Source organism: Mytilus trossulus, chromosome 13 (genome assembly GCF_036588685.1).
Source record: "Mytilus trossulus isolate FHL-02 chromosome 13, PNRI_Mtr1.1.1.hap1, whole genome shotgun sequence".
NCBI classification, from domain to species: domain Eukaryota; kingdom Metazoa; phylum Mollusca; class Bivalvia; order Mytilida; family Mytilidae; genus Mytilus; species Mytilus trossulus.
In genome coordinates this window covers 12,387,536-12,507,742 of record NC_086385.1, presented here as the reverse complement: position 1 = coordinate 12,507,742, position 120,207 = coordinate 12,387,536, and the positions used below count along the sequence as shown (strand labels likewise).

The 120,207-nt window shown below is 32.3% G+C and overlaps 6 protein-coding genes across 7 annotated transcripts; 4 read left to right on the top strand and 2 right to left on the bottom strand.

Annotated features, from left to right (window-relative positions):
- Positions 1–15,437: 15,437 nt before the first annotated feature.
- Positions 15,438–16,841, top strand: LOC134694093 (zinc finger protein 571-like). Its single transcript, XM_063555087.1, has one exon. It carries the CDS (start codon positions 15,438–15,440, stop codon positions 16,839–16,841), a length of 1,404 nt encoding a protein of 467 aa, XP_063411157.1.
- A 4,253-nt stretch (positions 16,842–21,094) lies between these two features.
- LOC134694680 (uncharacterized) lies at positions 21,095–31,066 on the bottom strand. Its single transcript, XM_063555722.1, has 7 exons — positions 30,982–31,066; positions 27,586–27,705; positions 25,855–25,991; positions 24,814–24,946; positions 23,513–23,652; positions 22,661–22,857; positions 21,095–21,418 (listed from the first exon to the last, which is right to left on the bottom strand). Exons 2-7 carry the CDS (start codon positions 27,689–27,691, stop codon positions 21,223–21,225), a joined length of 909 nt encoding a protein of 302 aa, XP_063411792.1. The 5' UTR covers positions 27,692–27,705; positions 30,982–31,066; the 3' UTR covers positions 21,095–21,222.
- Positions 31,067–34,290: 3,224 nt separating this feature from the next.
- Positions 34,291–37,126, top strand: LOC134694818 (uncharacterized). The gene has a single exon (XM_063555883.1). The coding sequence runs from the start codon at positions 34,401–34,403 to the stop codon at positions 36,549–36,551; it is 2,151 nt and encodes a 716-aa protein (XP_063411953.1). The 5' UTR covers positions 34,291–34,400; the 3' UTR covers positions 36,552–37,126.
- Positions 37,127–41,993: 4,867 nt separating this feature from the next.
- LOC134693969 (uncharacterized) lies at positions 41,994–59,875 on the bottom strand. 2 transcript variants are annotated; one of them, XM_063554953.1, is made up of 7 exons: positions 59,768–59,875; positions 54,623–54,750; positions 54,100–54,236; positions 52,136–52,268; positions 51,575–51,714; positions 48,809–49,005; positions 41,994–47,097 (listed from the first exon to the last, which is right to left on the bottom strand). In XM_063554953.1, exons 2-7 carry the CDS (start codon positions 54,729–54,731, stop codon positions 46,902–46,904), a joined length of 912 nt encoding a protein of 303 aa, XP_063411023.1. In that variant the 5' UTR covers positions 54,732–54,750; positions 59,768–59,875; the 3' UTR covers positions 41,994–46,901. The 2 variants fall into 2 exon arrangements, with proteins under 2 accessions (XP_063411023.1, XP_063411022.1); XM_063554952.1 differs by lacking the exon at positions 59,768–59,875 and adding an exon at positions 59,514–59,761.
- A 1,974-nt stretch (positions 59,876–61,849) lies between these two features.
- On the top strand, positions 61,850–81,400 carry LOC134694593 (uncharacterized). Its single transcript, XM_063555622.1, has 7 exons — positions 61,850–61,975; positions 71,409–71,545; positions 73,786–73,922; positions 76,473–76,605; positions 77,588–77,727; positions 80,194–80,390; positions 81,147–81,400. The coding sequence occupies exons 2-7, from the start codon at positions 71,425–71,427 to the stop codon at positions 81,340–81,342; spliced, it is 924 nt and encodes a 307-aa protein (XP_063411692.1). The 5' UTR covers positions 61,850–61,975; positions 71,409–71,424; the 3' UTR covers positions 81,343–81,400.
- Positions 81,401–94,372: 12,972 nt separating this feature from the next.
- On the top strand, positions 94,373–95,341 carry LOC134694092 (guanine nucleotide exchange factor subunit RIC1-like). Its single transcript, XM_063555086.1, has one exon. The coding sequence runs from the start codon at positions 94,373–94,375 to the stop codon at positions 95,339–95,341; it is 969 nt and encodes a 322-aa protein (XP_063411156.1).
- The last annotated feature ends 24,866 nt before the right edge of the window (positions 95,342–120,207 follow it).

Sequence of the window (120,207 nt, the reverse complement as noted above, 5' to 3'; positions counted from 1 at the left end):
AACACTTTTATTACATTCAGTTTGAAAAAGTAATATTTGAAATTCCTATATTTTTCCCGTAGTTTTTGAAAGGAAAAGAATGTCAATGCTAAATGCATGAATTGCCTGCAGAGTATTATTTCTCGCAAAATTTTCAATAGCTATATCTCGAAAACCAGCACACGTACCCTTAAGTGTTTCTGCTTGTCAGTTATATTATATATTGGACTAATTCTGACTTATAATACTTTAATTATATATATATTGTGTCTTGAATGGAGAGTTGTCTCATTTGCACTCATATCTCATCTTCTTATAGCTATTAGTATATAACAGTCTTTTAAACAGCTTGTTATTTTTCAATTAAATTAGCGAACATCCTAAAAGAAAGACGTACTCTGTTCTTATGAAGTCTGAGTAATCTTTATACACGTTATCACAGCTTGAATGTGAAGCTTGTCTTTTCCTTTATCGTCGATTCAATGATTATGAGTGATTTATTCAATAAACATGGTATATCTGTGCAATGGGTAAATAAACTCATCAAAGATACCAGGACTAAATTGTGTATATACGCCAGACGCGGGTTTCGTCTAGAAAAGACTCATCAGTGACGCTCGAATCCAGTTAAAAGTTAATAGTTAAAAAAGCCAAATGAAAAACAAAGTTGAAGAACATTGACGTCCAAAATTCATAAAAGTTTTGCTAAAAACAGCTAAGGTAATTCATGCCTGAGGTAGAAAAGCCTTAGTATTTGAAAAAAATCGAAATTTTGTGTACAGTTAATTTATGAATATAACCATATCAATGGTAATTCATGTCAGCACTAAACGGTGCTGACTACTTGGCTTGTGGTACCCTCGGGGCAATAAATATGCACCAACAGTGGCATCGACCCAGTGGTTGTAAATGAACTCATCATAAATACCAGGACTAAATTTTGTATATATGCCAGACGCGAGTTTCGTCTACAAAAGACTCATCAGTGACGCTCGAATCATGGATATCAATCAGCCAACTCTTTGTGTTTCTTGTTTTATGGTTAATAATTCGGAGTTCATTATGACGTCCATTATCATTGAACTAGTACATAAATATGGGACCAGCTGACAGAAGCCTACGGAAGATCCATTGGTGGCCTTCGTCTCTTGTCTACAATATGATCGGGTTGTTATCTCTTTGACACATTCCCCATTTCCAATCTCAATTTTAGTCAACTGCAACGCTAGATGTTTCACGAATTGATGTGTTCTCTACTTTTGTTGATAGGCATACATCAATCAATTAACACGCAAAAGAGAGAGTATACAAGAGGGGCATACATAACCATGGATAGAATATAAACTGACATCGCCATCGCTAAAAAGGAAAAAGATTAACAGACAAATAGTTGTAAAAAAGACGCAATATAGAAAACTAAATACTAATTAATACAAGCCCTCCCCCCAAAAAAAACCAACTTGGGTGATATCATGATCTCTGGAAGGGTAAGCATATCCTTCTCTTTAGTATCAGTGATAAATAAGTCCAGATGAACTGATATAAAATAACTTACACCAATCATGTCAATGAATTAGATAATTGCTATATATACTGACATGAGTTATTTTTAACCTTTTGTAAGACATAAATGGTATAATCTGTATCATTATCACTAAGGTAAGAATGTTACAATCTTGTTCTCTTATCATGATAAAGTCATATAATATATCATTCAAACGAACGAATTTCACAATTACCACGATGAGAGCAAATCTAGAAAAGATTCTTCGAATGTATGCATCTTACATTGGTTTTATTCCAACGTACTTTATGAAATGCTCAGGATAAAATTCGAATATCACGGCCCAGGCCATGTGTAAATTTACAACAAATCTATGTCTTCCATGAATTATTTCGATTCTAATAGGACAAATAAGTTAGTTTAAATACTGAAGCGAGGGTTGGTATGCCGTGTGTGGAGCTGTTCTTTTTTTACTCCTTGTTAGATAAAGCTGAAATATTCTCATACATCTTTAACTTGCATTGATTATTTCGTTAATAACCGCTAGAAAAAATATGTTTAATTCTCAAATCCAATATTTCCGATTTTTAATTAACATGTTTTCTCGTAAGCTACCATCAAATCCAAAATTGACATTTCGTAAAGAAGGAGCTGCCATGTTGACTCGCTGAATCAAAGGCAATAGAATAGAAAACCTCAGAATTCCATTTTAACACAATATTTTACGAACTTCGTTGGTTACAAAAAAGTTTTTATTTTTGTGATATTGACTAAATATTGTTTTTATACTGCAACTTTAATTAGTATATTAATATTTTGTTAAATCGTAACATAAATATCAAGCTTATTTGCATCCCTTAATGAACCCCTCATTGTAGAGAAAGTGTTCCATGATGAAATTGACATTGCACAAAATATACAGTGTTACTATATTTAGGAAATAAACAAAACTAGTTGCAATACAATAATTCTTTTTATTATGCATCTGAATAAGAATAAAAGTTCTGTAATGTTTTTTGTTTAATTAAAATTAGTAATACAATAATTTTGGCAAAGCGTTTGCAATGTAGTTTCAAATACATGTGGATTTAAGTGGGAGGTATATTGTAACATCCATTATTATGTATATCTCTGAGTCTGCGCTAAGTATAGATATATCGAGAATTTTCACACAGTGTTGTTTACAAAGCGAAAGAAGCACGACATGTTAGAATAGTTTACATTTTATATGGCAATGACAAGTTACCATGATAGTAAAATTGAGAATAAAAATGTGGAATATGTCAAAGAGACCATATTCCAACCAAAGAGGTAGTCCTCGGCTGGCCCATAAGTATATTTAATTCCTTATTACGTATTCTCAATTTATCCAATAATCACGAGATCAAAATTTCAACAAAAAAAACAGTTGATGGATCCAACATAATAATTAATGCATGGATGTTTAATGTTTCAATAAAATTAGGAACACTACTGGTCCTTTCAGCAAATAGTTTAGAAATCCCCTGATTTACTACTAAAATGAGCATTAAGAAATACATACTTTTGTGTGCTGGCATTGGCAAAAAATGTACATACATGGTGCGTCACCAAATTTAACATATTGTTTTTAAAATGCCAGTTTATTACACTTCTATAAACTGGAAACTGGTATGATACGAACAAAACAAATAACGAAAACAATAGTTTATAACATTTCTGGGTTAGAACAATAACTGTGATAAAACAATAGTTCAATTAAACAAAGAACCTCAAAAATACGTGCGTCTGAACTAATTCAAACTGTTTCAGATATTTCTGGACAATGGAAAAATATCAAACAAGAGCACGCAGATAAAACAAATCGAACACAAGTACAAATTTGAAGAGCATTGCGGCCAAACTTTATAAAAAGCTAATCTAATAGGGCTAAGTTTATCTGCCTGGGATAAGAACATTCTTATTATTTAGAATAATTCATACTTTTGCAAACAGTAAATTTATGAAAGTGAATATATAAAAGATATATATGATAACACAGAAGTGGTGACTAACTACAGAATAAAAACGTATACATAAACGATCTAAATCAAAACATAAAAAAATCACAACCGAGTTAACCGAAGAGATCAGCGCACAAAGTGACGTCAAATTTGAAATTTTAAAAAATTCAAACAAATAGGATACCATTAGGATATAAATCAGCATTAAGTTTGTTACACGGATATAACATTATTAGTAACTTGAAAATTACAATACTTACATGTATTAATACAAAATTGTGGAAGTAATTAGATAACTAATTATGTTATCTAGCTATGTCGGTTCTTGTTCTAAATCAAACTGTAAACCAAATACGTCGTATAAATTTAGTTGACCCAAACTTGAATCTAATAATTGAACTTGGTGATTAATCTTTACCATAACACACGAATTCAACAGAAAAAATAAAATTGATAACTACAAACAATAAGACATTTGACAAAATCCGATGAGAATAACAAATATAACATCAAAGCTAAACAAATGAATTTTGAATATAAAAAGTACCGAGACACGTCAATTGACACTCAGCAAAACAGGAACAATCCAGAATAAGTCACGTTCGGTAATTAAAAGATCAGACGACGTTATGACAAACCACAATTTAACACATAGTAGCATTGTATCGATCAACAAATTCTAGATGGTGTCTGTACGGAGTGTCATTTTTAGTTTGTCTTCCTCATAAATCCGTATAGTTTGAACAGGTACGAGCATTACGTATCAACTGAGATATGTAAACACCATACGAAGGGGCAGATGGTTTATTACTGCTTAGAAATTGATAATTGGGAAGTTTAAATCGTCCCCTTTGTCATAGATTTTCGTGTGAAGTCGTTCAACTGTGTCAATAATGAGGAAAAGATCAAGGTACGAAGCAGTCCTTCTAGTATCAGTGGTACCCTAAATTTCACTGGGATATATGAGATGTACGTATTGGTTGAAATATGGGTAATTCAATGATAAAACATCTTCAGTATATCGGAATGTTAAATTAAAGAATTTCGCATGGGGTTTTCTGTATGTCTTGTAGAAGGTTCTGAATGAATTCTGCTTCATACGAGTACAAAAACAAATCAGCCAGATGTGCCTTCATCCTGGCTTGTTTTTTTGTTTTTCAAATAAAATACACTTTGTAAGATATTATTTCTACACGAATTAATCGTTGTACGAAGTGGTTAGTTGTTGTTTGGATACACAACAAAACTTAAATTCTCAAAATTAACAAGAGGGACGAACGATACCAAAGTGTAAGTCAAACTCATAAATCTAAAATAAACTGACAATGTCATGGCTAAAATGAAAAAGATGAAAAAGATAAACAGACAAACAATAGTACACATGGCACAACATAGAAAACTGGAGAGTAACCAACACGAACCCAAACAAAAACTAGGAGTGATCTCAGGAAGGGTAAGCAGATCCTGCTCCACATGCGGCACCCGTCGTGTTGATTATGTAATAACAAATCAGGTAAATAGTCTAATTCGGTAGGTCACACTCATGAAAGGGAAGAAGATTGTACTTACGAACAACACGAATCTCAATAAAAACTAGGGGTGATATCAGGTCCTCCGGAAGGGTAAGCAGATCCTGCTCCACATGTGGCACTCTTCAAGAGTTAAAAGTAGTACCACGATTATACAAGAGATATGATTTTAGATAGTGCATACTGTTCTGACATCATGGTATTTGCCACGTTTAACCTCTTGTTCAATTCAATTCAAAAATAACATTTTAGAAGGAGTTGATAATTTGACGTTATACAGTGCAACATGATCAATATGATGCACTTTTATTAATGTCTGCCAATTGTCAGAATAATCTTCACATGTAATGTTTCTTTTGTGTTCTTTTTCCCCTCTCCTACCAGGAATATCAATGTGATCATCATCTTAATGAACTTAAGCCAACATATCAAAGGTTGTAATATTTTCCTTTATAATAAACTTTATAATAAAATTTCAAATATATCAATATTTATATTAGGGATGTGAATAAACTCAACAGATATACCAGGACTACATTTTGTATATACGCCAGACGCGCGTTCCGTCTACAAAAAGACTCATCAGTGACGCTCGATTCCAAAAAAGTTTAAAAGGCCACATATAGTACGAAGATGAAGAGCATTCAGGACCAAAATTCCTAAAAGTTTTGCCAAATACAGCTTAGTTACAACGAGTACTCAAAAACTCGAGTATCTCTCGGTAGTACCGAATATCTTTTGCCATAATTATACTACACTAATCAGTTTCATATTAGAATGTTGTTGCTGGTTTTAGTTGAAACCAAAAAAATAATTCATTGAGAGCGCCTCCCAGGAAATTTGATATTAATCAAAATGAAAATACCATTCGTGAGGTTGCCTTTAACTTTAAAATTCCTCCAAAAAGATGTTGAATATAGATGAACAAGAGCTCTTTTAAAGGCTTTAATACACTTTACCTTTATATTAGTCATTACAATGCCTCTGTACCGTCAGAGCATTAATTTTCTTCAGCAGAGCTGTAAGTTGCCTAACAAAGTTGAGTAATCGGTTCGTCCTAGAAAAATTTGACAAGATAATTTTTCTAAATAAAAAAAATAGTTGCATCCAGTGTCGACCCTCAGAAAATGATTAAAGGCATAAGTAAGTTCAAGTCATCATGCACACTTTTTTTTTATTATAAAATGCTGTTTTTTATGGTTTCCAAAATGCTGTTGTTTTAGTAACCATTTTTTATAGATATTAATTAACTACTTGATTAGATCACTGCCAGGTATTATAATTAAAATTGTTCTTGTAGTAAATGAGTCATTAGTTATGGTATAAATTCCTTGGACTATTATCTTATCTTATTGCTCGGTATTAATAAAATCCAGATAGTAATCAATTAGTAAATCTTCACCGAGTTGACATTCCTAATATATATATGTTCCGGACCATATGAGTATTTGGACCATACGCGTATGGTCATGACCATTCGGGTATACTCATATGGTACGACCGTACGCATATGGTCGGACCATACGAGTATAATATTCGTTTTGTTATTAACGGGCCCGACCATGTGAGTATTTGGACCATTTATGTTTTTTTTTTCTTCAAATTACATTATACACGTTTCAATAATACAAAAACTTTATCTAAAAAAAAAGTGATGGTTGCATGAAAGTTTATTAATTTCATAATCCAAAAACTACGCTAAAATTAAATATTGATGCCATAGTTAGTTTTTAATGCTGGTTTCATTCTTGCGTGTAGGCTTGGTGTGACTTTCACTTCCAAACGGTATCATAGCTTTTTTGCATTTTCAAAAAAATAGTGCACGATCCTTTTCATTTACACCTTCTGTTTACGAGTTAGCCTTTATGCAGTTGCGTACAGTGACATCGAGGTCTTTGGCCATGCTAATGTCTAAGATGTTTTTATGAAGCTCTAGATCTCAAATACCGTAAAATGACTGCAATATACCATATTCACAAGCACAACTTTTAAAAACAAACTATGTTACTTTCCAGTGACGTTTTTTGTAACAGTTCATTAAGAAAATTTTGGATTTCAATTATTTTAATTGACATATTGCCATTCACTCGTAATAACAAATCGCTAATGACCATCAGTAATGACCTTCGGTATAAAATATGTTTACTATTTATTTGAAAATAAAGCAAAATGAGCTTAGTGAAACTCCTTATTGTTATTTAGCTTATCTTTTTATTTTAAATAATTATAAAAATGATAAAATTAACTATATAATAGCGTGTTTTAATGAACGGTCATCCCATTAGAAGAGATTAGAAGTTTTAAAAGTAAACTGTACAGGTTTTTACTTGTACAAACATTTCATTCAAGTAATTACTTGTATGAAACCATCGTACAGGTTATTAGTTGTACAAATATAATTGTACAAATAATTACTAGTACAATTTTTACTGAGAAAAAGTAATCAATCATTACTCAATTACTTAATTTATAATTAATTAAGTAACTCATTTTTTTTCCCCTCATATTGATATTTTTTCCGAACATGTAAAAATTTTCTCTAAATAACTTTTTCAGCTTTGAACAAAATCGAAAGTATTTTTCTAATGTGATGGTGTAATTTTTGATTTTATAAAAATGGATAATTACTACGTGAATCACTGTTTACAATTACTCGGAAGAAATTGTTCCGAGTATTCCTTATTTTGATTGATTAATTTGTTACCTGGATACGGGACGCTCTTATATATTTCTTTGTTTCGGGATTCACGGTACATTTGAAATTTTTCGTTGAAATTATTTAGCCTCTTACCCGCCGTATACAACTGCTATGAATGTTACTGTATTTTAGGTACTTTTTTATAAGATGTGCTGGTGTATACTCTGGCTAGCTTATGTGTTTATTCGAACAGTTTGGATGAATATATTTTTTATTCTAATGGCTAGACACTATACTTAGATATAAGAAGATGTGGTGTGAGTGCCAATGAGACAACTCTCAATCCAAATAACAATTTACAAAAAAGTAACCATTATAGGTCAATGTGCGGCCTTCAACACGGAGCCTTGGCTCACACTGAAAAACAAGCTATAAAGGGACCCAAAATAACTAATGTAAAACCATTCAAACGGGAAAACCAACGGTCTAATGTATATAAAAAAACGAGAAACATAAACTTTACATGTTATATGTGACTGTGGTTTAGTAGAGTATTTATCCTGTGCTGTGAAATATATTTGTTTGTCTTGTGTATGTAGTGTGCCGTAATAAAACTAGGTAACTTTTATTTCTTTTGTGAGAACCCTGGTGATTGCAGCGAATAGTACTAGAAAAGCTCAAGCGCAAAAAAAGTACCTGCTGAAAATAAATTGATTTACAAAGCTCAACAACTAGGCTAAGCTTTAAATATCATCAATCCAAGCTCAATAACTAGGCTAAGCTTTAAATATTACAATCCAAGCTCAACAACTAGGCTAAGCTTTACATATTACAATCAAAGCTCAACAACTAGGCTAAGTTTTAAATATCATCAATCCAATCTCAACAACTAGGCTAAGCTTTAAATATTACAATCAAAGCTCAACAACTAGACTAAGCTTTAAATATCATCAATCCAAGCTCAACAACTAGGATACGCTTTAAATATCATCAATCCAAGCTCAACAACTAGGCTAAGCTTTAAATATCATCAATCCAAGCTCAACAACTAGGCTAAGCTTTAAATATTACAATCAAAGCTCAACAACTAGACTAAGCTTAAAATATCATCAATCCAAGCTCAACAACTAGGATACGCTTTAAATATCATCAATCCAAGCTCAACAACTAGGCTAAGCTTTAAATATCACAAATCAAAGCTCACCAACTAGGCTAAGCTTTAAATATCATCAATCCAAGCTCAACAACTAGGCTTAGCTTTAAATATCTCAAATCTAACCTCAACAACTAGGCTAAGCTTTAAATATCACAATCCAAGCTCAACAACTAGGCTTAGCTTTAAATATCATCAATCAAAGCTCAACAACTATGCTAAGCTTTAAATATCATCAATCCAAGCTCAACAGCTAGGCTAAGCTTTAAATATCATCAATCCAAGCTCAACAACTAGGCTAAGCTTTAAATATCACAATCCAAGCTCAACAACTAGGCTAAGCTTTAGATATCATCAATCCAAGCTCAACAACTAGGCTTAGCTTTAAATATGACAAATGAAAGCTCAACAACTAGGCTAAGCTTTAAATATCATCAATCCAAGCCGGGCTTCAAAGTTTTTGCGAAACTGCCTTTTATATAGGTGGCGTGAATCAGATGTGGATACAAAAGAGTTCCAAAGATCTTTTAGAGTACATACAATCTAACTCTTTTTCATCTTGCAATTATATTAAAACATTTGACTTTTTAACCTTATACCAGTATTTTACATTCCTAACTAAAAGACAAATTGAAAGAGTTTGTATTGCTTTGTTTTATAAAACAGAATGGCCGACGTAGATACAAGTATATTGTTTTAGGGAGGGATAAATTCTTTTTTGTAAAGGATCACTCTGATTCAAAAAATATCTCTGAATCTGACATTATCAAGATGCTTGTTTTCTTGATTGACAACAGATTTGTTACGTTCGGAGGACGTGTTCTTCAACAGACTATCGTCATTCCAATGGGAACCTATTGTACCTTTCTTCTTGCCGACCTGTTTCTTTACTATAATAAGGCTGACTTTTTATAGGAACTTTGTATGATATAAACATTGCATTGAAACAAAAAACTCATTGGGAAAAAAATATGTTGTGCCACCCATATCATAGGATTTGACTGATATTTACTTGGACAGCCTCACAGATACAGTTAAGTCGGTCTCATATCTTGACTTGCATCTAGAATTGGCAATTAGGGTCGTTTGAAAACAAAACTTTACGACAAAAGAGATGATTTCAGCTTTCAAATTGTGATCTTTCTATCTAAGTAGCAACATTCCAACAGCACCTGTAAACGGGGTGTTTACTCCCAACTGATACCATATTCCCGTGCCTGTATTTCTTATCACGATTATCTTGATAGAAAGTTGCTGCGCACGTGGAAGCTTTTAAACCAAGAGTTCCAAACGGTGAAGTTGAAATCATCCCTTCGTAAATTTTAGGGACACCCTCTGTTTTTGATGAGGTTCGTGTTGCTTATTGTCTACTTTTATATGTTTTGTTATGTGTACTATTGTTTGTCTGTTTTTCTTTTTTCATATTAGCCATTGCGTTGTCAGTTTGTTTTCGATTTATGAGTTTGACTGTCCCTTTGGTATCTTTTATACCTCTTTTATGACCATATTCATAAATATGACTTTATTCAGTTCCCTAAATACCAAGTCATGTCTTAAAATTGCATAGTAGTTTTAACAAAACTAACTTTGTAAGACATTAATAGCCCTTCATGCTTAAAATTCATGGTTTTAAGATACTACATATTGTTCAGACATTGCATTTGCCACTTGAAACCTCATGTCTCATTCAAACAAAAAGACATTTAAGAGGAAATTGATCTTTTAGCATTAAACAGCTCAATATGACCATAAGGATGCACTTCTGTTAATTTCTTTCAATTTACGGAATAGTTTTCACAAGTTTTGTTTTCCTTTGTGTTTTTGTTTGCTCTCCTACCAAGAATAAAAGTGCGATTATCATCTGAATGCCCTTTATGAAACATATTAAAGGTTGTGTTGTTGTACTGCTGTATAAACACTAAATATTCAAATACACTTTTATACATGTTACAGTAAATAGATGAAATCGGAATAATTCAGTTAATACCTGTAATAACTAAGCAAATAAGAGGATGTCCAAGTATATATTAGTCAAATACTATGATATAGGTGGCACAACATAATTGTTTTCCCACTGAATTTTTTGTTTCAATGCTGATATCATACAAAAGAAGTGGATTTGAAGGTTCACTTACAACGTAAAACAAATTTGTACAAAATGAAGAGTTATCTCCCCTTTTCAATGAATTTTCAGTGCTTTCTATGTATTTTTTTCTCTTTATTTGTAGCAGATAAGAAAAAAACAAAATTAAACTTTAGGAAGAATGAATTTTTGATATGAAATACATGATTAAAAATTGAAAACAAAATATGTCATGTGCCATCCACTGCCTGGTTTTTTGTGTTAAGTAATTACAGTTATTTAATGATTGTTTCAGTGATTACAGTGTTTAACTAACTTTCATTTTGTTTTAAAGAAACTATATACAAAATGAAAGCCACATGTTATAAATGTCATGAGTTCAAAAAGTTTTTCTGACTAACATTCATTAGTAACGTTGAAAGCCAAATACTTGAGAGCAAAATATGAATAAGATCACAAAACGTTGATGAGCAATACACACATAGGAAACAAATAGAATAGCTAAACCATCCAAGTTCAACTTCGCCTGAGGAAGTTGAAAGTAAAAGAGTACAAATTATAGGGCTTACTTGAGGGTTAAGAAATCAAAGGTCATTTTAAATTGAATGTTTTTTTGTACAGTTTGTGTATCGAAACTAGGAAACAGGTGTTTTCTGATTTTTGAAGCTATGGGAAATCTTGAGGTCCTAAATATTTCTTCACCAGAGACAAAGTACAGCATATAATCATCGTGTGTGTTTCTCAGAGCAGTTCAATAGAACAGTGTGCTTAATACAAGGTGACGAATTTCCTCCAAACCTTTTTTGATAGTATTTGAATAATTTTGAATTGTAATTTCTCAATTCATTTGTAACGGTAATTCGCCGTATGAAGTACATGCATTGTCTTTATTTTAGCCTACGTATGACGATGATATGACTGTTTTCTTATTCCGTTATAATAAAGAGGTATTAGTTTTAATAAAAGAAGACCAAATGGTGGCTGATGATTTTACCCTTGGTCGGGTTGTCGTCTCTGTGATGTATTCCGTATTTGCATGCTTTTTTTGTATTAGACCCAATTTTACTGTACCCAAGCTTGTAAACGGATGTTAACAAATATATCAAACAAATCATTTTTTTTTTAGAAAAGAAGTTATTTGTGGGTAGTAGCAAAGTGATATTTTGATGGTAATGCTATTGATGAAATTTTGGAAACTCAGGAACAATTAGCAAGGTTTGAAAGCGGTGTTTGTTTGGAAATCGAACGCATCATCCTTATATTGTGATAAATTTACCAACTCGAATTTGTTTGATACATATTTAAGTTGTAGGTTATGCTATGACAGTAAGATATGGGGTTTTCATCAAGCTCCGAAAAATGAAAAAAAGTTAAGGTATTTTGTCATAATATTTAGGTATCGAACAATTTGTCACAAATATAAGGTTATCAATATTAAAGCTTTGGTAATTTAGATAAGCCGTTAGTTTAAATGCCACATGTCAAGCTAGTCGGTTGGATAATTAAAGATACATAAAGAATTAATAATAGCATGAACCACACAACAAGATAAATCACATCAAACAAATGGACAACAACTGTCATATTCCCAACTTGATACAGGTATTTTCAAATGTAGAAAATTGTAGATTGAACTTGTTTTACAGCACTAAACCTCTCACTTTTATTACAGTCGCATCAAAATCCGTTATTTTTTACAACGATGCGTTAAACTCAAACTCATAGATAGATAAACTGACAACGCCATGGCTTAAAATAAAAAGACAAACAGACAAAGATATATTGTACTACAATGAAAATGAGATATTGTTATATTCAACAGTTGAAGGTTTTTTTTTTATAGAATATAAGAAGATGTAGTATGATGCCAATGAAACAATTCTCCATACAAGTCACAATTTTTAAAACTAAACCAGCTAAACTAAAGGGCAAAATACGATCTTCAAGCCGGAGCCTAGGCTCACAACGTTTTAACTATTTTCAAATATATTATATAAGTATAGGTCTCCTCTTGGATTGCTCCTAAGCCTTAACAGATTCTGGCATCTTTTTAGGTTATTTTTTGTTTTTTTCTGATCTTCATAGTCAATTTTATTTTGACTACTAAACCACTCAAGATCACTTCTAGTTCAGTTAATTGAAACAGAACATGTTTTGTTTTTCTAATATTTACATAGCAAATGTACAGTATACATATGTTTCTCTAATTTTTCGTCAATTTATCCCTTTCTGCACCCATTGTTTAAAACAAATTTAATCAATGTGTGGTTTGTTTGATCTCAGTACTTCTTTGGTTAAAATCCGATTATGACGTCGAATTTTCTTTCTTTCCTCTGCATTTCCTATTATGACGGCATTAAAAAAGGCGACCATGCCTGATGACGTCACATAGAAAGAACACATCTTTTTGCAGATCATTCGAAAACAAGGAATAAGATTGCCTGCATAATGTTAGAAAATCATTAGAGAAACAGATTCAACCACCATAATCTCGTGTTATACGATATGTATCCACTTTCGACAGTTAAATTTTAAATATTTAAAACGCTCGGACAAACCTCGTGTTTTGAATTTGAAAATTTACCTGTCGAAAGTGGAAACATATCGTATTACACTCGATGCAGTGGTATTTAGCGTATCATTGAAATAAAACATTTCCAAACAATTCAAATAAATATTTTCAAATATGTTAACATATATAGCAAGTATATTATATTTGTGTTGTACTTTTGAAACTGATAATCTTTAATCACATATTCCTGTGTTTATGAGTAAAATTACCTTAAAGTAATACAAGAATGGAATAATAGACGTCTTTTTCAACAGTTAGTAATGGGTGTAAACGTTCATTTTAGTATTAATAGTTACTGGTAATAACTAGGCAGTTTCAAGAATTACATGTACTTGTATTGACTAAGTGAACAGGAATTTCAGGTAACTTCTTATTTCATCTATTTACTGTAACATTTATAGAACTATACAAATTAGAAGATATGGTATCAGGGGTTCCATGAGCCTTATCAATCTATTAAATTGTCTAGTTAGGGAATTTGTTACCACGAATTAATGAAAACAGTTACTAAATTCGTCCATCGATACAACGATTTGGGATTACATAAATATTTTGTCGACTTTAATAGATAGCTTCCTCGTAACTCTCTAAAAGCAGTTTTATGTAAGAGGCACCTTCTTGTTAATTAAGTCCGGAAAGTGTGAACTAACACGAGGGTGGAGCATTTTATCATGTGTCTTCTAAATTCGATATTGCTATCTTTGAAGAAACATTCGTATGATGTCTGACATTAAAATGTGACACGAATGATGCACTTCTTTTAATGTCGTCCAAATTTACGGAAACAATTTTCACAAGTTTTGCTTTCTAGCGTTGTTTTATCTCTTACCGAGTATATATTAATTAAATGACATTGTGATCATCTTCGTATTGACCTTTGAACACCATATAACAGTTTGTGTTGAATTGCTTCCTTATCAAATGTTTAAATATATATAAGACAACCCGTTCGCTATGCCATGTCTGTTTACAAAGAGCAAAATATTTCTCTACTAGGTAAATGATCTAGTCAGAGCTTTCGTCACCACACAGCAATTCAAATCTTTACCAAATGTGTTCATGGATGTATAAATATCCTGTCTCATCCCATTTGTGTTTTGTCAGATTATTTTATGTTTTATATCGATCTCACAAGTAAAGAGCTTTTCAACTGATTTTTATAGTTTGGTCTTAAATGTATGTCGTCGTGCTTTATCACTACTGTCCAATTTCACAAGCCCCCAATACAATGGTTGTCGTTGGTGTTTGTCTATCAAAATTTGTGTTGTCGGAAAAAAGCCGTACTTATCTCAATTGAAGCGTTTGATGCTTTTTTGAGTCTGGGCTTTTTATAGTTGACGAAACAGTATTTCGTTTTCTCAATGTTAAAGGGCGTACGTTTGTATATCATTGTTTTAATATACTTTATTGGTAATTGAGTGAACAGTTGTTTTAATTTGTTATTATTCTGCCTGTAATGGGCGTCTTTAATTGACAATAAAATATATTTGATTTGATTTGATTTGTTCTAATTGGGTATCATTCCGAAAAAACACCAAAATCAATATCATGTCTTTTAAAAATGCCTTACATACTACCAATTTTTACAAATAGAAACATGTAGCAAACATAAATCGACGCGATTATTAAAAACGGGTTTGTTATATAAAAAGATTTAGGAAACCGCGAATTTAAATGCCTACGCGATATAAACTAATCTTCCTATATCTATACACGCAATATCAGTTGGTTAACTTAGAAGAAACCATGGGTATGCTATAGCTTTGAAGTGTTACATATGTTTATCCCATGCAGTATCAAAGATCACCTACCATTTTATACCATACACAAGAAGTATTTAATATGACATCAAAGTTATTCACACTCTTTCAGAGACGTTGGCTTCCTGCTCAATTAACACCTAGTTGTATAAAAAGAAGCGAAACAATTGTATTTATCAGTCGTTTCAAAGAGATTGGAAAGAGAAATACTTCGATTAAAAAGATTACAAGAACAGGATGGCAAACGAGGAACTTGCTGATGTATTGTTATCTTATAAACAGGCATTGTTTCCAGGAAATATTAAGAAAAACTTTCAGCATCGTTACTTAATCCAGAGCCGTAGTGATTCGTCGTCCTCAGATGATTCAACTTTTGACCTGGAGGATACTTCCATTTCTCTAAAGAAATCATCATCTCAGGAAGGTAGGATTGTGGATATGTCCGCCATTTCACCAAGTAAGTCGATATCTTTCCAAAATGAATCGACCAATGAAATAGACGATAACGATGTGTTTATGGAGTCTGAAGTTAAAGTTCTGACACATGAACGGTCAGCACATGGTTCTCCAGAGTGTTCAAAGATGTCATTCACACAGAAAGGACACCCATTTACTACCAAATGTTTTGGCTCTGAAAATGCACCTACTAAAGAACAAGTTAACCAGTTTGCGTGTTTACCAACACAGAATTGCATGTCGAATATTGCATTCAGCACTGAAGAACATGAAAGACATAGATTTCACAATGCAACACCTGCTTTTCCGATTCTGCATAATCATTTACCTGGTTTTCTTTCACCACAGTTTATTCCATTTGCAAACTCAATACCGTTCCACTCAATTCAAGAAGGATGCCGTATGTTTTTCGACTTTGATAAGTCTTCCTTATTGGCTGGTTTCCTTTCAGACCAAGCTATGACTACGCCGAGTCCCGGCAATTCGCCTGGAATTCATTTCGAATTTCCACCAAAAGCAAGAATGTTTAACTCAATGTCAGGACTGAATCGAGTTGCCATGTCTCCACTCGGATGTCTTCCTAATCAGAAGATCAATATATCTAAAATATCGTCTAAACTGTCAACTTTAAAACAACATCGGGATCAGCGGAGAGCTTTTTCTGACTCTGATGCTTACAAATGTCCAGAGTGTAATCAGATGTTTCTTTCGTTTGATAACTTAGCAAAACACATGGCAAAACACCTTCCTACAGAGACTATCTTACAAGGTGAAAATACCAAAGTACACATATGCAAAGTTTGCGAAAGATCATTTTCTCGTAGCGACATGTTGACACGCCACATGAGATTGCACACAGGCATTAAACCATACGAATGCAGTGAGTGTGGACAAGTGTTTAGTCGTAGTGATCATTTAAACACACATAAGCGCACTCATACCGGTGAAAAGCCTTATAGGTGTCCTCAATGTCCGTATGCTGCATGCAGACGTGATATGGTTACACGTCATATGAGAACACACAACAAAAAGTCGGTAAAGAGAGATAAGCTACTATCAGTACCATATTTTAAAGACGATGTACGCGTGAGTTCAGTGTCAAGAACAGATATGACAGGTTGCAAAAATATGTCTGGACGTATATGTTCACAATCTAGCATTGAAAATGTGATCATTGACGGTTGATGATTTTCATTTATATTTAGTCGTACTTTTTATACAAGGATGCTGTTCCTCTTGACCAAACATAGGGAACAACCCGATGGACAACAACAAGGCCATGTTATTGTACATCATACACATACAGTTTTGTGTTTGAAGAGTCAAATTATAATAGATAACCAGCCTCATAACATTCTATATACTTCAGAATTAAAGCTAAGTAGATGAATTGTTGATGAAGAATATGAATAAATATAAAAAAAAAACATCTGCTTGTTTGTTGATAATTTAAGCTATTGAAAAAAAGGCCTCCGAGGAAATGACATATTTCCTTGTATTCTACGTCTTTGTTTCGGATTCTTACGTCAAAAATAAACTGACAACTCCATGATCATGTTACTACAAACCCGGTAAATAGTCTTTTGTAGGTGACATCCGTGAAAGGTGAACGTAGTTATATATGACATAGATGACATATATATGATCGATGACATCACACCGTGTCATTTGACATCAATTGTGGTAGCAATGCTATTGTTTTTTTCTTATTCACGTAACAATTCTCTAAAGTTTTTCTTTCTGTATTTTTCATTCCGTCAGAATATGAGTTTATTAACCCAATTACGGTGTGAAAATCATCTCAACGACCTATTGCAATTATATTACAGTTTCTGTTGGTGTTTTTTACATACAGATTTGAAATAATTCGATATGAATATATCGACTACATTAATTAAAATTCCTCATTTTCAAAATATCTCTCCACCAAATTTATTTGGAATTGTAAAATTCATATTAATATTCCAAATACAAAGATTAGTATCAGAGAGTAACATGTAAATAACAGACGTTTATCAATGTCCTATCTTCAAACTTTCTGTTACCTTAACTAGGGAGAATCATTCAGGAAAGAATTCAAGAAGAAAACAAAAACAGAAGGAATCCGAAATTCAAATACTTCATAGGCATAAATCTCAAAGATCGAAAATAAACTGACAATATAAAAAAGAAGATGTTGCATGATTGCCAATGAGACAACTATCCACAAGAGACCAAAATGACACAGACATTAGGAATTACATGTCACCGTACGGTCTTCAACAAGAAGCAAAGCCCATACCACATAGTCAGCTATTAAAGACCCCGATAAGACAAACGCCATTTCTAAAAAAAAAAAAAGACAAACAGACAAATAATAATACACATGACACAACATAGAAACTTAAGATTAAGCTACACGAATCCAACCGAAACCTGGAGGTGCTACATAAGGGTAGATATATCCTGTTCAACGTTGTTTAGCGCATGTAATTACAAACCCGGTAAATAGTCTAATGCCCAAGGTCGCATTTGTGAAAAGGAAACGGGAATGTATTTAGGGCACAAGGAATATATCCGATATCATATGTGAAACAGGTATTCCATAATGGTCATCAAACTCAATGCGAATTATAATTTAGTCAAAATTTCACAATCAGGTTAAGGTCATAATGTACAGATATTACTACTATGCCGGCATAAAAAAGTATACGAACAACAAAAACAAGTCAGTTTACAAAGGACTATCGAGACCATAAATTTCGTTATTAGTTATCAAAGGTACCAGGATTATAATCTAGTACGCCAGACGTTTCGTCTACATAAGACTCATCAGTGAAGCCCATAAAGCCAAACAAGTACAAAGAGCATTGAGAATCTAAAATACCAAAAATGTGTGCCAAATACGGCTAAGGTAATCTATGCCTGGGATAAGAAAACCCTTAGTTTTTCGAAAAATTCAACTGACCAAATACGAGGGAACTCATTAGCTGAGAAGATAAATTAACTGCTGTTGCCTTTATCAAATATAAGTTCATTCTGCACAAATATATAAAACAATATCATCTAAAGAATGGCATTCTTTTGAAATTCTAATCTTTATTGCGAAATAACTGGCTGAAATTTAAACTAACAACATCCGTTGTGCGCACGTGCGCCCTTCGATAAGTTCTTAACTACGTGTTGCTTTTTTTCATTTTGTTTGATCTTTTGTTTTATCACAGTTATTGCGCAAAACTAGACATGTTATAAACTTTACTTTTATTTGATATTTTGTATTATCACATCAGGCGCCAATTTAAAGAGGTGTAATAAACTGATATTATATAAACAATATGTCAAATTGTTAAAGTACAGTACATGAACTTTGGGACAATGCCAGCGCATAAAAGTGTGTTTTTTTTTAATTTCCAAGTTAAAAGATATTCTTTGAAACAAATTTCATTAAACATAATTGATATAAGAATATTTGATATGAGTGCCAATGAGACAGCCTTCAATCAGAGAATTTGTAAAAGTAAACCATTATAGCTCAAATTGCAGCTTCAAAATGAATCATTGGCTCACATAGAAAAGTAAGCTATCGAGGGCCTAATAAATGACTTATTTAAAATCATTCGAACAGGAAACCCCATTGTCTAATCTATATGAACAAATGAGGAAGTAAATTTTCACTGCTATCTTGTCGATAGAAATCAGTACCTAGAAAAGCACTTTATCTGTTATAAAATGATGTAATTAAGAGGGTGTCCATGGAAAAACCAGGCAGTGGATGGCACATGACATATTTTGTTTTCAAAATTTTTTCATCTATTTCATGTCACAAATTCATTTTTTCTCAAAGTTAAATTTTATATTTTTGTATTAACTGCAACAGTTAAAGAGAACAAATATACATAGAAAGCACTGAAAATCATTGAAAAGGGGATATAAAAAAAATTGCATTGTTAGTGAACTTTAAAATCCTTTTCAGAGCCATCCACTGTTGAGTCAAAAATATCTTTGATATATATATATATATCTTTTTTTATGATATAAACATTGCATTGGAACCACAAATTCAGAGGAAAAAAATTATGGTGTACCACCCATATCATAGGATTTGCCTGATATTAACTTTGACACCCTCTGAATGTTTTTGAAACCCTCAAAATACATTTACTATTTGATAGTTTGACAATAAAAGTTATAAAAACACGTTTATCAAATATAATATCGTAAACCAACTTATTTTCGCGAGCGATTTATTTTCGCGACTTTCGCGAGTAGAAAAATAACGCGAATATAAATCTTTGATCTTTCCTTAATAAACTTCATCAAGTAAATCAGATAATTGCGAAATTAAATTCAATTTGATCAGTGCATGCGCCCTTCAACTAGCCCTCACGCACTTGTTTCGATATTTTTTTTTTCTGCTTTATGTTTTGTTTATTCACAGTTGTTTCTCTACTGGAGACATGTTAAACTTTTATTTTTTTCAATACCGGTTTGTTCTATCACCTCATTATGCTCATTATAAGATGTCATAAACTGACATTTTACAAACAATATGTCGACCGGGTGACGCACAATACAAGTACTAGTGTCAAATGCAGCACAGAAAAGTGAAGATATATGATGATCCACATCAGAAGTTATTCGTAAAATCAAGTTCCATTAAAGAATTTCGTACTTCTTTTTGTAACTTCATAATTTTATGAAGTTACAAAAAAAAAAAGGATTCCATACTTATAATTACAATTTTTTTAGACAGGATCATGAAAAGACGATTTTTATCAAGTTTTTATTAAATTTACATTGTATCTTGTATCTCGGTTGTATGTCAATCTGTTTGGATTAAGATAGATAACTTGCACAACTAAAGAGGCTTGTTTTACATCCTGAACTCCCCACGATGAGTTTAATTACGCATAATTCCTCTTATATGACTACAAATTCATTTGTGTTTGTAGTATACTGTTATGAGGGGGTTCACATGGTAGATAAGGACTTCAAATGCAGCCCTGTAAACTTAATTTCATTTCAAGACTTGGATGAAAAAATAATCATTTATCCATATCTACCATTGTACCTTATTCTCTCAGAATTGGTACCAAAATTACACTGTGATGTCATTATTCTATGGGGATATACTTAATTTATCATAAGAAATGTTGTTTGCTAATTCAAAGACATATTAACGAAATGCTTATCTTTTAAATTATCTTTACTATCTTTTCCTTGAGAGTTTTAGGTAGCTATAAAACCAGGTTTAATCCACCATTTTCTACATAATAAAATGCCTGTACCAAGTCAGCAATATTCGTTTGATTTATTTGGGCTTTTGATTTGGCTTTTCGAATAGGGGCTTTCATTTTTGAATTTTCCTCGGAGTTCCGTCTTTTTGCAATTTTACTTTTTACTCAATTTGCGTTTCGGTATCTTAAGTAGAATGGTTGAATTCTAATCATCATAATCCATTAAACATTGAATCTTTATATCAACATATCTCACATTTTGAAAAATTTAACATTATGATATAATAAGCACTGCAGATAAATACAACTTTTAAATGTGCCCGGATGCACACAAAGGGAGACAATTTGTTTTAAGGATAAACAGTCTTTGCTGGGCTGTCCAAGCCTATGTAGACAGGATTCTTTGCATCAGCGATAACTCGTACACCAAGATAGGAAATGAAGCCATCAATAGTAAATCCAAGTCCTGAGGCTTCAACAATCTTCGTGTACGCTTCAGCCTCTTTTTCAAACTGGGCGATTATAGCTTGTGCTTCTGTCAAACCTCTAGAATAAAATAAAAGAATCTAATAGGCTATTTGCCAATTTCCGTAATTGACCCTGTAATAAGGGATCCCTAATTTGGTTGTCTCCCTTATGACGGACATTATTTTCTATTTACAGTGGAGAGCTAGCAAACAGAGCAAATTTACCTGTGCGTAATGTGAATAATCTTTACGGTTTTAAAATCTTTTAATTACATTGATTTGTTGTTTAGCTAAATACTTTTTGACATGAGAAATCATTTGCCATGAAAAATTAGTTAAACCGCCAATACATCACTTTCAATTCATCATGCTTTGCATTGGCAAAAGGGAATCTTGTCCGGTATGGAACCAGTCTACGATTGACAAAGGGAAGTAATTTGTTTAAAAAGTGTGTAATAATAGAATCAAATTGGTAATTGGAAAATGGACTATTAGCATCAATAAATATTCGCTTTACCTTGTATGATTCGTAAGGTTGCCTTATAGCAGGGAGTTAGTGTTGACCGTTGTCATATTTATTTCTCTTGTTTTTTATACAATTGTGTGCACCGTTGGTTGTTTCGATCATTTTCCAAATAATGTTCATGTACTAATATTTATCAAAGTTGTAAAAAAATGAACATTTGGTTTGGTTAATTGTAGCAAGGTCGATTCGGTTAGGATATTAAGTTCATGCACGAGTGAACTCATATGGTTAAAAGTCATTAGAGCCATTGCAGTCAAAGTGTACAGTAGCATTTTGCAAAATGAATAATATTATCAATTATCTATAATAAAATGTGCGCTTGTCTCTGCAAGTTGGGACACCCATGTGAGAGTTTGCGGTTATTTGATAAATATTGGAAGTTCGTTTGAGTTTACGAATAAGATTTTAATTAAAACTTAACTTTTACAAATTCGTCAAATATGCATTCGGTAAATGAATATGTATATATCTAGTTAGTTCAATAAATTCAAAAATAAGGTCATTGTCCTTCCGTTTTGGACATGAGGTAAAATGGTCATAGTGGTCAATTTGAAATGGTTTCTGATTTTGTTTTATCAGATTACATTCAAATAGCACTCAATTATTAACACAATACTAAGAACAGTTTTATATTTTTTTCTTAAAAAAATATGATTTTATAATTTAATGTTTAAGGCTGTTCATAGCAAAAGGTGGAAATTACAATATTCATTCTACAAAATATCATCTACGGGAAGAATCAATCTAAATCAAGGGGGTATTTTGCTTGCCAGAATTATATGGTTACAACAATACCTGTTAGCTAAAATACGTGCAGCAGAATCTGCCTTGTCAATGATGATCTTGGCCTGTGTTTCAGCTTCACGTATCTGTGTCTCAGCCTCCGTCAAAAGTCTTGGACGTTCGTTATTGGCTACCCGTATGTCTTCCCTGGCCCTTTCTTTACTCCGTATGGCACTTTCGTATTCTGTAGGTCGTGCAATATTGTTCACCTTAAAAAAATATACCATTGTTATGGGTGTACTTACTAGGTGAAATTTAATATATCACGAACTTAGAATTGATATAATAAGCAGCGAGAGCATTGATTTAGAATCAAAATAAGCTAAAATTATAAATAGGTCATTGGACTCCCTTTTGAGATATTTGACTTTTGAAATGAGGCGGGAAAAGACTGACTAGGATTTTTCCCGTATATTTGCATTGGTAAACTTGGAATTTCAAACAAAAGAGTCAAGAATATGACAGTTGTTGTCCATTCGTTTGATGTGTTTTGTCATTTGATTTTGGCCTTTGATTAGAGAGTTTCCGTTTTGAATTTTCCTCGGAGTTCAGTATAGTTGTTACTTTGATCTTTATGCAATCATAATCGTTCCCATTTCCTTGGTTTTAATTGCTTTGTAATATTACTTTTACATATTTTTGTAATTTTAAGTTTTGCAATGTTGTATTGAACAGAATAGTAAGCTTTTTTTTAACATTTATACATGTGTTTTGTATGTGACTGCTGTCATATCCAAATAGATGATATGTATCCTTGCCAGTCATTAAGGGTGATCCAGTCTATATTAAACTTTTTAACTTGTGCGCTGTGTCATTATCTCCTTTTATAAATGTATTTAATTCATGAACACAAAATCTACTTACTTGTAAATCTGTCATTTCTGCGTTCAGCTTTTTATATCTGACCATTATGTTCTCCTTGACCTTAACCTGAAAATTGGCACGCTCTGCCTGGAACTGAGATGTGTTGAAATGGCTACATGTCTCGTGTATAGCAGATTCTCCTTTAAAAACAATGTATCGATAAAGGCTGCTACATCTTGAAGTACGATGGGAACCACATGTTAAGCAGGATCTGCCTACCTTTGGGATCACCTGAGATGACCCCAAGTTTTGAGTTGGGTCTATGTTGATAAGTCTTTAGTTTTCTATGTTGTGTCATGTGTACTAGTATTTTTATGTTTGTCTTTTAGTTCAATTTTTAGCCACGGCGTTGTCAGATTATTATCAATTTATGAGTCCCTCTGGTATCTTTCGCTCCTCTTTAAGAACAACATGATCATTTCAGAAATTAAATGTTATTTTTGTTGGCGTTAAGAGGAGGTTTTACTTCCCGGAAAACTAGTAAAGCCTCAGAGTTTAAACATTGTGTTTTGGAGTAGAATGGAAACATTGTGCAACAAATTATGACACAAAGTCCATAATATCTATTAAGTCCCTGGACAATTGGCCAAAATTAGGGAGAGTAATTTCAAAGCATTTCGTCATCACAAATTTGCAATAAAGCCTTTAGCATAAAGCAAACTCACACCTAACTGTAAGGTAAATACAGTAACAACTGAGCACTAATCGGATTTTTTTTTTACTTAATACCATTGAAACTACATCTGCCCATTAAGTTACAAAACTCGCCCATATTTACTGCTTATATTCGTTGATATATAGTCGTAGTTACCATAAGATTAAAAACATCCTTTAAGTCGTATTTTACATGTAATAACAAAAAGGCTGTGATGACCATCTGCTTTCTTGCATTTATAGTTGAGATGAGTTTAATCCATTGTAACCAATCGTCATGACTTAATCAACAAATGGAGTATCGAAATGAAAAATAATTACAAATACCGAGAAATACCAACAGTAGCTTTTTTCATCTATTATGCATGGTATGTCTAAAGACAACAAAGAAATAATATCGTTATAAAAGAACTTCATTTATACGAAAATGAGATTGGATGAAATGTTCTAATAACTCGTCTTTTCAGAAGCAAGAGGACTATGGGTAATCTCATTGTCCGTACACCAAAATGGAAATAACGTTACGTCATTGGTTGAATTTCCATTGTTTAGAACGTTTTAAAACAATCACAACGTTTTGGCGAACGTTTTTGAAAATTTTACGCAGAATGCATTAGGTTCTAAAAAGGCGAATTATAACATCCTACCTTCATATTTGAGAATCTTCGTGTAACCATCTTTGTCCCTGAATTCAAGGATTACCTCCCTTAGTTTGTCCGATCTGACTTTGTACTGATAGGTTACGTCTAGGACAATTTGAACTCCATCTTTGTTAAAACTCTGAAACAGATTACAGTAAAAATGTAACATAAATAATTATATCACCTTAGATACTACAAAGGGATCACATATGATATATATAAAACAAAACTAGAAGTATTAATGAATAAAGCAAAGCTAAATCAAATAAAAAAGTGTTCAGAAAAAACTCTTTCTTTCAAAGTCTTGCATTCAGGGTAACAGGTTACGCTTGGCTGGTTTATGAATGAATTTACGAACTAATCATTGAAACGAATACGAAACAAGTTTCGCAAAAAATGGTAAAACAAACAATTTTCTGAATACAGCTGTATTATGTTCATTATTGTTCTAATATCTGATTTTCACATTTATCATTTGAATTGATATATAAAGGTATGTTTCTTTTTTTCATAGAGATATAAAACTTCTAGTAGATGTAAGATTGATATGTCCTGACTGGTATTAAGTGCCAGTCTGCCTAAGAATCCGGCAGTGGTGAAAACAAGCCCAAACAACCCCACCCAATTTGACATCGATTTCAGTTCATAATATGTAGTTATGCACAAAAATAACATTCATTTCTGTTTTCTGTTCTGGTAATAGAAGATACAATTTGGTTGAAATGCACTAGAAATTAACGAATAAGGGGAGATAACTCTGTAATTTTCTATCATTCTAACCAATTTTCTAACCGAGTTATTTCATATTACCAGACACACACAAACGAAAGACTAATATTTTTTAACTCAGGATGATGGTTAGTATTAAATGAAATGATTAGCTCGGTGTTTTTTTTCTGATCATGTTTTGATTTTAACCTAAATTGCCTGATTCTTACAAAGACTGGCACTTAATTTCAATTGTCTTCGCGCTTTATACAAAATGTATTTGGTCAACGCTTTTACATCCCAATGAATTTTTATTAAAATCGTCAGTAATATATTTACTTCTAGATGGTTAAATGTAAGTGATGTGTATACACTTGGAAATATGATGAATTTGAATCCAGGAAGTCCGGTGTGTAAACCTTCTCTTTCTGTGGTATTTTCCAAAATTTTCCGAATCGTATCATACTTTATACCAACTGTGAATGAAAAAATTCAAATTATTTAGTATATTATTTTTCTATTTTTGACTACCTTTCTTATGATTACCCTAGCCGTATTTTGCTCAACTTCTCGGAATTTTGGATTTTCTCAATGCTCTTCCACTTTTTACTTGTTTGGCTTTATAAATATTTTGATATGAACGTCACTGATGAGTCTATTGTACTTAATTATCATCCTGGTACCTTTGATAACTTTGTGACTTATTTTTTTGGCTTTCATTAAAAAAGACAGATAGAGGCTCCGAGGAATAGTAGTGATCACCTTGAAATTTGCACGAAATTGAAACATTGCAATATGTATATGCATAAGAATGTTTATGTCGATAAGTGATGCAAATGTTTGCCTGAGGAGTCTAAAGGAGATATTTTGTAAATAGGGTAAAACGCAAACAATAGTCCAACTCATTTAGTCTCAATATGCAGTCGACCGACTTTAGTATTGTTTCCGTTAAAATAAGAGAGTTAGCGCTATAGAACCAGGTTTAATCCACCATTTTCTACATTTTAAAATGCCTGTACCAAGTTAGGAATATGACAGTTCTTGTCCATTAGTTATATATTATGTCCTTGAAAGGCATTCACTCCTAAAAGAAGTCGAGTACTGATGTCAAGCATGTTTTACTAACTGTATATACTGTTTTTCATATTTTTTGCTTTCAGTAATTTCTCTTCATCTTCAATAGAACATACTGTTAAGATTGACATCCAAGGTCAAATTCACCTATTGGGACCACGTGGTCGTGTGGTCAATGTAGTTCATTCAAAGCTATTATTAGCCTGTCAGTACTGATGAAAAGAGTTTCAAACCCTGCTCGTGGCAAGCACGCTTCGATCCCGATCCTCATTGACCTAAATTTTCTACCGAAGGTCGGTGGTTCTTCCTGGGCGATACAACAATAAAAACTGATCGCATAGATAAAGCCAAGAAGGCTGAATATGGACTTAAACACCAACATTTAATCTAATAACATCAGAATACTTTAAATATAATTGAATGCTGATTTTGGCAAAATTGACCTACTCATGCTTCTTGTCTTGTTGATCGTTTTTTATTTATTTATTTATTTACTCTTTGTTCACAAAATAAATGAAATTGGTTAATAAAAATGGATTTTGTATATTCTTTTTATGAGTCATCTAACAGTCAATGTGTTAACTTTCCCCCTATATAACCAATCTAAAATAACTGCGATTTTGTAAGTTTAAATTTATTCAATACCCATAAAAATAAGAATCGTGAACAGCATTGTTTACATTGATCAAAAACTTGTTCACAGAAGTTTAAAAGTAATCTATTGTCGAACATTTAAAAAACCACGCTAGCTATCGTATAGGGGGTTATTTTCGCGGGGATTACATTTACGCCTATTTTCGCGGATAGAACAATTCGCCATAATAGATTCCACCAACTTAAACGTGAACATGTAAAGATATTGAAAACAGTTTTCAATTCCCTTAAATAATAATCGCCAAAATATTTCGTATGTCTTTTTGCTATTATAATCACGAAATTTTACACCCGCGAAAATAACTCGCTATACGGTATCTTAACGATAATTTTTCAACGTACTTTCTTCTGAATCCAGTTTCTTCAGTGAAGTAGATACTACTGTTATCACCGTGATAATAACAACCAGAACAATGACGGTGATAACCACACACTTACAGGTACCCATCTTGATTATGTTTTCTGTAAATAAGAATATAACATCCATAAACATCCGGAAAACACATGATGGAGACAATGTGATTGAGTGAGAAAGTACTACTAAGTTCACTATTGCTCCTGTTGACATCAGTTAAAAACATTTAACAAAAACTATTCGCCTACCTGTCGATTCGTAATTTTTCGACATAATAGCGGACCCGCATAAATCATTTTTGTTTTTGCCTAAAATGATTCAACTTAATCAACAATCTTATAGACTAGGGAAATGTGTTGACTGGACACTATTGCACTCTTCACAGATGTAACCATTAAAACAAAAATCTTCCGATTGCATTTACCGATGCATTTAAGGTGGTACCTAACACCTTAACTAAAATTTCTTCAAATTTGGACAAAGTATTCACTTTGACCCTTTGACAAATATATAAAAATTTCCAGAAATTTGAACCAACTGATTAATCCGAAAAATTTCACTGGTTATATAGCAGTTTGATCATTAAGAAGCTTAATATTCCCTTAAGAACACAATGTCATTAAAACGTTCTGCTGATTTAACAAAGTTACCTCCCTGTAGTGTTAGGTACCACCTTAACATTGATCAAATAATCATTCTGTATAGTGATGTGAAATATTCGAATTGCTAAGCAATAATCAATGGTTGGTTAAATGTACAATATACTCTGTAGAGGAAGATAATCATACATTAGACCGTTGATTTTCCCGTTTGAATGGTTTTACACTAGTAATTTGGGTTCCCTTTACAGCTTGTTGTTCGGTGTGAGCTCTGTGTTGAAGGCAGTACATTGACCTATAATGGTTTACTTTTTTTTAAATTGTTTTTTGGATGGATAGTTGTCTCATTGGCACTCACACCAAATCTTCATGTATCTACTCGTTAGTAAATTTCCTTGCTCCATATTAATTAAACTCATCATTGATTCCAGGATTAAAATGGCGTATGTAAGACCCGCGTCTCGTCTTCAAAAGCCTTAGAATTTCGAAAAATTCAAATTCGTTTTAAAAATAGTGTATTGTTATGCGTTTACTTTTCTACATTGGCTAGCCGTATAGGGGGAGGGTTGAGATCTCATAATTAGATATAGGAAGATGTGGTGTGAGTGCCAATGAGACAACTCTCCATCCAAATAACAATTTAAAAATTAAACCATTATAGGTTAAAGTACGGCCTTCAACACGGAGCCTTGGCTCACACCGAACAACAAGCTATAAAGGGCCCCAAAATTACTAGTGTAAAACCATTCAAACGGGAAAACCAACGGTCTAATCTATATAAACAAAACGAGAAACGAGAAACACGTATATATTACATAAACAAACGACAACTACTGTACATCAGATTCCTGACTTAGGACAGGTGCAAAGCATGTTTAACCCCGCTGCAGTTTTGCGCCTTTTCCAAGTCAGGAGTCTCTTGCCTTTTTTAGTCTTGTATTTTTTTAAATTTTAGTTTCTTGTGTATAATTTGGAAATAAGTATGGCGTTCATTTTCACTGAACTAGTCTATATTTGTTTAGGGGCCAGTTGAATTACGCCTCCGGGTGTGGGAATTTCTCGCTACATTGAAGACCTGTTGGTGACCTTCTGCTGTTGTATTTTCTATGGTCGGGCTGTTGTCTCTTTGACACATTCCCCATTTCCATTCTGAATTTTATGATGATACATATCAACATAGAAGTGCTGACTTATGTGCTGCTGGTACCCTTGAAGTCTAACTTAGGCTTTTTGATATGTTGTATTAAAAGCGTGACGTTTTTTATTCACATTTTTCATTTAATATATTTTCATTAAGTCAAAACATACCCCTACAAAAACCTGCAAAGGCAGTCTACAGCCATAACATATGTCAGTTTATCTAGGGTCAAGGTCATAGTTGATATAGCCATACTGGCATTTTTGCAAAAACGTGTTTCCTAATTATCAGTCAAATACTCAAGCATTCATAGATATATGGTCATATGTTGTGAGTGGAAACTCAGACACAAAAACACACACAAGAGCAATTGATTGTTTAATCATCTTGAAGAACTTAAAAATTGTAAAAATGGTCAAATAGTTAGTTGTCTCATTTGATTTGTTTTACATTTTATCATTACGGGACCTTTTATACATAGCTGACTTTGCGGTTTTGGCTTTGCTCATAGTTGAATGCCGTACGGTGACCTTTAGTTGTTAATATCTGTGTCATCTGGTCTCTTGTGGATAATTGTGTAATTGGCAATCATACCACATTTTCTTTTTTATAAATAATCTGGTTTAGAAAGTAAATTAAGTGCATTTTCTTATGAAAACGTTCCATTAAATTCGAATATAAGTAATACCAGTTATTCTCAAAATTTATTTTTGTTATGATTCTGTTTGGAACACTGATCCAAAGTTAGAATCTTAGATTAGTTTATTCAGTACATATGTAAATGCGTTTTATATTTTGCAATGACTTTTTTTGGGTCACCTTTACAAATTGTGTATCTACTGAAAGAGGGACTAAAGATACCAGAGATAGAAAATAAACTGACAACGCCATGGCTAAAATGAAAAAGTAAAACAGACAAATAATAGAACAGAAGACACAACAAAATGGCATTTTTGCAAAAAAAGTGTTTTCTAATGATGAATCAAATACTCCGAATAGAATTGCAATTGTTCATAGATATATGGTCATGTATTGTTAGTGGAAACTCAGACACAAAAACTACAAGAGCATTTGACACAAATAATTGATGTTTAATCGTCTAAAAGAACTTAAAAAATATATAAAAAATGATCAAATAGTTCGTTGTCTCGTTTGAATTGTTTTACATAAGTCATTTCGGGTCTTTTATACCTGACTATGTAGTACGAAAGTGTCTGTCTTGATAGGGTCTTTATTTCTGTATTTTCTTTTTTTTTTTATCTTTATTCTCCACATTTAGAGAATAATGAATAAAATGTGCAGAATAAGAATAGAAAAAATAAATAAAGAATACATAAAAATTAAATAGAATAGAGAATAATTAGCAAAATTTATAAGAAACAAGAGGTATTAATTCAAGAGGGAACTTGCTTAAAAAACACAATTTGTCACCAAAAATAAGTCATTGCAAGATATAAAACGCATTTAAAAATGTACCGAATAAATTCATCATCTTTCGAAAGAACTAACACAATCTCAATATCAAAATATCAATTATTTTTTTTAAAATTTCAAAAACAAAGAAAAGACAATTCAGCATATGTTTGAATAAAAAAAATCTGCTTTCCTTCTACATACATTATTTTAAAACCTTAAAATTGTCTTACCTTTCACAAAACAAAACGTATCACCGCTTAGGTCTAAATAAAGGTCTGCAATGCGGATGTTTACAAATTACATATTCACGGTGTGGTTGCAAACAATTAAAATGTATTTCTTTTAAAAAACCCAGGTATTGACGTTAGCCAACCATACAAAAGCGATATTAGAATCATATCAGATGTATCGAAGATGGGTCGAAGATACCTGTACATTGGATAGGATGTAATTATAAATAGTAAAAATAAAATCCGGTCACATTGTTGTTTTGATATGGGCTCCGTCGGATAGAAATCGAACTTATGCAAGTGAATATTTGTATATCTGTCTCATTTCGGCTTGAAAAAATCTCTATCAAAAGTCTGCAAATAAACTCATCATAAATACCAGAACTAAAATTTGTATATACGCCAGACGCACTGTTTGAAAATGGAGTGGTTATATTAGAACTAATACAACCAACCTAAATTCATCTACTTTTTTCCGTATTTAAGCATATTGAATAGATCAAAAACCATTCAGAGTTGTATACACGGTACATGTACATTTTTACTTGCATACGGTCGATTTCTACCAGACGCAGCTCATATATAAATATTTAACAACAAAACAGATAAAATCATACACGATTCGTCTCTTTTCACAGTTTTTTCGTAGCATTCTATTCTTCATCGAACCTAATTTTAATTCTTTCTATTTGGCAGTGAATAAACTCATCATTGGTACAAGGATTGAATTTTATATTTACGCCAGACGAGCGTTTCGTCTACAAAAGACTGATGAGTGACGTTCGAATCAAAAAGATAAAAAAAGGGCCAAAATTAAGTACGAAGTTGAAGAGCATTGAGCACCAAAAATTCTTAAACGTTTTGCCAAATACAGCTAAGCTAATCTTTTCCTGAGGTTGAAAAGCCTTAGCTCTTCAAAAGTTCAAAGTTTTGTTAACAGCTAATTTATTATCATAACCATATCAATAATAACTCAAATCAACACAGAAGTGCTGACTACTGGGCTGGTTATACTTTCGGAGAATTAAAACTCAAACAGCAGTGGTTGTTAATAAACTGATCGAAGGATTATTAAATTTACTCAGTCTTGTAAGAAAAAATATATTACATGTTAAACGAAAGTATGGATTTGTTTTCAGATTGTGTTTTTATTAAATTCTTTACATGTAGTTTTAGGCTATTGTTTTCTGTTTGATTCCATTTTACCAAACAAAAAGTCAATAGATTAGTTATTATATTATTATGATTATTATTATTATACTATTATACCGTATAAATATCAGAGCATTATAATATCGAAATTACCCGTTTACAACATATCTACTCACATATATAAGTATTAACAATAAAATATTAAAGACGATGTTATGTAATTCTAAAACAAACATTTAAAAAAAAATGGCATATAAATCTAATACTTTTTACAAATTTACTAATAAAAAATAAGATTTATATAAAATGGCCATGGTAAAATATAGGAGATATTGATCCCATACATATAAAAATAAATTCAAAATTCAAAAATAAATTAGCTTAAAAATTAAAAAAAAAAAAATTTGCTTTAACATTAAAAATTTACAGTTATACAAATTATTAGTTCACATATATATGCATTTTTAAGATCAATACAACATCGTCTTTTCAAATCATCGGCTTTTTAGTAATGACACCTAAACATGCTAAAGGTAGCTTTTGATAAGGCAATTTGGAAATGAAATATTTATATAAATGTTGTTTATATTGTTTAAAAATCTGGCAGATGCATTGAAAAATGACTCTTAATATGACTTTTCATCCTCCCCTTTGAAACAGCAATTTGCGATACTCTCTTTAGACAATGTTTATTGTTTTTATCATGATCTGATGAGGTTTAAGTTGCTGATTAGAATCTAAACGAGTTACTTCCCTTTTAAGAACGTGAATTTTCTTTTAAATTTTTTGAAATGAGCTGATGTTTCCTCGTTTATATTAAATAGTTCCATTTCAAATTTAATTGATTCTAGAAAATATTTTGTTTGTGTTCGTTGACAGGAGTATTATTTTTTATACAGGACACCAATAGGCAAAGATTCAAATCGTTCGATTGAATGCTAAAACGCATACTAATAAATACTTTCAACATTTCATAACCGACACCTTATGAAAGTGTTTATAACTAATCCTCCGAAACTTGCATAGAATTCGAACCTTTCCCTACACTTGGTATTTTGTTTAATCTATCTAATCAGTAACAGCCTTATTACCAATACTGAGCTGAATAACGACCGGTCTAACAATCAACAGTTGATACCATTGCTATTTGGCAGATTGTAAGCTTGATAAACTTCCGTGTGTGTATCAACGATTTAAAATTATCCTTTCATCTTGAGTGACCGCTGGGTAGTATTTTTTTTCTATGTATATTTTAACATACAATTTAAAATCATTCCGCATAAGTTCATTTTCATAAATATTTGAGGGGGCGGGCAATGATTACTTTTTCTCCTTTCTCCTTTATCTCGCCCCTTCTCTCCTTTCTCTTACCCCTTTCTCCTTTCTTCGCTCTCCGTTCTCCAACCCTTTCTTCTTTATTTTTTTTTATTGGTCGTTTTCATTACCATTATAATAATAAGCACGTTTGTGAAGCATTTCATAAACTAGTTTAATAAAATAAATGTTGCCTGGCTCACTTTAATATTATATTAATTTTAGTCTGTCTTTACTTCCCTCTTTTCTCCCGCCCCTCTTTTCGTGTATTCCTTAACCCTGTTCGCCCTTCTTAATTGATAATCAATAACAATACATATTTTTTTATCAAGTTTACTTTTTTTTTTTTTTTATATAGATTAGATCGTTGGCATTCCCGTTTGAATGGTTTTACACTAGTAATTTTGGGGCTCTTTATAGCTTGTTGTTCGGTGTGAGCCAAGGCTCCGTGTGGAAGGCCGTACATTGACCTATAATGGTTTACTTTTTTAAATTGTGATTTGGATGGAGAGTTGTCTTATTAGCACTCACACCACATCTTCCTATATCTATAAATATGTATTTCATTTACAGGATATAGTAATCGCCTCCTCACTTCATATTTATTCATCTCAAAGAGTAACTACTTTATCAAATTATTGTTTATGTATTATAATTTAATGTGTATTTTCTATTTATTCACCTGTGGCAGGTAAGATTAACGATTATCAAAATGAATGTGTACATGTAATGTAAATATTGTAATGTGACATATCAAAGTGTAACAAATAATAATATCGTGTACATACTGTCATGTGATATATAATAACATCCGTGTAAAAAGGGCGTGTTTATTATCGAATATAACTGATTAACAGTACACGTTGCATGCGCATGTTACAAAAGAAAGAAGCCATTTAGCAAATGATTCAAAGAAATTAAGCTTTTCATACAAGGGATTGGAATTGGATATTATGGAAACCTTTATTAAAGTTAAGGACATAGCACTGCCGAATAAGAAGTTTGTCGATAATTATACTTCCGTCTTGGACCACACGCTGATTAGAGATGTGATTTGGGACAAGGACCTTCATGATGAAGATAGCATAAACAAATTCAAGGAATTTTCCTCCGGTCTATTGTCACTCGATGAAGTTGAATTGACCAACATTTTTAATACGCTCGATTTTGAACAATGTGTTTCTATGGACGATCCAAAAACTACGGAGATTGTTACAAGTATAGAATGTTTCATAACTTCTCTCCTTCAAAAGGTAGGAGAACTTGATGCACGATTCAAGTCTTCCCTTATCAAGGGTGGAAGTTTTTATGATGGAACGAAAATAGGAGAAATAGATGAGTTCGATTTTGTAGCACTAATTGATGCATTATCGAAAGAAGGGGTTCTCGAGGCCCGAGAAGCAAAACAAAAGAAAGGTTTTGTGTTTCTGACCGTTAAGGACAGGGGAGAAATGAAGGAATTTGAAGAATTTATCGATACCGATGGAGTCATTTGTGTTAAAATGTTTAAACAGCATTTTTCAGACCTTTTATTTTCTGCTCTATCTGAAATAGAGATACCCGAAAACATTATTCCATCTAGCAGATTTAACAGTGGAGATGAAAACGATGATGACTGGGTACCATTGTACCATGGGCCTTGTGCGAAACTAAATTTGACCTACATTTGCAATACAACGCCAGATGTTATTGAAATTGACATAGATATTGCACCTGGTATCACATTCCCAAATAAGATGTATATTCCACCAGTTCTTGAAAAGCTTACTCATTTACATCCAAATGAATTTCTTCAGACATTGAAAGAATTATGCGACAAGGAAGACATATTTGTTGTTCCATTCGATTTTGATACTACAGAAAAAATAGGTGTGTCGTCGTGGACTTATAAATACAGTGATACATGGAGAATTTCATTTTCCTCCATTGAAAAAGCTGTGTTTTCATTATACAGTCACAAAAGTACAGAAAAGACCCTTTATAGACTTCTAAAAATTCTAAAGGAATTTCACTTTCAAAAGTCTGATGATGTCATCGAAAAAAGTGGCTCCAAACAATTGAAATATTACGAGCCACCAAGCACACTTATGTCTACAAGTGGTTTAACCATTCAGCCCTTGTTCTGCCATGACCATGACACAGACGAAGACGAAGAGGAGTCGAAAAATCACAAAGTAGATTTTAAAGAAGGATTTTGTGTTGAATCAGAATACCAAAACATTAATTGTGAGGCGAATGATTACAAAGCCGCTTATGACAAGACAAAAGAAAATTCTATTCAATGCAAGTCGAGAAACATTTTGTTAAACACAATAGTGGATACATCATCTAAAAAACATGAAATCCGACATAATGAATACAAACCAAAACTTCCGACTCATTCCGATCAGAAAATGACATGTACAAACAATAGAACGAGTACCAAAAGTTTTGTCGAACTTTTTCCTGAAGGTGCAAGTTTCCCAAACATAGTAAGTTTTAAATATGACAACAATCCATTTACAAGAGATTCACATGCTACTGCGGGGTATTCTGCACCTGGAAGTTCCATGCAGACTACATACTCTGATTCTCTTCATAATTATTCGAACAGTTCAAACATTTCCAATATAAATGACATAGAAATTCTATATTTGAGAGAGAAGGCTTCTGATGTGGTAAGGCAAGATATATTCGATGCAAAAACTCAAGCAGAACATTTTAATGAGAGTCAAACATCTTCATCAAGCAACGAAATAGATTCAACTGAGTCAGGTACATTGATTTCACAGACAACCCCTTTCGGAGATACTTTTAAGATTTTGAAATACAGAGAGTCGTTGCCTCTTTTCAAGACTTACTATTTGAAGATGCTCTTTCTTGCAATGAAAACAGCTTATCCTAGAGATAATGACTGGGCACAGGACAAATTATGTTCTCTTGTGATATCGGCACTGCAAATGTTATATTACGCTTTCTCGTCCAAACAGAAGGGGTTTCTTAATTACTGGTTCCAAGATTATGTGGAAAATCGTACACGAGAATCTACTTCAATTGAAATTATTTTCTGTTTGCATGAAACACTCGCACTGTTCAAAGAATTTGCAGAGATGCCAGACATCTAATAGAACTTCCTTCGCATTTGAAATTTGAGTCATCGATGTTTTTTGAAAATTTTTTGGTTCTATAAAAGACGAAACAATTGTCCGGCGTACACATTTTGAATCCTGGTATCTTTGACGTAATTATTTACTACCGATACAACAAATATTTGTATAAATAAATGGACAAAAAATGGCAAAAACATATACTGTAAACCAACTTATTTTCGCAGATACTTTATTTCGCGTTTATCCCCAGCTATTCCAATTTGCGGCGATTTTGTTTAGCGATTTTCAAATTTACTTCGTGTAGTTTGATAAGGAAAGATCTAAGTTGTACATATTCACGACGATTTAATTTCGCGTAATTTTTCTACTCGCGAAAGTCGCGAAAATAAATCGCTCGCGAAAATAAGTTGGTTTACAGTATATGTTCCGATAATATATACATTTTGTAGCTTTGTACATGAGCATTAATTCCCCTTATTCAACACTTGCATATCTAGATGTGCTTTTCATAAACTGTTATCAAAGAGATATGTTTCACTTTTTTGTAATTTTGATAATGCAAATGTCGAAATTAAATAGCAATACTTTAACAGGTTGTGGTTTTGCAAATATTCAAAGTCAATGAACCATGACTGAAGATACATGACTAAACAATCTCCATCGAAATGAGATGTGCCCATGTTAATACAAATGCATACCGAAAACTGTTGACTTGTCGTAAGTAGTTCCATTTAAACAAACATAAACACAAACTAATACATGTAAACTAAGCAAAATTTCAAAGTTATTTAACCATTACTGATGGGGCAGGTTCAAATAAATTCCATGGCGATGAGACTTGCCAATGCCTATACAACTGCATACCAAATATCATTGATCTAACACTAGATGGTTCCCCATAAACCGACCTCATCACAAACTAGTACATGAAAGCTAAGCAAAAGTTTCAAAGTCAATAGACCATGACTGAGGGGGCGGGACCAAGTATTCCTCATGAAATGAGAAATGTCAATGCTTATACAACTGCATACCAATTATCATTAACTTAGCACTAGTTGTTCCACATAAACTGACCTTATCACAAAGTAATTCACGAAAAGTTAAAAACTAAACAAAAGTTTCAGTCAATAGACTATAACTGAGTGGTCGGGACCAAATGATCTCTATGGAAATGAGATGTGGCAATACTAATACAACTGCATACCAAATATCTTTTACTTACCACTTGTGGGTCGCCATTAACTAGAACTAATCACAAACTAATACATTGTTAAGGCTACCGCTACCGTCGTCGTCGCCGACGCCGGAAACAGCATACCTATGTTTCTTAAAACAATATTCTCCTAGAAATTAAAGTAACTTCATATACACCTTTCTCAAAATATATTCTAAGACAGATTTCCTAGAATTTAAAACATTACAAACCAGACGATATGTACGTTTTGTATACTGATGTTTATCTTTTTCTTTTTTATATTGTTTCTTTTGGTTGTTTGACTCTTTTCGTTATTCGGTATGTATGCATTCCACCATCGTGTTTTTTACTTTTTAACTTTTGGTCAATCCTGGTGCAGATGTGTCCTGAGGTACTAATCGAACATTTGATGTGACTGTCATACAAGTGAGAGGTTTTAAGCTGGCTATAAAACCAGGTTCAATCAACCATTTTCTACATGAGAAATCACGTGTACCAAGTCAGGAATATCACAGTTGTTTTCTTTTCGTTTGATGTGCTTTATCTTTTGATTTTATCATTTGATTAGGGACTTTCCGTTTTGTGATTTTACATTTTACATTAAGTGTTATTCATGTATTGTTTATATTTTGTTTACCACTGCATTTTTTTATTATTCGATATGTATCTACAATGCTAAAATAACGAGGTCCAATTTGTCAACAGTCATGGGGTAAACACGACAAATCAAAGAATTCAACTTTATATAAATTATATAGGACAATGGTGTTGATTAAAAATTACACCACTCCAGACCCTTTTGTTTTCCACATAATTAATATTGCAAATAATTAACAAGTTCCGGGTCGATTCCGATACCGATACCAAAAGTATTTTCACCTGTTACCTATTACCTTATCTGTACGTTCCGCGTCTGACAGGCGCACCAACAAACGGTGTTTACAAATAATTAATATTACTTAAAATTGATAAGTTACAGGTCGACGGGTTCACACAGAAAGAGTTTGAAAGCAGTGAAAACTGTCTATCTTATAATCGGCAGGACTTTATCAGATGACAATACCAATATCAAAATAAGGCTAATGCGGGGTTCACACATTGCCGATTATTGCTCCCGTTTGAGATCAGACAGCAATACGACTCGAAAAGTGGAAAAGTCGGATTAGTATCCACAATTATCTGGAATGTCCTATCATTGTCTGAACGCAGTCGTTTTAGTTCGTAACAGATTCCTACGGGTCGGGAAGGGTCCGAATAGTTCGGCAAAGCATCCCGACAGTCAGGCGCATCCAGTAACATTCGGGGCAACTCAGCCGATTTTGTGAAATCGGATGACAATCGTGGCTATGTCGTGACAGATTCTGCTGTATCGGATCGAATTCCGAACAATGTCTTGTGTATTCTAGACGGTGTCCTGTGGAACGGGAATGATCTGGAGTAATTTTTCATAGCTGTTTTTCTACCGATTGAGTCCAGATTGCATCCAGATCTTGTCGATTGCGAACCGTTTTTTGCCGAAACCGTTCCGAAACAGTCCCGTTATTAATACAAAATTCGTCAATGATACCCACGTCAAAGTCCCGACAATTACAGAATACAATACGACTGAGACCAGACAAAGCCGTTTGCAATGCGATAGAGCGGACTGTGATAGGATTACGTTCCGACAGTACCTGATTATCCCGAATATGACAACAGTTTTCGAACGGATAACTTCCGTCAGCATCGGTTCTGGTCACTGTCTGATATCTGTCGGATATCATTCGGTAGAGTCGGGACGCAGTCGTGACGGAATCGGTCGAATTTTACCTGGCGAAAAATACAAATCGGATTAGAAGTGGATTCAGAACGGGATTATCGGGACAAATTCGCTTAGAAACGGTTCAATGTCGACGCTTCCTGAACACTATCTGATTGGTGTCGTGATCAATTTTTTTTTTTACAAATTTCAATTTAGGTTTGAATTTCCATCCACGATTCACAGGATCTTGATCAGACTTTTAATTAATTTTAATCGGGAATGGTCCTGTCAAGGACGGTAGTAAAAATCGTGAATGTGTGACCCCAGCTTAACGCATAGTTATATACTTTAATTCAGTCACGGTTGTGATCTAGTACTTAATAACATGTACCCCAGTTTATGGTTGGGTTCGTGTTGCTTAGTCTGTTCATGTGTTTGGTGTACTATTTTTATTGTCTATTTTATTGTCTACTTATTTTCGATTTATGAGTTTGAATTTCTCTCTGGTATCTTTCGCCCCTATACTATATAAGGTATGTACCATCAATATTCTATATATTTTGGGAAATGTGCTTTCTCCATAACATTCTAGCCTACCTATAGTGTAACCAAATAAAATGGATGCATATATGTTGCACCTGTTGAAGCAGAAGATTACATCATTGTCAAATATACATCACAGTAGTCAGCACTTTTTGTGTGGACATGAATTGTTATTGATATGGTTATATTTATAAATTACCAAGCAGGCACTCAACGTTGAATAAACGTTGAAATAAGGTTGAAATCTGATCAACGTATATTCAACGTTGAAGCAACGTAACATTTTCAACGTTGAGAAATAAACAAATATTCAACGTTGCTTAGTCTGTTCATGTGTTTGGTGTACTATTGATTGTCTATTTTATTGTCTACTTATTTTCGATTTATGAGTTTGAATTTCTCTCTGGTATCTTTCGCCCCTATACTATATAAGGTATGTACCATCAATATTCTATTTATTTTTGGAAACTGTGCTTACTCCATAACATTTTAGCATACCTGTAGTGTAACCAAATAAAATGGATGTATATAGGTTGCGCCTTATGAAGCAGAAGATGACATCATTGTCAAATATACATCACAGTAGTCAGCACTTTTTGTGCTGACATGAATTGTCATTGATATGGTTATATTTATAAATAAACTGTTTACAAATTTTTGAATTTTTTGAAGAACTAAGGCTTTTTTACCTCAGGCATAGATTACCTTAGCTGTATTTGGCAAAACTTTTAGGAATTTTGGTCCTCAATGCTCTTCAACTTCGTACTTTATTTGGCCTTTTTAATTTTTTTTGGATACGAGCGTCACTGATGAGTCTTTTGTAGACGAAACGCGTGTCTGGTGTATATACTAAATTTAGTCCTGGTATCTATAATGAGTTTATTCACTGATGAGTCTTTTGTAGGCGAAGCGCATATCTGACTTACAAAATCTTAATTCTAGCATCTATGGTAGGTTCTTTACTATCTACTAGACCTTTTTTGTTTGAATATCTTGTATGTTTATAAGAATAATTGGTCTGTAGTGTTGTATGTTTGTGATGTACATTTACAAATGTTTGGCTCCAGGCTACAAATTATTGTTACATATATGACGTGGCTCTGTACTTAAATGTCCTGTCATTGTGTTACTGTACTATGGTAAATTTTTGTATTCTTTTCTTTAATTTTCGCTAATGTGCCTGGTCTATACGACTTTTTGTGCTATTTTGATATATATTTGTAATGGTTTTTTTTCAATTAAAACACAATGTTGACTGCTGTAATTTTGACATTTTTACCTATTATATTTGTTTGTTTTGTTCACGCATTGTTGTCAATATAATGGAATTTGATGCATGTGACTGTCATACAAGTGAGAGGTTTAGCTAGCTATAAAACCAGGTAAAATATACCATTTTTTACACAAGGAAATGCTTGTACCAAGTCAGATATATGACAGGTGTTGTCCTTTTGTTTGACGTGTTTGAGATTTTGATTTTGCCATTTGATGAGGGACTATATGTTTTGAATTTTCCTCGGATTTCAGTATTTTTACTTTTTATTACGTCTGTTGGGTTCATTGCCCAATCTTGTCACTATAACGGAACTATTAACTTTCATAAAAGTATGTACAAATGATGTAGCAGCTATAATTAAACTTATCATAGATACCAGGACTAAAATTTTAATATACGCCAGACGCATGTTTCGTCTACAAAAGACTCATTAGTGATGCTCGAATCCAAAAAGTATAAAACCATGTTCCATCAACTGTATTCCTTAGAAAATTTCTGTTCCGAATCAGAAATTTGTCAGTTGCTTTTCAATTGGTATTTGATAGCATTTGATTTTAACAGTTTTATGTGTTCCCTGTTTCAATTTACCCATAAGTTGGTTATATTTGTTATACTATTTTGTTTGAAAGGATTGATTGCTTATTTGATTGTTGAATGCTTAACATCAGTGGTAAATATGTTGAAGATGATATTGAAGTTCAGTTAGGTAAAAATGTTTATTCAAAATATAAATAAACTACAGGTGGTTCTACTAATGTTGCCATAGAAATATGATATACTGTACAGTAATGGTTGTAATTATAGAAATAAATCATACAAATTAAAATGTACAGTGAAACCTGTTTTAAGAGACCACTTAAGGGAGATCAAAAATGTAGTCAGGGGCGGATCCAGCCATTTTAAAAAGGGGGGTTCTCAACCCATTATAGAGGGGGTTCCAACTATATATCCCAATTCAAATGCATTGATCTTCCAAAAAAAAAGGGGGGTTCCAACCCCTGGAACTTCCCCTCTGGATCCGCCACTGTCATTTAAGAAACCTGGTCTTTTAATACAGATTCAATCTATGAAAAATGTACTAAAGAGGGATCTAAAATTAATAGTCTTATAACACAGGTTTTTGCTTAATACAGGTAGTCTTTTAGGCAGGTTTGACTGTACTAAAAACAAACCTAAAACCTTTAGAAATAAGTGATTCTTTCTGATATTTTTAGTTGGTAGTAGTCATTTTCATTTTAACTTACTTCGTGTTGGGCTTGCCTTGAATTTTACAATAAAAAGATCAATATGATTGTCATCAATTTATGCAAAAAATAAATATCAAAATATTTTGATTATCATTAAGTAATAATTTTACTTTTGACATAATAGACAGATATGCTTTTTTTGGTCGTTTGTGATATTGTTATTCTCGGGTTTTTTCCTTATTCGACCTAATAAAGTTAGTATTAAAAGAAAAAATGCCCATACCATATTAAGTGCTAGTTCATTGAATGATATGATGCTTTCTATTAAAAAAACAAAAATCGAAACATCATAAAAAAACATAGATTACCTTGCTTAATCATCACACAGACAGGTACTACATTTAAAGACATAATAGATATAGGAAGATGTGGTGTGAGTGCAAATGTACAGCCTTCAACACGGAGCCTTGGCTCACACCGAACAACAGAACATCAATTTCAGACAACATAACAACATGAAAACTAATAATACTAGATATGCCATATGATTGGATAAGAATATGGAATCTAAATGTGTTGTGTAAGTTAATAAATATAGTCATCTTACCTCCTATTGATTTATATGGATATGACTGGTTAAAGGACTAAATGTGGTGACTTTATATATTTAATATAGGGTGTCCTAAAAATAAATATCCCTAAAATAGTGCCTGGTTACATTAGTCTTCATATTCATAGAGAAGCAATTATAACTTATTAAAAAAGGAAAAAGAGCCACTTTTTTGGTCCCTTATTGGTCAAATTCAAAGGTGAAATGTACATGAATATTGGAAAAATACCCTTTGTACCTCTTCCAGAAAAAATACTAATTTGTTACACTGAATATGCAGTTATAGCTGCAAGTAGATTTTTTGCAATCAAAAATCGATGAAACACTACAACTTTCACCCTCTGATCTTGAACCATTTCACAACCTTTAATTTAAGACCTGAAAGTATTTCAGCTTGTTAAAAATCTGCCAGAAATGTGGGAAAATTATTTAGATTGACCAAAAAAAAATTAATGAGATATTTTGCTGAAAAAATGTCATTTTTGAATGCAATTTTTCTTTTGAGATTAAAATTTTAAGGGCCATGAAAATGGCTCTCTTCTTATCTATGTTTTTGAAGATATTTTAATGTATTCCAAATAAGGTTACAACTGCATAAATACCTTAAAAATGAATATATGATGAGTGAGTGAATATGAAAATATATTTCATCTATACACAAAATATTCTCAGCAATTAGGAAAGGAAGGCACTTTTTAATAAATTGCAGAAAAAAGCATCTGTTATCTTAAAGAAGTTGCATCAATTTCTGCATTAAAGAGGTAGGGCAGGGGAGATCACTCTTAAAAATCAATGGTATGTTCATGTCAATTATATTTATTATTGCATTTAAAGCTTCTTATTAACATTGATTGTTTTACATCTGTTTCATGTGAGTGCATAAAAAGCTTCTTTTTGGGCGGAATTTACTACTAGAAACAAATTAATGATTGCAAGAGTTATCGCCCTTTGAAATATTTAACTGTACGTTATATGAGGGTAAAATAAAAAAAAAAGAAAGAATTCACACTTTTGATTGTTCTAGCTCAATTGTAGTTGACATGAATTGCTTTTACTACTAAGAATATAATATTTCTTTTTCATTTTCAGTTAGAATAGCAATATTGAAGTCAATACACTGTTTTAATATTACCACATTTTTACTCCTGATTTTATGTTTTTTTCAACAGGTATCCTATCCTGTGTTTAGCCATCCAGATACCAGTGAAGTGAGAGCAACCAAAATAAGTAAAATCAAACATAAAACCAGTGTTATATGAGTCAAAAGTTGGTAATATAAAAATAGTCTATTGCCCTTGGATTTCACGCAATTGGTTTCACATAATTACATATTAAAATAAAAACACACTGTAACCAAAAAGTGCCTATTTCACACAGAAAAGCATTCTATATACAAATTCTAAAAAAACCCACCTCTTTTACAAAATTATGTTATACAATTCAAAGTCATGTACAGCATACAAATGTGGAGGATGATGAACACTTACAAAACTAATGTAGCAAACACCAACAAAAAATCAATAAATAGGTGAGTACAAAAATGTGAGCAATATTTTAAAAATCTCATATAAAATGGAAAATAAAACACAAAGCCTTATAAAGAGGTCTTTTACTACAAACTCAGGAAGATTTTATTGTAAATGTGAGAATAACCACATTGTAATTATATAGATACCAGGATAAAATAAAATATATGCCACACAGAAGTTTTGTCTACAAAAGACTCATTGGTGATGCATGTAACGAAAACTTTTAAGGAGGCCAAATACAGAAAGAAATTGAAGAACATTGAGGACCCAAAATTCTTTAAGTACATGTATATCTTTTTATAAACCAAAGCAGAACCTGTAAACAATTGGAAGATTTACATTAAACAGATAAAAAGTCAAAATTTTCATAGATAATTAAAAAGATTTATGGAATTCAAGATAGCTCTATATTTAATATACTTTTACCCCCACTTTCTATTAGAATTTATGGGTTGATGGATTAGTTGCTAAATATCTTTTTACCTTTCAAATTCTTAAAACTAATTCATTTAATCAAATACTACAACATAATAAAATATACCTAATAATTTACAATTTTTAAAAAGATACAACAACTAATAAAAATATTTCTACAACAGTCATGACTAAATAACTGCTTTACCTCTTTGGTTATCATATTCAAAACCAATGAAACAAACGTTTCATATCTATCTTCTCTACTAATTTACCCTTGCACTAATAAAATATATTTATCTTTGGATTATAACTGACATTACTGCTTCTTAAAACTGTCTGCGGTCACATGCATTGTAATTATAGATTATCGTTGATCATCTCAACGAGATTGATTTTCTCGCTTGAGCTGGTACAGCGAAAGTGAGAAAAGCAATCGAGTTGAGATGACCAATGATTATCTATTTATCGCTATTTTACCTATGACGACGTTGTCAATTTCATGTCAATTTCGTTAGCAACGCCACGTGGTCTCCTTAGTTTCTAGAGATAATTTTTCCATCTCAAGCAAGAAGCATGATATGAAAATTATCACAAAAAAGATCAAAGGAAAAATCCACAAAATAGCGATAACACCTTTTAACAGAGTAAAATATTTACTATATATCCCTGTGAAAATACTAAAATGTTATATATTAGATAACTGCATGTGTACATATTGCTTATTATCTTTAATGATGGGCACATTTTTAAACTCTTGGATTACTGTGCATACATTGATTATTTGAAGAAGAAAAAAATTAGTGGTTTCAGACAAGGATTTAAATCAAAGAAAAATTCATGACAATTAATACCCTGATATTATAAGTTAGTATGACTCATTTGGGACCACATGAGATGGTAGAATAATTTTTTTTTCCTTTCCAAATACACATCTGGTAGCATATCTTTTTATTGAATAAGTCATTAAAATATTTTGTAATTTTCTATGCCTCTAGCCTACTGTAAATTCAGCATTTCATTGCACATTCATTAAATATACAGTATATTAAATATAAAAAAACAATTGATTGCAGTGAAAGAATTGGGTAAAACTTGCTTAAAACAAAAGAAAAGCTCTGCAAATGCTGAAAGTATATTTTAACAGTTTACATAATATAAACAAGATGCTCAGAATAAAATACAAAAATGATGATTTTAAGGATCACAGAATGATAAAAGTTTCCTGAGAAAAATGAAATATATGAAAGTATGTCAAATTTGTCTGCCAAACCCAAGCGAATATAATATTTTTTTTTAGAAAGTATATCAAAATATCTAATCATTTAAGCTAAAAATAAATTTGCCTTTCAAAATCTAATGAATTCTGGGTAACATTTTCAAAAAAGAATACACCATCAAGGTCAAACATAAATTTGCCTTTCAGAATCTAATGCATTCTGGGTATTATTTTCAAAAAAGAGTACACCAAAGCATAGTGACTGGTTAAGGACAATAAACACAATTAAAATATCAAAAATATACTAATGAAATTACGTTGTTTTCATTTTGGGGTAATTCCGATAATTCTGAAATAGCCTTTTGAAAACTTTGGTTTCTCTTTTTACTTCTTTTAACAATATCTCTTTCAAAAATGTCTTGTATTTGATCATTAAGCTTAATTTCAAAATTGCGATCTGATCTTATTGAACAATCTGTTTAAAGCAAATACTGTATTAAACAATGTTCTGCAATAAAAAGATAAATTTTCAAAATTAACAAGATGCAGAAAAAGGGAGACAATTTGACAGGATGCAGAAAAAGGGAGACCATTTGACAGGATGTAGCAAAAGGGAGACAATTCTGACATACACAAAGGTTTAAACACTTTTTAAGGATAAACGGTCTTTGCTGGGCTGTCCAAGCCTATGTAGACAGGATTCTTCGCATCAGCGATTACTCGTACACCAAGATAGGAAATGAAACCATCAATAGTGAATCCAAGTCCTGAAGCTTCAACAATCTTCTTGTACGCTTCAGCCTCTTTTTCATACTGGGCAATAATTGCCTGTGCTTCAGTTGTAGCTCTAAAAGAAAATTGAAAAAATTAAATATTATACTGAAAAGTGCATAGTTATAAATAATTTTTCACAATTTCTCTAAACAGAGGTGTTGAGGGCTGCTCATACCAAAGAGTTCTTACTTTATACAAACTGACATTAACACAAAATCCCTGCATGATGCAATTTAAATTCATCAATTTTGATGTATGAAGATTATCAGCCTTCTAAAAATTCAAAAATTATTGTATTGTTTTTAATATTGCCAAAAAAATATGACAGGGTTACATTACAATTGCAATAATTTAAACTTACATTTTGATTTATTTTTATATATTAGTTTTAAATGACAAAATCACTATAAAAAATGTACCAAATATATTCTGAATTAACAGTTTTTAACAATCTCAGCTGAGACATTATTCTGACTGTCAACGCAACAGTGTTTAACAAAGTCAGTTCAGACATTCTTAGGACGCCTTCCCTTTCATGAATGTGACCTACCGAATTAAGACTATTTACCGGATTTTTTATTAACAACACAACAGGTGCCACCAGGGTTTCCCCTGGGTCAATTATTTTTTTCGCCACTTCTTTCGTCAAACCAATATATTTTTCGCCACTTTATTATTTTTTTTGCCAAGTAATACAAATATATTTTTCTTTTAAAATTATTTTTTTTCAGCCCCCCCCCCCCCCCACACACTAAGTTAGAAGTGGTTTTTACAACAAAACGAAGATCTTATCACTTGGAATTGATACCTCGCGTAAGGTGTAGTCATTACATTGAAGGGTTACTCTCGTGCCAACCTTTTGAATAGATTTCTTCATAACGACAGTTTTCGTTTCTAGACCATCGGAAATAAGTAAAAGTATATGCTTGAAACACGTGAATCACTGAAACGACTTTGAAGTACCCACTCAAATTAATAATCTATATGAAAGTTAAATGATAAAGTTTTAAATCAGAGACCTTTCTTGCTTTTGAACATTTTCCGTCAGAACAACAATATTCTTTTCTGGACTATCATACAAAAGAAAGAGAGGAAGCGTAAAATTTTTGCTTCAAACACGTGTGTCGCAAAGTGGTTAAGAAACCTTTTTGTGACATATGACAGAAGCCATTTAACTATATCATTTTGTCATATCATACAATCAACACCTTTATTAATTAGTCCTTTGATGTCGATAGCTATGAATGCAATCAGCCGATTATTGATTTTCTGTCAAAATCTTAACGAGTTCAAGGTGAATTCCGAGTATTGTCTGATCGGTAAAGTCAGAGAAACCCGAAAAAAGTAAATAAACAAGATGGCTGAGAATAAATCGTTATATATTTCTTTCGCCAAATTCTTTCGCCAATGACGAATTTTAATTGCCACAATTGTTATTTTTTCGCAAATTGCGAAAATGGCGACCGCCAGCGGAAACCCTGGGTGCCACATGTGGAGCAGGATCTGCTTACCCTTTTCGAGCAGCTGAGATCACCCCTAGTTTTTGGTGGGGTTCATGTTGTTTATTCTTTAGTTTTCTATGTTGTGTCATGTGTACTATTGTTTGTCTGTTTGTCTTTTTCGTTTTTAGCCATGGCGTTGTCAGTTTGTTTTAGATTTATGAGTTTAACTATCCCTTTGGTATCTTTTGTCCCTCTTTTACTTACACTCCTTACTGCCTTAGAAGAGAGCGGCAAAAGACACTAGAGAGACAGTCAAACTCTGGGGCATAAAAATATTCTTACCTATTAGCTAAGATACGAGCATCTGATTCTGCCTTGTCTATAATAATCTTTGCTTGTGTTTCAGCTTCACGTTTCTGTGTCTCTGCCTCAGTCAAAAGTCTTGGACGTTCATTGTTGGCCACCTGAATATCTTCCCTCGCTCTTTCTTTACTCCTAATAGCACTCTCATACTCGGATGGACGAGCAATGTTGCTCACCTAAAAAGGTAGAATATTGTTTAGCAATGTTAACTTCATTAACATGTGAAATGTAACAATCAGGGTTTCCGCTGGCGGTCGCTATTTTCGCAATTTGCGAAAAAATAATAATTGTGGCGATAAAAATTCGTCATTTGCAAAAGAATTTGGCGAAAGAAATATATAGAACGATTTATTTTCCTCCATCTTGTTTATTTACTTTTGTCGAGTTTCTCGGACTTTACCCGATCAGACAATACTTGGAATTCACCTTGACCTCATTAAGGTTTGGACAGAAAATCAATAATCAGCTGATTGCATTTTATAGCTATCGACAACAAAGGACTATATTAATAAAGGTGTTGATTAAATTGTTTGACAAAATGATATGGTTAAATGGCTTCTGCTAATGTCACATACAGAATTTATTTAACACTTTGCGACGCACGTGTTTGAAGCAAACTGTTGACGTCTCCTCCGCTTTTAAAGATAGTTAAGAAAAGAAAGCTGTTGTTGTGTTGAAAAATGTCCAAAAGCAAGAAAAATCTCGGATTTAAAACTTTAATTATTCTTTGACGTTTTTAAAGTCGTTTGAGTGACACACGTGTTTCAAGCATAGTTTTACGTCTCAACTTTTTCATTTACGATGGTCAAGAAAAGAAAACTGTCGTTATGAAGAAATCTATCCAAAAGGTTGGCTCGAATGAGAGTAGTCCTTCAATGTAATGACTACACATGAAACGAGGGATCAATTTCATGTGATAAAAGTTTTTATTTTGTTGTAAAAAAAACTTCTTAGTACACAAGGGAACATCAGTATTTTTCTTTTAAAGAAACTTTCCCTACGAACTATACTGGTATTATATAATCAAAACATGTCCATTAAGTTTGCTATATTCCAGGACGTATATCTTCTTTGTTATTAAAAGTATAGTGGCCCAATCAATTAGAAAAGATGTTTAAAATACAATGAACAGTTTTCCCTTTTAAATTCAAAAAATCTGTTGTTTTAAAGTAAATGTTTAGTGTTTATTCATTAACATGTAAACTCCAAAATAAGTTTGAGAGCATAATCATAGACACAATGGGCAAAATCATCTTATTTAAGGAAAAGGGGGAGGGGGTGGAAAAAAAAATGTTAATTTTAAACGAAAAATATAGTCATGTTATTTGGCGAAAAAAATAATAAAGTGGCGAAAAATATATTGTTTTGGCGAAAGAGGTGGCGAAAAAAATAATTGACCCAGGGGAAACCCTGGTAACAATACTTTTATGTTTATTTAATAAACAAAGGGAAGTAATCCTTTTAATGTTTAATAATTATCTCCCCTATTCTAAAAAGGTAAGATATTGTTTAGAAATGTTTATAACATGTGAAATTTACCAATACTTTTATGTTTATTTAATATACAAAAGGAAGTAATCCTTAAAATATTTAATTATTATCTCCCCTTTTCTAAAAAAGTAGAATATTGTTTTGAAATGTTTATTTGATCAACATTAACATGTGACATTTTACAATACTTTTATGCTTATTTTATGTACAAAGGGAAGTAATCCTTGTTTTATTTAATTATTATCTCCCAAATTCTAATAAGGTACTAGAATATTGTTTAGCAATGTTAACTTCATATACGTGTGAAATGAAACAATACGGTTATGTCCTTTTTTCCCCCCTGGATATTAAGCAATGCTTTTTTTCTAATCTTGCTGATTTTACTTGGTATTTATTCAATGCACAAAGGGAAGTAATCCTTTCATTATTTAATTACTGTCTCCCTCTTATATGTACACTTACAATACATTTTTGCTCTCACATGGCAACTTTCCAGCTCCTTACCAAATATGAAATTGATCTGTTTTAAAGTTGGACATGAGAAAAGTATGCTGAAAATACCTGACAGACAGACGAACAGACAGATGGACAAACAGACAGATGGACAAACAGACGGATGGATGAACAGACAGATGGACAAACAGAAAGACAGACGAACAGACAGATGGACAAACAGACAGACAGACGAACAGACAGATGGACTAACAGGAGTAACAGACAGATGGACAAACAGACAGATAGATGAACAGACAAATGGACGAACAGACAGACAAACAGACAGACAGATGGATGAACAGACAGATGGACAGACAGATGGATGAACAGACAGATGGACAAACAGACAGACAGACAAACAGACAGATGGACAAACAGACAGATGGACAAACAGACAGATAGACGAACAGACAGACAGACAGACAAACAGATGGAGGAACAGATAGATGGACAAGGGGTATACAAAATATGAGCCGAATAAAAATCCACCTTATGCAAGTGCAGGTATACATGTACATGTAAAAGACTTTGATGGAATTAAGCAAAATCATAAATGAGAGAATAGTCCTTTAACATCTATGAGTTTTGCTTTGTTTTGTAGGATTCTAAAAAAACAGTCCAATCAATTTTTTTAAACAGAAACATACTTTTTGGAGAAGATTTTTTTAACCTAAAAAGGTTTACAGATGTTTTGATATTTATTTGCCTGAGGTCCATTTCTATTTGACGCAGATCATATTGTAAGCTTTATTTTCTCACCTGTAAGTCAGTGATATCAGCATTCAGTTCTTCATATCTGCCCACAATCTGTTCTCTCACTTTTTCCTGAAAGTTGGCACGCTCAGCTTGAAACTGAGATGTATTAAAATAGCTACATGACTCATGTAAAGCTGACTGTCCTGAAATAAAATATTTATGAATGATAGAAATATCCTTTCAGAACATGCTCACATAAATGTTCTTTCTATTTGTACAGTTACATCATTGTCCCTGGTTAGGGGAAGGGTAAGAACCCATGTTTAACCTGTCACATTGTTTATGCATGTGCCTGTCCAAAGTCAGAAGCCTGTAATTCAGTGGTTGTTGTAAGTTGCTGAATAGCATTTTTGTTTTTGTTCATTTTTTTATAAATTAATTTAAATTTGTGATTCCAGGCCTTTAATTGCTCACTATGCAGTTTTTGGTTTGCATATAGTAGAAGGTGGTAAGGTGATCTATAACCACCTGTCTATAACTGTTAATTTCTGTGTCATTGGGTCTCTTGAGGAGAGTTGTCTCATTGATAAATTGACAGTTTCAAGTATTATAAGTATACAATACCTGCATATCTAAGAACTTTAGTGTAGCCATCTTTATCCCTGAAGTCAAGGATTACCTCCCTAAGTTTGGCAGATCGGACTTTGTACTGATAGGTAACGTCTAGTACAATTTTTACACCATCTTTGTTCAAACACTGAAAAAAAAGTATACATAACAGAAATATTTCTTTTGTCCTGAAACAGCCAAATTTCAGTTCATTTTACTGGAATAAAAATGTTAAGGACACAATAGCATACTCTAAAGGCTACATGGAAAACTTGCATGGAATTTCTGGTCTACTCACAGAAAAAATATTTTTAACACAACAAAACATATTCAGCAATATATTTTTAAGTCTTTTTAGACATTAAATCTTAAATCCTTAAACACTTAAGGCTATGATTACCAGTTGAAACCACCAACTTTCACATGTTTAATTCTTTTTAACTTTTTTTATTCATATTTTTCTACTTCTTTTATATTGAAAGTAGTTAAAAGAGGACATTTTATAAAGCCATGATACAAAAGTACTGTCCTGTTATTCATTCAATAAATTGTAGTTTACAATATGTATCTTAAAATGAGTTGCATATTTAGATTTTAGACAGCTTGGATGTATGAAATTTTCCAACATGTCTTATCCATAAACCTAGTTATTTTTCTATTTCTCCTTCATTTATACAAACATTGAGTTTTAGTTAAATTAAATCAAATACTTATTTTTATGAACAACTTTACAATTAAGGTGGTACACTAACACTACAGGGAGATAACTCTGTAAAATGACCTAAACGTTTTAATTACATTGTGTTGTTGAGGGAACATTAAGCTTCTCAATGATCAAAATTAGTGTTTGTCAAATTGCTATATATAACCAGTGTAATTTTTCTTGGTTCAAATTTTTTGATTTTTTTTTATATTTTTGTCAATCATGTCAATGGGTCACAGTACATGTAAATACTTTGTCAAAATTTTATGAAAATTAAAAGACCCAAATTAATTTTAGACAGTTAAGGGGTTCGGTACCACCTTAATTTCATGAATTTATAAAACATGCAACAATAATTAAAAGTATGGAACTGATAGACGTATTGTCACTTTTGGTATTTAGATGTTTTAAAATATGCCTATTAAATTGAGAGTGGAAATGGGGAATGTGTCAAAAAGACAACAACCCAAACATGGAACAGACAACAGCAGAAGGTCACAAACAGGTCTTCAATGCAGCGAGAAATTCTGACACCCTTAGGCGTTCTTCAGCTATAGTTCCAAAAGCCAAATCAGAGCTTTATAAGAAATCTTTTATATATTCAGGATCTATTTTATGGAATAACTTACCAATATCCCTGAAAAAATCAACCTCAAGTACAAGCTCATTCAAAAAAGATTTAAAAAATTACTTGTTGGAACATTAAGAAGCTGTGCATTTTTTATATGCATAATAATCGTGATAATTTTCACACACTTACTCAAACTTATGATATTGTTGATGCCAATACTATATTTGTCATATATCATTTGTATATGAATTTGTAACTTTTACCTGTTTTGAAAATTGTATATTTCATAACAATTTTTTATTTCATTATTGATGTTTGTGTGTCTGTTTGATATTTTGTAATTGTTTGTTATATTTCATTGTATTTCATGAGGGCCTCAGGGAAGATTAGCTTTAAACAATGTAGCTAACTGTGTAACCTTCTTTAAATAAGGCCATAATAAATGATAGGTTTGTTTGCCCAAACGCTACCTACCCAGAAAAAAGCTGCCTACTCAAAATTCTTTTATTGTCCTGATTTGAAGAAGGTTTTTTTTAATCAAATAGGCATGAAGACTAATAAACATCTGGTACTTCAATTTCTTTTTTTGAAAAAAAAAAAAGAAAATGGCTGCCTACCTACCCACTGTCTTAACCTTTGGGTAGGGTTTGGGCAAACCAAAACATTTTTAAGTGTGGCCTAAAGAATTATTATTATTATACTTACTTCTAAGTCATTGAATGTGAGTGATTTGTATACACTTGGAAATTTGATGAATTCAAAACCTGGTGGACCTGTGTGTAAGCCTTCTCTTTCTGTACTATCGTCTAACTTCTTCTGAACTGTGTCATACTTTATACCAACTGGAAATATAATAATAAAACTATATAGATTTTAAAAAAAGAAGGTGTGGTATGATTGCCAATGAGACAACTCTCCACAAGAGACCAAAATGACACAGAATTTAACAACTATAGGTCACCATATGGTGTATGTCATGAATTACTTTCTCTAAATGACTATACAAAAATGTAAATGAATTCATTAATAATGGAAAGATATCAATCATGAGGAACTTTCAAAAATTAGGTGTGAACTACAGTTAACTTTGCATGTATACTTTTAATTTGGCGGAATTTATTTCATCTTTCAGCGAAAATAAGCAAAAATTTACTCTCTACGAAAATAACCCGCTAAACAGATTACTGTCTAACCTACAATGTAGATTAACAGTTGATTTTCAACTTACTTTCATCTGAGGCTAGTTTCTTCAGTGACGTGGCTACTAGTGCTATTATCATGATAATTATAGCAAGCACAATAAAACCAACAACATACACTACTTTCTTTTCTGCCATCTTGGTTTATGGACGTATCCTGAAGATAAAAACAGAAAAGATTTTTCAAAATTAATCTACTGATGTTCATGATGTTGTCACACTATAAAATTAACAGAAAGTAAGGAAGCAGTGTAGATAACAGTGTTCCAGCTAGGTTTTCAAAAGGGCAGGGTGCCAATCCTGAAAAAGGGCATTTAACGCGCGATATGATAATATGAAAAGGGCATATTTTAATAAAAGATGTTAATCAAACATTTGTGTTTATTCGTTGAATCACAGGTTATACAAGAACAACATCATTAGCCCATATAGAACTCTATCTTTCTACTTTTAAGGCTGAAAAACTTGTCAAACAGCTTGTCACGCAAGTTTTTTTTATCATTGCTTGGCACAGTTGAACTTTATATGCAGTATGTTTTGAAAGGTGACCTGTTTCATACTGTTTCTTTGGTCTGCCACATTTTACCAGTTTCACCTTTCTACCCCTGCTGTGCTTAATGGCAATACAGCACAAAACAGCTGTGCTCAGTAAATTCACAATTTTAGGATATAAAGCAACAGTGAAAAATTGTATCAAAAATACAGAATACATAAAAAGATGACCAAGGCACCCTACCAACACTGCTACTAAGACCCTCTTTAACTTTTTCCATAACTCAAAATAAATAAATAAACATATATATTCTTAAGCAGGAAGTATTTAGACATATTTTAGAATATGTAAATGGGTTACTCAATGCTAGGAAAAAAATCAGATTGAGTTATCTTTCTTTATTCGGGTGTGTGCCCTTTCTTTGGAGGATTATAAACAGTACGTAAATATGATGTAAATATGATCACAATATGGCGGACGATTTTGTTATTTTCGTATCAAAATGGAGGCAGTCAATGACAAATATGTCTGAATTTTCTGTTTATTATACGGAAAACAAGTAAGACAATGTCTTCAACGAGTTTATTATGGTTTTCCAACTGTCTGTCATTTCGTTTCCTCCATTGAACTACGGTAAACATCGCAAATTGTGCCCAAGTTGTTGTATGCACATTTCTTCAAAGATAATTGCCGACTGACCGATTCTATTTGAATGAATTAATGTTGATGATCATTAATGACCCAACAGATAAACGGATTACCTATTACAACAGATTATGACACCAGTTGTAACCATTGATTAGCTTGGGGTCATAAACTTTTCCCCAGGTAAAATTTAGTAATTAGCGTATCATATTAATACGAACAAATTAATATGCAATCGATCTTCAAAAAAGGCAGGGCGCCCTGGAAACTGTAAAAAGGGCACAGGGCGCCACTCCGAAAAGGGCGGGCGCCGCGCCCTCTGAAAACGGCCTAGCTGGAACACTGGATAAGTTTTAAAATATACAATGTATCTATAATACTAAAATTACGAGGTCCAATTTGTCAGCCGTCATCACGTAAAAAGGACGAATCAAAGAATTCAACTTTATATACAACTAATGTAGTACAAAGATGTAGATTAAAAATTACACCACTCCAGGTCCTTTTGTTTTCCACGTAATTAATATTGCCAATAATTAAGAAGTTCCGGGTCGAGTCCGGTACCGATACCAATAGTTTAATCACCTGTTACCTATTACCTTATCTGTATGTTCCGCATCTGATAATAGTTATCAAAAGTACCAGGATTATAATTTTATACGCCAGACGCGCGTTTCGTCTACATAAGACTCATCAGTGACGCTCAGATCAAAATAGTTAAAAAGCCAACCAAATACAAAGTTGAAGAGCATTTAGGACCCAAGGCGCACCACCAAATGGTGTAATCAGGATTAATATGCTATATACACGGTCATAATCACAGGGTTGGCACTACTTAATTGTCAAATTGTTACCTATTGTAGTATTTTAATCAGTAAGACTTTCTAAGATAAATACGAATACTAAAAATCTGGACTAAAAATAAGGTGTATACATGTAGGTACAGTTTTCAATTTGTTAGCGGGCATGACGTAAAACAGTGAATCAAAGAATTCAACTTTATTTAATATAACTAATATAGGACAATGTTGTTGATTAAAAAATACTCCATTCCAGGACCTTTTGTTTCCGTCCCAAATAATTAATATTACCAATAATTGATAAGTTCCAGTTTGACGGGTTCACAGAAAGATTTGAAAGCAGAGGAAACTGTGTATCTTATAATCGGCATGACTTTATCAGATGACAATACTAATGGCAGATTTTACAGTATTGTGTTCTGTCTCCTACTTTCATGTTGCTAATGTGACGGAGACAAAAATGAGTAACGTTAGCGACATTTGGACATGTCACATGAGCAACAACTTCTTTAAAAGTTAAAATGTATGCACACAGTGATGTTTAATATATGCCTGGAGTAATAAAATTGTACAGTCTGGTTTAGAATTTCTAAATATACAGAATGTCATTTGCAGGTGTACTTTATATCAAATGAATACACAAGAAACCAAAAAATGAGTAACGTTAGCGACATTTGGACATGTCACATGAGCAACAACATCTCTAAAAGTTAAAATGTATGCACACAGTGATGTTTAATATATGCCTGGAGTAATAAAATTGTACAGTCTGGTTTAGAATTTCTAAATATACAGAATGTCATTTGCAGGTGTACTTTATATCAAAGGAATACACAAGAAACCAATTTGTAATAGTAACATTAGCAACATCTACTATCATGACATTACGTTTTGTTGCTAACGTCTTTTTGATGGACGGAATACATTTAAGGTCCTCTTGTAACAATATTACATACAACTTACCTTCTTTGCTTCCCCATCATGTGAAGGAACTGACTCCGAATCTATTTCTGCAAAGGGCGATATTGTAACTCCTATACAGGAGAGTTACAGATCTAAATATATGTTGCTCATGTGACACTGATTTGGACGGAAACCTCGAGCAGTAACGTTCGCAAAAATTAAAACAGCCAATGATATTGATTCCTCAAGTCCTTTGACCCCCTTACGTCATCCAAATTTAATATGATTGCTATTTTCAATTATTTAAAAAACCCGGGGTAAAAATAACTACAATGGGCTGTCTGAGAACCAAAAAGAAAATTGCGATCGTGACATATCACAATGGACGGAAAAGGCGTGACGTTAGCAACAATATTATTAAATTACCTTTTTTAGCCTTTACCAATAAAAATCTGCCTTAAAGTAATGATTAAAACACAAAAGAAGACTTTTTCTTAAAATATAAGTCCATGTTATTATGCTCCACTTATAAATAATGCTTCAAAATTCCACTCCAAATAAGCTGGATGTCGGTAAAGTAGGTCATGATGTCTATTCCATGTCCAATATTTTGAAATTGAAAACCCTCTAATTCTAACATAAAACACAAACACAGAGTAATTTTTATGTTTATTTACTCAGAAAGACACATTTTATTCATTAACATAATGCATTACTCCATTACACAGTCTGTTTCACAGTTTCAGCAATTGCTTTTTTGATGGATACAAAAAAACAATAATTCCTTCTTATTGTAAAATCTGCCTAATACTAAACTAAGGCTTGCGCATAGTAATATACTTTAATTCAGTCACGGACCCGCGATATCACGGGTGTGTTCTAGTATATTTAAAGTTCAATAGAATACCAGTCTCTGTGGAAAAGGACCCAATAGACATGATAGAGGGAAAATTAAAAAGGAAGAACTGACATTGCAACTACATTTGAACAAATAAAAGCAGGAAAAAATTTGTCATTTACCACCAATAGTCAGCTGCGAAACGTAGCTTTTAAGGCATGTAAGGTCCTTTAATGATTTTTGATATTTGCAGACCTTTCAAAGGACAATAGAGCTAATTTTCGCAGCTACACCATTAAAATAAATTATTCTGTATTGAGAGGGTAGTAAAGGGTTATTTTTGTGTAACTTATTTTGCCATTTGCATTTCTCATGCAACCATGATAAAGGTTCTATACCTGAAATCTGTAAAAAGATCAATTAGGATGAGTCTTGATCCTAAAATCCTGAGCTTAAAAACATGAAATCCTTAGGGTTAAAAAGTACGGAATCCCGAAATCCCAAAATTCGAAAAAAGAATTCCCAGATACCGAAAGGTCAATCGTGAAATCCCGAGCTTAAGAATGGCTAATCCCGGAGTCCCGATAAAGGTCCTATCCCCCCTCATCAATACACCTTATCGCTATTTATTCCATTCCGGATAAGTTCTAAAATTACAAAACTTTTTCATCCAGTTGAAGCTATCTGGGACCCTGTTTAAACAATTCACCATGCACTATACTTTTTAAGAAGACCTGTTTAAACTACCGTAAATACTTCAAACAAAATATTTTTTTACTTCAATTTTAATTTAGAAAAAAGTGAATCATACTATATCAAAGTTTCTTGATGATCACTTTCTAAAGTTTTTCCTCCCTCAGCTCACTGCTGATGACCTCCATTTTCAGCCCGCAAGACCTAAACCGGAAGTTGTATAAATGACTGTTTTTCCAAGAATGGACTAAATAGCGATAAGGTGTATGTGCAGGAAATTTTTAATTGTTGGTAACTTGGTTTATCGTGAAATGGCAATTGTATTTCCCTTTCTTCTGTGCAGATACCCTCCCTATATGCCTCTTCAAAGGTATATTGTACATGTAACATGATAACTATTTCTATGTGAATTTTGTAGTAGGTATGGCCCCGATTTAACATTGTTTAAAGAAGAATTAAAGAGCATCAAATTATAATGGCAAATTTTAACCCTTTTTAAAATTTATTGAGGGCTGGACGAATGATTTAAATTGACATCATTATCATACCTGATTACAAGACTGCTGGAAATAAATCTACCGTCTACAACGTACAATTTGCGGAAATGGAAACTTGTGGTGTCCGGGTATTTCGTAAGAACCCACCCAAAATTATTTCACAATGTAAATAATTAGTGTGGTTATGCAATAACACAGAAATCAAGTATTGCAAAATATATTTGTGTTCATTCTTAGTATATGTCTTACATTATTCCTGCCAACGTTACTTTAAAATTAGCAATATTTAAAGAATGAAGTCTTACCAACACAAAAACAAACACCAAACCGCTTACGCCGCTAAAAATATCTAATTTTCGAAATGTTAAATTAATATTTTTAACGAAACGAATCAAAATGAAACAACATATATTTAAAGGAAAAAAACCACTAATAAATCCTTACACTATAATGTTTTCCCATTATAAACATGACAGAGTTCTGGTCGCTTAATTGAGGTTGGCCATATAATACGTTTACTCGATTTCGAATTATAGTTACTGAAAAAAAACTATAAAAAAAAACTTAGATGATGATAGTTGATCGAATAACTTGAAAAAATGTTGCATATTTGTGTTATGGGAAAACACATTTAAATCCTTTTCTGTATACTGAGCTGAATACAAAGCCGGATACCATAAAGTTTACATTCCTGCAGAGGCTTTTATCTTACTTTTTCCCGTCATATATATTTTCACTTTCCCCTTTCTGTGTGTTAAAATTGACAACAGTACGTTGACCATCTCTTTCATTTATTTTTTTTCAATTTTCATTCAATAATCAGTTAACTCGGAATTGTACAGAATCTATATAGAAATGATAGAAAACATATGTTTCCGACAATGTTCGCTATGCAGTGTATAGATATATCGATGCTTGATATATAGGACTTCTCTTGGACTGAATTTAAATCTTTAATGTGCGTATTTTAATACGTTTACTTTTCTTCATTGGCTAGAGGTATTAGGGGGGGGGGGTGTTGTCTACTTGATATATCATACACATGTTTAACCCGCCGCAATTTTACGCCTGTCACTAGTCACTGAGAAGCTCTGGCCTTTGTTCGTCTTGTATCATGATTTTTAATTTTAATTTATTTTTTGTGTATAATTCGGAGTTAAGTTTTACGTCCATTATCACTGTACTAGTATACATGTTTGTTAAGGGACCAGCTGAAGGACGCCTCCAGGTGCGGAAGTTTCTCGCTACATTGAAGACCCATTGGTGGCCTTCGGTTGTTGTCGTCTGCTCTGTGGTCGGGTTGTTGTTGCTTTGACACATTCCCAATTTCCGTTCGTCAATTTTATTAATCATTGTTCAATGTTTAATTATACTGGTATCTATTCATAAACTTCTTGTTTAATATAATTAAGATATACAAATGGTCTCACCAGAAACATATGATTTAGATATATACAAATGGTCTCACCAGTTACATACATATATCTTTATTGCAAAATTACACCCAAGAGGGTCAAGCAATACAATGAAACAATAATTTTATACTATACAATGCAATACAATAAAATACAATGTAATACAATGAAATACAAAATAATACAATACAATATATAGAAAAATAGAACATTAGAGTTCAATTATAAATGTATGTAAAAAACACCACCATAACCTTGCCTGACACGGGTCTGACTCCCTCAGTTCTAAAGACTGTTTAATGAAGACTCCAATATGACAAACAAGTTCAGGGATGGGGTTTAGAATGTGTTTAAGTTTATTGAATGCATCAAAATGCTGAAATAATGGTACATAGTCTTTTAGATAAACAAAAAGATTAGAACGCAAAGATATGTTAATGTCACAATACAAAAAGAAATGTATATATATGTCTCAGGCCTAGCTCCGACTACTTGTTGGAAGGTAACGTTTAATGACGTTGTGTTGTTAAGGGAATTTTAAGCTTCTCAATGATCAAAATAAGTTTTTGTCAAACTGCTATATAACCAGTGCAATTTTTCTGATTAAACGGTTGGTTCAAATTTTTTGAAATTTTTATATTTTTGTCAAAGGGTCAAAGTAAATACTTTGTCAAAATTTTAATAAAATTAAACGAGCCAAATTAATTTTAGTTCAGGTGTTGGGTACCACCTTAATCTATCTAGTAAACACAATTTCCTTGACTGTTTATTGATTTAGCATTCAATAAATAAAGTTAAAATTCGTCATCATATACATCCCAATGTGCACTTATAAATCGCAATCTCAGGTCGATCATGTATATGACACGTCCCTAGACCCAGACATAACCCCTTCTCAATCAGAACCCCAAGTTTATTGAACTCTTACAATAAGAAATGTTTTCTTTGTATGTGTATATGTGCTTAGTGACAGGGGTAAATATAATTGCAGACATACTGTTTTGTTCAGTGCATGTAGGTGTGTATGCACCTAATCAAGATTTTCTCCATCGCTATTGATCCAACGAGATCCAGCAGTGATCGACAAGCAATTGATAAGTATTATTCGTAATTTTAAATGCATGTGCAATTAAATCTGCATGCGACTGTCTATTTATTATTAATTTTACAATGGTTGTCGATAATAAATACTATAATTTGTTTTAAAAAAGTATTGTTTTAATTTTACGTTTTAGTGGAATATATATAGTTTTGTTTTGATTTATAATTTTTGAGTGTAAAATTTGCATGTATATATGTTTGTAATTCTTTCTTCTTTTTTTTCTCTGCTCTCTAAATTCTCCCCTTTTCTAGGGAGGGATAGATGACAGAGGAGAAGATCACAGTGAATTATATAATTAATTATTATTTCCCGGTTCTCTCTTTAAAGGTCTTTAAACTTGCCAGAGTTTCGGTGTGATTAAATAAAGTTATCGTAGATTTAATACAGTAATGATCCGGAGATAAATCTAAATTTGAAATTAATCTATATTTTGCCTCAGAAATGGATTTTTTTTTTTATTATTCTACTGAATTGTATTCGTTCATTTTCAATTAACATTCGTTTGCATAATAAATAGTAACTGTAATATGCAAAACCTAACAAGAACCGATGTATTTGGGGTCTTGATGGGGACCCTTTATTAATGTAGTTATTAGGCTATTTTTCTAAATTCGTGATGAATTTTGCCAATTATTTTCAGATAAAATAGCCTAATACATTTTGTAATCCTAGACTACATTTATAAAGGATTTCCATCCAAAACCCCTTTATTCTCTATTTTTCAATATTTTTTCTGCAGTTTTAACGGTAAACCCTCGTTATATATTCGGTGAAATCCCATCGAGACCCTCATATATAGTACAGTGAAACCTGACTAAACCTAATCTTGTATAAACCGAAAACCTATATAAACCAAACATGTTCGTAAGCACCGTCATATCAAATTTTGTGCGTTTTGAACCTGATGAAACCGAACATCGGCCAAAACCGAACAAAATCCTAAGTCCCGATGAGGTTCGGTTTAAAAAGGTTTCACTGTATACATATTTGTAAATCGTGCAATTTGATAAAAATAATAATTGATACTGTTTCCCATCATTTCACACGAATCTCTGGAATGTATATTGACCTTTCACCAGGTTATCTCAATGGTCAATATTATAGACAGATAATACTACAGTTAGTAGCCAAAATCATATAACGTCTGACGTGTATGACACAAAACAGTTTTAAGGGGGTATGGGAGTATAAAATAAAAATGATAGAATTTGTTCATACTTTGCCAAAACGTAGTATCTATTGATATATGTAAAAAAAAAAGTAGATATGAAAGGTCACCGTCCATTTTCTCAAGCTACAGGTTGTGACAAAATGACACTTTTTGTATGGATTATACAGGAAAAACACCACTTTCTGATTATAAACTTAACAAAATGACAGAATTGTTAAAAAAAATAAATAAGGAAAAGTTAGCTTTCAGACAATGCTTTGAGAATGTTGAAAGAAAAGATAGGGTCAACGTACTTTTTTTTTTCAGCTAAAAAAATTAGGGTATTACCATGTAGATTCCGTCTGAAAATGTACCGTTTTAGAGTTACCTCCCCTTAAAATGCCATTTTGAAAACATTTAAAAAACAACCAATAATAATCTACACTAGTAAAAGTATTGATATCTATAAGTTATATTCTTATAAATTGGATCTTTTAAGTGAAAATTCACATTGAAAATCTGCATTCATGCATCCAATTTTGCTAACTTGATAGAAAATCTCGACCTTAGATTCCCTGTGTTTTACAATCCAAGAATGCGAAAGACATCCATCGATCATACAAAAGATAAAACTTTTGAACACGCTCTCAATTGAGTTACTCAATGGTTAAGCAAAATAATAAGTTAATGATTAATACTTTTAGATATACATTAAAACGAAAGAAATGTGCAGATGAAACTTCGTATTTTTTTTTAAACTAGACTCAACAAGAGTATCCTAAATCTTACAGCCGGATAGAATAGAATAGAATAGAATATTTTTATTTCCCAAATTACAGGGCCCATAAAGGGCATAAAATCAGATACAATTGATTTACATAATTAGTAACAACAGCAATAAAGGGGCATATACATATATAATTGGAATATAAGCATTGGTCAGAATCAAGCTAAAACCACATATATATTGTGAATAAAAGAATAATAAAATCACATTATACATGCATATGTATTTATTTTCAAATTATTTACTTGACTAAATGTCAGTGTTCATGCCTGATCTCCTAATTCAAAACAGTCACAAATATAACAACCCAGTTTTTTCCATAAGAGTAACATTTTCTTGGGTCAAGAGCCATAAAAATTTAGAAGATTTATTTAAGTTTATAAAATTATAACAATTGTTAGAAATGTCTTGAAAAAAATCGTCCCTTTGAATATCATAAAGAGGGCATTCTAATAAAAAATGAAGCTCATCTTCAACTTTAACAAGTGAGCAATTAGTACAAAGACGCTCAGATCTTTTTATATGCTTTTTTGAATATCTGTCTGTCTCAATTTTTAAAGAGTGAGCACCTATTCTTAATTTACAAATTGACTGCCTTTTTTTGAAGTCCTGCAATTCTAAATATTTTTCTTTTTTAAAACAATTTTTTATGGAAAAATAAGTACCAAGCTTCCCTTTTTCAGAGTTAATTGTTTGATACTTCAGTTTATTCCAAAAAGAGACATAACTTTTACATAGTTTATTTTTAACATACTGACATAAAGAACCAATTGATTGGTCAAAATTTGGTAATTCAATTTCTCTCTGAATAAAATCTATACTAGATTACCATGTATTTACATTAGAGCTATGTAATTGTTTACAACATATAAACGCATCATATAATAGTCCTTCTGTCAAATGTTCCAGTCTATGGCAATATTTTAACATTGATAAAATGACAGTAAAATACATAGGAAATCTACCAAGCTCTGACATTACAGCTATATTACTTGACTTTCTGTTTACACCAAGAATGTATTTCATAAATTTGGTGTGAGATTTTTCAGAAGAATCCTGACCAAAGACTTTTTCTAATATATAAACATTATCTTTTTTACAAGCAGCTGAATCTGTTCTAAACATTCCCCATATTTCACTGCCATATAATAGTATGGGTTTAATTGTATGATCATAAAGATGTAAAAAAGTGGCAATACTAGGGTTAGATGATGACAAGCATCTCTGTAGCTTAAAACAAGCTTTTAAAGATTTGTTGTATAATTCATCTTTACACTGCTTAAATAAACCACTAGATGTAAATTTGATTCCAAGATATCTATATAATTTTGCACTTTCAATCTCTTTACCTCCAAAACGTAAACAGCATTTTAAAAAATTTCCTGGCTTGTTAAAAATTATACTTTTTGTCTTTTTTTAAATTTACATCAAAACACCATTCTACACAATATTCATGTAACATATTAATTCTCTTTTGCAAGCCTTCCTGTGTTTCTGAAAAAATTACTACATCATCAGCATACATAAGACAGTCTACTCTACCGTACGGTTATTAATATTTACTGGATCAGGACAAGATAAAAACTTGTCAGGTAGATCATTGATAAATATTTTAAAAATATTTGGGCTTAAAACATCACCTTGTCTAACCCCTATAAATGATTTAAAACATGGAGTCATTTCATTATCAATTTTAACACAGAGGTCACTTTTACTATACATGTCTTTAATGATAGAATAAAACTTTCCAGTAATATTGTTTGTTAAGAGCTTATATCTGTGATACCCCGATGGATCACTTTATTAAAAGTCTGTTTAAAATCTACAAAACAGGCAAATAGTTTGCCCCCTTTTTTACTTATATATTTATCAATAATGGTTTTTAAAACAAAAACATGATCAGATGGTCTACATTTTTTTTTAAATCCAATTTGACATGGATTAGTCACTGATTCTTTTACCAAAAATTTATCTAGTCTGTTATTCAAAACAGAGTTAAACAATTTACCAACACAAGAATTAATGGCAATGCCACGATAATTATCTGTTTTACTTGGATCACCAGACTTAAAAACAGCAGATAAATAGACTGATGACCACTGCATTGGATAAATACCAGATGAAAAAACATGATTAAACAGTTTCTGAATTAAAGGATTTAGAACTAAACTTCCTGCCTTTAGCATCTCATTAGGTATACCATCCAGACCTGAGGCTGGTCTTTAGTGGATAATCTATAATCTAATTCACAAAAAGTTTTATTTTTTTCCATATTTTCTATTATAGAATTAATTTCTTTAATTCTTGTCTCACTTATTGAAGATCTGAAAAATGATTAAACCAGGCTTCTGGTTCTACTGACTTTCCTTTACTATCATCTGTAGACTCCTTTAAAGAATTTATAAGTTTCCAGTATTGTTTTGGATCAGAATCTCTTAAATTGTCAAGGCTAATCAGGATGGACTGTTTAAATGTGCGCATTTTATATTTACGCAATTTATTGTACTCTCTGTAGCATTTAAAATATGAACCTCTGACAATAGGATCATACGGAAATTTTGACAATAATTCTCCTTTAGATACTAGAATTTTCCTCTTTACACCTAAATCAAAATCAAACCATTTACAATTAGGTTTTCTTTTTTAGATGATTTATGGCGAAAAATATTTGCCTTTGTAGCAGCAACATTTAGTATGTTTAAAAAATCAGGAACTGCTCTCTCTGAATCTTCATTGTCATAATCATGATTCATAAAATTATTTAAAAGAGATTGGCAAACAGGGTGGCAAAGTGCATCTTGAAAGTGACTGGTTGATGATTTTGTCCACTTATAACCACCCGGAAATGCATTCATTTTTAACTTATTAACAGACAAATGTGAAGAATAAGTTGCTAAAATTCCAAAAGACAACTTACGACAATCTGAAAAATTTGGGATGAAATCTGATATTTTGAAAGATAAAATTTTAGGTAAAAGTGCCTCTGAGACAATAACATAATCTACAACACTCGATCCTGTGGGTAACTATGGCATGTAAATTTACCATACAAATCTCCCAATACTCTTCCATTTAAAATTCTCATTTTTGTAGATATACATAAATCTAATAACTGTTTACCTCTAACATCAACCTTACTATCATAACTATGTCTTACATCTTGAATAGTATCACAATCATAATCATTATATATAGGTAAGTGAGTATCATAAACATCATTTTGTATAAAATCTGGCTCAGATCCTGACCGAGCATTCAAATCACCACATAATATAATATCTCCTAACTGTTTATAAGTGCATGTCATATCCTTTTCAATACTATCTAATACATCATCATCAGACTGATGTAAATAACTTGACATACTTGGAATTATATAAGCTAGACACAAATATATATCATTTGTTAGATTAAAAAAGTTCTTATTCAGTTTAATCCACTGATAATCTTTACTTGTATTTTGCAAAATGTTTATGCCTGGACGGATAATATTCTTTATTAGTATACCAAAACCTCCGTAAAATCTTGAATTAGAGGACTGTACTCTACAAACTGGGAAAAAATTGTATCCCTCAACACTAATAGGGGTGTTATATCCCAAATCTGTTTCTGTCAATAGTATAATATCATAATGAATGATCTGTTTTAGAAATGAGGGGTCATGTAATTTATTGTAGGATTTTGAAATTAAGCCCCCAACATTCCACACACACAAAAATAAATTAGATATTAGAATATTCTTGGATATAATTTTCTTTGAACAAAATTCGTTCATGAGCTGTTTACACCTTACCCACGATTTCAGAGTAGATTACATAGGACTTCATAATGCTTAAGTTTTAGTTTTCGGTAGAATAATGCATGGTGGATGATGTTTTCTCAAGTTTTCAGTGCATTGTGTTGTGGATTGCGACCCCCCCCCCCCCCCAAAAAAAAAAAAGATAATAACCCACAAAACCAGGGGTCCCGCTGTATACACGTTCTTCCAAATAAAATTGCTGCAATGAAGCAAGTGCATGGACTCCGATTTAGTTGGTATTGTTTTAAAAATACGTTAGTTTTTTTTCTCGCAAAATAACATATTTCAGTTTATTGTTACCCTAGATAAGAAAGTTTGGCAAAGAAAAAGTACACTCAAAGTACACCGCGCTCGAAATACTGATGAAAGTTTATTGGAAGTATCTTTACCGGTGTATAATACACCGCGTAGAAGAATTCTTTAAAGAAAAATATTTTTCTATCCCGTCCAGCAGTAAAATCGTGAAATTGTAGTCGAAGTATAGCGTCCGTTTGTCTATAAGGGATGTTTAAAGTTAAAGAACAAAAAGACCGATCTTTGTCCAGTTGAAATTGACTACTTAACCCAGTGCGGGGCGTTTGCGCTTTTTCATAGGACATTTGTGCATTTATTTTTGAACACTTGCGTTTCAAATCATAGGACATTTTGCGCTTTTTAAAAATAGACATTTGCAATATTTGGTTTTTTTACTATCCCCCTTTTTTTATCCGGGCTTGAGACCCGCAGGTTTGACCTCTCAGAGTTAAAAGTTTAAAAATCATTGCATAGCACATTTCTTAGCACATTGATATATGTTAAAAAGTTTATATACAGCTAAAACTAGTAAAAGAAAACATTCTTAAGACAAGTTAACACGTACAGTCATAACAGGTCAGTTTTCGCTTGATATCTGAACCAAAGAACCGAAAAAAATAGCTCTTGTTAAATTATCTGTTCTGACTGGTATTTCTCCCATATTTCAAATAAATAATCTTGTTTTTCAATTCTGTGGTGCCTGTTCATCAATATAACAAATCGTAATGTAATTAACCGACTGTTGTTAAATGATACTCGAGCTCTTCAAAAAGAAAAACAACATTTACAGAACAGAATGAGTGAGTAGAACTGTTCATTAAAGTGGGCATGGAAGGATTCTGCACCATTTGTCATAATAATGGAAAATCTAAGTTAAATATAATTCATCTACGTAATATTGCTTCTCCTTAAAATTACAGATTGACGACGATAGGCAAAAAGCGCAAATGTCCGGTCAATTTAATACAGGTGAATCAAAATTTAAAGCGCAAATGTTCATAGTATTTGAAGCGCAAATGTCCTATCGTTTTACAGGTAAAAAAAGCGCAAACGGCCTTTGCCCACTTAAACAGTATCATTATTAATGTATTGTAAAAAAAAATGCATTGCATCTGGATATATGCAAACATGCAACAATAAATATCTTTATTAGATGCACGTCTGTCTTTCGATGAATACTTGAACTACTAAAAGAACAATATACAATGTATAGCTGTGATTACTGCACTTCTTATGCTTAATCAGGAATATTATTATCTATTTGTTTGATGTGTTTGAGTTTTAAAGAGGTAGGGTCAATTTGCCGGGAATTTTTTTCATAGGAGGGCCAATTTCAAAAAGTGCCGACCGAATAAAATTTACTATAAAAACAAAAAATGTTTTTTGATCAATTTCTCGATTTACATATATTATGATACGTGTAATCAATAGTAAACTTAACCCTAAAAAAAGGATGAAAGTCCAATATGCGGATGTTCGGGTGTTTTTAGGTGGAAAAATAGGGAATCCCCCGAGAAGGACATTTCAAACCAGAAAAAGTTATACTTTTTAGGACTGTTGTTATTCATACTAATTTTCCCCTCAAAAATGAAATTGGTTTAGTGTGTCCTTATTACATTCTGGTTCATTTCGACTATATAATTTACTAGTATATCATTTTACATGTATCAAAGAAAAAATAATGTATCGCTTATTGTGTGCAATCCTATGACTGTCCATACTCTTGAGTTACTTTCTGTTCATGTGTTTACATTTATTACATATATTCAAAGGACAACTGCCGTCAAACTGATGTAGGTGCATATACATATCCAATAACACAAGAATTAGTTCTATAAAAATGAAGCGGGTGTATTACTCAATTTATTTCACTTGACTGGGCGGAGTTTAACCGGTTCGCTCATAATAAACCAGTCCATCTATAGATAGGTGTATTAGGATAAACTCATCAATGAAGTGTTCAGTAATTCTTTCGTAAATTCCTTTGATGACACTGATAGGTGATTAGAAATCAGTAATAATTATAACGGCAATCATCCTTATCACACACATCTTCAAATAGACTGTCCTTATGCAAATTAAAACCTAGCTCCGCCCGATCAGTTGAAATAACATTGGTAATACTATACACATAACTTAAAATAAGGCCATGGTATAAAAGTTTCAAAACAACAAAAAACATTTTTTCCGAACCTTTTTTGAACATGGTATTATATATATATGTAACAAATGCAGTTAACAACAATTTTGTCGCCAATTCACAAACTGTATAGATACTAGAACTTAAATTTTTACCACCGTTCCTACACCGGTGCCTTCGTCATCAGAAAATAACACAACAGAACAAATCAGTTACACTACAAATCGTAATTGTAGGTAAAACACCCAGAAGCAGTTGCATCTGTATCACAACGAAGGGCCGATTTGCTAAAATGACAGAAAAGTCAATATAACATGTGTTAGCAACACAGTGTAATCTATGACCAACTGATGAGGCCCCTCATGGGTGGGGGGGGGGGGGGTCCTAGAAATCACATAATCACCTTTTTTTTGCCAATATAATCACATAATCATTAAATATTTGCTTATCTTTAGTAATCAAATAATCATAAACTAAAAATACGGTCCTAGGTAATCAAATAATCATGAAATATTTGGCTTAATAATCAAATAATCATTAAAAAAACGGCCAAGTAATCACATAATCAAAAACCCCATGAGGGCCCTCACTGATGTAAGATGTTCTCCGGTTAAGATATAAACATTATCTTATCTTGTCTTATCTTATCTTATAGATGATAAAACCTTAAAAGCCCAAGACAAATTAAATACGTATATACAGATAAACATATATTCAGAATGAGAAAATCACGATTTGAATTTGTTCGATATCATTTGGCTCATTGCCAAGTTACGTGGTATGGCACCTTGCATAAAGGGTGTTAATAATAAAATAGAATCAAAGTTAAAAAATCAATAGTCTTGGCCTTCAATTAAGCTTGTTTTTGTATGAATACCTGTTCAAGGAATGAACATAGATGATGTAATGTATTTTCATTTACTATAATAAGCATCTATCAGGCTATTTAAAACATGATTTAACCTATCTTATCGAATGAAACAAATTGCCGGTAAATTGGCTCTGACTATGCGGTATGGGCTTTGCTCATTGTTGAATGCCGTACGGTGACCCATAGTTGTTAATGTTTGTGTCATTTTGGTCTGTTGTGGATAGTTGTCTCATTGGCAATCATACCACATCTTCTTTTTTTAATCTACCTCTTTTGCCAGTCGGTTTTGAGTTTTCCTCGGAGTTCAGTATTTTTGTGATTTTACTTTTTTTCCATACTAGCGCTTTAAGTTTTTATTTTCAATTCACATCATAATTTTTTTTTACAGGACAAAATAGATCACAATGGGTGACAATAGTTCGGCAGGAAAAGTCTGCATATTCATATGTGCTTTACTGATAGGTGGCGTTATACTTATCGCCGTCTTGGTCGGCACGTCAATGAAAAAACTGGCCACAGGCGAAGGTAATATACTTGTCAACACATGTAACGACATATGGGGCATATACTCGATATAGGACTTGAAATTGTCATTGAATATGATAGACACAGGATGGAAACTTTTTTAAAAATGATAAAATCATAAAAAAGGGGGGTGCAGTTGTACAAATTCACATGATCAGGACTGAAAATGAGAAAATTCCTTGATAAACATTTATTAAACACAGCACCAGTTAAATTTATTTCGGCGAAAAAGGCAAAAGTGCATGTGGTTTTAATTTTTTTAGAGAAAAATAGTATTATGTATTTATTGTATTCAGTATTCAAATATCTGCGAAAGATATCACAATTTTAATCCGACCATGTTTTTTTTCTATTTTTTTAATTTACAGTTTATTTATATCGTTTTCATTTATTTTCATTATAACACTTTCAATAATATATTCGAAATTGTTCGTCCCATTTAAGATTTTCTCCATTTTTAAAAATAGGCATGAAAATTCAGGATATATCGTAATTCTAATCATAACATGAGGGTCAAGAAGATGGGTTCTTCATTTGTGTAAACTCTGACTTTTACGTTTTATACTTTTTATACTTTTAGCACCCCACTATTCTATATTCTATATTCTTTATTATTTTTTGTTTATATTTTTCTATTCTTTATAAATATTGTCTGTTATTTTCTATTCTTGATACTTATAAGCACCCCCTAGTCTATTATATTCTTTATTGTTTTTTTTTTAAATTTCTCTATTCTTTATAGAACATCTTTGATATTGTTAACCTTAATTCTGCACTTTTTGCCCATTATCATCTGTTAACCCCATCCAGACCCTCTTCCGTGGCTAATGATTTTATCATATACAAAATAAGTACTTATACAAAAACAAACATTATTCAATATGTATCTTCACTTTAGTTTATCTATATTTATTCATCATGTGTATAGTGGATTGGGAAATTAGTTATTACAACTAATAGTAATCCCTTTCCACAGGTGCGAGTACTGCTTTGTAGAGGCATTACGTATACACTGCTCATTTCGAAATCTACAAGGGTGTCTTTTACGTGCAAGAGATATTGCTCTATCTTTTGGGGTCAGTCATTTATTGTCCGCTTCCGACGGACTATCATTGTTTCTCAAGACCATACCCGCAAATGGTGTCAAGAAAGGGTAGAGAATTAAGTCCATATATGGGACTTTCTCCCCGGGTAAATTATCGAACCAGGAATATTTGTGTCACTTTGTAGTTCGATGCTAACCGCTACGTTACGGCTCTAATCATGACTTTATTTCATTCACATGATTGATCATGAATCATACGTATATTTACGAATATCAAAATAATTGAGGGACGATGTGGATGAGGTTTTTAGAATAGAAAATAATGGGCAAAGAGAATAAAGACTATAAAAAAATGGGCCACCAAACAAAGAATAAAGATTAATGGTGTGCTAAAATATAAAGAATAATTGTGAAAACCTAAATAATTGCCTATTGGTAAAAATATACTAAATACAGAAAAGAATAAAATTGAGAATGGAAATGGGGAATGTGTCAAAGAGACAACAACCCGACCATAGAAAAATCGACATTGCTATCCAGAATACAGTTATCAAGTAACTGCAGCATTCGGCAATGCTCGGTAGAATCCGTTATTCTCCTAGATAAGGGTACGTAAACGAATGGTAACTACAGAATAGCTATTATTTCTTAAGTCATAGAACAATGCACAAAACATTAGAGAAAACAGAAACGGAGGACCCCATCCATACCCTCTTGATTAATTTTCAATTTCAAAAATGCAAAAATATTTCTAAATCTAGCGGATATGATATATATAAGAAGATGCGGTATGAGTGACAATGGGACAACTCTTCATCTAAGTAACAATTTTTAAAAGTACACCATTATAGGTCAAGGTACGGTCTTCAACACGGAGCCTTGGCTCACACCAAACAGCAAGCTATAAAGGGCATAACAAATTACATGTGTAAAACCATTCAAACGGGATAACCAACGGTCTAATCTATATAAAAAAAACGAGAAACACTTATGAACCACATCAACAATCAACAACTACTGAACATCAGATTCCTGACATAGGACAGGTGCAAACAATTGCAACAGGTTTTAACGTTTTACAAACATTCATCCTTATCTGAAACAATAGTGTAACCTCACAAAATAGAAAGACACACTTTAAAATATCAATTCAAATGGCGTGACTCAGTTAAAAAAACATAATGTTTATTTTCAGTTGGAATCAAGTATGACACTTTCCAAAAGGATCTAGGCACGGAAACTTTAAGAGAAGGTTTACATCTGGGACCCCCGGGATACGAATTTATTATTTTCCCCAGTACATACAAGTCACTGACTTTCGATGACTTAGAAGTAAGTATACAAGTTAGACTGGTTTCCAGTCCTTTATCTGTTTGGCTCTGACACCCATCTCGTATGCCCGTATTATTAGTATACAATTATTCAATCTGATGTTGTTTCCACGGTCTGATTACAAGGATCTCACAACGCTCTGTTCTATTTCTGTTTTAACAATCATCCTGGATTCCAAGATTTCATCCTGATCAACTTCTTACTTCATTTGGTCTTTTAATCTTGTTTTGATTCAAACGTCACTGATGAGTCTTTTTGTAAAGGATATACGCGTGTCTGGCGCAAATACAAAATTTCAATCCTGGTATCTATGATATGTTTATTTACAACCACTTGGTCGATGCCACTGCTTGTGGAGTTTTGATTCCCCGATGTGATGGTATTACCAGCCCAGTAATCATCACTTCGCCGTTTACAAAACTTTGAATTTTTAAAATACTAATACTTTTCTACCTCAGAAATTCATTACCATAGCTGTATTTGCCAAAACCTTTTTTTTTTTTATTCGAGCGTCACTGATGAGTCTTTTGTAGACGAAAAGTGCATCTGTCGCAAATACAAAATTTCAATCCTGGTATCTATGAAATGTTTATTTACAACCACTTGGTCGATGCCACTGCTTGTGGAGTTTTTATTCCCCGATGTGATGGTACATGTATTAACAGCCCAGTAATCGCACTTCGCTGTTTACAAAACTTTGAATTTTTAAAATACTAATACTTTTCTACCTCAGAAATTGATTACCATAGCTGTATTTGTCAAAACCTTTTTTTATTTTATTCGAGCGTCACTGATGAGTCTTTTGTAGACGAAAAGTGCATCTGTCGCAAATACAAAATTTCAATCCTGGTATCTATGATGAGTTTATTATGATACACACGTACAACAATTTGAAGGCAACATTTCATTGGTTGATTTCAAAATGTCCCTGGGGGGTTTTGCGTGCAAGATGGCTCTTACAGTCCTGCGAAAGCTTCAAGGGGGGCCTTCAAATGTAATTTTATGTTGTTTGTTGGCTTCTTTATACTTTTAAAAGCCAATAGCAGTTGTGAAATTAACAGTTTTGTTTAAAGTTGAAGACAAAATTGCTCTTTCAAAATTTCCATTTAGAAGCCTTCATGGGGGAAATCTCCCGCTAATAGTGACAGTTGGCAGGTATGAGTAATGTCAGATCCCTGTAAACAGACGATCACAGATTGAGAATCTTTAATGAAAGAGGGGCGAAAGATACCAGAGGAGGGACAATCAAACTCATAAATCGAAAATAAACTGACAACGCCATGGCTAAATATAAAAAAGGCAAACAGACAAACTAGTATATATATTTGTTAAGGACCAGATGAAGGACGCCTCCGGGTGCAGGAGTTTCTCGCTACATTGAAGACCCATTGTGGCCTTGAGCTGTTGTTTGCTCTATGGTCGGGTTGTTGTCGCTTTGACACATTCCCAATTTCCTTTCGCAATTTCATTTGTAAACAATAGTACACATGACACAACGTAGAAAACGAAAGAATAAACACAAACAAACAACACATACCCCTCAGGTGCTCCGGAAGGGTAAGCAGATCCTGCTCCATATGTGGCACCAATTGTGTTGCCCATGTTATAGCAAATTCGATATATAGTCTAATTCGGTAGGTCACATTCATGAAAGGGAAGGGGATTGTAGGTACGACGAAAGGAACATAGCCGATATCATCAGTGAAACGGTTATTCCATAACGGTCAACCAACTCGTGATGGCGTACGTAAAATTTACGAAGGGATGAATTGCATTTCAAGACAGCTCTGAAATCTATACGTTTATAACAGGCTATATATTAAAGGGATGTGATAATATGAGCAGTCCGCATGATATTGCACTATTCTGTTATGAGGTTTAACTTTTGGTTTATAGTAGTTATATATGTGACATATGATAAACATAGTTTTTTTGTCACATTAACTTGAAACTTAGTTAAGAAAAAAACATTTTGATGTGATGGTTTTGACAATTTTGTTTGTCATGACTAGTGTAACAAAGCTTGGCCTTCTCTTCTGGCACTCCAATTTCCACTATCACTAGACACTGACCGCAACGAAATGGCCCATGTATCACTAAAAGTTGGGTTAAATACAAAAATAAATTATATAATAAATAAATCAATCATCATGTCAATGACGTTTTAAATTCATAATGAAACGTTTTACTACAGACTTATTTCTACTTTTCTACTATTTTCGATCAATATAATGTATACATATCGAATCGGCAATCTGCATCTGTATCTGTGTAAGGAATTCCCTCCTTCAAAGGAGCACTTCTTTTCAGAATCGGGTTTTAAAAGTTCACAATATATATTTACAGGACTATATTTACAGGGGTCTTCGGTATACAAAAAACGCAAAAATCTACGCCCGTGGGGTGAATGTTGGCTACATTCAATGGCCATTTCGTTTGTTTGACGGTAGAGCTCAGGTGACTCCGCTTCTCTCCTCCTATCAAGATGGATGAGGTACGGAATCAGCCGAGTTGTGTCGAAAGATTGTATATCATTTCTTCTACTTGTAGTGTTTAAACAAAGATGGAGTGAAAATAACCCTGGATGTGACATATCAATATAAAGTGAAATCTTCCAAACTGAGGGCTGTGATAATGGACTTTAGAAACTTAGACGGCTACACAAATGTTCTCATAAATGCAGGTATATAATCTTTATATAATCTAATTTTGGATGTAACGAATCTTCTGATTGGCTGAAAGTTCTGAGGGCGGTGATGATAAACTTCTGATGCGTTGATGGCCACACAAATGTTCTCAGAAATGCAAGTATATCTTCTTATAATTTAATTTTGGATTATACGAACTTTCTGATTTGCTGACAGTGTTTTGTTTATCAGCTTATAGTCATTTATTTCATGTGATCTTGGCTTCATCAACGTTTTTTCATGATTTACTCCGTTTGAAATGGAATTTAGAATTAAATTAAAAGTACATGTAATGACTGTAATATTTGTTTTTGTCTATTCTAAATAACATAAAACATTTGGTGCATACTTTAAAATAACAATCTACGTGGGTTATTCATTGTGCACCACATTTTTGATGTTATTACTTCATAGACAAAAAATATATTACAGTCATTCCTAAAAATAATCTAAATCTTAACTTAACATAAAATAATCAGACATACAACGGAAACAAATGTTCTTGTTTGATAAATTGATTTGGATGTAATACGTCTACTGATTGGCTGAAAGTTTTAAGGGCGGTGATAATAGACTTTAGAAACGCAGATGGCTGCATAAATGTTCTCAGAAATGCAGTTATATCTTTAACCCGACTAATCACTATCGATCGCAACATCGAGAGGACACTGACCAATAGAAGTCGCTGAATCATCTTCTAAACATAAAATAATCATACATAATCAGGAAACAAATGTTTTTGTTTGATAATTTGATTTTGGATGTAACGCGTCTGCTGAATGGCTGACATTTTTTTGTCTATCAGCTCATATTGCTTCCATAAAAATGTATTTTTAGCCATTCGTCACAACTCGGCCGTTTCCGTGTCTCCATCTAAGATAGTGGGAAAGTAGCGTATTCACCCGAGGATTGCCGATTGGTAGCATAGCAAGAAGATCGTTACCACTGTTTCGGAGTTTGCATTTATTTATGTTTCAGGAAGATCTGCTTTACACGAATCTTGCAGTTATTTCAATACGTCACAATTCCAAGCTGAACGAGCAATTTTCCAGGAAAAAGTCCAAGAACAAATTGAATTAAGATATGAAGAGCTCCATGCAATAATTACTGATTTACAGGTTAGGGTGTTTTTAATCACTTTTGATCTGAGATATCTGCTTCCACGGATTTGGATTTTATTTTCGTTTTTCTTTTTTAGCAAATTATTTGCAATGCAAACAGAATGACAGAGTGCTTGAAGTTTAAAAGATGGACGGGAAACTATTTCAACTTTAACTTTGTCTGACACGGATAAAACATTCTTAATACGCTCATCTGATTCAAACTTTTTTGAAAATGTTTTGTTCCAACAAAATAAAAGCGCTCGAGTTGAACGACTGCATTCTAGAACGCCTACAAATACCCGAAACTAAGGGACAACAGATAATTGTATGTCGTCATTGAATATCAGAGATAAGAAGCTTCTTTGCTCTAAAAAGGGGAACACATATGTTTACTAGTGTAACTTTTGTAGCACGAACGATGATAATCTGCCTTCACGGAGTTCTTCAAATTAACATGTTCACCTCATCCAATCTTGTATCCAATTTAGATACAAAAATCGACTTCCCTATACTGGTAAATTAACTCAAAATTTCAGTCGATTTTTTTGGGGGGCATATTATTTAAGCACTGCATAAAATTTAACGACTTTTGTCTTTTCTTTGGACTTAATGGAGCAAGTTGCAACGGACTTGACATATCACGGAATATTTACTGAAACTATCCGTCAATTATTTTTATTTTACAATAACACTTTTTTTTAATGTTTTTAAAAAAAAAATCATAGAATATAAACATATACAAACAACGTATGTGGCATATATCAGTGCACTTTGATAAAGATGTGTGTATATAATAGCGAAAAAGGTAGTAATTTCATTTACCAGTTTAGAGCAAATTATTGACTAATACACAAAATGTGACGGAAGGCAAGTGATTGAGTTCCGTGTTGAAATTAAAGTTTTTTACTCATTCTTTTTCCATTGATTTCTTAAGGTTTTTTCATATTTTGGTTCCGAAATTTTGATCTCTTTTTAGTTTTATGAAATACTATATGCTTAAAATATAATGGGATAATCTTTATTACTACTATGAAGAAAAAACTAAAGTTTGTGTCCAAATTTGCAATTAAAATTACCACAATTTTAAACAGTCAAACTTCGCAAATTTTATAGATTAGAAGAAATTAAAGTACTGAATAGACTATTTTGACATATAAATATAGCTTCAGGAAAAACTATTTCAATTAAATGTAGACAAACAGACACAATTTTTCATTTTGAAAAAGGGGAGTTGAAACTCTCCAATATACTACTAGTCATTAAAACGACTTTTTAGAAAAATGTGACCGTACGAAATTCTGACGACAGGGCAAAAACGAAAGAAGACATATTTGTCTTTAAGTTAAGACCATTTTTAGCCGTGTGTTATTTGGGGAGATTAAACTCGCGATCTAGACGACTTTTTACACTTCTGTCAACGCACTATCATAAGTGACGCTCATATCAAAATATCTATAAAGCCAAACAAGTACAAAGTTGAAGAGCATTGAGTTAAAAGTTGTGCCAAATACGGCTAACTAAATCTATGCCTGGGTTTAGAAAATCCTTAGTTTTTCGAAAAAATCAAAGTTTTGTAAACAGGAAATTTGTAAAAATGACCACATTATTGAAAATTGACAAAATGTTAACGAAAATGCGCTTTACGCTTATGTGGGCCAAGGCTTACACACAATGAAAATACACAATAATACATTAAGCATCTCATGAGAGAGAGAAATTGCATTTGTAGTGTGATGTTCTTTGTATCATATTGACGAAGTCTTTGAGGCTTGACTAAATGTGCTGTGTATGATGGCGGCGTCATCATTTTTTTTCTTCAAAATGTCTGATTAGAAACTTAAAGGGGACCCATACACTTTATGGCAATATCAGATATTTGATGTACATCAGTATAATCATTGCATGGCATATCTCACTTCCAGAAAGATCATTAAGTATCGCAACATCAGTCATTGTCTATTGCCTTTAAATCTTTTGTATAGTAAACATTTTAACATGTTTATACATTCAATTATCAGAAAGCAAACAAAAAACACATGCAAAACCTTGTTTACACTCACAAATTACTTCGCCAATGGAAGACTTCGTGCATAAAATTGTCTGCCAAAAAAAAAAAAATATGCGCATAGGCTATTTTTTCTGTTGCACGACTCTTACCAATGCAGTAAATAGTTATCAAAGGTACCAGGCAGTGACGCTCAAATCAAAATAATTAAGCCAAACAAGTATAAAGTTGAAGAGTATTCATTAATGATCCAAAGTCCACAAAGTTATGCCTGATACGAATAAGGTAATCTATGCCTTTGATAAGAACATTCTTAGTATTTTGAATAGTTAATACTTTTGCAAACAGAAAATTTATAAAAATGACCATATAATTGATATTCACGTCAACACCGAAGTTCTACCTACTGAGCTGGTGATAATACATTTGGATTGAATTATTGAATGGTTCTAACTATGAATATGATATAATTGCAGGTGAGCAATATAGATAGACCGTCAGAGTATGAAAGTGCAATTAGGAGTAAAGAAAGAGCTAGAGAAGATATCCAAGTAGCAAACAATGAACGTCCAAGACTACTTACTGAGGCGACGACGAAGCAAAGAGAAGCTGAAACTCAAGCAAAGATAATTATTGACAAGGCGGAGTCAGATGCTCGTATTTTAGCTAACAAGTAAGTAGTTTTGTACAGAACACACGGGTTGATCTATTAATGTGAGAAGGGGGTGTGATCCATTAGAGCGTTAGAGACAATGGAAAAAAACTTGGACGATCTTATGCTTAAATAAGACATATTTATTGTTAGAAACAGTAGGGCAACCAAAAGAAAGCGTCCATGTCCCGCCACCGTGCCTTATACATCAAAGCCGTTAACAATGTATTTACGTTTATCACCAAACATGGTACAAACCGTGCACAGATAAAGTGGAAAATGTATAAAAATGTTAAAGTAGAAAAAAGTAACATAAAAAATACTGAAAATTCAAAACGGAAAGGGCAAAATGAAAATTTCAAACAAATAAAACAAATGGATAACAACCGTCATATTTCTGAGTAGGTACAGATATTATCTTACGTAGAAAATGGTGATTAATACTGCTTTAATAGCTAACAAAACTTCTTGACTTGTATAACAGTCTTCTCAAATTTCACTATATTGACATAAAAAAACATGCATAATAGATAAAAATGTCAAAATTAGGGGTTCAGCAGTCAACAGTGTGTCTAATTTTAATGACTGTATAAAAAATATGTAACAAAGAAGCACATGAATGCATATATAGACAAAGCACATTAGCGCAAATTATAGACAAGAAAACAAAAAATTACCATAGCACAATAACACAATGAGAGAATGTATATATATGTACAGAGTTTAAAGGTTATGTATGTTTCACATGTTACAGTTACCTTCTTTTGTCTATTCCAGAGCCCATACCGAGGCCCAGGCAATTATTGCCCAGTACAGAAAAGAATCAGAGGCCTATAAACAGATCGTTGATGCCACAGGTCTTGCCTTCAGTATTGAAGGTTTTATCTCGTATCTAGGTGTTCGTGTAATTGCTGATGCCACGAACCCAGTATACATCGGTTTGGACAGTCCTGCACACACTGTTTACCCTTGAATATTAACTATGTTGCTGGAATATGTTTAGTACCTGGTTCCGAAAACCTAGTCTAAAACTATTTACTCCTTGAATATTTATTAAGATACTGAAATATGTTTGATAACTGAGGCCAAGAGCCGAGTCTGCATCGATTCTGACAGTCCTGCAAAACTGTTTATCTTTGAATATTTATAACGATACTGAAATATGTTTGGCTCCTGATGCTTAGAACGCAGTCTTCATCGGTTTTGACAGCCCTATACTAAAGCAATGAATATTTACTTAGTTGATTTTGACAGCCCTTCAAAAACTATTTACTCCTTGAATATTTATTAAGATACTGAAATATGTTTGATAACTGAGGCCAAGAGCCGAGTCTGCATCGATTCTGACAGTCCTGCAAAACTGTTTATCTTTGAATATTTATAACGATACTGAAATATGTTTGGCTCCTGATGCTTAGAACGCAGTCTTCATCGGTTTTGACAGCCCTATACTAAAGCAATGAATATTTACTTAGTTACTGAAATATTTTTTGTTGCATATTCGTGATCCTATGATTCTGTGATAAAACCATATGATAAGCCATTCTTTTGTGTGGATATTACATATTGTTAAATTATGTCAGATATGTTTTAGTTTTAAGGCACTATGTTTCCAGAAATTTTTTATACGTATTATGGTATACAAATGTCCGGCGTCCGTCCGTCTGTCCGTCTGTCTGTCGTACCGACTGTCTGTCCCTCTGTCTGTCCGGCGTAAACATGTCGCACCGTTACTTAAAACGACTTATCCAAATTTCATGAAACTTAATATAGTAGTTGTTTCTTATGATGGTCAAATGATCTGTATACTTTTGGTGAATATAAGATTAAAACTTTTTGAGTTACGGCACTTTGTAACTAAAACATGGGTGTGTTTTATTTCCCTTGTCGCACTGCATCTCAAAAACGATTTTTGATTATTGCTTAAAACTTTACACACTTCTAAGTTATATTAATCTTAAGATCTGTATACCTTTTGGTGATGGTTCAAAATTTCATTTTTGAGTTATTGAGTATTTTGTAAAAAAAGGAGGTTGTTTTTTTTACATGTCACGCCGTATCTCAAAAATGATTTATGATTATTGCTTAAAACTTTATACACTTTTTTGTTATATTAATTTTAAGATCTGTATACTTTTTGGTAATGCTTAAAACTTTTTTTTTTAGTTCTTGATTATTTTGTTAAAAAGGGGGAATTTTTTTTTACATGTCGCGCCTTATCGCAAAAACAATTTATGATTATTACTTAACACTTTACACACTTCTTTGTTATATTAATCTAAAGATCTGTATACTTTTTGGTTTTGATTAATATTAATTTTTTTGTAAAAACAAAAAGAGGGGGGTCCACATGTCCCGCCGTATCTCAAAAACAATATATGGTTATTGCCGAAAACTTTCTCAGAAACCATTTATGATTATTGCATAAAACTTCCACACAAGACACTGGGCGTAGCATGCGCTCATGACGCAGCTGTTTATTTATGATACCATGTGCAAAGTTGCTTTTTTACTATAGATTTGATTTCCGTTGTTTCTATGGACAAATAGCAGTTTTGCTATTAGAAATAATTTTAATACATTTTTTTCTTGTTTTATATGTTCAAATTTAGATATTATAAAAAGTCTTGAAGTTGAAATCATCCCTTCGTAAATTTTACGGACACCTTCACGAGTTGGTTGACCGTTATGGAATAACCGTTTCACAAATGATATCGGATATGTTCCTTACGTCGTAACTACAATCCCTTTCCCTTTCATGAATTTGACCTACCGAATTAGACTATTTACCGGATTTGTAATCACATAGGCAACACGACGGGTGCCGCATGTGGAACAGGATCTGCTTACCCTTCTGGAGCACCTGAGATCACCCCTAGTTTTCGGTGGGGTTCGTGTTGTTTATTCTTTAGTTTTCTATGTTGTGTCATGTGTACTATTGTTTTTCTGTTTTTCTTTTTCATTTTTAGCCATGACGTTGTCAGTTTGTTTTAGATTAACGAGTTTGACTGTCCCTTTGGTATCTTTCGTCCCTCTTTTGTATGTGTACTTGGTATTTAATCTCGTAAAACACTTAGGGGCTCAGTGAACGGGTAGTCTAAGTAGATACTAATGTAATCACTAGCCAATAAACTCTGAGGTTGTGAGTTCGAATTCCGCTCGTGCGGATGTAATCGACTGCAATATTTATTGACTAGGATTGTTACTTTTCCTATCGAAGGTCGTTTGTATTCTTCGGGCACTCCGACTTCCTCCACCAATAAGAGAGGCCCATCATGGCGGGGGGGGGGGGGGGGGGGGGGGTCCTTGTAATCACATAATCACCATTTTTTTGCCAATATAATCACATAATCATTAAATATTTGCTTATCTTTAGTAATCAAATAATCATAAACTAAAAATACAGTCCTAGGTAATCAAATAATCATGAAATATTTGGCTTAATAATCAAATAATCATTAAAAAAACGGCCAAGTAATCACATAATCAAAAACCCCATGAGGGCCCTCATAAGAACTGGCCACCATAGAAAAGCTCAATTGTGAATCACTAGAAATAAAAGTGGACAAGTTGAATGTATTCCTTAGAACGTCACCACGAGTTTAGTTGACCTCTATTGAATATCTGTATCACAGTTGACTACGGATATGTTCGAGGTTTAGTTGCATTCAATTCCAGGGTTAATCTACATTAATTTTGTACTTATTTATTGATAGGAAAATTCCTGCACAAATTCTAAAATGTGACACTTATTTTCCGATTGTTCGTCGTTTTGATTTTGTAATTTGATAAATGGAATTTCCGCTTTGAATTTTCCTTTTAGTTCAGTATTTTTGCTATTTTATTTTTTTCTAATTGAAGTATCACAAAACAGTCTGATTCCGTCTTCTCTGATATCATCGAATGAGACTCACCACCGAATTTTTACTAATCATGAGAAACACCATCAGAGCCAGTTGTGAGGCAGAATTGCTTATCCTCCCCGAGTATATGAAACTTCTTAAGATGGTACCCACACCTTGACTAAAACAAATTTGACTAGTTTATTTTTAATAAAATTTTGATAAATTATTTACTATGACCCTTTGACAAAAAAATATATATTTTTTTTAAATTTGAACCAATCAATTTATCAGAAAAATTACACTGGTTATATAGCAGTTTGACAAACACTAATTTTGATGATCGAGAAGCTTTATATTCCCTTAAAAACGCAACGCAATTAAAACGTTTTGCTGATTTTACGGAGTTATCTCTCCGTAGTGTTAGGTACCACCTTAAAACTCAGGGGGATCTTGTTGCTTAATCTTTAGTCTGTTGTTAAATGTTTTGTAAATATTTTCTTGTGTTTTCGTTGTCTTTATGTTTTCTTCAATGAACGGAAGTTGCAAATTTATCAATGAGTTTTCAGGGTGCAACATGTGAAGCAAGATCTGCTTATCTTCCCGGAACACGTGAGCTCACTCCCAGTTTTTTGCGGGGTTCGTGTTGCTTAGTCTTAAGTTTTCTATTTTGTGTCTTGTGTTTCATTAATGTTTGTTTAATTCTGTTTAAGCCATCACGGCATTGTCAGTTTTTTTTATCTATGAGTTTAAATGTTACTCCGGAATCTTTCTCCCCTCTTTTTGAATGTCACCTTGTATCTTTATGCCTCTCAGCACTTTATTCACTAAACTTAAACACAACAAATACCTCAAAATTTATAACACTTTTTGGAATTTTGGATCCTCAATGCTCTTCAACTTTGTTTTTGTTTGGTTTATAACTATTTCGATATGAGCGTCACTGATAAGTCTTATGTAGACGAAACGCGCGTCTGGCGTACTAAATTATAATCCTGGTACCTTTGATAACTAATTAGATATTTAGATGATAAATTGGCTCTCAATAATGATGACTTCAGTATGTACAGTGAAGGGATATCTCCTGCCGAACTGACTTTAAATAAAGCTAATACTTACAATGAACACTGTCCTTTCCTGTATCTTGATATATATATATATATATATATATATAAATCTTTAACGGGAAGCTTAATACCAAAGTTTATGTTAAAAGAGTCGTCTTTTCATTTCCTATCATTAATTATATATTTGTTGATGGTGACGTTCCATTGTCTCTGAAGACCCAGTTGTATATGCTCTTTGGTCTGGTTGTTGTCTCTTTACACATTTCTCATTGTCATTCACAATTTTACTTAATATAGAAAACTGTTATGTCAAATATAGGACCGCAAAGAAATGTAAGTATCCACATCCGTGAATGGTAAATGTTATAACCATAATGACATTGACCCTTTGACCGAGTTAAGTTGAAACTCTTCAATCGACATCAGAGTTAATATTTTATCACGTGAACACACTAGAGTTGATATTCGGAACAACTCTAAGTAACTCTAAGGTCAGGCCCTGCATAAAAAAAAGCATTCTCATTGGTTTGACGTCATTCAAGAGTTTCCCGAGTTTAACCCTGGCTCGGTGAGTGTTGGAACCAGGGTACGAGGGGTTATTTCGAGTGGTTCAAGTAAAACCGTTGTGTTGAAACCCGAGTAAGTAAAGTTAACTCGAGAGTTTCAAGTGAACTCGGCCTTTGATATATTAAGGTGGTACATAATACTACGTGGAGATTACTCAGTAAAATCCGCTGAAAGTTTTAAATATGTTCTATTGTTAAGGAAATATTAAGCTTCTCAATGATCAAAATTAGAATTTCCAAACTGCTATATATCTGTTCCGGACCATATGGGTATTTGGACCATACGCGTATGGTCATGACCATATGCGTATAGCTCTTTGCATGCATGACAGCTGTTGTTTTTTTTGGGACAATTATATAATTTTTAATGTAAACTTTGTTGTACGAACGTACAACACTTTTAGAACGCACCTACGTATGTGAGATTTCCGATGGGTTTTGGTGAATGTAAACAAAAGGATACGTCATTGTGCTTCTGAAGGATATCAAAATTATAGTTTTAAAAATATACTCAAATTTAAATACGTCGGATATCTATTTTGAAGATAATTCTTGTTTTTAATTACATTATAAAAGTGTCAATAATACAAAACTTTATCTAAAAAAATTAAGGTTACATGACAATGTTTTATTTTTTATCGTAAAAAATAAATATTGATACCAAAGTTATATGAAGTTTTCATCGCTAATTACATTCTTTCCTGTAGGCTTGGGGTGATATTTACTTCCACGTGGTATTATAGCATTTTTGCATTTATTATAAGTCGATTGTACACAATCCTTTTCATTTACACCTTTTGTTTGCGAATGAAAAGCTACACTTTTTGTAGCTGCAAACAGTGATACCGAGTTCATCCCGATATGTTTAAGGTGATTTTAAGAAGCTCTAGACCTCAAATATTGTAACTTGATTGCAATACACCACATTTACAAGACAACTTAAAAATAAACTTTGTTACTTTCCAGTAACTTCTTGTGTAACAGTTCATTAAGAAATATTTGGAATTCATTTTTTTTAAACCGACATATTTCCATGCACTCGTAATAACAAATCGGTGATGACCATCGGTAATGATCATCGGTATAAAATGTGTTTATTATAGTTTTGACAAGTAAGTAAAAATTAACTATGTGAAACTTCTAATATTCATTTAGCTAATCTTTTAATTATAATATGATTATAAAATTACCTATATGAAAGCGCCTTTTTAATGAAAGGTTATACCATTTGTATTAAAAGTAAACTATAAAAGAGTTTTAATTACCCCGACCATACACGTACGGTCGGACCATACGCGTATGGTCGGACCATATGAGTATACAGTGAAACTTCTCAAAACCGGCCGCCCGTCGGACCACGGGATTCGGCCGGTTTTCAGGGGTGGCCGGTTTAATGAATTTGAAATTAACAAGAGTTACTTCCCTTCAATATAAGAGTTACTTCCCTTCAATATGTGTGCATTTGTTTTTTTTACCATGTATTGTACCTCAATCATAAAGTTTGTTTTGTTGTGTAAATTTAGCTTTGTATTCTAAATTGATTATGAAATAAATATTAAAAAATCATTTGTATCTTTATTATTTTTTATTTTGCAGGAATAACAAATAAAATACAACTATATAACAAAACAATTTTAATATCATTATCTAATATTATTGAAAATTTAAAGCTCCACTCATCGGTATCATACGATGTTCATATAAGACTCCATAAGCAATGCATACATAATAGATCACATTTCAAACTAATAACACACCCTTTAAATAAACTAAAAAGGTTTTATAAATTTCAATAGATTATACCGATGATAACGAATTACGATTTTATTGCAAAAGTCAAAGTGAGTGAATTTTTATAATTTGCCTAAAAATTTTTTTTTTAAATCATCAATTAAAGGAGCCAAGCTAAAACATTTAATGATAATTAACTTACATCATTGATTAGCGTGGGTGAAGATCAAAATCTCTCAACCGATAATTTATTCGGGTATTGATTTGACATTGACAGGTGAACACTACTCAGTGGCCATGCAGGTGTCTTATTGACCGGATTAACTTGTTTGTTTATATAACAGTATTATATATGGACTAATGATTACAAATGAGAAGGCCGGTTTTATGAGGTGATATTTTATTGATTTTGATAACACAAATACACCAATAACGGCCGGTATCCGGTTTAAAGGGGTGGCCGGTTTTATAAGGTTACCTGACCGTTTATTTACATACACGCCGGCCGGGACTTGCGGTTGTGGCCGGTATGAAGGGAGAACCGGTATTAAGAGGGACCGGTTTAGAGAAGTTTCACTGTATACCCAGATGGTCATGAACATACGCATATGGTTCAAATACTCAAATGGTCTGGAACATATCCAATGGTATTTTCAGACAATGTGTATGGTCCAAGGTTTTTGAAATTTATATTTTTTTGTCAAAAGGTAAATTGTAATCGTCGTTTGTTTGATCAAGCTAACCAAAAGTTACAATTTTTATTAGATTCTTCTTCAAAATGTAGATTATATGAGTATGTTGTAATATGCCATATGTATACACTGTACATGTACTTGATTATACTATTTAATAACAATTTGATTAGTTCTTGCTCTGGTAACATATCAAATGTAGTGTTATTTTAAGGGCATAAATTAAATTATACTCACTGTAAACAATTAAATAGTAATTAGATAAGAATGGACATTATATTGTTATGCTTTTACTTTTCTACACTGGTTAGAGGTATGGGGAGGGTTGAGATCTCACAAACATGTTTAACCCCGCCGCATTTTTGCGCCTGTCCCAAGTCAGGAGCCTCTGGCCTTTGTTAGTCTTGTATTATTTAAATTTTAGTTTCTTGTGTACAATTTGGAAATTAGTATGGCGTTCATTATCACTGAACTAGTATATATTTGTTTAGGGGCCAGCTGAAGGACGCCTACGGGTGCGGGAATTTCTCGCTACATTGAAGACCTGTTGGTGACCTTCTGCTGTTGTGTATTTTTATTTTGGTCGGGTTGTTGTCTCTTTGACACATTCCCCATTTCCATTCTCAATTTTATTAGAATAATAATGATATTGCAGATTCATCAGGTGTCGTGCCCTAAAAATAACACTACATTTGATATTTTACAAGAGCAAGAACTAATCAAATTGTAATTAAATAGTATTAATTATGATATAAGGCTAGGGTACATGATGAGGATTTACGGCCTTGGTCAAAAATGACCTAAATGATATCCGAAACATCAGGTGCAGCTAAATCAGTTTTACATCATTGGACATCGAATACTTTTTCTTGATTACCACACATCATTATAGTCTTATAAATCAACTTATAACAGACATACACCTTTCTAACAGTAATTATTTTACATTAGAAAGGTCAAATCAGATGACGATGAAAATAACTACAAATAAATGTAGAAATTACGCAATATATTTGTTTAAAAAAAAAGTCTGTACAGGAAGCAATATATAAGTCACTTATTGACAAAGGTATTAATATGTTTTGCTGGGATTGGTAATGGACACGACTATTAATAAAAAGGAAAATTCAAAATTGGAAAGTTCCTTATCAAATGGCAAAAGTAAAAGCTCAAACACATCACACGAATGGATAAGAATTGTCAAATCTTGACTTGGTACAGGAATTTTCTTATGTCGAAAATGGTGGATTTAACCTGCTTTCATATGACAGTCGTATAATATTCCATTTATATATTGACAACAATGTGTGAACAAAACACATAGACATAATTGGTAAAAGTATAAACAATTGAGATACAGCAGTTAACTTGTAACATGTTTAACCTCGCCACATTATTTAGGTATGTGCCTGCCCAACGGTCAGGAGCCTCTAATTCAGTAGTTGTCGTTTGTTTATGTGTTACGTATTTATTTTTCGTTCATTGTTTAATAAATAAGGCCGTTAGTTTTCTCGTTCGAATTGTTTTACATTGTCTTATCGGGGCCTTTTATAGCTGAATATGCGGTATGGGATTTGCTCATTGTTGAAGGCCGTACGGTGACCTATTGTTGTTAATGTTTGTGTCATTTTGGTCTTTTGTGGATAGTTGTCTCATTAGCAATCATACCGCATCTTCTTTTTATATATTGTGTTATATTCTTATGAAACAAACAAATATGTAACAAATAAACATCTGTCTGTAATTGAATACACCTAATTCATAGAAACGTATTAAAAATGGGTAAATATTAATGTAATTATAGCTTACCTGTCGTTATAAAAAGGTGCTGAAATAAAATGTGTTATAATTGCCTATGTATCAGCTTTAATGAGATTTTGTACTACGTAGATTACGGTTACTATATGTTTCTTTTCTCTAGGTATTGAATCCATACCTAATTCATGATTTGTCCACTTTTAATTCTACCAATTATCTATTAATAAGAAAAGAAAAAAGGTTTAATGAGCATACAATTGTATATCCTGTTCCAACATAGGTATATAATTTGTAAGTGTTTTCTATATATTCAGGTTCTATTTATTAGAGCAAAGTTATCATATAAATCAAATATTTTTTTCTCAATAATTTAATATAAATTCATTCAATTCAATCTACATACATACATGTACACAACAAATAACAAACAAAATATTATTTAGTTACAAAGCTGTCTTTATAGTTTATTAGTTTCCGAATAATTTTTCATGATATGAATACATTAATACAAGATCTCTTTTATTGCAACCACAATTTAATAAATTAATCAATTTTATAAATGCATTGCATAAGGAAATATGTAAAATGACAATAATACAATTTTATGTATATAATACATCAAAAGTCACAAAACAGTATATTAACACAAAGTCATGATTTACAATATTTCACTTCATTGTTCAGTTCAAATGGAGAAGATGGGTAATCTACCACGTTGCTGAGTCTGTTTTGATATCTGTCTTTCATATGTTGGCGTCTGGTGTCTATTATATATGTTACTCTGTATCATCGTCTTTTTGGTGGGCGGGGTCCTGCTGCTGCATACTGGATAATGTTGCATTCTGTTAGTGCCTGTGTTTTCTTCAATGATCTTGTAGATGTTTGGATGGGCATGTTTAAGTCTCTTCAGACTTCTTAAGTTTGTTGTGCCATCCTCCCAGTTATTTGTGAGTGGGGATCCATCTGTGTAGAAGTGATTCCATAAAAACCGGTAGCTTTTAACCCATAACTCTGTCATGTATTCTGTAAATGAAGTTGTATAGCGAGTATATTTTCAGCTTCTCCCATGTCTTCTTAACATCCTCAACAAGGTGGGGTGGAACAAGAAGTAGTACTGTGTCTCCTCGTCTCAGTTGAGTAATGTCTTCATTTTCTTAATAATAGGACTGTAGTCCATATTTCTATGTCTATTGCCAAATACACTGGGTGAAGATGAAGAAAATGCTAGCTTGGATGCATATTACTGTTCAAATTTTGCAATATTTATAGTTTGGCTACAAAACAGCTGCATTTATATTCTAGTTGTTAAACTATTGAATCTGAATCTGAATCTGTTAGAATTAGTTGGATACTTTTTTATTACATCTCAGAACAGTGTATTTTATTAAAATTTAAAAAAAAAGTTGAATAAAGTAAAAGATATTTAAATGATATTTATTCTAATAAGTCTTTAGTTTCATTCTTTTACTTTTTCTTTTCCTTTTCAGAATGTACCAATAATTAAAACTATTTGTTGATAAATTGGAATAATAATTCATTTTAGGTACACGTTTTTCAAAAAAAATTTAATAAAAATACATTTTCCTGCCAAAGATATATAAAATACAGAAAAGTTTTGCACATTTTCTTCGATTTAATGGCAGAATATAATATTCTTTTTACAATTTACAGGTAAAATAAAAGGTACAAAATATGACTATAATTTCAGAAATAAACTATAATTGTTAAATCAACAATTGCCTCTATGTTTACATATATATGCAATTAAAAGTGGGCAAACTAGGATGACATCCTAATTCATAGAAACGAATTAATACTGGGTAAATATAAGTGTATATCTTACCTGTCGTTATAAAAAGGTGTTGAAATAAAATGTGTTATAATTGCCAATGTATTAGCATTAATGGAATTTTTTACTACGTTGATTAAGATTACGTAGAAATAAAATGTGTTATAATTGCAAATGTATCAGAATTATTGAGATACTTTATTACGTAGATTAAGATTACTATATGCCACTTTACTTTAGGTATTAAATCAATACCTAATTCATAGAAACGGATTACAACTGGGTAAATATTAATGTAATTATATCTTACCTGTCGTTATAAAAAGGTGTAGAAATAAAATGTGTTATAATTGCCAATGTATCCGTATTATTGAGATACTTTACTGCGTGGATTAAGATTACTATATGCCAATTTACTGCCTTCGATAATGAACAGAAATCTTACAGTATGAAAACTATATGTCACTATAATCACTGATGTACGTACAGGTTTCTTTTAGTAATTATCAAATAACATAGAATTTTTTTTAGATATAGGAAGATGTGGTGTGAGTGCCAATGAGACAACTCTCAATCCAAATAACACTTTATAAAAGTAAACCATTATAGGTCAATGTACGGCCTTCAACATGGAGCCTTGGCTCATACCGAACAACAAGCTATAAAGGGCCCAAAAATATCTAGTGTAAAACCATTCAAACGGGAAAACCGACGCTCTAATCAATATATAAAAACGAGAATCGAGAAACACGTACAAATTACATAAACCAACGACACTTACTGTACATCAGATTCCTGACTTAGGACAGGTGCAAACATTTGCTGCGGGATTAAACGTTTTAATGGTACCAAACCTTCTACCTTTTACTGAAACAATAGCATAACATCACAACATAGAAAAACACACGATAAAATATGTATAGTATTCAATAGTTCAATGTCAATATTTGTCCTGATTATCAGGAGTCTCGGGCCTTTGTTAGTTTTTTTGTGTATGATTCGAAGTTTAGTATAACGTCTATTTTCACTGAAGTAGTATACATATTTGTTTAGGAGCCAGTTGAAGGACGCCTCCTAGTGCGGGAGTTTCTCGCTGCATTGAACACCCATGGGTGGCCTTCGGCTAGTGTCTGTTCTATGTTCGGGTTGTTGTCTCTTTGACACATTCCCCAATTCCGTTCTCAATTTGATTCCTTCATAATTATACCTTATTAACGATGAGTAAAGTTAGTCCAATCAAACTAAGATTTAACCTCAAACTAATTGCAACAGAAAGTATTTTAGTTCTAATCTATAGCATAATGCCCTTTACGTACACAGAAAAAAGTACCATACAATCTAACTTGAGGAAAACTCAAAATCAGCATTTTTAATTTCCTATGGAAATTAATATTGGATGGGGAGATAACTCTTGCAAAATGAGTCTTTTTTTGGTCAGTTTTTGGTTGTTTTTCTTGAAATTTATGTACAGTATGATATTTTGATGGGGTTATAAATAGATATAGGAAGATGTGGTGTGAGTGCCAATGAGACAACTCTCCATCCAAGTAACAATTTAAAAAGTAAACCATTATAGGTTAAAGAATAAGTTTGTATTTGACTAAATAAATAATCTTCTGCTCATGAAATGTACAAAACTGAAGTGTTATGGGTAGTTTTATTTATTTCATGCATTTTTCATTAAAGAAATTGCAAATTTGAAGCTTTGTAACCATTTTGAAAATAATAATGTGAAAACTTGGTTATGTTTATATATGTATATTATATTTTTTCAGCAACTTACTTATCTAAAGAAACTTTAAACCACAAAAAAAAGAATATATGCTTAATTGTGAGATTTGAGATTCTTTTCCTTAACATGTTGAAAAATTCAATAAATGGTCAACAAATGAATTGAGAAATATAGATTATAGCTTGATAAACTATATGAAAACACCTTTAGAGTTGTTTGTTATACTCTAAAGACCCCTGAAATATCAAGAATCAATACATTCTGATGAATAGAAGCGATAAAACTTTACTTTTGTATCAATTCTCATTAACATTTCTGCCTTTTTTGCAAGAGTTATCTCCCTTTTCAATGCAAATCTCCATAGGAATTTTAAATGGTGATTTTTTTAGTTTTCCTCAAGTTAGATTTTATGGGACTTTTTTCTGTGTATATATGGGGGGTATAATGCTTAAGATTAAAACTTGAAAATCTTCTGTTGCAATTACTTTCGGGTTAGGGTCAAATGTATGCTAGATTGACTAGACAAAGTGTATTTATTGCACGTTAGTGGTGCACTCCATACTGTTGTATTATTAATATACGTATTTAGCGTACTTATATAAAACAGTATCAATTATTTCATATTAATCTCTTTTTAAAATAATTTACATTTTTTTCTAATTTTTATTTACTGGCCATCGAAATTTTTTACATGATGCTTTTGATTATAACTAAAACATTTTCTGTTGCAATAAGTTTGAGGTTCCAACTTAGTTTGACTGGACTATATTTATAACTTACAATTCATGATTATAATCTTTTTTCCACCAAAAACGGTAATAAAAAAATGTTTTATCAAACAGAGGTCAAACTTACCAAAAGTGACACATATCTCATAAGTCGAACACAAACTGAAAATGCCTTAGCAGAGAAAAAACGACAAAAAAGACAAACATCAATACATAAAACACTACATAGCACAGTACATAAAACAGTACATAAAACACTACATAGAACAGTACATAGAACAGTACATAAAACACTACATAGAAAAGTACATAAAACACTACATAAAACAGTACATAAAACACTTCATAGACCAGTACATAAAACAGTACATAAAACACTACATAGACCAGTACATAAAACAGTACATAAAACACTACATAGACCAGTACATAAAACACTACATAGACCAGTACATAAAACAGTACATAAAACACTACATATACCAGTACATAAAACACTACATAGACCAGTACATAAAACACTACATAGACCAGTACATAAAACAGTACATAAAACACTACATATACCAGTACATAAAACACTACATAGACCAGTACATAAAACACTACATAGACCAGTACATAAAACAGTACATAAAACACTACATAGACCAGTACATAAAACAGTACATAAAACACTACATAGACCAGTACATAAAATACTACATAGACCAGTACATAAAACAGTACATAAAACACTACATAGACCAGTACATAAAACACTACATAGACCAGTACATAAAACACTACATAGAATAGTACATAAAACACTACATAGAACAGTACATAAAACACTACATAAAACAGTACATAAAACAGTACATAAAACAGTACATAAAACACTACATAAAACAGTACATAAAACAGTACATAAAACACTACATAGACCAGTACATAAAACACTACATAGACCAGTACATAAAATTCTACATAGACCAGTACATAAAACACTACATAGAACAGTACATAAAACACTACATAGAACAGAACGACTGAGCTGCATGAACCATACCAACAGTCGGGTGTAGGTCATTAATTATAAGCTTTGTCAATACAGAAACATTGAATACTAAGTATTTCATAGATTACATCCCTTCGAATAAAAAGTCGATAACTTTATAAGTTAATGGCTCCTGACGCATGCTACATGTATCATTCAGTAGATAGTAATTGCATTTAAGCTCTAGAAATAACATCATATTGGCAGATGAAACTAAGATTTCCAAAAAAATTAAATCATCCCTTCATAAATTTTACGGACGTCATCACGAGTCGGTTGACTGTTATGAAATATCCAAAGGTTTAAGTAGGGTATCTATGATGAGTTTATTAAAGCTGACTTTACGGTATGTAATTTTCTAATTACATATTGGAAGAGGGACGAAAGATACCAAAGGGACAGTCAAACTCATAAATCTAAAACAAACTGACAACGCCATGGCTAAAAATGAAAAAGACAAACAGAAAAACAAAAGTACACATGACACGACATAGAAAACTAAAGAATAAACAACACGAACCCCACCAAAAACCAGGGGTGATCTCTGGTGCTCCAGAAGGGTAAGCTATATGGTGACCTATTATTGTTTTAATATATGATTTGAACACAGGTGGATGATTGTCTCATTGACAATCACACCCCATTTCCTTATTCTTATATACAGTCATCAAAACACATATAAGGATTGTTGAAATGTTAAGATATAAAATATAAAATGTATCAATACCCTAGACTCAAAAGACGCCATAAAATCATGTTTTGTTTAGAAAGAAATAGCGACAGATCCATTTTATTAATTGTTCATGTAAAAGAAACCATAAATAAAACGTTGTTTTGTGTAAAAGTTCTTGAAGTAAATCCAATATTTCATTTTCTTTTGGCAGTTGTCAGTTTGAATTTTTGATCTACGGATTTAAATGTCTCTGTAAAATTTTTCGCCCCCGTTTTTAATATCTAACAACTTTTGTTCTCAAAACACGTTTAATGGACAAGTAGTCACAAGGAGTGTTGATTTATGAACACAACATAAAAATACGAGGCAGGTTTTGTCTTTCAATACTTGCTATGCTATATGTTTTATAATCGACCGCCATCTTGATCGGCAGTAACGGAAATAAAATATTTCTTGTTCTGATAGTTACAGGATTTGCTAACCCTTCCGGAGCACCTGAAATCACCCCTAGTTTTTGGTGGGGTTCGTGTTGTTTATTCTTTAGTTTTCTATGCTGTGTCATGTGTACTATTGTTTTTCTGTTTGTCTTTTTCATTTTTAGCCATGGCGTTGTCAGTTTGTTTTAGATTTATGAGTTTGACTGTCCCTTTGGTATCTTTCGTCCCTCTTTTACACAGAACAAGTTGGTTATTAACATTTTTAATCTACCTTGGAGTTTGGTATTTTTGTTTTTCTTCTGTATGTTTATTGCTTAGGTTTGCTCTAAGTCAAACAATTTGTCAATGCAAAATGTGTCATTTATCAAATATGAACCTTGAATATAAGTTTCAAAGTAAATAATTTACTAATCTATTAATTCCAACATAAGTAGTTAGTTTAGATATAATACCAACATTTATGTCTCCTATAAATCTTTGTTGAGTTCGCACTTTTTAAAAAGAAGATGCAGAATTTATCTTTATTTCAAACGAAGAAATACTTGGCATGAACAAAGCTTTATATTTACTATAGACAACAGTCCACATAACATTTCATTGCATATAAAAAAATTATTATCACCAGAAGTTAACCAATAAAATGTTCACCTCTTTTTCACCTGTGTGCAAGCTTTAGTAACTATGTAACCTGAAGTTTTCAAAATATTCTGTAAAAACCCAAATAAAATAATGGGGCTTTAAGATACCGCTCCACGTTGGACACCCGTCGTGTTTCACATGTTCGAGAGGCACAGTCGAATTAAGGAATAACAATACTGTAGTTGAAGAGTTGCAACGTCAATTGTAGATTTGACGGTCGCAAATGCAGTTTTACTGGCGACGCGTAGCGTAGAAATGAAAACTTACAAGCTGGAGGTTATGACGTTACTTGTACGCTTCAAATTCGGATAAAATTACATTCAAACGGCGAATTCGAGGTAGGTGTTGTTTTATTTTCGATTATATAGTAGTAGTCGAACATTTGTTGATTCATCAATTCAAAATGGCGGGTCCCTCCTTAGTTATGCCTGATCAACTGTGAATTTGACGGCCACTTTTAGCCAATGAAAAAAATTGTTACATCCAAATTGCATAAGAATCCTTATTTTGCGTTACCGTGTCAACATACAACTTTACATATCAGCACATTATTTATACACAGAAAAAATAAACATAACATGGATACCTAGACAGGATTGAATTTAATGTATTTGCGCCAGATGCACAATTCGTCTAAAAAAGACTCATCAGTGACGATCGAATAAAAAAGGTTAAAAGGCCCCCCAAAAATACGAACTTGAGGAGCATTGAGGTCAAAGCTTCTTGAAAACTTTGCCAAAAAAAGATAAGGAATTTATTCCTGAGGTATCTTATCATTTGAAAACTACGAAACTGATCTTACTGCAGATATTTGGATATTTTTTTATCTTCAGAGGTGTTTCAGTTTAGGGGCCAGTTGAAGTTCAGTCGACAACTTCCGTACAGATCGAATAATATATATTTATTAATTGGAAGATTTAAACCGATTTAGATTCCTCTTTTTCTTGTGTCAAAAGAAAAAGAACGCTATTCAAAATTATGTAAAAAGTGAAATCGCCAAATATTTGTCTTTGTCTTTTTCAGCCATGGCGTTGTCAGTTTATTTTCGATCTTAGAGTTTTAATGTACCTCTGGTATCTTTCGCCCCCTTTTTAAGAGGAAGATGTTATTTGCTGTAAGAATATAAACGATATCAATTTTACTGCACTAAATGCATATTTCGACAAGAAATCTTTCTTCAAAAACAACTACAATCATTGAAAAGCTGATCAAATAAAAAAATATCTAGGTTATAGCTTAAGAATGTACTTAGGTGAGGTCAGATAAAAATGAAGAAATTTAGAAATTAAAATTGATACTATAAGCTGGTAGAGCACCAATTAAGAATAAAGATAAGTCTGGAGCTGGCATGTCAGTTAACTGCTAGTAGTCTGTTGTTATTTATGTATTATTGTCATTTGTTTATTTACTTTTGTTACATCTTCTGAAATCAGACTCGGACTTCTCTTGAATTGAATTGTAAATGTGCATATTGTTATGCATTTACTTTTCTACATTGGCTACATGTATAGGGGAGGGTTGAGATCTCATAAACATGTTTAATCCCGCCGCATTTTTGCGCCTGTCCCAAGTCAAGAGCCTCTGGCTTTTGTTAGTCTTGTGTTTGTTTAATTATAGTTTCTTGTGTACAATTTGGAAATTAGTATGGCGTTCAATTTCACTGAACTAGTATATATTTGTTTAGGGGCCAGCTGAGGGACGCCTCCGGGTGCGGGAATTTCTCGCTGCATTGAAGACCTGTTGGTGACCTTCTGCTGATATTACTGTTTTTTATATGGTCGGGTTGTTGTCTATTTGACACATTCCCCATTTCCATTCTCAATTTTATAAGCTAAAAATATTGGTAGGTCATGGACCTCCTTTTCAAGATATTTTGAGATTTAAAATATGACGGGAAAAGGCTGACTCGGACTTTTCCCTTAAATTTGCATTGGTACTATTTGGGTCTCAAAACAAAAGTAAGATAAACCAGAAATCTTCTAAAACTTTGGAAAATGACCTTTCATGAGCTATTAAGTCTTGTATGAAAAATAAATGGGTGTTATGGGACAAAATATTTTACATTTTATTGTATGGAAAAACACCAAGGAGTCGGAACATTTGACACAAATTCTAAAATACGAACAACCAGTAGTAATTGTCACTTCTGTGTTGCCTTGAAATATAATGTATACGGTAATTTTCTGTATATTATCTGGACTAAGTAAGATTTCAAACAATGTTTTGGTAGGCATTTGTTCATACCCATGATTGTAATTGGTTGGCGTCCTTCATATTTAAACTCTGGTACCGTTTGTGGACGTTCGAAAAACCAGAAACAGAAAAGTTCAAGTTCAAGGCCATCATTATCTCATACCGACTGTTAATATTTGAATATTCCGAGGGCATACTGGATATTTTACGGAGTGGACCAACCTAAATGATTACAGTCACTGTGTACACAATAATATTTTATTTTAAAATATGGCGGGAAAAGGCTGACTCGGACTTTTCCCTTATATTTGCATTGGAACTATTTGGGTCTGCAAACAAAAGTAAGAAAATCAGAAATCTTCTATAACGTCTATTTATTACTTTACTAGTATATCTTTAATGATTTTTGAATATTTATATTTACCAGGATTTTATTGTTTTTTTATGATATTATGGTTACACGTTATTGCCAATATAATAATTTGTTTTGCAACTATCATACAAGTTGGAGGTTCAGCTTGCTAGTTATAATGCCAGATTTAATTCACCATTTTCTACATAAGGTTATGTATGTTCTTCAGGAAAATAGTCCAAGTGGGTGAACAATTTTGGTCTCCTTTACATGTAATATTTATTTAGTTATTGTTTCATATAAATGAGAAATTTTCTTTTTCTTTTTTTATATATATTATTAGCAAAATGTATCCCCCAGCTTTTGATTTTTTTTGTCTTTAAATATATATTTTGTTAAATGTAAGTCAGTTCTTGTCCATTCGTTTTTGGTGCGTTTTGTTTTTTGATTTTGCCATGTGATTATGGACTTTCCAAATTGATTTTCCTCTGAGTTCAGTATTTTTGTGATTTTACTTTATACATATTGTAGCCAAATAAATGAGTATTTGTATTGTATGAGAGAAAGTCAGAGAGCGAGAGAATATCCCCAATTAAAACTTGTATGTAACCTTAAGGTTGTATCCAACACCTTAACTAAAATTAATTTGGCTCGTTTTTCATAAAATTTTGTCAAAGTACAGTATTTACTTTGACCCTTTGACAAAAATATAAAAAAAATCAAAAAATTTTGAACCAACCAATTTATTAGAAAAATACACTGGTTTATAGCAAATTTTGATCATTGAGAAGCTTAATATTCCCTTTACAACGCAACGTGATTAAAACGTTTAACTGATTTAACAGAGTTATCTCCCTGTAGTGTTAAGTTCCACCTTAAATACTATATTTGTCTGTGATATGAATGGTATACTGAATTATTTTGTATATGTAACCCCTTGATTCAATTGTCAGATGGTAATGTAGGGGTACACGTATGTTAAATCCTGACTATTGAAAACAAATTAAAGAAAAAAAAAGGGAATATGACCTTTTGTTTCTTTTCGTTTTAGAATGATTGAAGTGTTTGAACTTTCGATTTTGCTATTTGTTAAAGAACTTTTTGTTTGAATGTTTCTTGATTTTTTTTTATTTTACTTTGTTACATTTCTTATCGAGAACTGTGCATGTTTTCAACCTCATTTTATAACTCAATGCGTAAAAAGAACATTCTTGAAAGATTTTTTAAAATTACTAATTCTAGTTTCATTAACGGAAGCATCTAGTTCACACTTTACTGTAATAAAATGGTATACACGTATATGACTGGATGTATAAGTGAACTGACTTACAATGAAAATAATTACGATAAATTATCATGACTGCGATGTGACAAAACTACCACAATATATTTATATTATTTTACTATGACGTGAAATGAAACTTCCAGGTGCTATAAAGGGTCTCGGCAAATGCATATCATATACCAATCAACAATTATTTTCAGTTTCTACATCATTTGTTCTTTGTGGAGAGTTGTCTAATTGGCAATCATACCACGTCTTTATCCGTGATCTCACTAAAGATCAATAATAAATCGTTAATATGACTATATCATTCGTCACAATTCGGCCGATTTCGTATCTCATCTAACAGCGGAGACACCCGAGGATTGCCGATTAATGCCTATATAAGAACATTGGCAGATAAAATTTGTTCTTTTGTGAAGAGTTGTCTAATTGGCAATCATACCACGTCCTTGTCTGTGGTCTCACTAAAGATCAATAACAAATCGTTAATATACCTATATAAGAACATTGGCAGATAAAGTGTTACTAGAACTCTACTTGTGTCGAAGAATTTAAAGGTGCGTATTATTTGTTACTTTTGTTACTTGTTTTCATCATTATTTTTTTTATCATTAAGTTCGCTCTTCAGTTAATTGGATGCATTTGTAATATATTTCAAATGCGATCAATTTAGTTTTAGATGTAACGCGTCTTCTGATTGGCTGACGTTATTTTTTTTTTATCAGTCTATAGACATAATTTAGTCATGTGACCGTGACGTCATCAACGTTTTTTCATGGTTTCATACGGTTTAAAATGGAATTTAGAATTACATTATAAGAAATGACTGTAATTTTTTTTTCTGTCTATTCGAAATAACATAAAAAATGTGGTGCACTTTGTTAAATAACCCGCTACGCGTATGATTTTCTATTTGCTTAGGGACTTTCCGTTTTCAATTTTCATTGGAGTTTGGTATAGCTGTTATCTTACTTTTTTAGTCATCATCATTTGTAATACTACTTTTGTAAGTAAAATAAACTCAAAGACTTAATTTAATTTCTTACTGACTGATTCGAGCATCACTGATGAGTCTTTTGAAGACGAAACGCTCGTTTTGCGCAAATAAAAAATTTCAATTATGGTATCTATAATGAGTTTATCTTTACGCGTGAATGTCGCTTTTTTATTCATTTATTCGTTATTTCCATTACAGATAATAACTGAGAGTTCAACAAGCAGGTCATCGTTAATTTTACGCACAATGAATGTGAGTAGAAAATTTATATAAGGAATAAACAAGAACAATACAGCAAAACAAATATTCATAACCGCATTTTCCAAAAGAATTTTATCCGGAAAATGTCTGGATCAAGATCGTTATATTACTTTTCCATTTGTTCCTTGGTTGATACAACCAAACGGTAGATTTTGTCAGTTTATATGGAAAAATATAAATCACAAAAATACTAAACTCCGAGATAAATTCAAAACGGAAATTCACTAGTCAAATGGCAAAATCAAAGGATAAAACACGAATGGACAACAACTGTCATATTCTTGACTTGGAACAAGCATTTCCAAATGTAGAAAATGGTTAATTGAACCTGGTTTTATAGCGCTAAATCTCTCACTTTTATGACAGTTGATCAAATTTTGTTATTTTTACAACGATGCGTGAACAAAAAAAATAGTCAAAATATGGTTACAGCAGCCATCAATGTGTTAACCTTTCTTGAATTTACCGTTGAGTTGGGTAATTTTGTTAAACTTTTTTTCTTATTTGATAACTACTTCATTAGAACCCATCAGTGGAAAATCAATTGAAAAAGAGGGGCGAATGATACCAGAGGGACCTGATAACTTATAGATAAATAATAAACTGACAACGCCATGACTACAAAAGAAAAAAGCAAATACACAAATAATAATGCAAAAAACACAACATAGAAAATTAAAGACTAAGCAACACGAACCCCATCAATAACTGGGGTGACCTCAGGTGGTCCGGTAGGGTAGGCAGATCCTGCTCCACATGTAGCACCCATTGTGTTGCTCATTTAGTTACAAATCCGTTAATATTATAAGGGGGTACGATTAACATACTTCATCTATTTACATTTGGTTGAGCACTTCCCGAGCATTTCTTTTTAATATGACTTAATGAAGTTTTGACTGAATCCGACACTTGTTGATAGTCTAGGGCATTTGCAAGATTATAGATACTTTGTACTGTTCTTTGTAAAATATATCATATACACAATTTGAATAGCTGTAATGCCTAACAAAATTTAAAAAAAAATAACAGTCGTTAGGTTTCTTGTTTGAATTGTTTTACATTTGTTATTTCTGGGCCTTTTAGTGCTTACTAAGCGAAATTGGCTTTACTAATAGTTGAAGGACGTATGGTGATATATAGTTATAATTTATATATCAGTTGTTCTCTTGTAGTGAGTTGTCTCATTGGCATTCATACTACATATTTTCTTTATAAGTACTTTCATTTTTAAAAATGTCATTTTAATTCAATTTAAATAAAGAGATTTTTGTATGATACTTTCTTTAATTCTACTTTCCGCTATATAGATGATGTTCTTTCATTAAACAATTCAAAATTTGGTGACTATGTAGAACGCATCTATCCCATTGAACTAGAGATAAAGGATACTACAGATACAATTAAGTCGGCTTCATATCTTGACTTACATCTAGAAATTGACAATGAGGGTCGGTTGAAAACAAAACTTTACGACAAAAGAGATGATTTCAGCTTTCTAATTTTGAACTTTCCATTTTCTAAGTAGAACCATTCCAGCAGCACCTGCATACGGAGTATATATCTCCCAATTGATACGATATTCCCGTACTTGCATTTCCTATCATAATTTTCTTGATAGAGGGTTGCTGCTTACAAGGAAGCTATTAAACCAAGAGTTCAAAATGGTGAAGTAGAAATCATCCCTTCGTAAATTTTACGGACGCTATCACGAGTTGGTTGACCGTTATGGAATAACCGTTTCACAAATGATATCGGATATGTTCCTTACGTCGTAACTACAATCCCCTTCCCTTTCATGAATGTGACCTACCGAATTAGACTATTTACCGGATTTGTAATCACATGAGCAACACGACGGGTGCCACATGTGGAGCAGGATCTGCTTACCCTTCCGGAGCACCTGAGATCACCCCTAGTTTTTGGTGGGGTTCGTGTTGTTTATTCTTTAGTTTTCTATGTTGTGGCGTGTGTACTATTGTTTTTCTGTTTGTCTTTTTCATTTTTGGCCATGGCGTTGTCAGTTTGTTTTAGATTTATGAGTTTGACTGTCCCTTTGGTATCTTTCGTCCCTTTTTTCTTAACTAATCAGCATGTGTTGTTTTTTTCATATTGCTTTCAAATTTTTGTCAAATGCATTTATTACAAATAGACTCGTTCTTATGTTGTACTGTTATACCACTGTCCCAGGTTAGGGGGGTGGGATCCCGCTATCATGTTTAACTCCGCCACATTATTTATGTTTGTGCCTGTCCCAAGTCAGGAGTTTGTAAATTCAGAGGTTATCGTTTGTTTATGTGTTACATATTTGTTTTCGTTCTTCTTTTTACATACAGAAGGCCGTTAGTTTTCTTGTTTGAATTGTTCTACATTGTCTTATCGGTGCCTTTTATAGCTGACTATGCGGTATGGGCTTTGCTCATTGTTAAAGGCCATACGGTGACCTATAGTTGTCTGTGTCATTTTGTCTTTTGTGGATAGTTGTCGTATTGGTAATCATACCACATCTCCTTTTTTTTATCGTTCACGGTCTTCATCCTCAGTCAAACTTCAATATTACTCGACAGCCAAAGATCTCAAACAACTTTATAGTAATATTTACTTAGGGAGCTACCGTTTGATATTGAGGGGGAGAGGGAAGGAGGGGCTAGAATGAAATTTGATAAAGGCAGGACAGACGTTTTGAATAAAGAAAAGGTTTTTTGTTAACAAAAAGTCAGCATTAACTCATAAAAAAAATTCACAACGGAATAGAAAGGAAAATAAAAAGACAGGGTACAGATTACAACTAAAATAATGCAGGACCAATTTATTCATCTTAGATTCATTGATAGTCCTTTGATATATACGTCAGATATTTTTCTACTTTTCCGTATTTCAACGTTTACTTTATTCTCAATCAAGCCTAGTTATCCAACATATGAGTTAAAAGACATTTATTTTCAATACTCGGATTTTTATATTTTATACATATATAACTTGGAAATAACTTAATATTTTCATTGAACTATGTAGTCTTTAAAATAAAAATGACTTTAGATAGTACAAATAAGCTGAACGTTTTAATCTATTATACTGTTAAGGAGATAGGAAATAAGAAAAAAGTAAGCTTTTCTATGAATAAAATTAGGTGTTTGTCAAACTGTTGTACATCAAAAGATTTTTTTTCGATAAAGTGTGTGGTTCAAGAGTTTTGAAATTTTCATGTTTTTGTCAAATGGTGAAAGGATATTTAATATTTTGTGAAAACCAAATTAGTTTTAGTAAAGGTGTTTGATACCACCTTGAATTTCATTTTGTGATATGTAAATTAAATGCTACTGACTTATACCAAATTACTGATGCATGTCGTCTTTTCAGAATCTAATGGACTATGGGTAATCTAATTGTTTGTTCACCAAAATGGAAATAACGTTACGTCATTGGTTGAATTCCAATTGTTTAGAACGATTTACATCACTCACAACATTTTGGGGTACGTTTCCGAAATTATAACCCATAATGCATTAGATTCTGAATAGATGAATTAAAAAGAAGATAATTGACATTTACTAAATCACACTAATATGTAAACAGGATCTATTATTGAAATTCAAATTCAAATTAGAGTGAAACTTGTTTAAATCGAACCTATTCGGGACTCATGATTTTGTTCGGTTTCAGCCGATGTTCGGTTTAAGCAGGTTCATAACGCACATAATTTTATATGACGGTACTTAAGAACATGCGTGGTTTAAACAGGTTTTCGGTAATGCAGGATTCGGTTTAGTCAGGTTTCACTGTATAACCGGTATCATGCTAAAAATCGAAATTCAACTTGTCTAATTCTGTTATATTTGCTTTAAATTAAGTTTACGGTTAACGAATGGCAATGTAAAAAATAGACAAAGCAGATCAAATTCAGCATGTATCGTCATATTTATTTTTGTCAAAGGTGTGATCAATAGCGTGTTAGATTATAATTATCAACATGCACACGTTGGCACACGCATTATACAAATCAGAGCGGCAATTTTGCAATTCAAAATTAATTTAGTGTTTCAGTGTTCATGATTAATAAGATACACGGATGAAATACAAAAACACTTTTTTCGTCCAGTAGGTGTATCATGACGCAAATAAAAATCTGATTCAAAGATAGTATACTTGATTTCTTTATATATATCAGATATGTTACCTTAAACTCTTATCAGAACTGAACGATAATTGTTTAGTAAAATTAATAGCAAGTTTTATTTGTATCCATTTCATTTGTAAGATAATACATACATTGACATACACAATGAATGTAGAATTACAAAATTTTAGTTGTCATTTTAAATTTATCAATTTTTTATTTTACTTTAGTTTTTTTCGGGGTTGAGAAGCGAATGGTGTATTCTTTTTCAGCAATTTTTCAAAACCTGCATCATTTTATCTTATTTTTGTTATATAGCTTTAACGAGAATTGTAACATCGTTTTTGTTTTGTAATTTCAACTATAATCATTTTATTTGTTCGGCCTTTTAGTGTTATCTTTAGAGAAACAAGACTACAAAAATTATCTTTACTTTATTCTGACCAACTTATATCACATTATTAGATATAAGAAGGTGTGGTATTGTTTTGGACTATTTATTGCAACTGGTAGTTATTTTACCCTTATTTTGCCCCAATAAAGAGTGATCTCAAACTATTATTAAAAGTTTTGTTGTAATCATTATAAGTATCAGCTTATCAAACTGCTTCCACTGTTCCAGAGATAAAAATATTCTGAGATGGACATAATTCATATTTATCACATATATGTATACTGTAAACCAACTAATTTTCGCGAGCGATATATTTTCGCGACATTCGCGTGTACAAAATCAACGCGAATATGTTCAATTTTGATCTTTACCTATTCAACTACATCAACATGATCACGCAAATTTGGTAATCGTGAAATTAAATCTCTGCGAAAAGTGTTAGTAAGGGGTAAACGCGAAATAAAGTATCCGCGAAAATAAGTTGGTTTACAGTATATTTATTTTTTAAATTATAACTTAGTGCAGGTCAATTATAGATCACCATTTGCTCCCGTCCTCAAATATACCCTTTCCCTTCATATATAATACAAATAATTCTTTATTTGCAAAACAGACTAAAATCAATTTTAGTTATGGCAAATACATTGACAAAACAAACATAATCAAACATGACATGCATGATGAAACTGGACAATATTATAAGAGATATGATAAAAACAGTTATTGTTCTCCTTTCTTCAGTTCTAATGACTCAAACAACTGCTTTTATATCATTTGGTGTTGATGGATTTAGTATAATCACGAGTTTATCAATACAATTACTTGTATTAAAATTTACATATTTTTGTATATAATATTTAAGAAAGATTTCTCTTTTACTTTTTTTTAATTTTACAGTTAAAGAAAAAATGAAATTTATAAATAAAAGTAATAATCTATAGATATAAGAATTCGAAGATGTGGTATAAATGCTAAATGAGACAACTCTACATCTATGTCACAATCAGTAACATACAACCATTATAAGTCAAAGTACGGTCTTCAACACGGAGCTTAGGCTCACACCAACAGTAGTATACCGCTGTTCAAAACTCATAAATCACATCGTTGTAACAAACTAAAACTGAGGGAAAACGCATTAAATATAAGAGGAGAAAAACGACACAACATTAAAATGTAACAGACACAGAAACGGACCAAGCATCAGACAAAATCCCACGAGAATAACAAATATAACATCAAAACCAAATACAAGAATTTGGGATAGACAAGTACCGTGACACGTCTTATCGCAATGTGAATTTACACTCAAAAATAAGAGAAAACAAACGATGCAACATTAAAATGTAACACACACAGAAACGAACAATAATATACCAATGGCCATATTCCTGACTTGGTACAGGACATTTTTAAAGGAAAAAATGGTTGGTTGAACCTGGTTTGGTGGCATGCAAAGAAAACCATTCAAACTGGAATGTATATTCATGAAATGAACATATCAATCCTACTCTTTTGTACATTTTATAATACTTTAATTTTGGATGTAACGCGTCTTCTGATTGGCCGACGTTATTTTGTTATCAGCCCATAGACATAATTTAGTCATGTGACCGTGACGTCATCAACGTTTTTTCATGGTTTTCTACAGTTTAAAATGGAGTTTAGAATTAAATTATAAGAATTGACTGCAAAAAAAAATTCTGTATAGACAGAAAAAATATAACAATCATTCCTTCAATAGTTATATCACCGAAGTTTATTCTTATACTTATACTTATAGCTAATTTTGACTTGATTAAATTACTTATATTATTACCGTCGTGCCACACTTTATACTTAATTTGTTTTTGCTTTATCAGTATCGCCTATTCTTGTCGATCTATTACATATCAAATTTGCTCATTCGTCTTTTTATAGACTTAGAAGTCTATAAATATATTTATTATACTTCACGTTAAAATGCCAGATTTTGATTGGCTAATACGAGGGTGTCATTTTACTCTATCACATAGCTGAGAGGGTGACAATTTTTTTGAATGTTACCCTCTCGTCTAAACCAATCAAAAATCGACAATTTAAAGGACAATGGATTGCATTTACATCAAGTAGTTCAATACAATGCTTAAGTTTTACGTTTTGGATCAAATTTTATTATTTAACTGTCAAAATAAAATAAAAAAACATCTTGTTGTTTATGTCTAATACTCGTAACGTTGTTATGTACGTGACGTCATAGAAAATCCTTTTGAAATAAAATTAATCTGTAAAAGACAAAAACGGTAGGACGTTCAGTATAATAAATTAAATAACACATAGCTGAGAGGGTGATAGAGCAGATTAGTACCCCTTGAAAAAGCATTGTCAACCTTGGCTTCGCCGCGGTTGACAATGTTTTCTCGGGGTACCAATCTGCTCTATCACCCTCTCACCTATGTGTTATTTATATAATGTTACATTCATTAAATATGTTCTTGAAATTCAATAATACATTATCAATTTCAACATTTCATGAAGGATATATCGTATATGGTTTCAACAATGGAATCATGCAATCATATTTTTGTATCAATGAACGACAGGAGACGATAATAAACATCTATTTTGAGGGCCTGAAGAAAATAAATAGATTTGTTCAGCCAAAATATATTCATTTTACGAGGGCTTTGCCAGAAGGAAATATGATTTTTCGAGCGTGATCAAATCTTCATATCTCCCGAGGCCAAGGGCAATGAATGTTTTATTTCACTGTCTATGCCTTGTTTCCTATCCGAACATCAAGTTCTAGTTTGCATACGTTTTTTTATTCTTAACCTCTGTTTTATAACTAAAACAATACATTGATAAACAGTTCTAATCAACAGTTTATTATTTATAAATTTATTTGTCTAATTAATTTGTTTTAACGTCAGAAATTGAACATGGTAATGATTTTGCAATCGCTATTTGTCAAAAATAAGAAGTTAAAAACGTTATGTACATTAACTGGGCGTAACGTCACTCGGTGTACAATGTAATTCCAATAATTCAGAGGGGAATATGAAGATTTGTTAAATGACACGTGGGATAGTCTCAACCAATCAATAATTGAAAAAATCAATAATTGAAAAAAACTATCAACATGTATAAACAGTGGAGTAAAGACATTTACATAAACATATAATGAAGCAATTTTATTTGAAATCAAGACAAAAATGTATTTTAAGTTGATATTAGTAATTTTTTGCAGACATATCAAATAAATATTTCGTATAACATTTGAATTCGTAGTTTATCTTAACCGCCTTGGCTCAACAACAATTTGAAGAAAACAATCACAAATTAAACTTTTTTTACATGGCCAATGTGAACTTGATGGGTAACTCATTCTATAAATATGCTGCCCTTTAAAGCTTGCTGTTCGGTGTGAGCCAATGCTCTGTGTTGAAGATAATACTTTTACATGAAATGGTTTACTTTTACAAGTTATGACTTGGATGGGGAGTTGTATCATTGGCACTCATACCATAACTTCTTTCATCTAATTAAACACTTGTATTGTGATTATGATATTATAAGTCATACAACTCCTTCTCATAATTTTCTGCCTTATATGTTTTAACAAATACAAGAACATTACCTGTTTTACTTGTATTGGTTCGAGCGTCACTAACGAGTCTTTTGTAAACGAAACTCACGTCTAGTACAGATACAAAATTTCAATTCTGGTATCTATGATGAGTTTATTCACATGGACCCATGCAGTCCTTTCTTGGATAAATGAATGAAAATAACAGTCATGCCATTTTGTATTTCATCATATTTTTTACATACAACTTTTTAAACTTGTAACATCTTATATATTCCAGGAAACATTCATGAATTCAGCAAGTAAGAATTCGCTGTCAATATTGTGGGTGTCCATGGGTATAGGAATAGCCATAGGTAACATACTATGCATTGCTGTCTGTAGGAAAGCATTGAAGAAAACATTCCACCGTCTTGTAGTAATGGCTCTTTGTTTTAGCAACATTTTTACAATTTCCGGATCATCCGTCATTGTTTTTACCAGCTTCTTCGAATTCCATAACGCTGGAGCATGTATTTTTCATTATTTATTAAGTTGTTTTGGACTAATTCTCAATTACAGTCTTATATTTCTACTGTGCCTACAGAGATATTTAACTGTCAAATTATTTAACTTTGGGACTGTAGAAAGGTTTGATTATAAGAAATATCAATGGATCGGAGCCACTATCGTAATAGTTTTTCTATACACCCTCAGCTGTGTTTTATTCATTCCGCGGGAAAAAGAATTGTCTGCATGCAGTCGTCATGCGCTTTATGGTAACAATGTCGGTATATTTGTTGTATCCATGTTCGGTCCGGTGGCGATACTTATAATTACTGTTTTGTGTATATCAATTCTCACTAGTTACAAAATTTGGAAAATTTACTATACGCGCAGAGAAAATTGGTACAAGTTTAGAACCGTCTCGTACAATAATAAAAATACCTTTCCAGCAAAGGCAAGTGTCAGTGATAAGTATAAAGTAGAATCATCAGGATCTGGTATAAAAATCAACAAGAAAGACATAGTAAATCGAGTAAAGATTTTCAAAAACAGATCAAAGGTTGCTGATATTAACAAATATGAGAGTTCTACGATAGAGAAAGGTGGTCAACATGCTGAGACAAAATCAGTAGATGTATTATGTAAGGATAATGAACTTGATGTAGAAAATCGTGGAACCAGTGTCTTCTTCGTCCAACAAGACAAATCTTCTCATAAAGTCAGCATGACAGATTTTTCAGTTAAAAAATCACCAACAGGTTTGATCATTTCTTGTTCCCTTTACTTACAAATTGTGTTGGAAATCTATTACATATTTTTTTAGCGATACCCTTAAATTGTCATACAGCGTGAGGTTTGGCTAGCCATTAAACCAGATCAATCCATTAACTTTTTTTCTTACAATATCCCATACCAAGTCAGAAATAATACAGTTGTTATCAAATAATTCGTTTCTATGTGTGTTGGCGTTTGTTTTTGTTGCCCTTCGGTGATCCGGTTGTTCTTTTTTTCCCCTGTTTTTTTTTTAATTTCTTACCTGAATTCGATTTGTCTTAATCGACTGATGACTTTTAAAGTTTGGTGTTCTACTGTTACCTTTATATTTTTACTTGCACATCACTCGCTGCAACTACTTGACCATTTCTTATCAAAATATGTTATATCAACCATTTTGGTATTTAGTTATATACTAGTCAGGTCTTCAAACCATCATGCCCACACAAACTTAAAAGTATTAGTAATAAAAAATAATCTCTCTAATTTGAAAACTATTGAACAAATGCACAATATGACATTGACAGAAATGATTCGATTATCGTTATGAATAATTTTTTGGGAAATATGAGAGGTCATGTTTTAGACTTTTTGTCAGATTTTCGAAATCCTCTGGTTTCATCCATTTAAATGTTTAAAAACAAATGCCCATTGACCCCCATTTTTCCATTGTTTTAATCTTTCACATGAACAATGATAAGCCATCTGTAAGAGCTTTATAAAATTTTAATAATTTTTTAAGAGTTCTTGAGAACTTCAACTTGTCAATGATAAAGCTATGAAAAGTCAAGAGAAAATATGTTCCCACTAAACTTTCAATGGCTAAAGTCTTGAAAACAAGCAGATTGACCTATATATTTGTTTTGCTCTTTTGATTCCTTTATTAATCCGCTATCAATATACCCTTATGTTTTGAAAAGTTGACTATTTTGAAATTGAGAAGCGAACTCCCTTAAATATCATTTCATCATTATTAGCAATTATTATTATTTTAGAATTTTTTAAAGATTAAATACTTAATAACTATTTACTTTAAATAGCAAAAATTATCTTCAGAACAAGACAAATATTCATAGTCATCTAACAAATCCTTATTCATCACTAGGTCAATGTCACTGCTAGTGGACGTGTCGTACAAACGATATAAGAAGATGTGGAATGAGTGCTAATGAGCCAACTCTACATTAAAGTCACAACACTTTGCAAAAAAAAAGTATTTTAGGTTAATGTACGGTCTTCAATGGACATACAACTTTACTCAGAAATCCGAGTAAAAAAAAAGTGCTCGAACACACAAAATCTTTTGATTGGTTGATTCTTGAGTTTGAGTACAAAAATAGTGCTCGAAATTTTTATGACCGCAAGGCCTGGGCTCACACCAAACAGCAAGGGGCCCCAAAAATTACTAGCAAGAAACATATTGAACGAGAAAACCAACGGCCTAATCTATATAAAAAAAAACGAGTTCCGAGAAACACATATGAACCACATCAACAGACCACAACTATAGAACATCATATTCCTGACATTAGACAATAACATTTGGATTACAAGGATTTAGAGTCTCACATACGCAAAAAACTGTAAACTATATTTACAAAAAAAATAATTCTGAAGTTATACAGCAAATAAAGAATCTTTCGTTCGGTACCAAACTTTCGTGGATTTCGTAGATACAGGAAAAACCACGAATTAAAATTTTTAACAAATTAAAGTTGTATATACAGAATTTGGCAAATTCAAGAAAAAAATATTCAGGAAAAAATTGAAGTTTTTCTCAATCCATGAAAATTGATACATGTACAGACGAAAATTAATGATTTAACTGTAAAATGAAGACAAAATTCTATAATATTTTTTTCTGTTGTAGCTACTTGTTTTCAAGATACATTTCAAGTGAATGCCAAAGAAGAACCCATTGGCACTAGGGAAATGCAAATCTCAACAATTGAAATAAAAGACAACTTAAGTGAAAAAGATGAAGCCAAAGATGTTGAAAAAACACGTGGTTCATGGCAAAGAACTGCAAAGCCTGATTTTGTTGTAAAACATAAGCAGTCATGGGAGATTCATGCCTTCAAAACAAGTTTGGTTATTTCAGTCCAAACATTAATCCTGACAGGGCCATTAGTCGTTGCGTATTGGGTAGAGTTTATAACAGGACAACGTTTAACGGAACAAGTAAATGGTATCGTAGGTCTGCCATTCTTAGTTCATGCATTTACCAATCCTTTCATATATGCTTGGAGGATACCGGATATGAGACGTGAATTCAAGAAAATGTGCAATAGGAACCACTAACGTCGTATGAGAGCCGTGGTTTCGTGGTTAGTGCATCGGACTACTAACACAAAGGTTCCTGGTTCGATTCCTGTTCGGGATGAAAATTTCAGGAACTCATTTTTCGGCTCTCCCTTGACACCATTTGCGAGTATGGTCTTAAGGAAACGATGGTAGTCCGTCGGAAGGGGACGATAAATGACTGACCCGTGTTAAGAGAGAGCCATATCTCTTGCACGTTAAAGACACCCCTGTAGATTTCGATAAAGAGTATTCTAATGCCGCTACAAGGAAGCACTCGCACCCGCAAAGTGGAAAGGGTTTAATATAAGTTGCAAAACTTGTTTCCCAGTCCACTATAAATAAATATGTTTCAACTAAACGTCGTAATGTTTAATCTTAGTTTATTCTCATTAATGTTTAATCTGGGTGTATCAAACTTTTCGAATATTACTGTATAACATGTATAATTTATTTTTGAATGTAACACGTCCTCTGATTTGCTGAAAGTTTCACATGTTTAATGTCTATCAATTCATAGTGTACATTTGTACTGTGATCGTGACGTCTGTGGCGTTTTTCATGATTTACTACATAAAACTAGAATTTAGAATTTAATAAATGACTTTAATATGTTTCTATCTATTGGAAATAATCTGAAAAATGAAGTGTTTACTTTTAAATAAACTGCTACGCGGGTTATTCAATGTGCACCTCATTTCATATGTTTTTTCTTCTTGTACAGAAAAATGTAGTCACTCCTTTTTAACTTTGTTGACGAAAATAAAAGAATCTATAAATGCATCGTAAACGAATGAACAACTTCCTATTGTTTCCATAATTTTTCAAAGCGTTGAGACGTTTCAATTTCCTACTCACATAGCATTTTTTTTTCAAAAGAAAGAAACTGTGGTACGATTGCAAATGAGACATCTATCCAACAAAGCCCAAACGGATCTTAGGAATTAAAGGTAGCATTATAGATTTAAACAATGAGAAACACCCACAACGAATATTTTGTTATAAAAGATAACGACATGACGACAAAATTTCAAATAATTCAAACTAAACAATTGTCTGATTTATGACAAAACAATAACAATAGACGAAAATTTGACAAAAGAGATAGAGACAAGAATCAACCACTGAATGACAGATTTTGGATTGCCTTCGGAAAGACACAAAGAGAATGTGATGGGGTTTAAGATGTTTATGAGCACTACACATCACCTTGTCATTAACAAAAATATAAATTCACTAGTTACTTATAAGAACAAACAGTCAAAATCAGAAATGAATAAACCGACAAGAATCATGAAAAATGTTAACAAAAAGACAAAAACAGCTCATACATCAAAAGGTTCTCTTAGACAATAAAAAAGGGGTTAAATCTGTAAATCTGTAAATAACTAACGGATACAATGGATGAAAATCGTAGAAAGTGTGAAAAAAACATGCCAAAATGTAAGCACATGCGCTCGTCAGGGTGTCTTTATAATTGAAAATCACATTTACCTTTTTTTTAGTATCAGATATCAAAATCAAAATTAATGTTAATTCTAATATTAAAACGTGTAAATAGTATCGTCCCCGAGGGTATCACTAGCCCAGTAGTCAGCACTTCGATGTTGACATGAATATCAATTATATGGTAATTTTTTTAAATTTTCTGTTTACAAAACTTTGAATTTTTCGAAAAACTAAGGATTTTCTTACCCCAGGAGTAGATTACCTTAGCCATATTTGGCACAACTTTTTGGAATTTTGGATCCTCAATGCTCTTCAACTTTGTATTTATTTGGCTTTTTAACTATTTTGATCTGAGCGTCACTGATGAGTCTTATGTAGACGAAACGCGCGTCTGGCGTATAAAATTATAATCCTGGTACTTTGGATACTATAACAAAAATACCGACTTCTTAAGACAGAGGAGGTACCTTATGGAATTGCAATATCATAACCTCAAAAATATCAAATAAATAGGAAACAACTGTTGTATATATTCCTGACTTTGAACAGGCATTTCCTTGTATAAATGATGTGGATTTAACCTAGTTTTATGATCTTTTATAGCTAGATAAACCTCTCATTTGTTTAAAAGTCGCATAGTTTTCCATTATATTGACAACAATATGTAAGCAAAACAAATAGACATAATATGCGAAACGTCAAACAAAGGGGTACAGCAGTTTAAATCTTATTCATAATAAAAACCCAACTATTTCAACAAAGTAAAATGTAACATCACAAAAATACTGTACACCGGGCAAATTTAAAAAAGACTTTACTCTGGTGTTAGCATATTCTTCCTCAGTCATAATTACCTTCCACCATTACCGAACTGAGTAAAGAAATAACACGACGGGTGCCGTATTCGGTGCAGAAAATGCTTACCCTTCCTATAAAATAATTTCGTATAAAGGAATTGATGGTAATGAACTCCTTGACTTAATAATTGACTAGTTGTATTAAAGTATGGTGTTACAATGTGGATTATGACATACTAAGGCTTTCTACCTCAGGAATAGATTACCTTAGCTGTATTTGGCAAACTTTTAGGAACTTTGGTCCTCAATGCTTTTCAACTTTTTACTTTATTTGGTTTTGATAACTGTTTTGGATTCGAACGTCACTGATGAGTCTTTTGTAGACGAAACTCGCGTCTGGCGTAAATACAAATTTCAATCCTGGTATATGTGATGAGTTTATATCAATAGAATAAATAAGATAACTAAAATACCGAGCTCCAAGGAAAATTCAAACGGAAAGAGTTTTATCTTAGATTTTGTTTTAATTCCCCCCAAAAAAGAGCCAGAAACAAATACATTTTTCCAAAAGAAAAATACTTTTTTATTGTATACAAGTTCCAGATATTTTTGATGTTTTTGGTGAACTTGTGTAGAATTGAATTATAAAATTATTTCTTAAAAACAAATATTTCTAAATATAGTAAGACAACAAAGTGTTTAATGTTTATGTACTGTTTGTAAGGAATGAATAGATAATTACATTCTCCGACACAAATATCAGCATGTTCAATAAATTTAATTTCAACAATATGAACATAGTTTATTTCCCAAAAGTATGAACTGGAATAACGGTATATGCACACAATCAAGCACAAAAACATAATGCTACAATCTTAGCCAAAAGACGAATATGTTACCTTATTGTAAGCTCTATGTTGGGTATATACTGTGGATTTATTATAACTCGTTGGATGCCAATTTTCGTTGGTTTCATTGTCACAGTTGAACCATGAATTCGAAAGTTTAACGAATAACATATTTTTAATAGGCTTTAGTTGTTAATGTCTGTGTCATTTTGGTTTTTTGTGGATAATTGTCTCATTGGCAATCATACCACATCTTCTTTTTTATATTTGTATACAGAGCTTTCCAAACCACGAAATCAAATATCCACGAAAATGTAAATTTTTAGTGATCGACGAAAATTGCTTTGATATACACGAAAATAAATGAATCCACAGTACAAGAAAAAAACAATCCATCAAATAACTTAATGGATCTTCCATCTAAACCATAATTTCCAAATGAAACAGCAATGCGATATAACCAGAAACAACTATCAAAAAAGGATCCATACATATTAAGCTCGGCACCCACGTTATTTAGGAATCGTTAGACTAGTAAAAGACCAATAAAGCTATTACAATATGAGAAATTGTCAGATAAGAATCGTTTGCGATGAGACATGGGGGATAATATGTTGTTCTGTGTGTGATTTAAGTATTAATCTTTGCATTACCTTTTTATTCTGAAATATCTAGCGGATTTGTTTGGCTGTAGAGATGCTATCAAGCACAATAATTATCTTCATAAGAAATTGCCTGTACCAAGTCAGGAGTAAAACAGTTATTATCCATTTGTTTGGTGTGTTTGAGCTATTTGCTTTACTTATTTATTTCGAGACTTACTGTTTTAAATTTCCACGGAGTGAAGTATTTTTGAACTTTTACTTTACGCTGTTCATTTGTACGGAGTGATTTAGATTTCTTTATCAAAACGTTTTGTACCTTTCACAATATACAAAAAACACGGAGAACCTTGTATATACACCTCCATTGCAGGAATACAAAGCAAATATGTATAATTATCTAATACAGCACTGACTTCTTATCCTAATTTTGCTCATACAAACCTATAATGAAATCAAATACTAATTAGCATTGGATAAAGGTGCCATATGCTAAAAGATATAGGAAGATGTGGTGAGAGTGTCAATGAGACTCTCCATCCAAGATTACAATTTAAAAAATGTAAACCATTATAGGTCAATGTATAGCCATCAACACTGCGCCTTGGCTCACACCAATCAACAAGCTATAAAGGACCCCTAAATTACTATTGTAAAACCATTCAAACGGGAAAACCAACGGTATAATCTATATAAAAAACATTAAAACGAGAAACACGTATAAATTTCATAAACAAGCGACAACTACTGTACATCAGATTCCTGACTTAGGACAGGTGCAAACATTTGCAGCGGGATTAAACGTTTTAATGGATCCAAACCTTGTCGAGCTTGTTGAAAATATCCAATAGCAGTTCTTATAACGATAATTCGTCAACAGTAAGAACAATAGTTATCAAAGGTACCAGGATTATAATTTAGTACGCCAGACGCGCGTTTCGTCTACATAAGACTCATCAGTGACTCTCAAATAAAAATATTTATAAAGCCAAAGAAGTACAAAGTTCAGGAGCATTGAACAAAAACGACATAATATCACACGTAGGGATTCATCACTCGATCACAAGTGTACTGCAATTATTATGAGACAACTTAATTATCTTTAAGAGTTATTGCTGCGTTGAATAAGGATCTATCTTAAGTGACACTAAAAAGTTTGTGATATTATAAATTTTATATTTGTAAACCGTTACACTAAATTTATTCTAGAAACCAGTGTATGTAAAGTGCGGATCCTAAAATATCATTTTCACTGTATATGCCATAAATTTCGGATGTAGAATGATAAATAAACAGACGATTTTTGTTTTGTATTTTGGAAGAAAATGAAGAAAATGAGTTAAAATGTATATGTTTAGAAATACATAATACCAATAAGACAAAGTCAGAGATGCGAACGGGGTTTAATCGCGCTTAAAGCCATCCAGCTGTGAAATTCGTACCGAAATAGGCGAATATTTAGGACATCCACAAACAGATCGTGCATGTGATTTAAAACTAGCAGGTTAGATGTTTTTGCAGAAAAATATTCATTTCAACACAATTATTAATGTTGTATTACGTAGAATAGGTTTTGTCATTCAGTTTCTTCATATTGAACTAAATTCCACTATGACGCTTTCTTTATGCAAGTCATGTTAATTGTCGAATAATGATACTATACTTTCATTACTACTTGCTGACTTGTTTCTTTATTATTATGAGGCTGACTTCATGCAGGAACTTCTTAGGAAGAAAGATAAGAAGTTAGCAATATCCTCTACTTTCCGCTATATAGATGACGTTCTTTCACTAAACAATTCAAAATTTGGTGACTATGTGGAACGCATCTATCCCATCGAATTGGAGATAAAGGATACTACAGATACAGTTAAGTCAGCTTCATATCTTGACTTACATCTAGAAATTGATAATGAGGGTCGGTTTAAGACAGAACTTTACGACAAAAGAGATGATTTCAGCTTTCCAATTGTGAACTTTCCATTTCTAAGTAGCAACATTCCAGCAGCACCTGCATATGGGGTATATATCTCTCAATTGATACGATATTCCCGTTCTTGCATTTCCTATCATGATTTTCTTGATAGAGGGTTACTGCTCACAAGGAAGCTATTAAATCAAGAGTTCCAAATGGTGATGTTGAAATCATCCCTTCGAAAATTTTACGGACGCCATCACGAGTTGGTTGACCGTTATGGAATCACCATTTCACAAATGATATCGGATATGTTCCTTACGTCGTAACTACAATCCCCTTCCCTTTCATGAATTTGACCTACCGAATTAGACTATTTACCAGATTTGTAATCATATAAGCAACACGACGGGTGCCGCATGTGGAGCAGGATCTGCTCACCCTTCCGGAGCACCTACGATCACCCCTAGTTTTTGGTGGGATTCGTGTTGTTTATTCTTTAGTTTTCTATGTTGTGTCATGTGTACTATTGTTTTTCTGTTTGTCTTTTTCATTTTTAGCCATGGCGTTGTCAGTTTGTTTTAGATTTATGAGTTTGACTGTCCCTTTGGTATCTTTCGTCCCTCCTTCATTTTCACTGTAGAGCGATTCATTAGTATTGTATATGCGGTGCATTTTCACTATATGATTTGTTTATTTTTTTTTTATCTATTAGCCTTAATTTAACTGACTTGCTCAAACAATAGACACAGTAGGAGAAGGATTTAATAAAGTTTAACTTGCGGAAAAACGTTTTATTTAACACT

What these genes read in the sequence shown, in the direction of transcription:
- LOC134694093 (XM_063555087.1), top strand. Translation starts at nt 15,438, where the DNA reads ATGGCAAACGAGGAACTTGCTGATGTATTGTTATCTTATAAACAGGCA.
- LOC134694680 (XM_063555722.1), bottom strand. Translation starts at nt 27,691, where the DNA reads ATGGGTACCTGTAAGTGTGTGGTTATCACCGTCATTGTTCTGGTTGTT. An exon ending in TTACATTTAACCATCTAGAA is followed by an intron (nt 24,947 to 25,854) that starts GTAAATATATTA and finishes AATCTGTTTCAG; the next exon opens with AGTTTTAACAAAGATGGAGT. An exon ending in GAAGATTCTCAAATATGAAG is followed by an intron (nt 23,653 to 24,813) that starts GTAGGATGTTAT and finishes TTGTTTTTAAAG; the next exon opens with GAGAATCTGCTATACACGAG.
- LOC134694818 (XM_063555883.1), top strand. Translation starts at nt 34,401, where the DNA reads ATGGAAACCTTTATTAAAGTTAAGGACATAGCACTGCCGAATAAGAAG.
- LOC134693969 (XM_063554953.1), bottom strand. Translation starts at nt 54,731, where the DNA reads ATGGCAGAAAAGAAAGTAGTGTATGTTGTTGGTTTTATTGTGCTTGCT. An exon ending in GAAACTAGCCTCAGATGAAA is followed by an intron (nt 54,237 to 54,622) that starts GTAAGTTGAAAA and finishes TTATATTTCCAG; the next exon opens with TTGGTATAAAGTATGACACA. An exon ending in TCACATTCAATGACTTAGAA is followed by an intron (nt 52,269 to 54,099) that starts GTAAGTATAATA and finishes CTTTTTTTTCAG; the next exon opens with TGTTTGAACAAAGATGGTGT.
- LOC134694593 (XM_063555622.1), top strand. Translation starts at nt 71,425, where the DNA reads ATGGGTGACAATAGTTCGGCAGGAAAAGTCTGCATATTCATATGTGCT. An exon ending in TGACTTTCGATGACTTAGAA is followed by an intron (nt 73,923 to 76,472) that starts GTAAGTATACAA and finishes TTCTACTTGTAG; the next exon opens with TGTTTAAACAAAGATGGAGT. An exon ending in GCTCGTATTTTAGCTAACAA is followed by an intron (nt 80,391 to 81,146) that starts GTAAGTAGTTTT and finishes TGTCTATTCCAG; the next exon opens with AGCCCATACCGAGGCCCAGG.
- LOC134694092 (XM_063555086.1), top strand. Translation starts at nt 94,373, where the DNA reads ATGTTTTATCAAACAGAGGTCAAACTTACCAAAAGTGACACATATCTC.